We start from the raw sequence: 144,179 nt of genomic DNA on the forward strand, positions 1-144,179 counted from the left end.
GCACACACGCACACACTCCCACCCACACACCCTTTCACCTCAGACTGGCACACAACTTCCTTCTACCACATCCACACACTCACACAAAATGAAGTCTCCACCACACACAAACTCCCCTCTGTCACACACATACCCACATAGACACACACAAACTCACACGCTCCACCACTGATGCTACTCACTCTGACCAGACCGACTGTCTGCATCCCTATCTGCCTTCCTGCTCCTTGATGCCCAATTGCGGGCCTGCCGTCCACAAGTGTGCAAGCTGCTTGGACATCTGTCTATCCAGCTGCACACCTGCACCCTGTAAGCTACCTGTACATATGCCTGCTGCTCACAAGATGTCTGCACATTGCCTGCCATCCTCCTGCACTCTTGTCAGCCTTGCTGTCTTCTGCAAGATTTAGTTGAGGCTCCAGTGCCTTCTATCCAGGATCATGCATCCCCTTGCTCGAGCTCATAGCTGGGCTCTGTGTCTCAGATGTGTTCTGCTCTTCCTGCGGGGTGGAGTAGGGCAGGGGGAAGAGCTGCAAGCCCAGCTAAGCACCAGACACTACCAGGTGCAGGTGCCTCAGCCTGAGTGCTGTCCAAATACAGCCTGCTCCAATTGCTCCAGGCCAACTGGAAAGAGAGGGAAAGCGCTTGTGGGTGTATAAAATCTCAAAGCACACTTTTGACGGAAGTCCTCTGTGCTTGGAGTTCCTATAATAAACCCAAGGGAAAACTAGCAACCCAAGTGTCCCTTTTCAAGAAAAATGCTCAAGAATGCGAGTAATTTCCATGTCAGTTTGTCAGTTCTTTCCCCTTGAGTCACAGATACAATTGCTGCAGTTAGAGGTATATTGCTTATATTTCAAAACTGCCCTTGTAATCATTTGATTTAAAGTAAAGGAGAGATTTTGTCAGATCATCTAAGAAACAGTCAGAATCACTTGGAAAACTTTTAGTCCAATGTGAAGGCAAGAGAAAGACAGAGAAATAAGACAGAGAGAGAGAGTAGAGCAACAGACACAGAGAGAAACAGGTTTGTCAGTGTAGCTGATGGCATTATGAAGTACTCACATATACTCATTATCAGTAACAGTTTTATGAGGCTATTTGCGCTTGATTTTGCCTCTTTTCCATATTTTTTTCCTCAAATTTTTATTATCAAACTGATGTACAGAGAGGTTACAGTATCATACGTTGGGCATTGGATACATTTCTTATACTCTTAGTTGCCTTGTCCCTCATGCCCCCCACCCTCCCCCCTTTCCCTCCCCCCCCCCAGGTGTTCAGTTCACTTACACCAAACAGTTTTGCAAGTATTGCTTTTGTAGTTATTTCTCTTTTTTTTTTACCCTGTGTCTCTCAAATTTGGTATTCCCTTTGAATTTCCTACTTCCAATACCAGTAAACACGGTTTCCAATATACTCAGATAAGATTACAGAGATAGTGTAGGTACAACCATAGGAAGGTGATACAAGAACATCATCAATAATAGAAACTACACATACACATAGGACGTTGAAAGTAGTTACAACTGTGATATATCAATTGTTTCCATAACATGGAGTTCATTTCACTTATCATCATCTTATGTGTTCCTAAGTGTACAGCTATTGGGCCTTGTGATGCTCTGCTATGGCTTGCCTAAACCTGTACTAATTATTCCCAATAAGGGAGGCCATAGAGTCCATGTTTCTTTGGGTCTGGCTCACTTCACTTAGTATAACTTTTTCCAAGTCCTTCCATTTCCTTACAAATGGAACAATGTCATTCTTTCTGTTAGAGGCATAAAATTCCATTGTGTATATGTACCACATTTTCCTGATCCATTCATCTATGGAGGGGCATCTGGGTTGGTTCCAGATTCTCGCTATGACAAATTGTGCTGCGATGAACATTGTTGTGCTGGTGGCATTACTGTGATTTTGTTTGTGGGCTTTTGGATAGATACCCAAAAGTGGGGCTGCTGGGTCATAGGGGAGTTCTATATTGAGCCTTCTGAGGAATCTCCATACTGCTTGCCAGAGTGGCTGAACCAGTTTACATTCCCACCAACAATGAAGTAGGGTTCCCTTTTGGCCACATCCCCTCCAACAATTGTTATTATTAGTTTTCTTGATATATGACATTCTTGCTGGGGTGAGATGGAATCTCAATGTTGTTTTGATTTGCATTTCCTTTATGGCCAGTGATGTAGAGCATTTTTTCATATGTCTATTGGCCATTCTCATTTCCTCATCAGAGAAGTTTCTTTGTAAGTCTTTAGCCCACTTGATGAGGGGGCTATTGGTTCTTTGCGGTTTTGTTTTGGAAGAAGGTAATTTTTTTAGTTCTGCATATATTTTAGAGATGAGGCCTTTGTCTGTTGAATGTCCAGTAAAGATCTTCTCCCAGTCTGTGGGCTTTCTGTTTATCTGGAGAGCTATGTCCTTTGCCGTGCAGAAGCTCTGCAGTTTGATGCAGTCCCATTTGTCCAACCTTTCTTTTATTTGTAGCCTTTCAGGGTCTTTGTTAAGGAAGTTCTGTCCTGTGCCAAGGAGCCCAAGTGTTTCTCCTACTCCTTCCTTTAGTGTTTTCAGGGTGCCTGTTTTGATTTCAAGGTCTTTAATCCATTTGGAATTGATTTTGGTGCAGGGTGATATATAAAGATCTAGTTTTAGTTTGTTGCATGTGTTGAGCCAGTTTTGCCAGCACCACTTGTTAAAGAGGCTATCTTTCTTCCATACTATTGTTTTATCAAAGATTAAGTAGGCGTAGTTCTGTGGGTTTAATTCTGGGTCTTCAATTCTGTTCCATTGGTCTTCAGGCCTGTTCCGGTGCCAATACCAAGCTGTTTTTATTACTATAGCTTTATAATACAGCTTGAAGTTGGGTATTGTAATTCCTCCAGCACTGTTCTTTCTGCTTAGGAGTGTTTTTGCTATTCTAGGTCTTTTATTGTTCCATATGAATTTCTGGATTGCTTCCTCTATTTCATTAAAGAATGGTGTTGGGATATTAATGGGTATTGCATTGAATTTGTAGATAGCCTTTGGCAATATTGCCATTTTGATTATATTAATCCTCCCAATCCAGGAGCATGGGAGGTTTTTCCATTTTCTTAGTTCTAACTTAATTTCATTTTTCAAGCTTTTAAAGTTCTCTTCAAAGAGGTCTTTCACTTCTTTGGTTAAGGTTATTCCTAGGTATTTTATGTTTTGGGGGCTATTGCAAAAGGAGTTGCTTTCCTGATTTCAGCCTCGGTCTTCGGGTTGTTAGCATAGAGAAAGGCCGTTGATTTTTGAAGGTTTATTTTATATCCTGCAACTTTGCCAAAGTTTTGGATCAGCTCTAGTAGCTTGGGGGTAGAGTCTATGGGATTCTTTAGGTATAGGATCATGTCATCTGCGAAGAGAGAAAGTTTAACTTCATCTTTTCCTATTTGGATCCCCTTTATATTCTCTTCTTGCCTAATTGCTCTGGCTAGGAATTCTAGTACTATGTTGAAGAGCAGGGGAGAGAGTGGACATCCCTGCCTTGTTCCTGATTTTAAAGGGAATGACTTTAGTTTTTCACCATTTAGAGTTATGCTTGCTGTTGGTTTGTCATAAACTGCCTTGATTATATTCAGGAATGTTCCCTGGAATCCCAGTTTTTCCAGGGCTTTTAGCATAAATGGGTGCTGGATTTTATCGAACGCTTTTTCCGCATCCAGCGATAAAACCATGTGGTTCTTTAGCTTGCTCCGGTTGATGTGGTGGATTACATTAATTGACTTGCGTATATTAAACCAGCTTTGCATCCCTGGGATGAATCCAGTTTGATCGTGGTGTATGGTTTTTTTGATGACCTGTTGAAGTCGATTGGCCAGAATTTTGTTGAGAATTTTTGCATCTATGTTCATCAGGGAGATTGGTCTGTAGTCCTCTTTCCGTGATGAGTCTCTGCCTGGTTTTGGGATGAGGGTTATACTGGCTTCATAAAATGAGTCTGGTAGTGAACGTTCTCTTTCAATTTCATTGAAGAGTTTGAGAAATATTGGAGTGAGTTCTGTTTTGAAGGCCTTGTAGAATTCTGCGGTGAATCCGTCTGGACCTGGGCTTTTCTTGGATGGGAGATCATTGATTGCTGTTTCTATTTCAATACTGGAGATGGGTCTGTTTAGAAGGTTTAAGTCTTCATAGTTGAGTTTGGGGGTATCAATTTTTTCTAGGAAATCATCCATTTCTTCCAAGTTCTCGAATTTGTTGGCATAAAGGTTTGCAAAATAGTCCCTTATTATTTTCTGAATTTCGGTTATTTCTGTGGTGATGCTACCTGTTTCATCTCTTATCTTGTTTATTTGAGTGTGCTGCCTTCATTCTTTGGTCAGGTTTGCCAGGGGTCTGTCTATCTTGTTGATTTTTTCAAAGAACCAACTCTTTGTTTTGTTGATTCTTTCGATGGTTTTTTTCGTCTCTAATTGATTTAATTCTGATTTGATTTTAATTATTTGCTTCCGTCTATTGACTTGGGGTTTGGCTTGCTGTTCTCTCTCCAGAAAATTAAGGTGCTTCCTTAAATTACTGAGTTGCTGTTTCTCCAGTTTGTTGATGTATGTACTCAGAGATATAAATTTTCCTCTGAGTACTGCCTTTGCTGTGTCCCAAAGGAGCTGGTACTTTGTGTCCTCAACTTGGTTGAAGTCCATAAACATTTGAATTTCTGTTTTAATTTCTTCAATGATCCACTGATGGTTCAGCAGTGTGTTCTTTAGTCTCCATGAATTGTGGGATTTTCTTTGGTGGCTGAATGAGTTGAGCTCTAATTTTATTCCATTGTGGTCTGAAAGAATGCAGGGAATGATTTTGATACCTCTGAATTTGTACAGATTTTCTTTGTGCCCTAAGATGTGATCTATTTTGGAGAATGTTCCATGTGCTGCCGAAAAGAATGTGTATTCTGTCCTTGCTGGGTGGAATATTCTGTAGATGTCGATTAAGTCTAGTTGGTCTATGCAATTGTTTAGTTCTGTGGTTTCTTTGTTCAGTTTTTGGCGTGTTGATCTGTCCAGAGGTGATAGTGGAGTGTTAAAGTCCCCCACTATCATTGTGTTTGGGTCTATGAATGTTTCTAGAGCCAGTAGTGTTTGTTTGATGAAGTTGGGTGCTCCTGCATTTGGCGTGTAGATATTTAGGATGGTTATTTCTTCCTGTTGGAGAGATCCTTTTACTAGTATGTAGTAACCTTCTTTGTCTCTTCTTACCTTTTTTAATTTGAAGTCAATTTTGTCTGATACTAGGATTGCAACTCCAGCCTGCTTATGGGGGCCATTTGCTTGATAGATTTGTTTCCAGCCTTTAACTTTTAGGAGATGTTTACTTTTGCTGGATAGATGTGTCTCTTGGAGGCAGCAGAAAGATGGATCTTGATTTTTGATCCAAGTTATGAGCCTATGTCGTTTGATTGGAGAATTAAGTCCATTAATGTTGACAGTTAGGATTGAGAGGTGATCGTTTGTTCCTTTCATTATCACTATCTTGTTTAAAGCTGTGTCTTCCCATTTCTTGATCTAGTGTTTACTAATTAGGGTTCATTTCTCTGTCTGTGTTGGGATCTTGATTATTTTCCCTGTATAGTACATCTTTAAGGATTTTGTGTAAAGCTGGTTTGGTGGAGATATATTGTTTCAGTTTTTCCTTATTGTGGAAGACTTTTATTTGACCTTCGGCTATGAAGGAGAGTTTGGTGGGGTACAGAATTCTTGTTTGGTAGTTATTTTTATTTAGAGTTTGGTATACTTCATTCCAGGCTCTCCTTGCTTTCATGGTCTCTGCTGAGAAGTCTGGGGTAATTCTGATTGCTTTTCCTTTATATGTGATTGTTTTCTTTGCCCTAACAGCTTTGAGTATTTTTTCCTTGCACTCTGCTGAAGCTGTTTTGATCACAATGTGTCGGTGGGAAGTCCTATTCTGGTCTGGTCGATTTGGGGTTCTAAATGCTTCTTGTATCTGTATAGGCCTTTCCTTCTGGATGTTAGGGAAGTTCTCAGCTAATATTCTGTTAAATAGGTTGCCCATCCCATTAACCTCTTTCTCCAAGTTTTCCTCAATACCTATTATCCTTAAATTGGGCTTCCTGATTGTGTCTTGAATCTCCTGTAGCGATCTGTTTTGTTGCTTGGACTGGATTTGTATTGATTTTTGATCTTTCTCCATAGAATCTAAGGAATCTTCAGCTCCTGAGATTCGATCCTCTGCTTCAGTTAGTCGGGACTGTAGGCTAGCTACTTGATTTCGAATCTCTTTTCCTTCTGACTGGTCTTTCCTGATGATTTCCATGTCATTTCTTAGGTCCTGTATGGACTTCTTTACTTCATTAACTTCATTACTTTGGTTTGAGTGTTGTCTCTCAAATCTTTAAGTTGGGTAGCTATCTTTTCATTTGACTCTTGAAGCTCACTTATCTTTCTATTTGTGGATGCCATGAAATTCTCCATTAATTTTTGCTTTGCCTCCTCACGCTCTAACATAATTGACTGAAGAGATTCAAACTTTTCATTTATCATGTTTATCAGTAAACTTTGTAGAGCATTTTGGGGGTTTTCTTCTATGTTTTTGATTGACTGCTCTGCCTCCTGCTTGTTTTGAGTGGGGGATAAGACTTCATTATTTGCCATCTTTCTTGTGTTTCTTCTGCCCATTTGAATTGGGAATGCTAGTCTACCAGCACCTGTGAGCACTATTTAAGACCCAAAGCAGCCCTTACCAAGCACTGTTGTGTAAATCTTACAATTTCACAATTATATACAGATAACTTGTATACCTGTCTATAAAGTTAGATTTGGTGTTCCTAAAGAATACAATTTCAATATAACATCCGATCCTGGGCCCTGTATTCAGTAGTTACTTATTTACTGTTACAACCCTATATGCAATTCTTGTTTTTATATTAAGTTCTTTTAGGACTGGCTTTCTCTATGAAGCCCTTTGATTCACTCGTATTAAGCTGGGATACCCTCTATCCAATAACCAGGAGTCAATGGAACCTGGAGGTCCAGGCAGTAATTCAGGAGGGTAAGTTGGAGGTAGTAAAGAGAACAGAGTAAAGTGTATTGGGGGGGGGTGATTTTGGTTTAGTTTCAGTGACGTGGAAATGTGGAGAAGAGTAGAGTCAGTAGAAAGAACATTGATAAAATTACAGACACTGGAGAGTTAGCAGAAAAGGGTATAGGTGTTATTTATAGGAAAGTAATTTTTAAAGGAAGAGGACGCAACGAGAGAAATGAAGTAAAAATACTGGAAGACAGATACACAAAACAGAGAAAAATTATTTAAAAAGGAAGCATAAGTAAATAAAAAGGAAAATAACAGAAAAGGAACAACCCAAACAAATAAACAAACACAAAAAAACTTGATCAAACAAACCAGTAAAAATGGAAAACAACCAAAAAACCAACAAACCAGAAAAAAAAAACAGCCAATGATGTTTCAGGTGTGAAAAAATTAAAAAGAAAATTTAAAAGAAAAGTTTAAAAAAATGTTTGAAAAGAAAAAGAAACCAGTCACTGGTTTCCCTGCAATGGACTGCAGTCTATTTTCCTGGTTGGCTGGTTTGACTTGATTTCAGTTGGCAAGGGGTGGTTCTGTTCTGACCTTCTTCCCTGTTGGTGCAATCGTGGGTCTCTGAGGTTCGCACAGCTTGCAGGCAGGCCTTGGGCGTCCTCTGTCGATGGGGACGTGAGCAGTCTCAGGAACTGTGGCTCCTCAGTCTGCTGTGGGGCAGCTGCCTTTGATGCCTGGACTTGACTAGGATGTGGACTCAGCAGAGCGGGGCGCCTCTGGCCTGTTTTGCTCCGCTGAGAGTTGCTTGCCTGAGGGAGGCGGCCTCCTTGGCATAGGTAGCTATGGAATGCAGCTCCGTTTTGGGCTGGGAATTAGTTTCCTCTGTGACGGGACCGTTTAGCTGTCCCCGGAACTGTTTGTTCCTCCGTCTGTTGTTTCCGTGCCCCGGGTAGCTGCTCGCAGCTTTTGCTTTAAGTTTAGAAGTTCCGGCGGGCAGGGCGGGGCACCTCTGGCTAAGCCCCGGACTCGCCTCCCGCCAGGGCAGGGGGCGTTCTTCTGGGCGGAGCTGGTTCTCACTGATTCCGCCCCTCCTGCCCTTTTCAAAGATGGCTTTTTTGACCTCGCTTTCCCCAGGCCCGCTTCAGTTCCAGTCTGGTCTGACCCTATGCCAGTGGCAAAGATGGCGATTTGCTCTGGCGGTGGGGACAGGGATGCCTTCCAGAAGCTGGACTGTGGGCACAAGTGAGGATAACTTTTGGGGGTACTCACGCTGTCTCTGCAATGTCAGGTCCTCCGTGCTCGGCTGCCGTCTGGAGTATTTCTCGCTTTAGCTGCGCGGAGTGTGGGGGGGCTGTGCCCGGCACTATGCCAGAGCCGGCGCTGGCGCGGCGGGACGCCGCCTGGAGCTCAAATCTGTGTTTTCAGACCAGCAAAGTCGATTTTTCCTTCCTGTTCAGAATCCCTGTACTGTTAGAAATTACTTTGGCTGTCTTTCTCGGAGAAACAGTTTCTATGAGTTGAGAAAACTACGATATCGGAGGGAGCTCTGCAAGGACTCAGCTGCTCCTCCGCCGTCTTCCTCACAATCCCGCCTCTTTTCCATATTAAAGACATAGTTCCTTTAAAAATATCCTGATACAGGAATTGTCAAATATTTGTAGTACTTCACTCTTAACTCACTATTACATTGAATTTACATTGGAGGGAACTGTGAAAAGAAACATAATACAGAGGGGTCCCACATAGCCTTCATATAGATTTTCCCAAAGGTCATAACTTATATAGTTAGAACACAATATCAAAACCAAGAGAATGACATTGTGACAACCCACAGTGCTTACTTAGAACTCATACATTTCTTATCTGGACCTGAATATGTAGACCTATGCAATTTTCCTATATGTATAGATTCTCAACCACAATCATTCTTGCCACAGTTAGAGTCACAGTCATCTGGAAACCCCAACATGTTCACCATCTCTGCAATGTTCTCATTTGGAAATAAAAGAAAACTGGAATCATACTCTTTTTATACCATTTAGCTCAGTGAGCCACACCTCTTTGAGATTTTCTCAAGTATATTAGTTCATGCCTTTATGCTGGGAAGTGACATTCTATAGTATGGCCGTGCCCTTTTAACTCTTTACCATTAGATCACATTCTGATTGCTTCCATTTTATTTCAAATTGCTGGTACTAGAGCTTGAATGCAGAGGTATAATGCTGTTGCTTTACTGTTTTGCTCAGGCAAGTCCTCTACCAGTGGAGGCACAACTCATTTTGAACATTTTTCTGGTTAGGTAGAAATGAGTCTCATGGACTTTACCTTGTAGCTGGGGTCACACTGGGAGACTCAGATTTCAATAGCTAGGATTGTAGCTATGAGCAACTGATTTTCAAATATACCTCACAGTTTAATCCACTACAAATAAAATGAGTTAGGCAATGGTAGCACCTGACTATAGTCCTATTGAAGAGGCTGAGAAATAGAGGATAGAGATTGGAAGTTTGCTGGGGCAGAAAAGTCTCCAAGAATCCTATCTCCAATTATCTGCCCCCCACAGACAGATACCAGCTGTGGCTCAAATGCTATAGTGCCAGTTATTAACAAAAAGCTGAGTCAGAGCTTAAGTTCCTGTATAAACACATACATACCTACCTACACACACACACACACACACACACACACACACACACAACACAGAGGCACATGCATACACAGTCCCAGGAATTTGCACACATGCAAGCAAAATAAAAGTTCTAGAAATAGGCCAATGGCTATATGTATCATCTTAAGTATTTGGAAAGCTGAGATGGGGAGAATTATGGTTTAACGCGAGGCAATACAGAAAAGTTTTAGAGAACTGAAAGCTCCCATCTGGTGATACACTCCTGTTATTCTAAATATAATGGAAAGCTTTAAAATAAGCTTTTCACAGCACAAGTGCACCCATGGAAAATCCCAACCAGAGTCAGGCCTGAGTGGTTCATACCTGTAAACCTAATAACACAGGAGACTGAGTGCTGAGGATGGCAGTATGAGGACAGCCTGAGCAGGGAAGTCCATGAGATCCTCATGTTTCCAATTAGCCACTAAAATCTGGAAGTGGAGGTATGGCTCAAAGGGTAGAGCACTAGCATTGAGCAATGAAGCTCAGGGACAAGACAAGGTCGTGAGATCAAGCCCGTGGACTGGCATCACCACCACCAGCACTACCACCACCATCACCAGCAGCAGCGGCAGCAACAACAACAGCAAAAACAAAAAGAAATCTGTCCCAGCAAAAAGTATTTGAGTTGTGGGTCACTTATAGGAAAGCCTGCATAAGCACAAAGCTCTGGAACCGTTGAAGGTCTCAGCCCTCACACCTAAAAATCAATTTTAAAAAAGGATCATGAATACTCACATAAAGTTTTGTTTCCACAGAAACTGATTAACTCTTGCGAAATAGCCAGATGTGCAATTGCTGAGCCAGCTGTTAAGTATAACTTCTGTACTGCCTGGGTGACTTGAGAAGTACATATTTTTTTTTTTTACTGGTACTTGGTCTTGAACTTAAGGTTTGGGTACTGTCTCTGAGCCTCTTTGTGCTCAAGATTTGTGCTGTACCACTTGAGCCACAGCACAACTTCGAGCTTTTTTTCTGTAGCTTATTCAAGATGAGACTTTTGGGGGCTTTCCTGACTGGGCTGGCTGTAAACTGTAATCCTCAGATCTCAGTCTCCTGAGTGGATAGGATTACCAGCATGTGCTATTGGTGTCTGGCTGGGAAGTATATTTGTAGTGCTAAAAGAAACTGCCAGGAATAGTCAGGTGGTAGAATATCACTTGTGAGCAAAATCACTTGGGGAATTGCATGAGGCCCTGACCTACACCGGTAGCTTTAAAAATCAAGACAAAAAGAAGAAAAGAGAAAAAAATAGCAAAAAAAACCCCAACCCCAGTGTTGCAGTGTCCCGTTTGTGGAATGCTTGAATGCTTGCTGCTCTGGAAGGTGAGATCTGAGGATTCCTGTTAGAACATCTCTGAAACTATTGTTTCCAATCCTTAATACCACCCAAACCCCTATTTGCAAGCAGTGGGTTAAGCTGTATAGCAACAGGACTGGGTTCAGAAGTCCAGGGAAACACTCAGACCCTGAGTTCAAGCTCTGGGGCAAACACAAAGAAAGGAAAAAAGAAATAGAGGAAGGGAGGGAGGGAGAGAGGGGAAAAAAATACAGGAATTGAAGTTTAGCAGACATTTCCAGACTATCCATACAATTTCGTATTCCCACTAACAAAGAATGAGAGATCAGTTTCACCACATCATTGTCAGAATTTGACATTCTCCCCATATAGTCATTCAGATTGATTTGTGGAGATATCTTGATAAAATTGCTTTTCCTTCAAGGCCAATGACGCTGTCTTTAGAAGTCCTCTGTTAGATGTGAAAATATTTTCTTAAACAGAAGCTGGCCTTTCAATTTACTTACCCAGATTTTTTTTTGCTTTCAGAAAAGAAAAATGTTCATTTGTCAGATACATAGTTGTTAGGGTTTTGTGATTATATGTTGTATTCTGATGCTTTATGTAAAAAATGTACACTCATTCCTAAGTGCTAAAGAGTTTTTCTACTGAATCTTTGTAGAAATATTAGAGTTTTTCAGTTTAATAAATTACTGTTTAATAAATGATTTTTAAATGTACATTTTATAACTGAGTTTGGAACTTCTAATGGAATAAATCAGCTTTTAACTTTTAATTTTTCATTACAAATGAATTGTACAATTATGCCTTCTACATTCATGTGTGTATTTATATATTAGATAAGCACTGATTTTTGAAAGAAATATTTCATTGATGTGATATCAGGAATGTAGGAATGGTCAAACTCAATTGTATGTTGATCCCAACAGATTCTCTTCTACTAGTCTTTTTTCACATTTGTGTGAAAGTTGATTACCATAAAAATATATACTTTCTTCATTGTCTGTTATTGGTGTTAAGATAATTCTTCAGTCACAAAATACTATGGAAAATTATGCAAACTAAGAGAAAGAGAAAAGCCTCTGAGGATATTTAGGGACTTGAATTTAAGGAGAATTTCACCATTTGCAGAACTGGTCAGAGGGGCTCACTGGGCACAATGGATTTGCACAAATATGGTTCATCTTGGGATAAGAATTCAGGCCTTCTGACTTCCAAGCTGTGCCAAGAAGAATTATACAGCAGCCCTGACAGTTCTGCTTTGCAAAACTTTGGTGGGTGCTTAGATTTGGAGAATGTTCTCATCAAAACTGACTACAAGTTAAAAGACTGTTCATCAGTGCTCAAGCCATTTGTATAGTTGGCTATGCTTTGGTTTTCTGGTAGTAGTCTGACGCTTTGTAACGTGCAAGAGGGAGGTGTCCACATGACCAGTCTCAAACAATGTCTCAGAATCTGAATTTCTGGCAAGCTTCTCTGATATATAATATTTCACTCATGTTGTTAGGACTTGTTCCTGGAGGAATAGCCTGTTCTAGGAGAGTTGACTGGGATAGGCCTCTTGAAAGCTGATATTAATATATAGCCACTGATGCCCTTAGTAATTAACGGTTGCATAGTATATGGTATTCTACCTTTGTATTCTTAGTCTTTCTTGGCTATTATTCCTGAAGATAATTTCGAGTTAGCAAATACTATTTTTAAGGAATATATTTTATGGAATGAACGTATGCCAATTTACATAGCATCTGTTAAGCAAGCGCTAAAACAAAAGAAATATTTTTCTGAATATCTAGAACACTTTTCTTCCTGGGCTTCCTTCACACTGAGAGCCACCATATGTCAGCGTCGACTTTCCCCATGGTCCTTCCTTGACCCAGGCAGTAGGAAAGTCAAAGCAGTACCCCTAATCCCAAACCTCAGGGAAGGTTTGACAAAAGACAATTTCAATTCAGGCCTTACTGACTCAAACCTACTCAGGAAACTGAGATCTAAAGAATGCTGTTCAAATCTACCAGCAGCCAGAAAGTCATTGAGAGTGATATTTCTAATTATTAAAAACTCAAATGAGGGCTGGGAATATGGCCTAGTGGTAAAGTGCTTGCCTTGTATACATGAAGCCCTGGGTTCAATTCCTCAGCACCACATATATAGAAAAAAGCTAGAAGTGGCTCTGTGGCTCAAGAGGTAGAGTGCTAGCGTTGAGGAAAAAGAAGCCAGGGACAGTGCTCAGGCCCTGAGTCTACGCCCCAGGACTGGCAACCAAAAAAACCCAAAAAACCAAATGGCACTGTGGGTTATTGGAGTAGTGCACTAGCCTTGATCCAAAATTCTCAATGTGTAGGCTGAGTTCAATCAAACCCAGGACTCTTTGGCCTCCCACCCCCAAACACACTCACAAAGATATATTCGGGAAGCACCAGATTTCAACTATGCATTTTCATCATTCTTCTTCTAACTCAGGAAACTGTATCTGCAACTGCAAAACATAGTGAAGCTTCCTCTTCCTTACTGCTTTACACAAAGACCTCCTTTGTCCTGCAAAGACAGGCAGATGTAGGGAGCCAGAGACCAAGGAAAGTTATTGAATGTTGATGGAGAGTGGACATGAGGAGGGCAAACAGGCTAAGAAGCATATACATGTGTATTTGGGGCAGACGGTGCTCTCCAGACTGGAGCCCTGGTGTTGATAGCTGTCTAAGGGGCTCATAAAGAGATTATAAGCTTTATATGACGCCTAATGAGAGTTGCTTACCTGATATGTATTCTTCCTACCTTTTCCATTACAGCCTCAAATTTTCCCTGTGCCTAGGAAAGAGGCTCACCTTCTAGTCTCCCTTGAAGCAAGGATATCCATTTGACCCAAACTGCCCAAGAAGATGTAAGTGAGCATCTCCTGAGTTTGACTTCTGAGAATATTATTTTCTTAGTGAAAGGAGGCAGACCTCAAGGGCCTTTTGTTATTCACATGCTTCGTTCTCTAAACTTAGAATGCACTCACAGTATGTAATAGGCATAGAGCTATCTTAGCAGCATGAAGAAAACACACATTTGAAAAGGTCAGTCTTGGGAGATAGTCACCAAAAAGTAAAACACAAACATTAATTCATATATACATCAATTAATATCCAGGCTGAAACAACTGCAAAGATAAGGAAGCAAATGAGTTCTTGGTAATCAAATCAGTCTTAGAGAATTCAGAGAAACTTATACTCTTTAGCTCACATATGGTATATACACATGCACATCTGTAAGAAGCTGGGAGGAGAGCACAGAATGGGTGGGAAATGGGGGGAAAATATAGTAGAAGGGGCCCAACAGTTGCAATGGACACTGATGAGAACAAACCAAGCAACTCAAGGGCAGCAAGGAGGAGGGAAGATATGAGATAAAGCGAGAGAAACAATTACACTAAGCAAAACAGAAGAAATGTATATGTATATATCGTCTGATCTAGAATGAATTGTTAATAATCGTAGAGGTCATAAGCATTGTAAACTAGAATGACAATATCCATCAAGGGGAATATTTTTTTAAGTGAAGAAAAAATGGTGTGGGTTTGGGGGAGGGAAGGAGGGACAAAAAGGAATGAGGGGGTAGCAAGTATGACAAGAAATGTATATGAATGAACTACCTTAAGTATGTAACTGTAACCCCTCAGTATTTGAACTTGACAAAAAAAAAGAGGACAGAGCAAGAAGATATGAGGGCCCTGGCAGTTTGAAGACACTGCAAAGATTGCACTGTACAAAGGTCATCATGTTGTTCATTTTCTGGCCTCGGCTCACAGTCCTTTACAGCCTGCCACCTCCCCCACCACCTTCAGTGTTCAGCACAGGTTCAGCTTTCAGTGTCACAAGGGTAGTGAATTCCCATGCAACAGAATTATAATTGTAGTCATCCAACCACTGTTTGACTCAGACAGTGTTTTGTTACATGACACCAAGAGCAGGTGGGTAGAGAAGTCCTGCTATAGTTCCACAGGATGTTTGAGTCATTTTAGAAAGGTGAGATCCAGAAAAGAAGCAGAATTCAGAGGCCAACCATGTTGGCTCCCCGGTGTCTTCCTAGGTACCCAGTGGACTGAAATCTGGAGCACTGTGCCCTAAAGCAAGCTAGGTAAAAATTGTCAACAGATACTACCTGTGATTAACCAAAGTTTACATTGGAGGTATGGTTCCAGTTGTAGAACGCAGAGCATCAGTCTCTGAGTATATATGTATGTATATATATATATATATATATATATATATATATATATATATATATGGTGTGTGTGTATGTATGTGTGTGTGTATACACAGACACAAATGGACACGAACACACACATGCTCTCTCTCACTCTCTCTTTCTCTCTCTCTCTGACATGCATGCGTAATACAACCCAACACAAAAAGAAAAACCTTCAGGATGTGACATAATTAAAAGATAGTTAACAACGCTTAATTGTTTTGGCTATATTTCCTGAAATGCTCACAATCACTTCAGAGCAGTCAGACCTCATAGAGATAAAGAAACTGACAGCAGCTGGCTGGTGGAAGTCTCCACAGGCAGTTAGTAGCAGCCATCAGTCAAACACAGGTGAGAAGCCTTCCAGATCCACCCTTGTTGTTTGCACCTTTGCACTGAGTAGACCTTGAGAATGATCAGAATTTGAGGCTTTGGGTGAGGACTTGGAACAAGGATGCCAGATATTGAAGTGAACAGAAGCAGAAACTTGGAGCAGGTTTCATCCCATCCAGTAGGCAGGAGGCCAAGTGGCCAAAAGAGAAGTTTGTGTTCTTTAAACAGCTAAGCATCTGTTGAAAGCTGCATGTCCTATGGCAGTCACTGTGGGATATGCCCAATGTGGGGAAAGTACAAGGCATGTACTCGCTGTTCAACCAGCCTTGCTCCCTCCCTCCTCCTCTTGTCTTTCTTCATTGCCCCTTCTTTCTCTATCTTCTCCTTTCTCTCTCATATTTATTTCCTGTTCCTTGTTGCTTAATCCTTTTCTTTTTCTCTTTCTCTCTTTCTTTTCCCCCTACTCCTTCTCCTACCCTCATTTTTCTTCTTTCTCTTACCTCTTCATATTCCCAATCCCACTGGCATCTCCTCTTCTTCCTTTTCCCCTACTTGTCTCCTCATCCTGTTCACCAGCACACACTGTCTCTGTCTCTCTGTCTCTGTCTCTCACTGTCTCGCTCTGTCTCTGTCTCTGTCTCTGTCTCTGACTCTCTCTCTCTCTCTCTCTGCCTCTGTCCAGTTTAGGCTGAATGAGTTTATATATGTGTACTCTCTCAATAAGCTACACTCCAGATTCATATCCCATTTTTCATATATTTTTTTCCTTTGTGCCGTCCTGGGGCTTGTATTCAGGGTTTTAAAATCTGCAAGAATGGTAATTTAGAAGTTTCAAAACTGATTTGGACCGGTGTTTTCTTTTTCCTTTTTCCAGTAAGTACAATAAAATGTAATGAATATTCCCATCGGAGACTGACTAGAGCTTGGGAATTGTTGACCAGATTTGCTGTAGAATACGGACCCAGAACCTTTGAGGTGGTTAATAATAGGCCCTCAAATCTGGACTTAAAAAATGGCCTGCAAGGAGACTACACTAGGAAAAGGAAGGAAGAAACAGAAGAGAACACCTGAAAAAGTTGAAGAATTGGAGCCTGGAGTATTTGAGGTAGAGAGAGTAGTGAGCCGTCGTGTACGAGGTGGCCACGTTGAATATTTGCTGAAATGGAAGGGCTATCCAGATGATCAGAATACTTGGGAACCTGAAGAAAATTTACATTGTGCTGATTTAATCACAGCCTTCATCAATTCAGATGAATCTGGTTTACCTCCTAGTGAATTTGAAGATAGAAATGGTTTTGCTAGGGGTCTAAAACCTGAAAAAATCATTAGAGTCACAGATATGTTTGGAGAATTGATGTATCTCATGAAGTGGAAACATGTAGATCAAATAGAGTTGGTGCTGGCAAAAGAAGCTAATGTGAAATGCCCTCAACTTGTCATTGCTTTTTATCAAGAGAGACTAAATCTGGGTGGAAATTGAAACGCAATAAATGCTCACATTGGTTGAAATATATTCATTAAACAATATACATGTACCATCTGAATCTTGTGTTAGCATTAATGTTGTGAAACAACTACATTCTAATAAAATCAAATTTGCTATCTTGGTCTTTAAAGTAGTATTTGTGATGTTCTGGACATTTTTTAAATTAAATTTATTACAAGCTTTCTGAAGTTTCTTTCTCTATCAAAAACAGATGTTTGCTTCCACACTATATTTTCTTGGTTTTCAAGAACTGGCTTTTCATTTATCAGGCAAACATGTTACTTATTACTTAATCAAAAGCACTGTTTTTAATAAGTATACTGAAGGACCATCCCAATGCTTTTTGTTTATTTTTGTTTGTATACATATAACACTGGCAATATTTTTGGAGGCTTTATTTAGTAATGCTGGACCCGCACCCAGGTGACATACTAGGCAAAGGATCTATCACTAAGGTACATCCCTGGATTCTATTTTATCTTGTTTTAGAGACTGGGTATCTAATGCTGTCCTTGATCCTACCAGACATCAGGCTGGTCTCAAAATTTGTATGCTCCTGCTTCTGACATAGAAACATAAATGCAAGCATTTATTTACAAATTTTTCTGAAGAGAATATATTTTAAGACCAAGATATTTACCACTGAGCTGAATAAAACAAACATGTTGACTTCCTTTAATTAGCTGAGCAAAGACTCAGCCTGTGGGAAAGGAATCGATTGTTTTGAGATTTTGACAATTTAGGAGCTAAATGAATGAAAATAACTTCAGAATCATTGATTTGAACATTTTTGCATTTCTCCAATTCATCCCTTTCAAGTAAGGTCAATTCTTCACAGTTTTGTATTACTGATTCCACAAAAGCCAGAAAAGCAACTTCTATAGTCATCACAATGTAACTTCAGTGTATATTGCTAACTTAATTTTTATTAATGGTATAGAGTGGTTGAAGAAGTGTTTGCTATTCTTAAATTAACAGGGATACAAGACAATATTTTGGAAAATGGAGGAAGTAAAAACTTAGACAAGAAATGTACTCATTTCCTTGTGTGTCTAACTGTAACTACTCTGTCCATCTCACCTTGAAAGTAGAAGTAAATTTAAAAAGTAAATTAATGAGCCAGGTTCACTGTTCATGCCCATCATCCTTGCCACTCAGAAAGCTGAGATTACAGGATGGAATTTGGAAGCCAGACCAAATAAGGTAAGTCTCTGAGACATTTATCTCCAATTAATTGCTAAAAGAAATCTGGAAATGGCAGTGGTCTTCTTAGAGCAGGAAATATCGTTGACAGTACCAGGTCTGGATGTCAAGTCCCTAGTTGGACATTCACAGAAGATTAAAGAATATCTTTCCCCCTTGCTCTGCTCTGATAGCAATCCTTTACTCTGCTTGGAGGAGGGGCACAAGTAGCCCCTGGTAGACTGTATGGAAGTCCTGGGTTGTCCTGAGATTCTTGGCATCATAATGGTTACAGGCATTGGGAATATGGGATCTGTGTGTATCCCTACAGGATACTCTTCTGCAAGAGCAGGAAAAATCTGCCCACCTAGGAGGGAATTGCTAAAATCATTGTGAAGGAGGGATTGCTTTTTAGCTGTGTGCCTGGAGACGCGGGTGTGGGATTTGATTCCTCCTTTGTGTGGTGAAGGTAACCGCAGTAAATGGTTTTGAAAATTGCTAATTAAGTCTATGTGTGTGCACTTGTTGGGAGAATGGTTAAAATGCCAACTCTGGCTACCTGTTGCTGCTACTGTGAAGTCATGGGTTCAGAGGGCCTGGGGTCCATCCCCGAATGTACAGATGCCAACACTTGGGCAGAAACACCTTTCCTGTGTGCCTGGTGCAGTAGAAGCTCCAGCCTGCTCTTGGTTGGTGATTCAAGAAAAAAGAAGGGGAAAGTATGTCCCCGGGATGTTGGTGTGATTGGGTGTCCCAACTGAAGCAAGGTGATTGCTCCCTGAAGAGAATAATAAGGTCCCCTCAGCTGGCTCTCCAGAAAAAAAGAGACAATGTGTGTAGGTAGTCTGTGGCCACCCAGGTGGCTCTAGGGCCTGGGTGGTTAAAAAGGTGTTTCTAATGTCTCTGGCAACCCATTCTTCTTCTCTCAGTTAATGAGGGAGTAAAGGAAGGGCGGCTTAGGAATAGCTCAGTCAGAAGTTTTTTTTGCCCACAGTCTCCACAACAACAAGGACATAGCACCATTTCAATGTGGATGTGGTGGAATGTTGAAAGTGATTAAATGCAAGGAAAGAGAAGAAAGAGGAAGAAAGTGACTGAATGTAAGGCCATGACTATGCATACGCCCTAGCACACACATTCATCATTGTGTTTCACCTCTTCTTTGATTTTAAACGTCAGAGTGTGTGACAAATATCTGCAGATTGGATTCAAAGTCTAAGCAAACTACAGAGTCCTAGGTATCTGGCCCAGCATTTACTATGCCAACTTATGTAGAATCAGTGTCCCTGCCACCACAACTCCAAACACAGAAAAACCTCTATGTTCTGCCCATCAGCTTGTGAGGTGTCCCTCACTGCACTAGTGAGTCTCAGGGGCATGAAGAAATGCTGGCAACTTTGTATAATGTTGGTTGTCTAAGCACTCATCACATGCATGGAAATATCAAGGTATTGGTGGGGGAGTATTACATCAGGTTGCAACATCTGCACATGATGGAATTCCTGACTGCACATGAGTTTCTTCTGGCACCATTGTAGCAGAGACAATTGACTTGTAGCAATGGCCTTGCATCAAGTTCAGTAGGATCCTTACTTGGTATGGTGATTACAAGGTGATTGTTGGCTAGGGATCTGGGAGATTATAAGATTTCTTGAGAGCAGATTTCACGTGCTAAATCTATGTGATTCTTCTGTGTGTGTGCAGGGGTGAGGCAGGCAGTGACCTTCTCTGGGTGTGCATTGATGAGAGCAGCTGGTAGAATGTTCCTCTCTACTCTACTAAAGCCTCAGGCTTGCCAACAGGTGCAGAAGAAAAGCATTCCCCAGGGTCCTTCCCATGACTGGCATTCCATTCCCTCCCAGCTATTGATACCTCAGGGGAAAGACTACCTTCTCTACCACTGTTTCCTTGCTGGTTTCAACCAGAAAAGCTTTCTGAAATCTTAAGAGGCTATTTAGTCTGTGATGCTGCCATTAATGTTCTGTGGGGCGTGTTTTGTTCAGATCAGGGTTCTGCCAGGTTAAGTGATTTGTTCTCTTTAGGTGAGCTATTTATGGAACAAAATCAGGGACTCAGAATTTGTCAACTCGCCAGAAAAAATTTTTCTAGCCTCAATCTCGATGATAAAGTATTTGTACTGGAAGTGTGTTCCATGTGATAGATTGGCACCCAAAGCAAGAAACCGAAAGTGAGTGAATCCATATAGTCTCATATTCTCCCATCCCCTTCACAAGTTCATACACACCCATAAAAACATGGACACCCACACACAAAAGATATCAGACTGGCGGGGCACATTGTGTTCAAGTGGAAGAATAAGTTGTTCTAGGGGAAGTGTTGAGACTTTTATTCAAATTATAATTAAACATGATGGGACTGTGCTGTAGCCTCTGAGGTACAATGGTGGTTTGGGATGTGAGCATGCACCTGCATTGTTTATTTGTTTTGTTTTTATTGCCAGTCCTGGGGCGTGGACTCAGGGCCTGAACACTGTCCCTGGCTTCTTTTTTGCTCAAGGTTAGCACTCTGGCACTTGAGCCACAACGCTACTTCTGGCCGTTTTCTATATATGTGGTGCTGAGGAATTTAACCCAGCGCTTCATATATACAAGGCACGCACTCTTGCCACTAGGCCATAGTCTCAGCCCATGCACCTGCATTGTGTGTTGTTGCATGCTTTGAGTGGTAGAGGTTGTGTCCACTGCGTGTGATTTGGCAAGGAAACCAGAAAGAAATGTGCTGTTTTCTGTTTGCCAGAAGCCATGTCCAGAGATTCAATCCTGGATCTGTTAGTGGTGCCACCATGTGGAGAGCAAGGGGTTGACGGGTGCAAGTTTGGGAGAAGGATGCAGCTGCCAACTGTGACTATTAGCTTCTGCTCTGTGGTCCAGGATCAGACACTGGTTCTTCTCGGGCTACCAAAGTGGGCCAGCAATTATGGGAAAATCCCTTCTTCTTCTGCCTATTTCATCTGAGGTTCCTACTCCCTTGAAGTTAATGCCACCAGGCAGTGGAGGAGGAAAGTATGAACACTGAACACTTGTTGCCCTGGGGCCTCCATGCTGAATTTCCACTAATGCAGCATGAAAGAAGCAAACATTTCCTCTACCCAGTTACATTTCCAAATGGAGACAGAAGGCTGTAGCTGGAATTAATTGGTAACAGAGTGGCACTGTATTTCAGAATGACCTGTGTTTATTAAAGTGGCGATTCTGGAGACTGTGTTGCCCAATCAGTTTTTCCTAAAGAATCTTGTGGCATGGATATGTGCTTGTGAGGGTGAAGAAGTCCAGGGAAATTTATGGTCCTTCTAAAATGTAGTTGTGTGTGTTATTTGCATAGACCAAGTTAAAATAAGGCCAACTAAAAATGAGAAAGTAAAGCTGAAGAAGCAAATCCTTGTATCCAAATCCACGGAGCATTGCAGCACACACAGAGCGGCTAGGCATGGTGCTGCAACTCTTGTTCAAACAGAAGCAGAAGGCGGCTGAAGGATAATTGTGAGCCGTCATAGAAAACCTAAGGAAACAAAAAAGGACAGGGAGTGTGCATCCACTGGTGCAGAACTGGGTTGTGGGTACACACCTGCATATCTCCCATGCCCGTATCAACCCCTCATTTCTAGGCCTCCTCCTGTGTGTAATTGGACCCTCACTGTGTGTGTGCTGCCCTACTCCATGGCAGGAGCCAGTGCTAGCATAGTGTGCATCAATCCATGCATCTAGATCACCTACAGGGTCACGACTACGCGAGTGTTTGCGTACAGTCCTGAATCTGGCTAGCATAGTATGCAGGCGAGGGCAGGGGCGCTAGATATCCTCATGGTCATCGTGGTGGCCACTGGCAGTCTGGGCCTTTGTGGTGCGGCTCACTCTTGGATTGTGCCACTGGGCAGTGGAGGAGACAGGATGTCCCTAAGGACCCTGGACCACTAAGGAGGTTTGTTGGAATCTTAATTTTCATGAGTTACTTATGATGTTTCTTTGAATTTTTTGTGGGGTTGTCTTACTTTTGTTGGTTTGGTTAGAATGGCAACTTAGCTTTTATCACCCTGGAGTCCTTGTCTGGTCTGCTTAATTTTTCTATTTCTAACAAGACAATTTGAATAAAAGGAAGATGCCACAATGATGTAGTTTTCAGATCTAAACACATGTTGTTTTAAGAAGTTTCACATCTGAGTCAGACTGTTTTGTTGTTGTTGTTGTTGTTGTCACTTGTTTTTCCCCCAGGACATATCCCAAAATTTAAAGAGTATCTGCTCAGAGGTGACTGGAGCTTGAGGCACATGGTCCAGAGTGGCTGCAGGATTTTTCCCAAGCATCTAACGTGCTTAATAATTGCTCTTCATCTCTGCATTTCAAAAATGGCTTTCAAGAAAGGGTACTATCAAAAAGAAGATTGACACCATATGGAATCTGTGTAAAAGTTGCACAAGCACTGCCTAAATTATTTGCTGTGGAGAAAATAGTGGGTCAATATGTAGTAAAGTGTCAGGAGCCGAGCTAGCAGCTAAGCTCATCCTGACCTCTGGCTGTGCTGTTATCACAAGGAATGCGGTAAGATTTGGCTTAATTGACAGCCAGCACTTACCAAGATGTTTTACTGTGTCCATAGGCACCTGGTTTATGTTTACCATTCAGCCTTGTCTTGTTTTATTGCCTCCTGTTATTTACCGACCTAAAAGCTTTCTTATTTTCTTAAACTTTGGTAACCCTATGCCATTCCTTGGTTCCCAAACTGCATAAAAGCTGGATGTTAAGAATAAAATGGGCTGCAGTCTTGAGTTTCAATCTCGAGATGCAGACCTCCCGTAACCCATCTTTGCCTCTTGTCTTTTTTCTCTTGTCTTGTATTTTTCCTTTTCCTTAATCCTCGCAGCCCTCAGTCAGGATTCCCGTTCACTGCCGGCTGGCTCGGCAGGGTAAAGGGCAAGGTAGACTATCTCCTGAAACAGAAGGCTCAGTCATATGATGATAACACCTGTGAAGCAGAGGACAATCAGAGTTTCCAGACTTAATGGAGATTTTTCTAAAATCTCACAAAACGAGTTTATCTGCCAGCTAATCTGATGATAGCATATCAAATGAGCAAAGAGATGCAAGTGAAAATCCAAGGGGTTTTGCTAGGGTTCTAGAGCCTGAATGAATAATTGGTGGCAAACCAAGTCATGGAGGATGTTTGTCATGATGTGGAAAAATTCAGATGATGCTGAGTTGGTGCCAGCAAAAGAGACTATTGTGATGTTCCCTCAGATAGTAATTGGTTTTGATGAAGGAAAAATAACTTCACATTCTTCTCTGGAAGACGAAAAATGAAGCTCAGTAATCATTTGACTTATATGTATGTGTACATACACACACATATATGTTACTATGTATGTGTAACTGAGTCAGGTTTGGAGTTAAAGTTGTAAAACAAAAATTCCTCATAATAAAATAAATTTTGATATATTGTTTTTGAGCATAATATTGGGGGAGTTGTTGTGATACTGTTTTTGCATCAATACCACTGGCTACGTGAACAAATATAATAAAGTGTTTTTGTAGTTGCTTCCTCTATCAGAAAAGATTATTTGCTTCTATGGACTACTTCCTCTCTCTCAATAACAAGTTCCTTTAAAAGTTGGGCAATATTTTGTTCATGATTAATCATAATGATTTGTCTTTAACAATAGTGTTGAAGGACCATTATGGATTTGTTATTTTTATATGTGTTTATACAAAAATACAGTGATACCTTTTTGATTTTGAGATTTTGTTTATTTAGAGGTGCTGGGCACCAAACTCGGGTCCTTGAAGATTCTAGGGAAAGGATGTTCACAATGTAATAGTCTTGTCCTTGATTTTTTTTAAAATTTTGATTTTTTTAAAGTAGACTAGCAGCCCTTGATGGTCTTCAACTTGCTAGGTAGCCAAACTAGCCTCAAAGTTTACTATTTTTTCCTGCATCTGGAGTAGATGCCTGTACGCAGTAGGTAGTTTGCAAAATGTCCTGAATGCAAATATTTATCAATCCCCAAAACTTTCTCCAACATAAATGATAAAATTAAGAAAAAATAGTTTTCTTTAATAAGGTAAGCAAAACTCTGGTGACTTTGAAAAGTGTCTACAATGACCTATTCCTCTACAAAATATTGGAAACTGTATACTACAAGGTTATGAATCCTGGGAAATCTAGGACTCAGCCTATGGAAATGCAATCAGCTTTATTCAAAGTATATATAAAATTAATGGGCCTGGAGAAATAGCTCAACTCTTCCTGCATTTGAGTTCAACTGACAGTAGTCCTCCCTGACATCCCCCAAAAGTAATTCTAACCATTTGATTTTCCTCTGCCATCCAGTCTTGGAGTTATTCATCACTGTCATTGGGAGGACAAGGGGCCCAAGTTGATAGGGCACACTCTGTCATAGTCTGGGTTATTGAGCACGCTTCCCTTCAGGACAATATGGTTCAAAGTGGCCCCTGGCTGCAACACAAGTAGATGGCTGAGGTCCTAACCACATATGAGTTTTTGCTGGCACCACTGTAACAGAGAAAAATGAATGCTAAAAATGGCCTTGGTATCAGAGTTCAGAGATTTGACAGTTGTTGGGTCAGGTCATAGTTCTTCCAGGTAGGAATGTGGGAGATGGCAAGTAATTGTGTTAGAGCATGTTTAATGTGTGAAATTTGTCTATGCGATTCTGCTGTGGAGTGAGATGGGGATGAGACAGGCTGTGACCTTCGGAGTCTGTAGTGATAAGAGTATTTGGTAGAGTACAGAGTTGCTAATTTAAGCCTGGGGATAGTGGAGATGGAAAAAATGAGAAAATACAGACAGATACAGATCAATAAATTCAGCGGAAATCAGGATACACAAGGCTCAAGGGCACTTGGAATGCAAGTTCTGACACACAATCACAATCGTATTTATTTGAGTTCACAAAGGGAAGGTTACCATGGATACATGCAAAAAAAAAAAAAGCATTGATACGATATCAGAATCAGAGCCAATCAGAATTTTTAGTTCCCTGTTGTAGCAAGGAGACTGCAATCCAAGCAAAGTCCAGAATTGTATTCTACTTTATCTCACTTTCAAGGTCTAGTTCTCAGCCATTCATCTAGCCTTCAAGGATCAGCTCTCAACCACTCACCTTGCCTTTAAGGTCCAGTTCTCAGCCCTTTCATAACTAAGGAAGGGGACAACATTCCAGTTACTTAACCCTCCCCAGAGCTGTCTGTCTCAATGGTTTGCTTCAGGCCTTAAACAGTGCTCACAGATGCTTGTAGATTGGCATTTCCGATCCAAATGGGCAGAAGAAGCACAAGAAAGATGGTAAGCCAGGGAATCTCATATGCCACTTAAAATAAGCAGGAAACAGAGCAGTCAGTCAAAGACCTAGAGGAGAACCCTCAAAATGCTCCACAAACTCTGCTGATAAAAATGTTAAATGAAAAGTTTGAAACTCTTTAGACAATCATTGCACAGCATGAGGAGGCAATCAAAAGATTAATACATGAACACGATGAATCTACCCATGAATTAATGGAGTATTTCATGCCCTCCACAAATAGAAAGATAAATGAACTCCAACAGAAGGACAAAGAGTTCTATGAAAAGATAGCTACCCAGCTAAAAGATTAGAGAGACACCACTCAGAACCAAATTGATGAAGTAAAGAAGTGCATACAGGACCTAAGAGAAAATTATAGTGAAGACATGGAAGCCATCAAGAAAGCCCAGTCAGAAGGAAGGAAGATACAAAATCAGGTAGCTAGACTACAGAGAAGACTGAATGAAGCAGAGGATCCAATCTCAGGAATTGAAGATTCCCTAGACTTTATGGAGAAAGAACAAAAAATAATACAAAACCTATCCAAGAAGCAAAACAGATCGCTTCAGGACCTCCAAGATACAATCAGGAAGCCCAATTTAAGGCTAACAGGCATGGAGGAAAACCTACAGAAAGAAGTTAATGGAATAGGCAATATGTTTAACAGAATAATAGCAGAGAATTTCCTAAATATTCAGAAGGATAGGCCTATCCAGATATAAGACACATTTTGAACCCCAAACAGACCAGACATCCCACACAACACATTGGGATCCGAAGAGGATCAATACAGACCAAGGAAAAAACTGAGCACAGAAACCTCAGAACTAAACAACTGCATAGACCAACTAGACTTAAGCGACATCCACAGAATATTCCATCCAGCAACACGAGAATATACATTCTTTTCAGCAGCACATGGAACATTCTCCAAAATAGATCACATCTTAGGGCACAAAGCAAATCTGTACAAATTCAAAAGTATCGAAATCCTTACCTGCATCCTCTCAGACCACAATGGAATAAAATTAGAGCTCAACTCAAGCAGCCACCACAGAAAATCCTATAATTTGTGGAGATTAAACAACACATTGCTGAACCACCAGTGGGCCACTGAAGAAATTAGAACAGAAATTCAACTATTTATGAAATTAAACCAAGATGAGCACACACAGTTCCTTTGGGACACAGCAAAGGCAGTACTCAGAGGAAAATTTTTTATCTCTGAGTGCCTACATCAACAAACTGGAGCAACATTAATTCAACAACTTAAGGAAGACCATAAACTCCTTGAAAGGGAACAACAAGCCAAACCCCAAGCCAATAGACGGAAGCAAATAATTAAAAGTAAATCAGAATTACATGACTTAGAGTAAAAAAAAAACATAGAAAGAATCAACAAAACTAAGAGTTGGTTCTTTGAAAAAATTAACAAGATAGACAGACCCCTAGAAAATCTGACCAAAAACACAAAGGCAGGTCACCAAATAAATTAGATCTGAGATGAAACAGGTAACATCACCACAGAAACAATCAAGATTCAGAACAAAATAAGGGAATATTTTGCAAACCTTTATGCCAACAAATTTGAGAACCTGGACGAAATGGACGAATTCCTTGCAAAAATTGATATGCCCAAACTTAACTATGAAGATTTAAGCCTTCTAAACAGACCCATATCCAGCATTGAAATAGAAACTTCAATAAGACATCTCCCATCCAAGAAAAGCCCAGGTCCAGATGGATTCACAGCAGAATTCTAAAAGGCCTTCAAAATAGAACTCACACCAATATTTCTCAATCACTTCAATGAAATTGAAAGTGAAAGTTTGCTACCAAACGTATTCTATGATGCCAGTATAACCCGTATCCCAAAACCAGGCAGGGACTCATGCAGGAAAGAGAAGTATAAACTGATTTCCCTGATGAACATCAGTGCAAAAATTCTCAACAAAATTCTGGCCAATCGACTTCAACAGGTCATCAAAAAGATCATGCATGATGAACAAACTGAATTCATTCCAGGTATGCAGAGCTGGTTAAATATAGGCAAGTCAATCAAGTAATCCACCACATCAACTAGAGCAAGGGCAAGAATGACATGATTATTTCGCTTAATGCAGGACAAGCATTTGATAAAATCCAGGACCCATTTATGATAAAATCTTTGGAGAAACTAGGATTCCAGGGAACATTCCTGGATATCATTAAGGCTGTCTATAACAAACCCGCAGCGGACATCACTCTCCATGGGGAAAAGATAAAGCCATTTCCTTTAAAATCAAGAGCAAGGCAAGGTTGTCTGCTCTCCCCTCTCCTCTTTAACATAGTACTAGATTTCCTAGCCAGACAAATAAGACAAGAGTAAGACATAAAGGGGATCCAAATAGGAAATGATGAAGTCAAACTCTCTCTTTGCAGATGACATGATCCTGGATCTAATGAATCCCGTAGACTCTACTCCCAGGTTACTTGAGCTGATCCAAAACTTTGGCAAAGTAGCAGGATATAAAATAAACCCTCAAGAGTTAATAGCTTTCTATATGCCAACGACCCAAAGACCGAGGCCGAATCAGAACAGCATCTCCATTTGCAATAACCTCAAAAAACATAAAATACGTAGGAATAACCTTAACCACAGAAGTAAAAGACCTCTATGATGAGAACTTTAAAAACATGAAAAACAAAACCAAGGCAGAACTGAAGAAATGGGAAACCACAATTTAGGAAGTATGTGAGTGTTTTCTCTGCTATGCCCTGGGGATTGAATGGTGAACAGAGCTCCAAGCTCCAAGAGTTCAAAACCCAGTGGGGAAGTGGGAGACGATAAGCAGGCAGCAGCCACGTGTAATAGTCAGCCATAGGAAGGTAATGAAATAGAGGGCCTACAAATCTACGAAAATGTGCAGCTCATGTGGGGTCAGAAGAGCTACGGAGGACTTTCCGGGCCAGGTGAATGGTACTGGAGGCTGGCTGGTACAACATGAGGAAAGCCAATGACAGACATTAGGGGGAGGCCACAGCGATCTCATTGTGCAACTGTATCCTAAAGCGAGGGCTATGGAAAACCAATAGTTTCAAGGGCTCTTACAACACCAGAATTTGCAAGACTAAAATGCACACTTGGAAAGCAATGATTAGTGGTTTTGGTGGAAAATGACGAGTGGAGACTGGCCCTACGTTTGTAGTTGGAAGAATGGAAGGCTTGTAGAGAGAATAGTAAACAGCTTAAAAGAGGAGGTTTTTAAAACAGGTGATACTGCAGATGAGGATGTGGGTGAGGATTTGCCTGATTTCGAGCTATGTCAGGGAGCCTCAGCTGGATACACACTTAAAAGTGGAGTGAGATGACACTAAGACTTACATGGCTACATGAGGTCACCCGAAGACAGTGGGGAAAGGACATACCCAGGGTAAAGGGCCTTGGAAAGAATTGGGCTTAAAGGATGAGCAGAGGAAGAATTCACAGTGCAAGCCTTATAAATGTAGGAGGAATAGTAACTCTCCTCAAAAAAGTCTATAGAGGCAAGTGACTCAAAATGATAGTCACAGACTGGCCAATTGCATCATTAATTATACTACAAAAGTATATAAAATAATCTATAGCCTGGTGCTGGTGGCTGACACTTGTAATCCTAACTTCTCAGATTTTTGGATCTACGTTCAAAGGTAGCCCCAGGGATGAAAAGTCTGTGAGATGCTTATTTCCATTAAATCTACCCAAAATGCCAGAAGTAGAGCTATGGGCTCAAGTTGTAGGGCGTTAGCCTTGATCAAAAAGAATCTCCGAGAACGTGCACTGGGCCTGATTTCAAGCCCTAGGAACAGACAGACACACACATGGACACAGTCACACACACACAATTTGTGGGGAGATCAGGCCAATGAGGGCTATTATCACTGACAACGGATGTACATCGTTAAGGATAACATCGTGCATGCAGGAAAAGTTATTTTGCCTAAAACGGGTCAAAGGAGCTCAATAACAAATTATATTAGAATAAAAGATACGTGTTATGTTGAAAAAAAAAAAAAGAAATGGGAAACCTCCCATGCTCCTGGGTTGGGAGGATTAATATTGTCAAAATGGCAATATTGCCAAAGGCTATCTACAAATTCAATGCAATACCCATTAATATGCCAGCAATTTTTTTATGAAATAGAGGAAGCAATCCAGAAATTCATGTGGAACAATAAAAGACCCCGAATAGCAAAAACAATCCTAAGTAGAAGGAACAGTGCTAGAGGAATTACAATACCAAACTTCAAGCTGTATTACAAAGCTATAGTAATCAAAACAGCTTGGTTTTGGCACAAGTACAGGCCCGAGGACCAAGGGAATGGAACTGAAGACCCAGAAATGAACCTGCAGAGCTATGCCTACTTAGTCTTTGATAAAAGAGCTACAAAAATAGTCTGGAAGAAAGATCGACTCTTTAGCAAATGGTATTGGCAAAACTGGATCAACACCTGCAACAATTAAAACTAGATCCTTATATTTCACCCTGCACCAAAATCAATTCCAAATGGATCAAAGACCTTGAAATAAAAACAGATACCCTGAAAACACTAAAGGAAGGAGTAGGAGAAACACTTGGGCTCCTTGGCACAGGATGAAACTTCCTTAACAAAGGCCCAAATGCAACAAATCAAAGAAATATTGGACAAATGGGACTGCATCAATCTGCAGAGCTTCTGCAGGGCAAAAGGACATAGCTTGCAAGATAAACAGAAATCCCACAGATGGGGAGAAGTTCTTTACCGGCCATACAATGGATAAAGGCCTCATATCTAAAATATATGCAGAACTGAAAAAATTACATTCCTCCAAAACAAAACTGCAAAGAACTAACAGCCCTCTCAACAAGTGGGCTAACGACCTCTAAAAAGAGACTTCTCTGAAGAGGAAATGAGAATTGCCAAGAGACACATGAACAAGTGCTCTAAGTCACTGGCCATAAAAACAATGCAAATCAAAACAACATTGAGGGGCTGGGGATATAGCCTGGTGGCAAGAGTGCCTGCCTCGGATACACGAGGCCCTAGGTTCGATTCCCCAGCACCACATATACAGAAAACGGCCAGAAGTGGCACTGTGGCTCAAGTGGCAGAGCGCTAGCCTTGAGCGGGAAGAAGCCAGGGACAGTGCTCAGGCCCTGAGTCCAAGGCCCAGGACTGGCCAAAAAAAAAACCAAAAAACAAAAAACAACAACATTGACATTCCACCTTGGGGGATAATTCATTTCTTTGACCAAGTGGAAGACTTAGCCTCAGCACAGTTACTTCAATGCCTTATTAGCATACTAATAGGCCCTTGGGAACATATTCCCAGTAAGGAGTTTCTTTGTGTCTGTGGGCCAAACGAAGCCACACCTTGTCAGGAGAATCTCCCCTTTTCCCATACAAAGTCTCCTTGAGGAGACTAGTTTGACCAGCTGCCTTCAAGTGGTAGATTCTCAATATGAATAGGACAGCCTCTCCCTAGTAATTAGCAAAGTTTCCTCCCAAGTATTCCGCTCAGTCTTTTCTTAGTAAACAGGGAAGTATCTTCTAGATGAATGAAGTCCTGGTCAAAGTCCTGAGCAAATAATAGCTAGGAAATAGGTCAGCCTTAGATATGTAAACTCTCTTTGAAGCAGCAAACTTGTAGTGGATAAACTTCTGTTATTAGCTTCTTTCCTCCCAGTAATGGCATTCCTCAATTTTTATAATCATAATAAATCACATGCTATGTTAACTTTTTACCCTTGAAATTGTAAGTTGATTTCTAACCCTACTTAAACCCTGGCCCTCTTGAAATAAAGTATGCATTGGTTCACTAGCCTTGCATCCCCCGTGTCCTGATTAAGGCTGCAGTTACCCAGGCCCAACACCACCTCACCCCAGTAAGAATGTCCATTATCTGGAGCTCTAATGTTCATCAAATGAACTCAGGGACCAGTAGTTTATAGGCTGGAGTTCTAGTCCAGGGATTGGCACAAAAACATCAATTTTTGGCACATATTAGAGTTATTATATAGTTTACAAGTGCTGTTAAAATTACTATTAAAACATTTTCGTTTTAACATTTATTACAACTTATATTTTATCAACACTAGATAAATTACATATGAATGCTACACATACATACCTGGGTGCCTAATAAAAATAGTTGTCCCAGTAATGTAAAAAAGCAATGGGATTGAAAAATACATATTGCCAGTCCTTGGGATTTTACCCAGGGCCTGGTGTCCTTCCCTGAGACTCTCTGTGCTTAAAGCTAGGGCTCTACCACTTGAGCCATAGTGCCAGTTCCAGCTTTTTCTGAGTAGTTTATTGGAAATAAGAGTCTCATGGACTTTCATGCCTGGGCTGGCTTTGAACCATGATCCTTAGATCTCAACTCCTGAGTATCTAGGATTATACCCATTAGCACTGGGCTAAAGCTACTTTAATTGTTGTTATAAAGATGACATACAGAGAAGTTACAGTTACATAAATCAAGTAAAAAGTACATTTCTTTTTTAACAATGTCTCCACTTCCTTGCCTCTATTCTAATTTTTCCCTCCAATCTCCTCCTAGCAACAGAATTTAAACTTGTGTATTTTGATAAAATCACTATGTATTCATTGTTATTAATGATTTATGAACTCATAAGCTAATCAGAAATACCATGCATTCTGATTTTACTACTGACATTTAATAGGATAGAAGCAAACATCATACCATGAGTTTGTTTTAAAAATCTCTATCAAATATTTAGAAACCAAATGACTCACTTTAAAGTCAATCTAACTAAAGAATACAAAGTTTAGGCTTTGGATAATGTATACTAATTTAGTGGACCAATTTGAACTGAACATCTCTTCTATGGGTTTTATTACTGAGTTTTTGCTAAAATACCACAGGAAATTAAGAACTTAATTTATAGCTTTGCATAATGTGTATTTTAGTTTGCAAAGCAAAATTATTGTGATTACTTTAGCTTAGATTAATGGTGTTCAATTATATAATCAAAACAGGAAGGTATATGTTAGGTTTTTAAAGTAGGTAGCCGGTAAAGGAGAACACCACGTGGTATTCAGGCAGGAAAGAAAGTTTATTACTGAACTGCTGGCCTGTGGCCAAGATGATCCATGGCTGGAGAGAAGGGAGAGAGAGAGAGAGAGCGACCCCCACCCAGCCCTGCCTTATATCTAGGGCAGGGGCAAGGAGTGTGGCCAGGTGGATTAGGATGTGACCTCAGGGAAAGGGGAGGTAACTGCCTCCAGGTCTGCAGGTTACCCAGGTAACTGGGTGGAGAATTAATGAGGTGGGGGCAGCTACATGGAGCCCTCAGGGAGAGGACCTAACATGCCAGCCTTTTAATAGTTATGAAAAAGGATGAAGACTCTCTCTGGCTGCTTCCTGCTGGCAAGGGTCGTCGGCATTAGGGGTAAAAGGCAGAAATGTGGCCCCTCCTGGAGAAGGCGAGCAGCAGGGTTCCTTGGTGGTAGATGCCAGTCCTTGAATGAAGCCTGGAAGAAGTTTCATGAGGCAGGGTCTGGGCAAAAAAATATTAAGGCAAAAGGAAGGGTTTAGGGCACAAAATTAAAAATTGGATGACTTGGACAGTTCTTATACTCAGGCATGGACATTAGATGGACAAGCTAATATCTCTTGATTCCCAGGCTCTGATTAATTTTGAAAGGGCGAGACAAAGTGACTCCATTTAGGATGTGACATCATTCTCCTCTTACTCCTCTCCACGATCCTTGTTCACTGAACTGGCTGAGTCCCAGGGGTCTAGGTGCTTGTTGCTGGGATGGCTTGCCCCCATTGGCATTCACGGGATTTGAACTCAGGGCCTGGGCACTGTCCCTGAGCACTTCTGCTCAAGGCTAGTACTCTACCACTTGAGCCACAGCTCCACTTCCAGCATTTGGCTGGTAAGAGATAAGTCTCTTGAGCCATGCTTCCTGCCTGGCTCTTCACTGGTTAGTTGGGAGATGGAGTTTGAGAGAGATTTTCTGCCTGGGCTGGCTTCAAACTGCAATCCAAGGAGTCTTTGTCACAAAAGCCCTTTTTTATTTCCAATTAAAACAACAAGGAGCCCAAGGGGACTAGAGCTTACCTGTGCCTTGTCAAGAATTGACCAAATACTTGCCAGAATTCTGCAATGACAAAACTCAGTAGATGTGATGAGTTTTAGCACAGATATATAGCTATATGGACATATAAAGAATGGCATACTGGTTTTACATCAGTGGTTAAGTCACAGCCAACAATTGTACACCAATTTAACAATCTTTGTCTTGTATGAATTTAAGACATACCCATACCATCTTCTTCCTACACTGTTTCTTCAATTCCCTTTTCTAATATTTCACTAACAAATGATGTTTACACAGACATACACATATGGAAAACACATACACACTGTGCACATAGGTTTTACAGCATGCAAAAATGAATTTCAGCAGTAGCCTCTTTCGGAATTCCAATAGTAAATGACATTTTTTTGTCCAATACTTTAGAACCACATGGTCGGTTAGAAAAAGAATTTTGCTAGCAAACAACAATTTTCAGATTATAAAATGGAGAAATCATATTTTGATAAACTCCAATACCAGCAATTTAAAATAAAATGGAACCAATCTGAATGTGCTTTAATGGGAAAACAGTTAAAATGTCACATTCATACAATAGAAGGTCACTTCTCAGTAAAAAAGGTATGAAACGATGCACTTAAACAAATGACCAAGAGATGTTGCTCACCGAGCAAAAGGATACAAAAAATTATGATTGGAGTTCTCTAATATTCCCACATGAGAGCATTACAGAGATGGTGAACGTATTAGGGTTTCCAGGTGACTGTGACTCTAACTATGGCAAGAATGATTGTGGCAGAGCATCTATAGGTACCAGAAAATTGCATAGAACTATATGCACAGATCCAAATGGGGAGCATGTGTTCTAAATAAGCACTGTTGATCATAGAAATGTCACTCTCTTGTTTTTGATATTGTATTCTAACTACATAAGATATGACCTTTGGGGAAAACTAGGTGAGGGCTCTGTGGGACCCCTCTGTATTATATTTTTTTACAATTCCCTCCCAAATAAATTCCATATAATAGTGAGGTAAGTCTGAAGTACTAAAAATACTTGAGAATTCCTGTATCAGGGTATTATGAAATGAACTACATCTTTAATACGGAAAAGATGCGAAGTCAAAAGAGCCAAATATCATCGTGAAACTGTTCATGATGAGTATATGTGAGTTCTTCATAATGCCATCTGCTACACTGACAAACCCATTTCTTTCTTTGTCTCTTTCTTTCATCTCACTATCTCTTTTTCTTTCTCTGTCTCTGTTTCTTTATCTTTCTCTACTTTCTTCTTGGCACTGAGTAAAAGTTTTCCAATTGATTCCTCCAGTTTCAATTAGATGATCTGACATAATCTCTCTTCTACTTTATTTTTTTGAAATTTTAATAAATCATCATAGTTTATTTAACAAGTTTATTTCTACATCATATTCTGATTTAAAAGCAGTTATAATATATGTGATATGAAGAGACTGATGTACAATCAATAGGTCTTAAGTCTTTTTTCAATGGATTTTCTCCATCTTCCTGCTTAGTAGTAAAAGGCATTTTTAGGTTTATATAAACATATTCTTATGACCACTTTCTTCACAGAAAATTAGAATATAAATAGCAATGGGCATTTAGTAACTATGTCACAGGCCAGTCAGTTCAATTGTGCAGTTGTAGAATCCAACATCAAAGAGTTTCTGAAACTTTAAGACTGAGTGATCTGCAATGTTTCCAACATGTCTTCAACTGCCTTAAGAGAGTATTTTGTTTCTTCTTACTTTGACCTGCAAACTGATAAGCTCTGATTATCTGACTAGCAGCCCAACTAGCATATTTCATGTTGTTCTTTTTCATTTTTACACTTGCTTTTGGATTTGAAGCAATATGACTTGCAGACATGCAGAGCCCAAACAATGCTCTCATATTTCTGTTGTTCAATTTCAATGCTTGTGCAAAATACTTCCTTGAAAGTTCAAGACTTTCAAGTCCATCCTGGGTATACTTGACTTCAGCATACTGTTGACAGTAAAAGTGGTTGTGTGGATTGGTCATCATAAGCTCCTCTAAACAAAAGGCTGCTTTTGCATAGTCGTGTTCATTGATATAAAGTTCTTCCAGTTCATTCCAGGCTTCTTGATCTCCAACAAATTGTACCAGATATTCACTCAGTTCCCGAATGGCCTCCACATTTAAATCAATGGCCTCCTATACTTTAAATCAAATGATTAGGAGGGCAGTTTTAAAATATAAGCAATATACCTCTAACTGCAGCAATTGTATCAAGGACTCACAGGGAGAGAAGTGACAGACATGCAAAGCACCCGCATCCTCAAGCACTTTGTTTTCAAAGGGACACTTTGGTTGTTATTTGCCCCTTGGCTTTATTGTAGGCTCTCCAAGCTTAAAAGACCACAGTCGAGAGTGTGCTTCACTATTTTATACACCCACAAGCCCTTTCCCTACCTTTGAGTCCACCTGGAGCCAGTGGAGCAGGGTTGAGTTTGGACATCACTGAGGCTGAGGCACCTGCACCTGGTGGTGTCTTGCACCTCAGGGGGCTAGCAGCTCCTCAGGAATCCACAATTCAATTCTATTTCTAGGAAGGTGACTAAAACAATGAGTACTAGAGAAAGAGAAAAAAGAAAAGAACGTTTATGAAGAGCCCTGGGTGCTTTTCCTCCAAAACATAAAGACTACAAAGTAAAGGCTGAGCAACAAGCCATTTCCAGATAGAAGATGGAGACAGCCACTCCCCTTTTATTTGTCTGAAAGTTCAGCCTTCTGTGACTCTGGTTCAGCCTGTTGCTATTGAATCTTCCCACTGCACTTGCATAATTTCTTTGGACAATGAACTAAGGATAAGAGTAGAGAACTCCTCAGCTACATTTGCTAAACAACGAGCAGTACCAGAGCCTGTAAGTATGTGAGACATGGGGTACACAGTGTCGCTAATCTTCCCTACAACTACAGAGGGAACACGGTCTCAAATAATCGTCAGAATATAAATCTAAATCGGGAAGCTACAAGGCCTACAGACTTTAACACACAGAGCATTGATGGTAAATGAGCAGATCAAAGATTAGAACAATATTACTAAGGTTAATACAAGGTTCAAAACAAGACCCCCACACACACTTGGGGCTGGGAGTATGGCTTAGTGGTGAAGCGCTTTCCTTCTATTAATGAAGCCATGGGTTCAATTACTCAGCACCACTTGAAAAGAAAAAGCCAGATGTGGTGCTGTTGGCTCGAGATAGAGTGGTAGCCTTGAGCCAAAAAGAAGCCTGGGACAGTTCTTATGCCGTGAGTCCAAGCCCCAGAACTGGAAAAAAAAAATTATTCTCTTCATGTTGAAGTGAATGGTACTGTTGTGTTCCAATTCCAAGAGTGAGCTCAGAGCCTGTGGGCCACACAATAATCCAACCTGAAAAGGAGACTGGGATTTGAGGTTGGACGATGAAGGCAGACTGGCCAGCCAAGGCTGAGAGAGCCATCTTTCCTGTTATCCAGAAAGAAGCTGCAGGTCAAGGGGGTATTCAAACCTATTCCATCAGGCACTTCAACGAACAAAGAGAAGTTCCACCAAACCCAGAAGCACATTAATCTTGCCCCCATACAGCAAGTGTCAACCTACTCATCTCTACCTGGTAGCCTCATTATGAGAAAAACTGAAGAGCAGACTTGTGGACTAGGAAACAGGACAAAATACTAGGAGGCAATTCCCTCTGACATCGTAGTACCAGTAGAGCGCTCTTGTGTATTTTGGACCTATAGAGCCCCCAGCAGGCATCAGCAGACACTGTAGGTGAAAGATCACATCTCACCCAGGCTTGCCCTGCCTGCCTCTGTGGACCCCAGTCCTTTAGTAGCCCAGATTTTCTCACAGTTACAAGCAGAGACACTTGGCTCTAACCTTCCCTGTTAGGCTACAGAGCATTCAGAGAAGTAGAACAGGAAGAAATATTGTATTTTATAAGGTGGGGGAAAGGAAATTGTTCTGGTTTTATTTCTAAGCCAGCATTGTACCACTGGAGCTACAAACTGTTCATTTTAGGTTGAGTTATATTTTTAATAAGGCCTCCAAATGTTTTTTTTGGGGGGTTATAAAAGCCCTTTTATAAAGCCATTTTTAAACAAAACAAGAGAGTTTACAAAAGGAAAAAAAAAGATACAGAAAAAGAATAACTTGCTCCATATGTCCCTAAAAGAGGGAGGAAAAAAATAAAGGGGACAATGCCAACATGCTCAACAATAATGGGTTCTTTTTCTTTTTAATACAAAATACAAGCAAAGGATACACATACTTAAAACAAAGCTCAGGAGCAGACACATAGTCCTGGAAACCCTTCAGTAAAAGCAAAGCAGGAATTTGTTTTCTTTGTTTATGCAGATACATACAGAGACTGGGATATGTAAAAATTAAGTATCACAAAAGATCATCACACAAATCCTACCAATTCATGTTGTATCTATAATTCACGAACATGGTTGACAGGCCCCCAAATTTTCATGAAGTCAACTTTTGCTTTGAATCAAGCAAAACATGCACCCCTACTCTGACATACATTTTGTTTGGGTGTTCGTGTCGGAGTGTGGTTGGGTCTGAGTTTGTGCATGTGTCAGTGTAGAGATTGTGAGACTTTGATTCAGGGATTCCTCTCATTTTACTTTTCTTTCTTGCTTTTGCGGGCCAATCAATCATCTGGGCCATGCCTACCTTTTGTTGAAGGTAAGGACAAGCCAACTAGCTTCTGGGGCTGTTTTCACATAATGAATCACTGACTTTTCTCCCTAAGGAGATAAGCTGATGAGAGGGAGCTCCATACCTAGCAGACCACATTCTTACAACACAGGCCCTAGTGAAGAATACTGGCACCATGAGTTGATGGACAAAATAGGGCATTGAGTCTTAGGTCACCTCTTCGGGCTGTAGCCAGCAGGGGAGCCTAAGGGTTGTTGAACCTCATCTCTCCCATTAGCAATCTCTAGCTGCAATAGAGTTGGGGATTCCAGTTATACAAACAAAATGGAAAATAATTCCATGTATCAGGTAAAGACAGTTGTTCTGATTAAGTAATCAAAAAATTGCCCAGCATTTAAAAAACCTGTTCTTGAATGCCAAAGAAATACCCTGTAAATATATATTCAACTCTGATAAACCAACTCCAGAAATATTTAATTATATTTGATGCAAAAATGAAACTCAAAGTGCCACACATACTACATTCAAAACCAATATATCAAACTTGATTTTGGTAAAAAGTAGTAATAGTTTCAAAGCATCAATGAATAACACAAGATTCAGTATGTCTATATATGCATACTGTTATGTATATTTGTATACAGATTTATTATATACTTTATATATAGTCTATATAGTGTTATATATAGTTATACACACATATATAAAACTAAGTGGAAACTATTACCACGTTTCATCATCTAGGCCCCAAATGACTCCACATTGTCCAATAATGTTTCTATAACATCTCACAATTATCCCTCAGCCTGCTTCTCTTTGAGTGAGAGTCGCAGCAATATTCCAAGCTGTTCTGTGTGTGCTGTAATGATCTGGGGACTCCAATGTAGAGATTTGCTGAATCAGCTTTGCTGTCTTCCTATTAGAGACCGTAGTTATAACTTGGCCCACGCAACATTTATCTACAAATAATTTTTTGGAAAGACTGAATCCAGACTACATATATTTTGCTGGCCTAGCACAAAAGCAAGCGTGAACACACCTACACACACAGACACACACAGACACACACAGACACACACAGACACACACAGACACAGACACACACACACACACACACACACACACACACACACACCCCGATTGGCCAGAATTATCTAGCATAAAAGGAGTGGGAATCACAGTCACCAGAATCACCACTTCAACAGCACAGGCCATAGTAAAATACAATGCCACTCTGTCACCATAAATTATTTCAGGCTAGAACCTTCTGTCCCCATTTGATGGCTGCAGTCAGATGGAGGAGCTGTGATCTTCGAGTCAGGCCTCATTGGCTGACATTCATCCAAGAGGACACATACACCAGTCTTGGCTCATACCTTCCTACTGCACTGGCTGATGACATTATCCCAAGGAGACTAGGAGCTTCAAAAGTACCAAGCAAGAAGGGTATATATACTATGCACCACCTCTGGAACCCTTAGATAAGCAGAGAAGAATTCAGACTGCCTGACCCTGGACCACACAGCAGAAGGCTATAGACACAGTTGAGACTCGCATCCTGTTCCCAATCGTGTACTTGTCATCCCCTCCCTCTCCATCTGTTGCCGCCACCAAGAATGTGTGGCCTCTGGCAACCAGGTAGAAGGCCATTTCCTCTCCTATCTAGTTGCCAACTCAAATCTCAAGTGCAGTTATGAACTCCAGCTCTCAAAGCAGGCATCTGCAGACCACACCGGTGGTGGATCTCATCCAAACCAGCCTTGTTCCTGCGCAATTACACCACACTCCTGTACACATCTAGATACATTTTGAATAAGGTATCAAAATGTTTCCTAGACCAAAATGCTACTTGAGCACAAAGTACACCTCCACACTTGAAACCTGCTCCCAAACAAGTACTTGCCATCTCCTACATCCGAAACTCACAACCTACCTAACAAAAACTGTGCTAAATAAGGATGAGACTTCTGAACACTGACCTGAGGCCCTTGTCTAGGAGTCAATGTTCTCTGCCACAGAAGTGCCAGCTGAAACTCATGCTTGGTTAGGACATCCATTTTCCTCAGATGATGCAGGCTGATGACATAATCCATTCTCTCCATGTTGCCCTGCTCAGGAAGAGGGCTTGGAAGGCCCAACTTTGACAGAGTTGCCCAGTAGCATCTTATGCCCCTCAGCCTCCAAGTGAGAGTGAGGGAACATTCACAGGCTGGTGAGCAGAGGGAAATCAGAGGGTTTGTCTTTGTTGAGGGACTGGCAAGGAAGCATAAGGTAGGTTGAACTCATATGGTGGCACAATACCAGAAGAAATATATCACCATGCACTTTGGTGTTCTTCTATATTTGATTTGAATAAAGGCTCCCAATATTCCCTAGACAGCTTTGTGCTCCTCATAGAGCTAGAGGTGAAGCACCAGGCTGAGTGTCTGCATGTCTGTGCATGCATGCTTTTGTGTATCTGACTGTGTTTCTGTGAATCAATCTCTGTGTGTGTGTGTGTGTGTGTGTGTGTGTGTGTGTGTGTGTGGTAGTGAGCATGGGTGGCTCATGAGACTTAGATTGGGATATTTTCTCATATTCTCTTGTCTTTTCTGACTTCAGGAGGATTTCCATCATTTCACTATGCCATCACTATGACCTGTTGCTGTTTCCTTGTTGTTGACACTGTGGTCAAGAAATCTTCTGTCTAGGCTTGTCCCATGGTAAGGTCCGCCCACACACATTTTTGCTTGCCCATGACTTAGGAGAACAAGAATGGGCTACTACAGCCATTAGAAACACCATTTTCAGCATACAGGGTCTAGTGTCACCTGGGTCACCACAATCCAACTGCATACTTTGTCTCTTTTTGGTGCCTCATAAGGGGACCTTGTTCTTCCTCTCAGGAGCAGTCACCATGCGTCACTTGGGAGGCCCAGTATCATCAAGCTTCCTGGGGCCATATTTTCCTCTTGAATTGTCTGGCACCATCAACCAAATGCAGGTTAGAGCCTCAGTTTCATCAGGCACACAGAGAAGGTGTCTTCTGCTCACATGCTAACACTAGTGCATTGCTAGAATGACCGCAGGCCTTCAGAGAACATGACTTCACTGGAGCAGCCAGAGTTGGAACTTTATGCCTTTTCACAACCCAGTGTACACATAGATCTAATTAGGAATTTCAACCCCATTTGCTGCTGCTACTTTCATCATACCAAAGAAAGATCAAATCACACATCTGAATCTCCAGACTCACAACTCCACAATGTTCTTAGAAAGTCCTTCCTGGGTTGGGAGATTCTTTGTTCTCTTGCAGAAGAGAATCCTGTATGTAATGCACACAGACCAGGTGGAGAAAAAAGAAAAAAAAAGCATAGGAGGAGTAGGGGGAAAAGTAAGAGAGAAAGGAGAAAAAGGAAAGGAGTAAGCAACAAGGAAAAGGAAATAAATATGGGCGAGAAAGGAGAAGATGGAGAAAGAAGGGGCAATAAAGAAAGACAACAAGAGGAGGAGGAAGGGAAGGATCAAGGCTGGGTGAACAGCGAGTACATGCCTTGTACTTTCCCCACATTGGGCATATCCCACAGTGACTACCATAGGACATGCATCTCTCAACAGATGCTTAGCTCTTTAAAGAAAACAAACTTCTCTTTGGGCCATTTGGCCTCCTGCCTACTGGATGGGATGAAATCTGCTCCATGTTTCTGTTTCTGCTCATTGCAGTGTCTGGCATCCTTTTTCCAAGTCCTCACCTAAAGCCTCAAATTATGCCCATTCTCGAGGTCTACTCAGTGCAAAGCTTTGTGCAAATAACAAGGGTGGATCTGGAAGGCTTCCCACCTGTGTTTGACTGATGTTTGCTACAAACCACCTGTGGAGACTTCCATCCGCCCTCTTCTGTCAGTTTCTTCATCTCTAAGAGGTCTGACTGATCTGAAGTCATTGTGAGCATTCCAGGAAATATAGCCAAAACAATTAGGCGTTGTTAACTATCTTTTAATAATGTTATATCCTGAAGTTTTTCTTTTTGTGTTGGGTTGTTTAATGAATGTATGTCAGAGAGAGAAAAAGAGAGAGAGTGTGTGTATGTGTGTGTGCATGTGTGTCTGTGTATTCACACACATACACATACACACACACACTATATATATATAATCAGAAACTGATGTTCGGTGTTTCTTGCTCACCGGAGCTCTATAACTTGAACCATACCTCCAATCTAAACTTTGGTTATTCACAGGTAGTATCTGGTGACAGTTTTTACCTAGCTTGCTTCAGGAAACAATGCTACAGATTTCAGTCCACTGAGTATCTAGAATGAAAGTGGCGAGCCATCATGATTGGCCTCTGAATTCTGCTTCTTTTCTGGGTCTCACCTTTCTAAAATGTCTCAAACATCCTGTGGAACTATAGCAGGACTTCACTACCCTCATGCTCTTGGTGTCACATAGCAAAACACTGTCTTAGTCAAACAGTGGTTGGATGAATAAAATAATAAAGCTGTTGCATGGGAATCCACTATCCTTGTGATACTGAAAGCTGAGCCTGTGCTGAACACTGCGGGGGATGGGGGAGGTGGCAGGCTGTAGAGGACTGTGAGCCAAGGCCAGAAAATGAACAACGTGCTGGTCTTTGTACAGCTCAATCTCTCTACAGTGTTTTCAAACTGCCAGGTCCCTCATATCTCTCATATCTTCTTGCTCTGCCCTCTTTTTTATTGTTATGTACAGAGGGTTTACAGTTATGTATTGTTATGTACAGAGGGGTTACAGTTACATATTTAAGTTAGTGCATATGTACGTTACTTGTCATACTTATTACCCCCCCCTTCATTTTTCTCCCTCCTTTCCTCCCCCGAACACACCCCATTTTTTCATCATTTTAAAAAAATCTTCCCTTTAATGGACATTGTCATTCTAGACTACAATGCTTATGACCTCTATGATTATTAACAATTCATTCTAGATCAGCGATATCATGTCTCAGAAGACAAACTCAGGAGATGCACAGTAACATCTTCTTGGGCAGTTTGGGTCAAATGGATATCCTTGCTTCAAGGGAGGCTAGAAGGTGAGCGAGCCTCTTTCCTAGGCACAGGGAAAATTTGAGGCAATAATGGAAAAGGTAGGAAGAATAGATATCAGGTAAGAAACTCTCATTAGGCATCATATAAAGCTTATAATCTCTTTATGAGATCCTTAAACAGTTATCAACACCAGTGCTCCAGTCTGGAGAGCACCTTCTGCCCCAAATACATGTGTTTATGCTTCTTAGCCTGTTTCCCCTCCTCATGTCCATTCTGCAAGAACATTCAATAACTTTCCTTGGTCTCTGGCTCCCTATATCTGCCTATCTTTGCAGGACAAAGGAGGTCTTCTTGTAAAGAAGTAAGGAAGAGGAAGAGTCACTTAATTTTGCAATTGCAGATACAGTTTTCCTGAGATAGAAAAAGAATGACAAAAATGTATAATTGAAATCTGGTGCTACCTGAATATATCTTTGTGAGTGTGTTTGGGGGTAGGAGGCTAAATATTCCTGGATCTCGAATGAATTTGGACTGGGCATTCACCTTGAGAATTTTGGATCAAGGCTAGTACACCACTCCACTAAGCCACAGTGCCATTTGGGTTTTTAATAATTAGAAATAACACTCTCAATCACTTTCTGGCTGAGGGTAGCTTTGAACAGCATTCTTTAGATCTCAGTTTCCTGAGTAGGTTTGAGTAAGTGGGGCCCAAATTGAAAATGTCTTTTGTCAAACCTTCCCTGAGGTTTGGGATTAGGGGTACTGCTTTGACTTTCCCACTGCCTGGGTCAAGGGAGGAACATGGGGAAAGTTGACGCTGACATCTGGTGGCTCAGTGTGAAGCAAGCCCAGGAAGAAAAGTGCTCTAGATATTCAGAAAAATATTTCTTTTGTTTTAACACTTGCTTAACAGATGCTATGCAAATTGGCATATTTTCATTCCATAAAATATATTCCTTAAGAAAGTATTTGCTAACTACAAACTATCTTCAGGAATAATAGCCAAGAAAGGCTAAGAATACAAAGATAGAAAACCATTTACTATACAACTGTCAGTTACTAAGAGCATCAGTGGCTATATGTTAATATCAGTCTTCCAAGAGGCCTGCCTATGCAGGTCAACTCTCCTAGAACAGGTTATTCCTCCAGGAACAAGTCCTAACAACATGAGTGAAATATTATATATCAGTGAAGCTTGCCAGAAATTCATGTTCTGAGACATTATTGGGGACTGGACATGTGGAACCCCTCTCTTGCAAGTTACAAAGCGTCAGACTCCTACCAGAAAACCAAAGCATAGCCACACTATTTGTACAAATGGCTTGAGCACTGATGAACAGTCATTTAACTTGTAGTCAGTTTTGATGAGAACGTTCTCCAGATATAAGCACCCACCAAAGTTTTGCTTCTCTATGAGACATTGTAAAGCAGAACTGTCAGGGCTGCTGTATAATTCTTCTTGGCACAGCTTGGAAGTCAGGAGGCCTGAATTCTTATCCCAGAATGAACCATATGTATGCAAATCAATTGTGCCCAGTGAGCCACTTTGACCCGTTCTGCAAATGGTGAAATTCTACTAAAATTCAAGTTCCTAAATGTCCACAGAGGCTTTTTTCCCTTTCTCTTAATTTGCATGATTCCCCATAGTATTTTGTGACTGCAGAATTATCTTAACACCAATAACAGACAATGAAGAAAGTACACACTTTTATGATCATCAACTTTCACATGAATGTGCAAAAAAGACTAGTTGAGGAGAATGTGTCAGGATCAATATACAATTCAGTTTGACCATTCCTACATGTGTGATATAACATCAATGCAATTTTTTTTCAAAAATCAGTGCTTACCAATGCATAAATACACACGAATGTAGAAGGCAAAATTGTACAATTCATTTGTGATGAAAAATTAAAGGTAAAAACCTGATTTATTCCATTAGAAGTGCCAAAATCAGTTATAAAATGTACATTTAAAAATCGTTTGTTAAACTGTAATTTATTAAACTGCAAAACTCTAATATTTCTACAAGGATGCAGTAGAAAAACTCTTTCACACTTAGGAATGAGTGTACTTTTTTACATAAAGCATCAAAATGCAACATATAACCACAAAACCCTAACAACTATGTATCTGACAAATGAACATTTTTTTCTGCAAGAAAAAAAAAAACTTGGGTAAGTGAATTGGAAGGCCAGCTTCTGTATAAGAAAATATTTTCACATCTCACAGAGGACTTGTCAAGACACTTAGCATCACTGACCTTGAAGGAAAAGCCATTTTAGCAAGATATCTCCACAAATCTATCTGAATGACTTTATGGGGAGAATATCAAATTCTGACAATGATGTGATGAAACTGATCTCTCATTCATTGTTAGTGGGAATACAAAATTGTGCTGATAGTCTGGAAATGTCTGCTAAACTTCAATTCTCATATTTTCTTCCCTCCTTCCCTCCCTTCCTTCCTTCCTTCCTTCCTTCCTTCCTTCCTTCCTTCCTTCCTTCCTTCCTTCCTTCCTTCCTTCCTTCCTCCCTCCCTCCCTCCCTCCCTCCCTCCCTCCCTCCCTCCTTCCCCCCCTCCCTCCCTCCCTCCCTCCCTCCTTCCCCCCCTCCCTCCCTCCCTCCCTCCCTCCCTCCCTCCCTCCCTCCCTCCCTCCCTCCCTCCCTTCCTCTCTTTCTTTTTTCCTTTCTTTCTTTGTGTTGGCCCTGGAGCTGGAACTCAGGGCCTAGGCTTTTCCCTGGACTTCTCAGCCCAGTCCTGTTGCTCTACAGCTTAAGCCACTGCTGGAAATAGGGGTTTGGGTGGTATTAAGGATTGGAAACAATAGTTTCAGGCATGTTCTAACTGGAATCCTTAGATCTCAGCTTCCAGAGCAGCAAGCATTCCACAGAAGAGACACTTCCACACTGGAGTTAGGTTTGTTTCTCTTTCTTTCTCTTTTCTTCCTTTTGTCTTGATTTTTTAAGCTACTGGTGTAGGTCAGGGCCTCATGCAGTTCCCCAGGTGATTTTGCTCACAAGTGATATTCTACCACCTGACTGTTCCTAGCTGTTTCTTTTAGCATTGAAAATATACTTCTAAGCCAGACACCAGTAGCTCATGCCTGTAATCCAATCTACTCAGGCCACTAAGATCTGAGGATCACAGTTTGCAGCCAGCCCAGTCAGAAAAGCCACCATGAGACTCTAATCTTGAATAAACTACAGAAAAAAGCTGGAAGTTGTGCTGTGGCTCAAGTGGTACAGCAATAACCTTGAGCACAAGAGGCTCAGAGACAGTACACAAACCCTAAGGTCAAGCCCCAGGACAAGTTAAAAAACCCCAAAACATATGTACTTCTCAAGCAACCCAGACAACACACAGAAGTTATACTTAACAGCTGGCTCAGCAATTGCACATCTGGCTATTTAGCAAGAGGAAGTCAATTTATGTGAAAACAAAACTTTATGTGAGTATTCATGACCCTTTTTTAAAATTGATTTTTAGGTGTGAGGGCTGAGACCTTCAACTGTTCCAGAGCTTTGTGCTTATGCAGGCTTTCCTATAAGTGAACCTTAACTCAAATTCTTTTTGCTGGGACAGATTTCTTTTTCTTTTTGCTGCTGTTCTTGTTGTTGTTGTTGTTGTTGGTGGTGGTGGTGGTGGTGGTGATGCCAGTCGAGGGGCTTGATCTCAGGACCTTGTCTTGTCCCTGAGATTTATTGCTCAATGCTAGTGCTCTACCATTTATGCCATATCTCCACTTCCAGATTTTAGTGGCTAATTGGAAACATGAGGGTCTCATGGACTTCCATGCTCAAGCTGTCCTCATACTGCCATCCTCAGCACTCAGTCTCCTGTGTTATTAGGTTTACAGGTATAATGGGGCTGGGAATATGGCCTAGTGGCAAGAGTGCTTGCCTTGTATACATGAAGCCCTGGGTTCGATACCCCAGCACCACATATATAGAAAATGGTCAGAAGTGGCGCTATGGCTCAAGTGGCAGAGTGCTAGCCTTGATCAAAAAGAAGCCAGGGACAGTGCTCAAGCCCTGAGTCCAAGGCCCAGGACTGGCAAAAAAAAAAAAAAAGAAAAAAGATTACAAGTATGAACCTCTCAGGCCTGGCTCTGGTTGGGATTTTCCTGTCCATGGGTGCACTTCTGCTGTGATAAGCTTATTTTATGGTCTTCCATCATATTTAGAGTAACAGGAGTGTATCACCAGGTAACAGCTCTCAGTTCCCTAAAACTTTTATGTAGTGCCTCGCATTAAACCATAATTCTCCTCATCTCAGCTTTCCAAATAGTTAGGATGATATGTATAAGCCATTCACCTGTTGCTAGAACTTTTATTTTGTTTGCGTGTGTGCGAATTCCTGGAACTGTGTGTGCAGGTGCTTCTGTGTTTGTGCGTGCGTGTGTGTGTGTGTGTGTGTGTGTGTGTGTTTACGTAGGAACTTAAGCTCTGACTCAGCTTTTTGTTAATAATTCGCACTATAGCATTTGAGCCACAGATTTTACCTGCCTTTTTGGGCAGATAATTGGAGATAGGATTCTTGGAGACTTTTCTGCCCCAGAAAACTTCCAATCTCTGTCCTCTATGTCTCAGCCTCTTCAATAGGACGATAGTCAGGAGCTACCAGTGCCTAGCTCATTTTATTTGTAGTGGATTATACTATGAGGCATATTTGAGAATCCGTAGCTTATGGCTACAGTACTAGCTATCGAAATCTGAGACTCCCAGGGTGACCCCAGCTACAAGGGAAAGTCCATGAGACTCATTTCTACCTAACCAGTAAAAAGTTTAAAATGGAGCTGTGCCTCCACTGGTAGAGGACTTTCCTGAGCAAAACAATAAAGCTACAGCATTATACAACTGCATTCAAGCTCCAGTACCAGCAATTTGAAATAAAATGTAAGCAATCCCAATGTTCTCTAATGGGAAAGAGTTAAAATGGCACATTCATACTATAGAATTTCACTTCCCAGCATAAAGGCATGAACTAATGTACTTTAGAAAGTCTCAGAGATGTTGCTCACTGAGCAAAAGGGTATAAATAGATTATCATTCCAGTTCTCTTATATTTCCAAATGAAAACATTGCAGAGATAGTGAACATGTTGGGGTTTCCAGGTGACTGTGACTCTTCTGTGGCAAGAATGATTGTGGTTGAGAATCTATACATACAGGAAAATTGCATAGATCTACATATGCAGATCCAGATAAGAAATGCATGAGTTCTAAACGAGCACTGTGCTTTGTTGCAATGTCACTCTCTTGGTTTTGATATTGTATTCTAACTATGTAAGATACGACCTTTGGGAAAATATATATGAAAGCTATGTGGGACCCATCTGTATTATGTTTCTTTTTACAGTTCCCTCCAATGTAAATTCAACGTAATAGTGAGGTAAGCGTGAAGTACTACAAATAATTGAGAATTCCTTTATCAGGGCATTATTAAATGAATTACATTTTTACTATGGAAAAGAGGCAAAAATCAAGAGTAAATATCATAAAATTGTTAATGATAATGAGTATATGTGAGTTCTTCATAATACCATCAGCTACTTTGACAAACCTGTTTCTCTCTGTGTCTCTTCTCTATCTCTTTCTCTTATTTCTCTGTCTTTCTCTTGCCTCTTCACTGTAATAAAATTTTTACAAGTATTTCTGACGGTTTCTTAGATGATCTGACATAATAGCTCGTCCACCTGAAATCAAATTTAGGAGGGCAGTTTTTTTTTTTTTTTTTTTGCCAGTCCTGGGCCTTGGACTCAGGGCCTGAGCACTGTCCCTGGCTTCTTCCCGCTCAAGGCTAGCACTCTGCCACTTGAGCCACAGCACCGCTTCTGGCCGTTTTCTGTATATGTGGTGCTGGGGAATCGAACGTAGGGCCTCGTGTATCCGAGGCAGGCACTCTTGCCGCTAGGCTATATCCCCAGCACCAGGAGGGCAGTTTTGAAATAGAAGCAATATACCTCTAACTGAAGCAATTGTATCAGTGACTCAAGGGGAAAGAACTGACAAACTGGCATGGCAATCTCTCGCATCCTTGAGCACTTTGCTTGCAAAGGGACACTTGGGTTGCTAATTGTCCCTTGGGTTTATTATAGGAATTCCATGCCCAAAGGACGTCAGTCAAGATTGCGCTTCAAGATTTTATGCACACGCAAGCCCTTTCCCTATCTTTCCAATTTGCCTGGAGCAAGTGGAGCAGGTTGTGTTGCACACCACTCACTCTGAGGCACCTGCACCTGGTAGTGTCTGGTGCTTAGCTGGGCTTGCAGCTCCTCCCCCTGCCCTACCCCACCCCACAGGAAGAGCAGAACACATCTGAGGCACAGAGCCCAGCTGTGAGCTGGACCAAGTGGATGGAGCCTGGAAAGAAGGCACTGAGGCCCCAACTCAATCCTTCAGAAAGCAGCAAGGCTGACAGGAGTGCAGGAGCCTGGCAAGCAGGCAGTGTGAAGACACCTTGTGAGCAGCAGGCAGATGTGCAGGTGGCTTATAGGGTACAGGTGTGCAGCTGGCTAGACAGATGTGCAAACAACTTGCACACTTGTGGACAGCAGGCCTGCACTTACGCATCAAGAAGCAGGAGAGCAGATAGGGATGCAGACATTCAGTTGGGTAAGAGTGAGTAACATCAGTGGGGCAATGTGTGAGTTTGTGTGTGTCTGTGTGTGTGATAGAGGGGAGTTTGTGTGTGGTAGAGGCTACATTTTGTGTGTGAGTGTGTGGATGTGGTAGAAGGAAGTTGTGTGCCTGTCTGTGGTGAAAGGATGTGTGTGGATGGAAGTGTGTGCGAATGTGCGTTTGGGTGGTAGGAAGCATTGCCACTGTGTGTGCTTGCCTGTTTATTGTGGAGGGAAATGTGTTTGTATGTGTGCTGAAGAGGAGTGTCTATGTCTGTACCTGGTAGAGGAAGTGTGTGTGAGTTTGCGCAAGTATATGATTTGGGGAGGGAGTCTGTGTGTATGTGTGATGGAGGAGTGACCGTGTGTGTGTGTGTGTGTGTGTGTGTGTGTGTGTGTGTGTGTGTGTGGTAAAAGGCAGTGTGGAGGCCAAGAATGGAGAGGAAGAGATACAGCTTGCGAAGGTATGGGTACCTGTGCTACCTTTGTTTTTGCTTGAGCACTGGCTGTTAATGTTGCTGCTGATCCAGGGGAAGGGGCCTGGTCCTGCTGTTGCTGCTCCTGCTGCTATCCAGTCTGTGGCTGCCCCCGCTACCTCAACCCTGCCCTCCACTGAGAAAACGGCAGGAAAACTGGGCAATATATGGCAGAGTCAAAAGAGGATGGGAATGTGGGAGTGGGGGTGGGGGCTTTTAATGATATGCCCATGGATCCAGGCAGTAGGTAAGGGCTTGGGGAATATTCCTAGGCAGCTGTAAGGAAGGACCTTGAGGAAAACAGTCAAAGTAGGGATCGGTTATCACTCCCACGTGGCCCCACAGATCAGGTTGCTACGGTAACCAGGTGGAACTCTGGGAAGATCCAAGATTCCCTCTTCTGCTGTAGGCAACTCAGAGGGTGGGCATGGCATGGGTGTGGTGTGGCATGGATGTGGTGGAGGGATCCATCAATGGGCCAGGAAACTGGGGCCTGCCGGCAGACAAAACTGAGAGACACTTCCCTACTGTAAAGTAGCAGAAAGCTGGAAGTGGAGGTTTGCCTCAGGTGGTGGAGTCCCAACTTCAAGCAAAAAATGCCAAGTGCAATCACAGGTCCTGTGTTCAAATGCCATTCCAGGAACAAAAAAAGATGCCAACTACCTTAGAAAATTAATATATCCTAATGAAATAAAGCTCACTTTTCATTGTCAGTGGTGAAATCATATTGGCATGAATTCTATAGAAAACAGAGATTTTTATTCAAGAACATGTGCACATATTACATATACCCATCTATATAATAATATCTATGGAAAAACAAAGAGCATGAATCTAAGGGAAAACTTACATGAAGGGGATAGGGAAAGGAAAGGAATTGAGGATGAGAAATTTTAAATAAAACAACTACATATGGAGAGAGCAGAAACAATTTTAATAAAAGTTGTCACCACTACTTGGTGGGGATAGAGAAAAATAAATTGATGTATAATACAATCCATAGACAAAACAGAATAAATTGTGTACTTGAATTTCATTTCATAATATGCTTGTGATTTTCTTTAGTCCTAGGGACATGGACTTTGACATAGCCAAGTCCAAGAATTTCATTTTTGTTTGAGTTCCCATTAAAATAAATGCTTACTTAGAAAAGGACAAAGCATGTGCAGATGTAGGCAGCTTCTACATCTTCACACGCCTTCAGATGGAGTGTGAAACAGAATCACCAAGGACGTAGTATTCATTTTTTTTCAATTTTTGTATGTCAAGTTTGATACTAGATTTTTATGCACATGACTTTTTATGGATGCCAAAGTTATAAAACAGTATTGAAAATAACCTCCTGAATACTGAATCATTGGAAACATATCTTATTTAAATTCAGTAATTTTAACTATTCAGCTTTCCTTGGTGCTCCATGATACTTGTGTTAGAACACATTGCATTGCTTATTTATCACTTATGTGGATAACTCACTACTGAAGTAATTAGAATAAAAACCTATAAACTTTTTTCAAGAATACATGAGCATGGCTTCCTACCCTCTTTATTCAATGTCTAATAAGATTTTAGACATGGAGTTGCCATAATGCTTTGTCCATTTAATTCTCAGGACCATAATGGGGATTCAACACAGGACCTAATGCTTGCCAGGCAGACACACTAGCACTTGAGCCACACCTCACCCCAATAATTAAATATTTTAGGCAGTTGAAAGCTGGGTGTGCTGATGTCCACCTGTCATTCCTGATACTTTTGAAGCAGAGACAGTTGATCACTTGAGCCCAGAAGTCCATGGCCAGCCAGGGCAACATAGTAAGACCACAGGTGAAATGAAAGAAGGACGAAATGGGCATATGATCAGGAGTTATGCCAATACCTTTATTGAGATAGCTATATTAAGACAACTTCAGAGGGCTTGGGTTTATTTGAATAAATTCCACACTGGTTATGTTTCTTGGTGCTACTGCAAATTGAACACTAGAACTACTTGAATGCTTTCCAGGTTGATGCTACCACAGCTAAGCCAGGCTGTAGTTTTATGTTCTGTTGGTTATTTGGGGGAACATGGGACTCTCTTTTGGAGATACCTGCCATGTCCTGTTGGGTGTGCACTTGACCATGATGTACCCATGTTAGTCTTCCCATCTACCCAATGTATGTATGATATCAGCTGTTCACCACCATGATTTGTAGCAATTCGTTGAGAAGGGATCTTCCAAGCTTTTCTGCCTCAGGTGGCAAAGAACTGTAATCATGCCATTTCAGCCTCTCATGTGAGACATTGGTGCCTGGCAATGTGCAGTATTGTTGTTTTTTTCATCTGGGGAGATGATTTACTTGTAGTATGTTCTGGGGCTTTAACTGATTGCCTAGACACTATCCCTGAGCTTTTCTGGCTCATTCTGCCACTTGGAGCAACTGCTCCAGTTCTGATATCCTGGTGGTTAATTGAAGATGAGGGTTTCATGGACTGTATTGCCCAGGCTGATTTCAGACTGGGATATCCCAATCTCAGCCTGCTGAGTAGCTAGAATTTCAGACATGAGCCACCAGTGCATGGCTGTTGTTTCCTTAATGCAATCACATGGCTCTTTTGTTCCCTGATAAGAAAAGGTGCATGGGACACGAAAACTTCAGAGCCTACACACCAACAATTTTTACAAAGGTTCTTTTTGTTTGAAAACCTTTTATGGTTAGCACAAAAATTACAGTCAGGACCAAGGGTGCATACCTATAATTCTGTGTGTAGAGGACACTGTGAACTGAGGATCATTTCAAATGCAGGCCAAGGTGTCACTAGGTTGATCATTTGAGTGTGTATTGAGCAAGGCATTTATAGCCATATGGCAGCTATTAGGGAAAACAGCTTCAGAGACTGTTTGAAAGGAACTTACACTTCAATTTTGATAGAGAAATATTGAAAGTGGCCACTTACAAAACTTCTATCTAAGATGATTATTTAAAATATATGTTCATGGTTAAATTGTTCCATGGTGATTGAAAATTGAACTTGTAGCTGTTATTTGAATTGTTGCCCATACACAGAAAACTTTCTCCATAAGGCTTTTGGGTATAATCCTAGATACTCAGGAGTTGAGATCTAAGGATCATGGTTCACAGCCAGCCCAGGCATGAAAGTCCATGTGACTCTTATCTCCAATCAGCTACCCAGAAAGAGCCGGAATTGGCACTGGGCCTCAAGTGGTAGAGCCCTAGGCTTAAGCACATTGAGGCTGAGGGAAGGACTCCAGGCCCTGAGTACAAGCCCCTGGACTGGCAATATATGTATATTTAAATCACATTGTTTTTTTTACATTACTAGGAAAGCTATTTTTATTAGGCACCGTGTGTATGTGTAGCATTCATATGTAATTTATCTAGTGTTGATAAAATATAAATTGTAATAAATGTTAAAATGAAAATGGCTCAATACCAATTTTAACAGCACTTCTATAATATATATTAACTCTAATATGTGCCAAAAATGACTTTTTAGTGCCAATCCTTGGGCTAGAACTCGGGGCCTATACACTAGTAGTCCCTGAGCTTCATTGGATCAACATTAGAGCTCCACCACCCGAGTCACAGCTACACTACCAGCTTTCTTTTTTTTATTAAAAGGAGATAAGAGTCTTTGAATTTGCCAACCTGGTCTGGCTTCAAATAGGGGACCTTCAGATCTCAGCCGCCTGAGTAACCAGGATCAGCTATATGAGTCACTAATGCCTTACAAAATTTTCCAAACTTGATGACTTCAGCTTTTGTGATTTTTTTCTGTTGTTTCGTTTTTGTAATTTAATTTTATTATCAAGGTGATGTACTGAGGGGTTACAGTTACATACATAATATAGTGAGTACTTTTCTTGTCAAACTTGTTACTCCCTCCTTCCTTTTTTTCCCACTTTCCCTACCTCCCCAACCCCTACCCCCAACAAGTTATACAGTTCATTTCCAACACATTGTCTTGTAAATATTGCTGTTACATTTGCTCTCCCATTGGCTTTTATCTCACCATTTTGTTGTTCCCTTTCCCTTCCCTAATTCAGATAACTCTGGGTATTGTACATAGGCTTATTCGATCTGGTCTGCCTTCTGCTAATGAGAAATGAGTTATTTGCTATGGGAGTGTATAAGCAGTGGGGGGCAGACACTCAGAGACAGGTATTGAAGAAATACAACATAAGTAAAAACAAACAAACATCTACTTTTTAGCACTGGTGGCTCACAGCTATGATCATATCTATACAGGAGACTGTGCTCTGAAGACAGAGATTTGAGGTCAGCCTAGGAAGAAAAGTCCTAGTGATTCTTATCTCCAATACACCAGTACAAAGCCATAAGTAGAGATGAAGAACAGGTTGTAGAATGGCAGCCTTAAGAAAAAAGACAGCGTTCAGGAGTTGGTACAAGACCATGTAAACAAACATACAGGCCCATGCACACATGCATGTCTCTTCAAAGAGATATGAGATAAAAGCATATTTTATGGCTTCAGATGTGACACAAGTGGTTGAAAACATTGCTAACACTCCACATGCTTCCTAGTACTACTAAATAATAACCTATTTAAATCGAAGAGACTTCCAATGCATGGTTTTCTTTGTGTAAAGCAGTCATATTTTTCTTTAAGGGATGACTTGCTATGATTAGCATCTTTCTCACTGGCATTTAAAACAATAACTAACTGTGCTCTTCATTCAGGATGATACACATGGTCCTTATTTTTAACTTAATAGCAAACACACCAAATCTACTTCCTCTGTTCCTAGCCCATAATACAGAAATATTGAAAGTGCAGGTTTCATTTTGTAAATAATATGGATTGTTTTTCTGTTTTAAAGTTTCTACACGTACATTAGGAGCATTTAGAACAATGGGAAGAACATAACTCATAGCACAATAGTATTACTTTTTATTGGATATTTCTTGGTGTCTTCAATTTGCTTTTCTCAGAAGGCATATTTTTAATGGCTCTCTTACAGAGAAAGGGATACATGTACACATTAAAGAGTGATTTTTAAAAATTTTAACTGTTTTGTGCCAGTTCTGGGGCTTGTACTCAGGGCCTGGACTGTGTCCCTGATTGTTCTTGCTCAATATTACTGCTCAATATTACTTTGAGCCACAGCTCCACTTTTTCACTCCACTTCCAGCTACACTGGACTTTTGGTGGCTCATTGGAGAGAAGAATTTCCATGGACTTTCCTGCCTGGACTGGCTTCAAATCATCCTCAGATCTTAGCCTCCTGAGTACCTAGGGTAACAGGTGTGAGTCACAAGCCCTCAGTTAACACATTAAAGTTGGAGAGCCTCATCCTAAACTGTTAGATCTCAAAGCTCTAGAATCAAATTTTCTTCAAAACATAATAAAAAGTTTATCTTTTCAAAATAGAAAACTAAAAACTTTAAAGTTTGTGTGAAATATAGCAGGTCTGAGGCCAACAAGGCCCACATTCTCATCTGGACTTCTCCTTTACCACGATGAGAAGAACAATCAGTGCTAGAGAAAGGAAAAATGGAAAGAATGTGTGCCATGAAACCAGGTGCTTCTGCTTTTAGCCATAATGACTACAAAGGGAAGGCTGAGCAAGAGGGCATATCCAGATAGAAGATGAAGACAGTCACTGATTTTCCATTCCTCTGAAATTTCTTCCTTCTATGACTGTGGATCAGCCTACAGCTGTGGAATCTTCCTAGTCCGATAGAATGTTCCCTTTGAGCTGGGGAGAACAGAAGATCTCTTCAGCTGTCATTCCTCCCTCCAAGTATGTGTGATATGGGGTTCCCCAATGTCTGCACTCTTCACCACTACTACAGAGGGACCAAGGTACCAAATGGTCTTGGGAGTTTATATCTAAATTATCAAGTTACAAAGCCAACAGCTGCTGACTATAAAAAGCATTAAATTGAATGTGTAGATCCAAGGTGGGTAAATACAAATAAAAAAAGACCAGGAGAGTCTTATCGACAATTAACCAGAAAGAAGCTGGGAGTGGGTTGGGGCTCAAGAGGTAGAGAGGCAGCCTTGAGGAAAAAAGCCAAGCGTGATCTCCCAGCCATGACTTCAAGCCTCAGTGACAGCACACACAATAAAAGAGTAGAACAATGTGCCAACTACAGAAAAGAACAGAGAATAAATACATGTGCTATTCATTTGCATAAAGAACTACTGAGAAGATGAATCAGAACCCAATACATGTACCTGTAGCAGGCAAGCTGGGGTCAGAAGTGGGAATGACTGAATGAAAGCATCCAAGACCAACCAGAACAAAACACATGGGAATGGAACATTCTACCCTTTATAGAATGTTGGCTTTTGAACTAGATAATTAGATGCCCTTTTTAAATGAATGCCAACAAAACAGAAAAAGTAGTGGGAATGAAAAAGAGAAAGGAATCTCCCTGGATAGGAAAAAGAATCTCAGGAAAAGTTTTCCAATCACTAGTTGGAACCAAATTCAGGGAACGAATGGGATCAGTTTCCTCTTCTCAGAGCATTTTTGCTTTGGTTTGATACTTGGACTGGCTCAGAGCCAAGGAGGGAAGAAGTTTCCTTTCTCTCCAAGGAAGCTGAGGAAGAAGCCTACCTTGTTTAAGGAACAGGAAACAGCAGCACATAGCAAGTCAGCTGCCACAACCATCATGTATTCATTCCCATGTGCATTCCTCTTCCACAGCATGCTGTGTACACATCACCTACACATCTGAAAGGGGCTTCTGAATCTTGTCAAGTTCTTTAAGATGGTTGTCGTTTTGTGTTGGATGCTGACTGTAGTCGCAAGGGGGAGGTCCTGACTGACCCTCCCCTCCTCCCGCCCTGGAGCCACATGGCTGGAAACCACTCTACCTCCTTCCGGGTCTGGAATTAGAAGGAGTAGTTCTGGACCAGCCCGCCTCCCATCTTGGTCTTGGATCCACTTGTCTGCCTCCAAGATGGTGCCGCTGGGGCCCAGGGGTGGTTCTATTGGGGTATGACGTCAGCCTGTGGGGGAGGGGTCCTGGGGTGCCACTCTTGCCGAACAGCCCAGATCAGCCAATTGCTAACGTCCAGCTAGCCGCCCAAAGTCCCTCTCCTTCCCGCCATCACTCTTGCTTTAAGTGTAGTTGTCCACCCCCTGAATAAACGGAAGTCCATCGGACGGCTCCCGGAAACCGCCCTGTCTAGAGTCTGCTTTGACTTAAGGGGGGGCTTTGGGACTGGTGGTTTCGCCAGCTCGATCCCCATCTCGGCTTAGCCCCAATCGGGACACGCTCTGGCCTCCTGCTGGCGGGAGAAGCGCATAGTGCCCAGTGTCCCCCACAATTTATGTAGCCCGACAGTATACTAGTACCTGGTAGCTGGATTTGACTTTACAACTCATGACTTGTGCTCTACCAATGGAGGGAGTCATACCTCCATTTCTGCTACTTAATTGGAGATGGAGGTCTGAAAACAAAAGTCTGAAGCCTTTTCTTCCCCCTGCAGCCTTGAAACCTCTGGTCTCCAAGTCTTAGCCTCCTGAGTAGCTAGGATTATCAATGTGAGCCACTGGTGCCAGGTTGATGAGTGGATATTTGTTCCCTGTGGCATTTTTTCACTGTGAATTACCCGTGTTCTTCAAAACACCCTCCTAAGCTTGGTTCCTTGTGATATTGACAGCAGTGCCCCCACCATCTTGGAATGCACAGGGAGCTCTTCTTCCAATCAGTTCTATGATACACTCCACTTTCCTACTTCTTGGAGGCTTAGTCTCTTCAGCTAACTCTCAAGTCACTCTTTTCCTCCTTCTACCTTAGGTGTCATCATGGCATAATAGGCATGCTTGTGTCCCCTACTTTTGTCTGTATGCTATATTCATTCTAGAGTTTGCTGGTCATGGGCTTGAACTGATAGCCTAGGTGCTATTCCTGGGATTTTTTATTTTTGGAAAGCTACCACATTATCACATTAGCCCAGCTCTACTTCGAGCCTTTTGCTCGAATTGGAAGTAAGAGTCTCATGAACTTTCCTGCCCATGATGCTTTTGAACTGTGATCCTGAGGCCTCAGCCTGACCAGTACCTAGGAATAAAGGCCATAGCCACATAATAATTTTAATTATTTTAAACAAACTTTCATATCAAACTTTTACTAAGCATTCATTATAACCACTAAAGTAGGAAAGCAGCACAATTTGTGCCTGACAAATGGTACAACACTCATCAGGTTTTTGTTTGACAGAGAGGAAAGAGACTATTCAGTAAATGACACATTCACTTATCTAGCACAAGTCCAGACGTAGGGCCTCCTAGCAGCTGGCAGAAAGATGGAAAGGGGTAATGTTGCTGGACACATAAAAATGGGTTAGCTTTCATTTATTTTTCCCATCAAGGCTACCGCTCCAACACTTGATCCACAGCTCCACTTCTGGCTTGTTTTAGTATTTAACTGGAGAGAAGAGTCTTCAGAACTTGCTTTCCCATGCTGGGTTTGAGCCACCATCCTTAGATCTCAGCCTCCTGAATATCTTGGATATACATGAGTGAGTCACCACTCCCAGCTGAAAGGAACATTTGTAAGTTTTGTTCCCGATTTTGTTCTGGGGCAATTCAGGATCTAGCTAAGGGAAATGGAGCTGTTTCTCTAGCATCCATCCTCTCTTTCTCATAGCCTCACCATCCATTCTGTGTCCCACTCACCATGCCCTGACTCCATCAGTTTTCTGTCATGCTCCTGAATTGAAGGTTTTTGTATTTGCTTCCTCCAGGGCATCTCCCATTGCATGCTAAGGAGCACCTGCAAGCAGAGCACAGACTTTGGGGTTGTTCCCCTATTCTTACTCTTAAATCATCTTGCGACACACCCATGTTGGAACTTTCAAATAATTGAAATGTCTCTCTAGCTACATTATGAGCTTCCTCAGGAATGCAAATCATAAGCCTCTTTATTTTGAGGAAAGGAGAATCACTTTCTTAAAAAATAAAGAATATGAAAAATATCATGCATTGGTGGCTCACTCTTGTAATCCCAGCTACTCAGAAGCGTGGGATCTGACAATTTCAGTTCAAAGCCAACCAAGGCCAGAAAGTCCATGAGCCTCCTGTCTCCAATTGCTGTCCAAAAAGCAGGAAGTAGATCTTTGTGTCTCAAGAGGCAGATCATCAGCCAAGAGCCAGCCTGAATGCCACTTACAGCATTATGAGGGGATGTATACACTACACAACGGCTCAAATAATTAGATATAAAAGAGGAATCAAGGCTGCCTGACCCCAGGCCCCACAACAAAAGTAGAAATTAGCACTTTAAGCCTGCTCCTAAAGACACCTCAGTGATATCAGAAGATAGCTCATGAGCCCTCTAGCGCTCCCAGTGGTGGTCTACAGAAAATACATGCAGGGACTCCCTATAGCCCCTACACAAACCCTATTGACATGAACAGGAAGATTTGAGAAGCCTGCATTTTCACACAGACTCCTGCCCCTCACTTTCCTAATTCAAGTGAAGAACCAAACACAGACAGAAAGACAGAGACAGGAAAACTGATGCTTTAGGCTATATACTCATGAGCCAGCACTGAATCACTGGACCTACATTCCAAATCGTTGTAGGCTGCATTACAGTTTGAATAAGGTCTCACAATATTCTCTAGGAAGTATTGGACTTCCAGCCTAGAGACACAACCCTACATTGTGTGTGTGTGTGTGTGTGTGTGTGTGTGTGTGTGTGTGTGTCTGTCTGTCTCTCTGTCTGTCTGTAGGTCTGTGTCTGTTTTTCTGCTGGTCATGGATAGTTAATTCAGGAATTCCCTAACTCTGACTTGTCTTTCTTCCCTTTAGTGGTTGTTCTACCACTTGGGTCAGGTCTCCCGTGCCACAGCCACTTTTTTGGAGTGTCTGAGGCTATGACTTTTGCCTTGATTAGCCTCAAACATCAACCCATAGCAATTTGCTCCACAACCAGCTAGGATAATAAGAGTGGATCACCACAGCCACCAGCAGCACAATTTGAACACAAGAGGCTCTACTGAAACATAATGCCACCTGTCAGTACCTACTCAATAAGGACTAGATACTTCAGCATTCTGTCAATAATGCCACCTTGCCTCCCCAGACTTGGAGAGACTAGAATCTTCAGTCTGCTTTTGGAGGCTGAAACCTTGTGGAGGAACCTCATTCCAGGTTTCAGAATTCATTAGCTGAGATTCAAAAGGAAATAAGCCAGTGATGTCAAGAAACCCGGGGCCATACTTTCCTCGTGCGCTGCCTAGCGCCATCATGCATGACGAAACTGGAGCCCTAAATTCACCAGACTGAAGGAGGAGATGTATTCTGCCTGAATGCTGCAATCAGTAAAAACCCGGAGAGTAATACTGTTTGCCAGACCCCAGTACCCCACAGCAGATCAAGGAAGCCACAGTTATCTCTTAATCCTGTTCTCCATAAAGCACTTATTCCACTCTTCTCTTCTTGGTGGCACCATCAACAAACCAATCTGTTGATCAAACTGGTAGACATGTTATACTGCAAACAGCTAGATGGCAAATTCTCCTGCCTTGTTAATGCCAGGACCTGGTGATTGGTGAGGACCACTAGCGCCCTCAGCAGACATCAGGAGACTCTGCAGGAGGAGGCTCTCCAGCCTTATCTGTACCCTCAACCCCATTCCCCTACCACTTACCTTCCTCACACTGCAATGAATTTACAACTCAAAACTTTCCAATAGTTTGTGAGTCAGAATTCCTACTTCTCAGCTTACCAATTAGAATGAAGGAACACAAAACAGCACAGGTAGGAATGAGTTTTTGGTTTCTGGTGTGAGGTTGGTTTGTTTGTTTAGGAGGATTTCTGTTTTGTTTTGTTTTGGTTTTTTTGAAACAGAGGAAAGAGGTATATTCAGCTTTGTACCAACCGAGAACTATACTAGTGAGGATACATCCCCAGGACTTTAATGTTTGGACAGAGTTTAAGCAAGGTCTTGTATTTCTGCCTTGGAGCAAGCAGAACACAGGGCTTCCTGGATTTCAAGAGAAGCAGTACACCAGGCCATATTGGGTGTGTGCTGGCACTGGATTGTGGATTCAGGGATTCACCCAATTTCACTTGTTTTTCTCATGGTTATATGGGAGGGGAAATCTGTCAGTTGTGATGTGCCACTAGCACATACAATAGTTGATTTGTTTTTGTTTGGAAAACTAAAGTTGTGATAAATTTTGCCAGGCAGATCTACCATCAGAGATGCACCAACCACCACATTTGCTCCTTGAGCAGCTAACACAAAAGTAACAAGCCATCAGAGCAGCCAGAGCATCATTTTATCACCACAGGCCCTACTGAAACATAAGCCAGCTTGACACACAAAATAAGTAGAGATAGAGAGTTCAGAATATTCTGGAAGCTGCAGGCAAGTGGAGCATTATGTTCCCTCTCTCAGAGACATAACCTGCATTTCAGAAGGGTGTCCCAATACCAGCACACATAATTTCTTCCTCCTATGACACCAAATAAGAGCATGTGGGATTGTCAATTGGACCAGGCAGGAAGTGCAGACTTAGTCTGCCCAACTATTGGTGTTAGTAGATACCCAGAAAAGACCCCAGATTACATGACCCTGGTTGCCCAATGTTAGAATTAACCACTATTAGCACTTAAAACCCACTCTCAAGAAGCACTTGTCCTCTCATCTCCCCTGCCTGATGGCTACTTCCAAGGGCAACCTGAAGATCAGGCCAGTGGACTCTGCAAGAGGCAAACAGCCAGCAGGCTATGTGGACCCCACCAGTACAGCCAGGGGAGATGTCGGGAGCCCTTAGAGCCTTTTGCCCCCAGCAGCGTCTGTGCATTACGACATTGGAGAACCAGTGACCACGCAATGTCTCTATACCCAGACCCACACATGCACCTTCCTTCCTCTCAGGTGCATAAGCTGAGGTGGCCCAGGGTCCCTACATGGCCTAGGGACATCCTTTCCCTTCCAGTGCCCAACAGCTCCATCCAAGAGGTAGCCTCTCACCAATGGCAACAGGCTGAGGGCTGAGACTTTTTTATCCCTACTGCTGGCATCCGGGGATCCCCTGAGAGAAACCCCAAGGCCTGCCCTGCAGGACTAGTATGGAGTCACCCTCACCACTGTAACCCTGCTCCCAAAGAACCACTTGTCACCCTGTTCTCTCCCTGCCTGCTTACTCAAAGACCCACTGAAGGTCAGACCTGTGGAGCCCATGGGCGGCAAACAGCCAGGCGGCAATTTCCTCAGCACTGGCACTGCCCGCGGCCACCAGGATGACCAAAAGGGCCTTTAGCATCCCCACCAGTGCCTGTGCACTATGCCAGCTGGGGTTACAACCCCATGCATATTCACAGGTACTCATGACCCTGTGGACCATCCAGACACCCGGATAGGAGTACATTCCCCCAGCTCCAACTTCTGACATTCATTCTACCATGCACAGTGAGGGACCAATCTCACACAGGAGGAGGTGGAGAAATGTGGGGTTGTACAGGGGCTGAGAGATGTTCAGGTGTGTACTCACAACCCAGCACTGTAGTAGTGGATGCAAACCCCTGCTGTCTTCTATGTTACCTTAGGGTTTCCATAATGGCTCACAATTATCCTTCAGCTGCCTTGTGCTTTTGAGCAAGACTTGCAGCACCATGCCTAGCTGCTGTATGTGTGCTGCTCTGGTCTGAGGACACAGATACAGGGATTTGCCCTCTTCGCTTTGATGTCTTCCTATGAGAGGCTGGTGTTGTAACATGGGCAACATAACCAGCACAAAAAACCACGTTTTTTAGAAAGACTGAGTCCAGATCATGAATTTGCCTAGCCATACCCCAAACACTCTGTCTCTCTCTTTCAACCTCTCTCTCTCTTTCCACACACACACACATTCACACTCACATAAACACACACACACACACACACACACACACACACCTAGGCCACGTGACTAACTAGGATAAGAAGTTGGCACCACATTCACATGAAACACCACTACACACACAATCCATACTGAATATGCCACTGTGTCCGCACAGATTAGTTCTGGATATATCATCTATCCCTATTTGGACGCTGCAGCCTGATGGAGGACCTACATTGTTCCTCTCAGGCTGCATTAGCTGAGATTCAGCAGGGAGTGCTGAGGCACCAACTGGTCTGGACTCATATTTTCCTCCCTCACTGGCTGATGGCATTATCTCAACTGGAATGGGAACCCCAAAAGGACAAGGCAGGAAAGGCAGAGATATTTTTCACAACTGCTGTCACTGTTAGATAAACAGAAGAATTGGCATTGCTTAATTAAGCCTGAACCAGCAGAAGCTGGTAGCCAAAGTTGGAACTTGCTTTTGCCTCCCAAACATGCTGTGGTCTTCCCCTTCCTCTCTACCTGCTGGCAGCTGGATTGAATTTCTAGATCCTGCTTCTGGCACACAGCTAGGAGGCTACATCCTGCTGCCAACTCAGAGCTTGTGAGCAGCTAGGACGTCTAGCACTCCAAGTTGGCATCTGCAGACCATGTAAGTGGCAGGTAAAACAACTCCCTATTGTCCTGTCCTTACACAAGGTTTGGATGCCTGCCCTAAGATTCAAGTAGTCAACCAGCAGCAATCCCTGCCGGCATCTTACCAATGAGGGTGAGGGGCCAGTTACAGAAAGGAAGACAGGGAGAACTGACTATGGTTTTCTCTTTGGAGCCGTCAGAATTTTATTAAGAATCACAGGAGAAGAATCACAGGACAAACCAGAACTTCCGTACAGTCTACCAGGGGCTACTTGTGCCCCTCCTCCTTCGAAGCAGAGTAAAAGAATGCCATCAGCGCAGAGCATAGGGACAGATACTCCTTAATTATTTTTCTATGAATGCTAGTCTTGAGACTTGATGTCAAGGCATGAGCACTCTCCCAGAGCATTTCTTTTTAAAATTTTATTTATTTATTTATTTTCTTATTTATTGTCAAAGTGATATACATACTAAGTGAAGTGAGCTAGACCCAAAGAAACATGGACTCTATGGTCTCCCTTATTGGGAATAATTAGTAGAGTTTAGGCAAGTCATAGCAGAGCATCACAAGAGCCCAATAGCTATACCCTTATGAACACATAAGATGATGCTAAGTGAAATGAACTCCATGTTATGGAAACGATTGTTATATCACAGTTGTAACTACTTTCAACGTCCCATGTGTATCTGTAGCTTCTATTACTGATGATGTTCTTGTATCACCTTCCTGTGGTTGTACCTACACTATCTCTGTAATCTTATCTGAGTATATTGGAAACCATGTATACTGGTATTAGAACTAGGAAATTGAAAGGGAATACCAAAATTGAGAGTCACAGGGTAAAAAAAGAAAAACAACTACAAAAGCAATACTTGCAAAACTGTTTTGGTCTAAGTGAACTGAACACCTCATGGGGGGAAAGGGAAAGGGGGAGGAGAGAGGGGGGTATGAGGGACGAGGTAACAAACAGTACAAGTAATGTATCCAATGCCTAACGTATGAAACTGTAACATCTCTGTACATCAGTTTGATAATAAAAATTTGAAAAAAAAGAAGAGTTGAAACAAAAAAAAGTGATATACAGCAAGGTTACAGTTTCATACCTTAGGCCTTGGGTACATTTCTTTTACTGTTTGTTACCTCTTCCCTCATTCCTCCCTCCCCATTTCCTTCTTCCCCCAGGAGTTGTTCAGTTGGTTTACACCAAACGGTTTTGCAAGTATTGCTTTTGGAGTAATTTGTCGTTTTATCCTTTTTCTCTCAATTTTGATATTCCCTTTCACTTTGCTAGTTCTAATACCAGTATATACAGTTTCCAATGTACTCAAATAAGATAGAGTGATAGTGCCGGTACAACCACAGGAAGGGGATACAAGAGGATCATCAACAATGGAAGCTACGGCTTCACATGCATGTTGATAGTAATTACAACAGTGATAGAACAGTCGTTTCCATAACATGGAGTTAATTTCACTTTGCTTCATCTTATGCATTTCTGATCAAGGTAGATCTCTACCACTTGAGTCACAGCTATACTTCTGGCTTCTTTTTTGAGTAGCGAATTATAGATAAGTGTCTGAGGGATTTCCTAATTCAGTCCTCTGATCTCAGCTTCCCAAGTGGCTAAGATAACAGGTATGTGACAACACATCTGACTCTTTAATTTTGTAAGAAACAGAAAACTCTTTATTGACCAGTCTTCAGCATTATTTAAAATTAAGTAAAGAATATACAGTGAGAAAGCATTCTGATTAGCTCAAAGTTATTTCTCTGGCTTTAGTAGAACCAGCAAATCAATGCTTTGAAACATTCAGCCTACACGTAAGAAATGAATTGGGGTAATGCCAAAGCATGCAAGTCAGTTTGTGTAAAATTTTGTTAACTCCTGTAGGACAGCAGGCCTGAAATAGTAAAAACTCTCTAAGTAGCTGATTCCTTTTCCACAGGCTGAGTCTTCCATACACTAAAATTCATGACATTTCGTTATACACATTCTAGTATTCTGTTAATGGCTGACTACATAATCTTTTCAATGTTTACATTGTTTCGCTTTGCTGATTAAAGGGTATCAAGATTTTTTATAATTTGTTTATAATTTGTTTTTATAATTTGGTGGTGAAGTTATTGGTGGTAAAATATATTCCTTTCACATAAATCTTCTAAGAACCGATTGCATTTCCATTTCTAGGGCAGAGGCAGGATGACTTAAGGTTTGAGGCCAGCTTGATGCCAGCATGAGCTACCCAGGGACCCAGGCTCAAAAGCAAAACAAGGATCAGGGTGATATAGAGTGATATAGATCATTTGACTGAAATATGGTGTGATGTCCAGTACCTCCAAATATACAAAATCTCCAAAAAATGTTAACATGTTTTATGTGCACACACATACAATATACAAAAAGAAATTGGGATGGCCTTTCAAAATAGCATTTAAACAAAGTTGTTATGATTAAGTAATGACTAAAAAAATCTGTCTAACATTTTAAATCTCTGGTCTTTAATTCTGAGGAAATACAGACTGGAAGAAAATATTGTATCCTGATGGATTAAACAACTATGAAATCCTTTATTATATTTTATGCAAAAAGAAATCTCCAGAGCACCACCAATACTAAGTTCAAAATGAACAGATGAAATTTACTTCATCAGAATGTAGTTACTTTTCACAACAGTAATGCAAAACCCAAGACTCAGATTATATATGTATATACATATTTAATGAATGTATATATAAATGGATTTAAAAATTAATGCATTTCATGTCTATGCCAATGCAGTTTCCGTTCATAAAAAGCAATTACAACTTGAGGACATTGAACATTAGCCTCTCTTGCTAGCACCCACTCAGGTTGGTCTACATTTTTCCACTTCATGAGGAACATTAGTATTCCATCATTTTTTGAGGCAATAATTATTTGTTCAGGCTCAAGCCCCCTCGAAAAGCCAAATAGGTAGTCACTAGGATGGCTTTCATTCTCTGATGTGCTATCATCATATTCACTCTTACATAAAAGAGTTTTCTGAGAAGTTAGAAAATCTTCCATTAACGCTGGGCAATTTAAATGCTCTTCTGGTTCCCAGGTATTATCAGCATCTGAATAGCCCTTCCATTTCAAGAGATATTGTACCTGCCCATCTAATACACGCTGGTCTACTATTTTCTCCACCTCGAATTCCTCAAGTTCTGCTTCCTCAGAATTTTCATTCTTCTTCGTAATTCTTTTTGGTAGTATGGTTTCCTTGGTGGCCATTTTTAAATTGCAGGTGTGAAGAGCTGTTATTAATACCTCAGATGCTCCCAGTCACGACTCTGCAGCAACTGTGACTGTCGAGCCTCAAGCTTCAGTCGTCTCCAGGGGATTTTTGTTAAATTTCTACGGTAAATCCTATGAAAAGAACAAAAACAGAACATCAATCCAAGTCAATTGTGACTCTTCCTAAATCACCACGTCTGCAAGTCCAAAAGAAATCCATCCCCATGGCGTGTTCCTCAGCAACAATCAGGCTTCTAGTAATAGACCAACAAATCAAATCAGATAAGGACAGGCAAGGTGTTAAAAGCTAAATTCTCATTGGAACCACGACCAAAAGAGGCCAAGCAAACCCCAAAAATATCCATAGCAAGACACACCATAAGAAACCCACAAAAGGAAAGATTAAAAACTCTTTATAACATTTACAGAGAAATATACCTACAGTGACACAATGATTTAAATGATAGCACAGCACGTGTCTCTTCTGAACTCAGAAGTGGGGAAGGAAATGGGACATTTTTCTAATGTAAAGGACTGCCAACTCTGAATTCCACGTTGATGAAACTTATCCTTCAGGAACTGTGGGGAAATAAAGACATTCTCTGATGACAGAAAATTGATAAAACTGTCACTAGCAGATGCATCAATAATGACGATCTAAAATAAATTCTCCATTAAAAAGGAGCTATACCAGTAAGTGGCAAGAAATTCTAGAAAGAAAAATGCAGGGTAAATATAATAGACACACCTACTCTGTGCAATTTTAAATCCTCTTGAACTGTTGAAGAAAAAGTTGTAATACCAGCTTAAAATGGGTTCCCTCTATAAAGAAAAAAATAGTTGAGAAATTTATATTCCAAGTACTGGACATGGCAATGAAAGGGTAGAACAACTATCCACCGAACACCAGACTCTGAGTTCAAATCTCAGCACCACCAAAAACAACACACACTCCCCGAGTAGGAGGATTTAAGAACAAGCCTAAATACAGTAACTTCTACTTTAGTAGAAGTCAAAATTAACAACAGTAGACTAAGATTAATTATATACATATATCTTCATAACTAGAATTACTATGAAGTATAGTGTACAAAGTGTACTCCAAACATTAAATAGATCCAAATATTCTACTCTCTGCAATACAACAAGAAAAGGAAAACAGGAGTGAGAAACAGAGAAACTGGGAGGACACAAAAAATAATAAAATATGAGACTTGCCTGATTTCAGTGGCTTATGCCTATAATCTTATCTCCTCATGAGGCTGAGATCTGGCTGCTCTCATTTTGAGGCAAGCCCAGGAAGAAAAGTGCTATAGATGCCATTCCCAAACTAGCTAGCCAAAAGTGAGGCTGGTAGAGTGGCTCAAGTGCTAAAGCACCAGCCAAATAACCATGAAGGTCAGGATTCAACCCCAGCACCATCAAAAATTAAGAATCATAAAGCTATGAATAAGCCCAAAATTTCTATTCAAGTTAAATGTTCAAAACAAATGCATGAGAAGATATTCACAAAACATTTTTAAGCATCTATAGGGCAGATGCTCTTCCACGTGAGCTGTGCTCTCAATTTATAATTTTTTTTTTAAAAATAGTATTTTACCAGGTGCTGCTGGCTCACACCTACAATCCTAGCTACTCTGGAGGCTCAGATCTGGGGATCAAGGCTAAAAGGCAGCCCAGGCAGGAAAGTCTCTGAGGCACTTATCTCCAACTAACCACCAGAAAACCCAAAGTGGCACTGTAGCTCAAACGTTAGAGCGCTAACCTTGAGCTGAAGAACTCAGCACCTATGCCCAGAGTTCTAGCCCAATGACATACAAAAAAGAAAATAAACAAAGTGTGTCCTCTCTACAACAAATTCTCTTGAGGAATAATAGCACAGAGAGTTAAAGTATTAAAAGGCAGAAAACATATAATATAGAAATCTGCATTTTCAAAAGCAGGAATAACTAAATATTAATATGAGACTTCCAAGAAGCCTCTCCAAGTAGAATCACATAGGATGTGTGATTCCTACAGCAACAAGTCCTAACAACACGAGTGAAATGTTGTCATCAGAGAAGCTTGCTAGAAATTCAATTCCTGAGACATTATTGGAGATTGGTCATGTGGACTCCCCTGCCAAGCATTTTACAAATTGTCAGACTCCTAATAGGAAACCACAGCATAGCCACTGTTTGTACACATGGCTGGAGAACCACTGAACAGTCCTTAAGTCCTACTCAGGTTTGCTGCTAACATTCTCCAAATCTATGTTCCATACCCATCCAGAGATTTGTGTTGCTATGGGGCTTTTCAAAGTATAGTTAGCAGGCTTGCTGTATCAACTCATCTGTGCACAGCTTTGGAGTCAGGAGACTTCTTATCCCAGGATGAACCACGTTTGTGCAAACTAATTATGCAGAATGAGCCACTCTGACCAGTTCTGCAAATGGTGAGCCTCTCTTAAAATTCAATTCCCTGAATGCTCACAGAGGCTTTGACATCTTACTTTTAGTTTGCATAACTTCCCACACAATTTTATGACTGCAGAAATATCCTAACAGCAACAGGAGACAAAGACAAATCTGCAGATTTTTAATCTTCCACCAACATGGTTTTTGGATCTGGCTTAAACTCAGTGCCTGGCCACTGTCCCTGAGGTTCTCTTGCTCAAGGCTAGAGTTCTACCATTTGAGCCACAGCACCACATCTGGCTTTTTCTATTTATGTGCTACTGAGGAATCCAACCCACAGCCTCACTGTGCTAAGCAAATGCACTGCCACTAAGCCACATTTTCAGCCCAACTTCCATCAACTTTCACACAAAAATCTGCAACAAAGATGAGTAGTATAAAATCTGTCAAGGCCTAAAAACCAGTTTGACCATCAGCATACAGATTGTATTCCATCTATGCAAAGTTGATTCCAAAGCTAATATTTCATCAATACATCAACACTGTTTTAAGATATCATACATAGAAAATTCAGCACTAACATCTGATTTTAAAAATTACTCTCAGAAAACTATGAATAGAGGCTTATGTTCTTAATTTAAGATAGTCCATACTTACGCCATGCTAACTATACTTACCCAGTTGGGTAAAGGAATAAGCCCAGACAGAACCCTTGCCTTTCATTTTTGATGTGCTAAATACTCTACACCCTCCTCCCAGAGTGCATGTAGGGAGGGAGTCCCTCAGGTGCCAGGGTCTTCCATATGTGCCTGTTTCCTCACAGCCAGTGACATTCTGGAGACCCTGGTGATTGCCTGTATCTGCCGATTGCCTGCTGAGATTGAACTTGCATTTCAAATATCTTGAATGAATTTCTATAGAGAAGATCAGATGTGGCTTCCTCATCTCCATGCACCATCTCACCCCACCTTATCTCATCAGCTTCCCAGAATTATCTGCTGCAACATTTCAAGTGTTCTGCTGTAGGAATGGCCAGAGGCAGATGATGTATGCCAAACAGAAGACTCTCCCATTCTGTGCTGACCTGGAGCTGCTTCTGAACTCAAGGGCCCTCTCCTCCCCCTACACTAGGGACCAGTGCCTGGCCCTGAGGTTTTGCCCCAGTACCAGCACACACACACACACACACACACACACACACACACACACACACACACACACAGACACACACACACAGACACACACAGACACACACACACACACACACACACACACACACCCCTTACTTCTTAGAATTACACTGCAGAGAATGAAATACATAGCTTCCAAAGAAAATATATACAGGATGTGTATGCTGAAAATTCCCAACTGATAATGAGTCTAGGATGGACTCAATACATGGAATTTAGATCCAGTTTCTTTGCGAATTAAAAAAACCATACAGTAAAGGTAAAAATTCTCCCCAAATTGATCTACAGGTTTATGAGAATTCCCCTTCAATACTCAAACAAGATTAAACAGATCAAATGCCTATAGGCAAAAATGTGAACTGCTATTTATATTGAAGTTTATTACAAAAATTAATTCAAAATAGATCATGGATGGAAGTAAATTTTACTTCTGTGTGCAGGTGGCAGGTGTGCAGTGGGCAGTAGGTAGGTGTGCAAACAAGGGCACTCAGTGAACCAACCTGTGGACGGAATTAGAGCGGAGGGGTGCAGCCAGTCAGCAGTGGGCAGGGTCGGAAGCAGAGAGTGATGTGATTGTGATGGCGGGGGCGGGGGGGGGGAGTGAGTGGGGAAGCCAAGGAAGGAGATAGAAGAGGTGGAGCTTGGGAGCCCACAGAGACCAGTGGTACCTTTGCTTTGGCTTGAGCCCCTGATGTTGCCTTTTCTGCTGTTGTTGCTGCTGCTGCTGCTGCTGCTTTCACCTGCAAAACACTGCCCACAACTGACCGATTGACAGACACTCTGGGCAGGAGATCAAGAAATATGCGCGGGCACATGAGAGTGTGTGTGAGTGTTCGAGTGTGTGTTCGTATGTGTGGTCCAGTAGTGGACCGGGGTGGATCTAAGGGATAGGTAGAGGATTGGGGGAATAAGGGCGGGGGGGGAGGGAAGCACGCGGCACCGTGGGGATCGGCTATCAGTCTCCAGTGGACCTGCGGTGCAGGTTGCTGTGGAATTCTGTGTGGCACTCTGAAAGGCTCCAAAACTCATTCTGCGGAGGTACACATCACAGAGGGTGGGAGTGGCATGGGTGTGGTTGGGGGGAGTATCAATTGGCCAGGCAATTGGGGGACTGCTGGAAGACAACTCTGAAAGACATGTACCTTCTCTTAGCCAGAAAAAAGCTGGAAGTGGAGGTGTGGCTCTGGTGGTGGAACCCCACACTTCAGTAAGAAAGCCAAGAGCACAGACCCTGTGTTCAAGCCCCAGTACTGGCACAACATAAAAAAGACTACTACCTTACAACATGAACATACCCTTTTTTTAAAAGCTCAGTTTGCCTTATACATGTTGAAATACTATTGGCATAGATTCCATAGAAAATCTAGAGTTTCATATTCAGGGACATGTTCACACATTACATATATCTACATATATCTATGGATAAACAACAGGAATCTAAGACAATTTAGAAGAAAAGAATGGGGAAAGGGTAAAAGGGAGAAGATGAGTAAATTTGAATAATATTCCAAATACACATAGAAAAAGCATAAAGAATCTCAATGAGAGTTGTCACTAGTTGGGGGGGGCAGAGAAAACTAAACTAAAATACATTTTAAAGACAATGGTGTAAGTGATGTATTTGAATTTTGTTCCATAATATGCTTGTGATTTGCTTTGGTCCTAAAGATGTGTGTTTTAGCATTTCAGGTTACAGAATTTAATTTTGTTTCTTTCTACTTAAATAATTACGGAGAAAAGAAGGACACAGCATGTGGAGATGCAGGCAGTTTCTACAAGGTCCCAGAGCCTGAAGCAGTGACACCAAGTTGTTAGTATTCAGCTCTTTTCAACTTTTATATGCCGAATTTAATAGTAGGCTTTTGTGCACATCGCTTTTTATGAATGACAAAGTTATTAAATTGTATTTAATGTAACTTGTTGAATGCTGAATCATTGAAACAATAATTCATTAAAATCAGTAATTTTAATCATCTGTAAAGCTAGTGCACTCTCTTCCAGTAAGCTTGAAGTTTTCTTGCTCTTCACAGAATAATATTCTTAGAGAAGCTAAGTGACTGCCACATCTTAATTAAATGTTCTTTCAACTGTAACAAGTTCAATTAAGTAGCTTTCCTCAGTGCTCCATGATAATTGGTTAAGAATATATCTCATTGCTTGTCACTTAGATGGAAAACTGACCACTTAATGAATTAGAGTGAAAACTTAGGCCCTCTTCTCAAGAATACACAATCATTGCTTCTTAACTATATGGATAATTAGGTGTTAGATAAGGAGTTGACATAACACTTTGTAAATCTTATTTTGGGGGCCAATACTGGGTATTCAACTCAGGACCTCATGTGTGCCAGACAGACACTTTTATCACATGACCCACACCTCACCCCATTAAATGAATTGGTAGGCAGTTGAAAGCTGGGTGTAATAGTAGGTGGATACTGTGAAGAGGCAGGTGTGCACTTGAGCCAAGAAATCTATATCTGGCCTGGGTAACAAAGTGAGACCCCTATCTCAAAAGAAAGAAGATAGAAGAAGGCATTTGATAAGGAGTTTTACAAACACATATAATTGTTTTTGTTTGTTTTTACCAGTCCTGGGACTTGGACTCAGGGCCTGAGCACTGTCCCTGGCTTAATTTTGCTCAAGGCTAGCACTCTGCCACTTGAGCCACAGTGCCACTTCTGGTCATTTTCTGTATATGTGGTGCTGGGGAATTGAACCCAGGCCCTCATGTATATGAGGCAAGCACTCTTGCCACTAGGCCATATCCCCAGACCCCCAACAAACACATATGTTGATGAAGCTATATAAAGATCACTTCAGAAGGCTTATGGCTATTTGAATAAATAGACTTTGTAAAAGTATAATAAATAAACTGTATAACAGGTCATCCCAAGTAATCACTTCAGAAGGTGTCACTTGGTAGATCATGTGAGCATGTACTGAGCATGCTAGGCATAGCCATATGGCAGCTAATAGGGAAAACAGTTATCAGAGACTGATTTTTTTTAAAGGAATTTACAATTCTGTTTCAACAAAAGTAATACCAAAATTGGCCATTTGTAAAACTTCTATTTAGAATGGGTATTTGACATGTTCTCTTGTATTTTCATGGATAAATTGCCCTGGGTTTATTTCCAAGTGAACATGTAACTTTTATATTGAACTGTGGATCCAGGTACAGAAATCAGCTTTTGTTAGACTTTTGACTTTGAGTAGCTTCACTGAGCTCACTGCTACAACTGCACTATTACTTTTAGAAAACTACTCTGTTCTATAAAGTCAATTTGATTTCATAAGGTGCAAATAAACATTGCTGACAGGTTTGGTGTGGTTTTGATCACAGTGTACTTGCAATCTTTGCAAACAGTGGCCAGAGGATATTGACTTTTCTCTAAGTTAAACAAAGTTAAGTATATGCCTTCCTGTCCTCATTGTATTATTGAACATCACTAATCCCAGCTAAAATGAAACTGTAATTTTGCTTAGCAAACTAAAATACTTTTTTTGTAAAACTATACATTTATTTCTTAATTTATTTCTATGATCTTAGCAAATGCAGAAATAGAACATGTAAGAGAGATACTGAAATCCAGTTTGTTCACTACATTAATATGTCTTAACCAAAGCCTAAAATTTTGTATTCTAGTTAAATTGAGATAAACCCAAAGGTGAGTTGTCTTTAAAATTACTCATTTATCTTCTGGATGTTCAATAGATTTTTTAATCTAAATCATGAAATTATGTTTGTTTCTGTCGTTTTAATTGTCAATAAAATCAGATTGTGTGATATTTCTGAATACATTTTGAATTAATGAATATTAGCAATGAATACTTAGAGTTTTTAAGAAGATACACATGCTTAAAATCCTTCTGCATTCTTTTAAAATATAGAATAGCTATTTGGATTATGCATCCATGTATATATGTGTAGCTTTCATAAGATTATAGGGTTTATAAATATAACTTGCAATAAATGTTATAATAAAAATGTCATAATATTAATTTTTGAAGAGCACAGCTATACGACATTCAGTCTAATATGTGCCAAAATTTGACCATTTTCTTTGTGTCAGTCCTGGGACTTGAACTCAGAACACAGACCTTGTCCCTGAGCTTCTTTGTCTCAAGGCTATCACTCTGCCATGTGAATCACCACTCCACTTCCAGATATTTTTCTATAGGGGATGTTTTATTGGAGATAAGGGTCTCATAAACTTTCCTGCTCAGGCTGGCTTCAAATCGCCATCCTCAGATCCCTGTCTCCTAAGAAGCTAGAAGCTAAGAAGCTAAGAAGCTAGAAGCTAGAAGCTAAGAAGCTAGGCATGAGCCAGCAATGCCTATCCAATATTCCACAGTTAGGTTATTTGGCCTTCTTTGAATGTCAAAAGCAGAATGAAATGGTTTAGTCTGTCTTCTGCTAAGAGGAAATGAGCTATTTGCTCTGTGTGTGTGTGTGTGTGTGTGTGTGTGTGTGTGTGTGACAAAACTGAAAGAGACCTAGAGAGATTGAAGACAAAAAAAAATAACGCCTATTTCCAGACACTGATCACCAATACCTATAATCCAAGCTATTGTGAGGACTAAGGATTTAAACCAGCCAGGGCAGAAAAAGTCATGCTATTCATATCTCCAATTAATGAATACAAAGCCTCACCTGGAGCTGTTACTTCAAGCAGTAGAATGTCAACAAGGCAAAATGCTGTAAACTAACTGTACGTGACGGGCAGAATTGGGGAGAAGGGAAGAGGGAGAAAAATGAGGGAGGAGGTAGAAAGATTGACAAGCCATGTACTTACTACTTTATGTATGTAACTATAACCCCCCTGTACATCACCTTGACAATAAAAATTAAAGAAAGAAAAAAAGTAAGGGAAAGTTCCCAGGCCCTGGGCTCAAGTTCCAGTCCACACACATACAGAGATACACATGTGCATGCATGCACCTGAGCGAGCACAAGAACGAACAGGCATCTTTTTTTTTAAAGAAAACACATACTCCCTACAATTAATACGTACTAATAAATATGTGTCAAAAAATCCTTTTTTTGTGGTTGGTATGAGGATGTATTTGTTGAAAACTTGCTTAAAATTCCACATGCTTCCCAATACTGCTAAACGAAAACATAATATGTTTTAAGAGATTTCCACTACCTGGTTTCCTTTGCATAAAATAGTCATATTTTTCTTTGAAAGAATATTGTTCATCCATATTTAAAACAAGAATTGTTTATGCTCAGAAAATTTTTATCTAAATTTTCCCTACCATAGCCCATAAGGGAAAAGGTTTGAAAGTGACGAAATGTTGTTTTTGTAAAATACATGGATTTATTTTATTTCTGAAAATAAAGGTACATTGTGACCATTTGGAGTGCTGTAAAGAACAGAACTCAGAGCACTAGGATAAAATGATTTCTTATTGGAAAATTCTTGGTGTCTACAGTTTGATTGACACAGAAAGGGGAAGATTAGTGCTTCCCTTAAGGAAAGAGAAGGGTATATATGTACACAAAAAGTGTGTGTTGGTGTTTTTGTTTGTTTTGTGCCAGTAATGGGGCTTGAAACCAGGCTTGGTTTCTGTTCCTGAGCTATTTTGCTCCAGGCTAGTGCACTACCATTTGAATCACAGCTCTACTTCTAGTCTTTTGGAGATTAAGTGGAGGTAAGTGTCTTGTGGACAGCCCACTATGGAATGGCTAGGAATTGGGATACTTAGATCTCAGGCTCCTGAGTAGCTAGGATTTGAGGCAGGAGACATCTGCACCCAGATATCTCATTAAAATGGAGAAGTTCATCCTATACTGTTTGGTCTCCAAGGTCCAGAATCAAACCTTCTTCCACTCCACCTATACTTCAGAAGGAGGCTTCTGAATCTCGTCAATGCATTCAGGTGTACTTGTTAGGTGTTATAAACCAGTGCCTGGTAGCTGTATAAGTACTCAGTGTATCACACTTGACTGGCTTTATGACTGATAACTGGTGCTTTTCCAACTGAGTCACACCTCCGAGTCTTGCTTGTTTTCTGCTTGTCCTTGACCTAGAACTCAGAGCCTGGCTTCTGTGCCTGAGCCTCTTTGTGCTCAAGAGTATTGCTTTTCTATTTGTTTCACATCACTACTTCAATATTTTTCTGAGTAGTCTATTGCAGATAAGAGTCTCATGGACTTTCCTGCCTGAGCTGGCTTTGAACTGAGATCCTCAAATCTCAGCCTTCTTAGTAGCTATGATCACCAATGCTCAGCTCCATGTCCTGCTAGTAGATGGGTAATTAGTATGAAAGCTTTCAGACTTTTTTTCTCCCAATGGGCTCTAAACTCTATATCCAGGTCTCATTATCCTGAGGGTCCAGGATTACAGGATTTAGAATATGGCATGAGGTTGACAGGTGTATATTTGTTCCCTAGGGCATTTTTACTGTGTGAATTACCCTTGTCCTTCTAAACACCCTCTACAATTTGAGTTTATGTGATACTGAAAGCAGTGACTCCCCATCTAGAAAGTTTTATGATCTATTCAACTTTTCTACTTCTTTCATGTTCAGTCTTTATAGCTACCTCCACATTCTCAAATCCCTCCTTTACCCTGTCCTCCCAGTTCTCATCAGGGTATATAATCCCAGCCTACCTACACTGCTTTTCATCAGGTTTTGGGGAGATGTTGTTTGTTTGTTTGTTGTTTTGTTTAATTTGGTTTGTCAGTGCTCTGGCTTCTTTTTGCTCACTGCTAGCACTCTACCACTTGAGCCACAGTGCCATTTCTGGCTTTTTCTGTACATGTGGTGCTAAGGAATCAAACCCGGTGCTTCATGAATACAAGGCAAGCACTCTACCACTAGGCCCTATTCCCAGCCCTATACTACTTTTGTCTTTATGCATTTGTCCCTCTAGGTGTCTTTGGTGTATGCTGATAATAGTGTTTAAATACAGTACCTAGGTGTAGTCTCTGAGCTTTTTGATCAAGGGTAGTCTTCTACCACTTCAACCACAACTTCACTTCTGGCCTTCTGCTGGATATTTGGACCTAAGTTTGACAGGGACTTTCCTTCCAGGGCTTATTTAAAACTGTGGTACTGAGGTTTAATATGTCCCATACCACAGATATAAACATGTGGCCTATATGTATATCTAAGTTTCTTTTAAACAACAAAGTTTCACATCAAATGTTTTAGAAGCATTCACAATAATCACTAATTTAGGAAATCAATAATATGTGCATCTGACAAGCTTTATAAACACTAAATACGTCCCTAACTGCATTATTGAATTCTGAGCAATCAAGAAAATATGCACTCTATTTTGAAACTATGAGCATTCATTACTTTTAACTGTTTTACTTGAGGAGAGTGCTTTTTATTGTAAAGGTGATATACAGAGGGGTCACAAATACATGATCGGGTAATTAGTACATTTCCTCTTAACTATGTCATCCCCTCCCTCATCCTCTCCCTGTTTTTCCCCTCCCAGTGTCCCTTACCTCATCAGTTTCTGCATCAGTTTCTGAAAGATCAAACTTGTGAAAAATTTTGTATGCTGGTTGCTCACTCTTTTAATCCAACCTCCTCAGGAGCCTGCGATCTAGGAATTTTAGTTCAAAGCCCACTGTGACTGGAACATCCATGAAGCACAGATGGTCAATTAACAACCAAATATTGGAAATTGGAGCTGTGGCTAAAAAAACAGAGCAGTAGCAGTGTAGGGGGAGGGGGGAAGGATAGGGTTGGGGCCCTGAGCTCATTGGCCCAAAGAAAAATACAAAAATGTGGAATAGGAAGCTTGGTTGGCTTAATGAGAAACTAAAATCTTATCATGTGGAAGACCGCGATTTTCACCTAAGAAAGAGAAAGAGTGGTGAGAAGAAGGTTGAGAAATAGGAAAAAGAAGGAGTGGAGGAAATGACCAAGGCAAAGTAAGAGGAAATCCAAAAGCCAGGAGAACGAAGAAAAGCAGAGGATAGAAGTTGCAGAAAGAGAAGAGAAAGAAAGACAGAAAAAAATGAAAGGAGAGGGCAAGGAAGAGAAGACAATGGATATGGGAGAGAAAAGAGAAGATGGAGGACAAAGGTGTAAAGAAAAAGACAGGAAGGAGGAAGCCAAGCTGCCTTAACAGCAAGCACATACCTTGTACTTTCCCCCTGAAGAGCATGTTCCTCTGAGACTGCCACAGGACTCTGAGTTGTCAATGAATACTTACTTTGTTGAAGAATACAAACTTCTCTTTTAGCCATTTGGCCTGGTGACTGTGAGGTGTGATGTAATCCATGAATTCTGGTCTATGTTTCTCTGCAATTTTATATCTGGGATTCCTTTTCCATGTCCTGTCCAAAGCTCCATATTCTGCCCATCCCCCAGGGCTAGTCAGGAGAGATGCAATCACCAACAGTGGATTTGGGAAGCATCACATCTGAGTTTGACTGACAAACCACCTGCGAAGTGTTCCACCAGGAAACATTGTCCAGTGTCCTTATCTGTAGGAGGTCTGTCTCCTCCAAAGACATTGTTAACATGTTATAAAATAGAGCACAAACCACTAGCTGCCCTGTTAGCAATTCACTAGTTCTGAAATCGTTTTTTTGTTTTGCTGCTGCATTTTGTTGTGAATGAATGCGCACTCAGGCACATGTGTTTCTTTGCTTGTGTATGATTGTGTGTGTGTGTGTGTGTGTGTGTGTGTGTGTGTGTGTGCCTAAAGGAGAGTTTCAACTCTGAGATCCTATTACTTTCACAGTGTCATCCTTGTTCAGCTACAGCTCTACCATTTGAGCCACAACATCAGCCTGACCTTTTGCTTGTTAATCAGAGACAGACTGTACTGGACATTTTCACCTGGCTGGCTTCAAACCACAATCTTTCAAATCTCAGCCCAATGAGTAGGTAGGATAGCAGGTGTGAGTCATCCTGGATTGCCTCAATCGTTTGATTTCTGTGTCACACTTTTCCAAACGGCACAAACATGCTATAGACCAATAGCAACACTTCTATCCCCAACTCCACTTGCCTTCAAGCAAACATACACCCCTTGAGTCAACTAGGCTGGTTTAATGTAAATATTAACCTGCAGAAAGGTCCTCTAGTACTCTAGGGACACTGAATGATGAGCTTAAGCTGAACAGTGAAGGGGAGGAAGCCAGAAAAGGAGCAACATGCTGGTCGTTCTACAGTGCAATCTCTGCATCACCTTAAAAGTGCAAGGCTCCTCTTATCTTCCTGTTCTGCTCTCTTACACTTTTGTTCTCTTCATGCTGCTAAGGTAGCTCTCTGCCCACTACTAACTGTGATGTGGATCAAGAGCCAAATGCCTGCCATGTGTGTCCAATTTCAACTAGAAAACAGTAACTCTCTTCAATTCCAGTATGAGGAGAGTCTCACATCTTCTTTGCCAGAGTTGGGTCAAATGGCTATCCTCACTTCATGGGAGGCTAGAAGGAGACCTCCTTGAAAATTTGAGTCTATAATGAAAAAGATAGGAACATTGGATACCACCTAAGCAACTATAAGGAATTCCCACAAAAAATTATAATCTGTTTAGTTTACAATGCCCCTCAGATAGGTATCCAACATCAGGGCTTCAGGCTAGAAAGCAGCCACCACCAACATACATGTGTATACCCTACTTATTCTGTTTGTCTTACCAATGCCTATTCTAGATCTACATTCATTGAGGATCCTTGGTCTCTTGACTCTCTGAATCTGCCTATCTCCACAGGACAAAATAGATCCTATGGCAAGTCATTAAGGAATAGGAAGATTGATTATGTGTTGCAGTTGCGAATGCAATTTTTCAGAGTTAGAAGAAAGAAAATCAATAGTGGAAACTGTTGCTACCTGAAAATGTCTCTCTCTCTCTCCCTCTCTCTCTCTCTCAGTGTGTGTGTGTGTGTGTGTGTGTGTGTGTGTGTGTGTATGTCTGTGTGTCTGTGTCTGTGTCTGTATCTGTGTGAATATATCTGCCTGTCTGTGTGTGTGCTGGCCCGGGGCTTGATTGAAATCAGGGCCGGGGCACTGTTCCTGAGCATTTGTGCTCAAGCCTAGGCTCTATCATATTGATCTATAGTGCTATTTACAGATTTGTGGTAGATAATTAGAAATAACAGACTCATGGAATTTCCTTCCACGGTAGCATTGAATGGTGATCATCAGATCTCAATCTCCTGAATTGGTAGAATGTTAGGCTTGAGTTACTGATGACCAGTTTGAAAATAGTTTTTCTATTTCTTCATGAACTTTGTGGTTTTGGACATTGCTATATCTGAAAAAGCCTTGTGAAAGCCAAGGGCCCATGACTCATAGGTATAATCTTGACTAAACATTATAATAACATAACATAATATACTACAATATAGAAGGAACTGAGGTCTAATGTCCATGGTTCTAATGCACCAAGAGCAGTTAAGCCTGTGAGACTTTTGTCTCCAATCATGAGAGAGAGACAGAAGGAGAGAGAGGGAGGGAGAGAGAGAGGGGGGAGGGAGAGCACAAGCTGTTGCTCAAACTAGTAGAGAACAAGCCTTCAGTAACAAACTCTATGGCAGGAACCAGGCCCTGAGTTCAAGCCCCAGTGCTAGCAAAATAACAGAAACCAAAAAGCTGGACATCTTTGTTGGCTCAAATTAGTAATCCTAATTACCCAGGAAGCAAACATTGGGAGAACTACAGTCTGAAGCCAGCAGTCACAAAACAGGAAAATAAAAAACATTTATCAAGGCTAGGTGTAGTGGTACACATGCCAGCTACAATGACAAGCCATACATAGGAGGTTGGCAATCCAGGCTAGCCCTGGACAAAAATAGGACATCCAGTCTGAAAACAAAGAAAAAATGATTGGGGGAATGCCTTCAGTAGTAAAACGGCAACAAAGTAAGAGCAAGGCCATTAATTTCAACCACAATGCCACCTAAAATACCAAAATAATGAATAGTATAATTGTGACAGTTATGTGGCTTGAAATTATTATATCATTTAGCAAAAGAAGAATAAATTAATTATTACAAGAGGTCCGTAGAGGAAAATTAAAACAAACCAACTGTTGACCAAAGTTATAAATATTCTTGTCAATACTGGAATCATCCTCACACTTGCCCATAATATGCTCTACCATTACTGTCATTGTGTCTGTGTGCCAGTGTGTGGTGCTCTGTGAGTGTGAGTGTGTGTGTGTGTGTGTGTGTGTGTGTGTGTGTATCCTAGAGTTAGGAAACAAAGCCTGTGTACTATTGCTGAGATTTTCTGCTCACCATTAGGCATTTATAACATGAATCACAACTCCAGTTCCTCCTAATTGTTGGTTAATTGTAAATAAGAGACTCTAAGACATTTGAAGCCACTCTGGCTTTCAATCAGGATCCTCCCATGTCAGTCTCCTGAGTAGTTATGATTAAATCCATGACTCACTGGTGCCTTGGTCAGCCTACCTTTTTCACTGGCTATGGGAGGTGGAGTCTCACACACTGTTCTGCCTGGGCTGTCTTTGAAACTCAATTCTTCAGATCTCAGCCACCTTGGTAGTTGGAATTCCCTTTCATTTTATATCCTGCACATCTTACACTGGGAGCTGAAGAGCTTGTGATCTTGAAGCTCAAATAACACAAGACAACAAAAATCCCATAGCAAAAGAAAACCAAAGAAATTATCTTAAAAATATCCCAAGGAATGAGAAAGTAGAAGAAATGATTCCAGCAAAAGAAAACACTGTTGCTTCCTCTTGACACCTTTTCATTTGGACAATAACAAGGAACAAACTCAGAAATAGGCACTCTATGACTAAAATCAGGTATCCAGTTATCTGCTATTCATGTTTTTTTCCCAATTGACTCTAATTTTTCCAGGTGAGCATACAGATAATGCCTTTATATGCAGCTCTACATTGTGACACTTCAGACTGAGATAAGATCTGAAAAGCTAATTTCTTTGGATGGCCTCAAACCACAGTCCTAAGGATCTTTACCACAAGGGTGGCTATGATGGCATGAATAAGCCCAACAATGCCCAAGAGCAGGCTCAAAACACATAGGAGCTAAGGAATCATAAAGCCATGATGCCACCTGAGAAATATTCAAACATATGATGAATGCGTGAGTACATAGCTGTTAATTCTAAAGACAGGAAGGACAAGGACAAAGCATGGAGAGGTGAGGGCCCACCTGGGTTGAATGAGAACTTGTTTCATAAAAGAAAGAAAAGCTGGACCTTGGGGTTCATGTCTATAATCATAGCTTCTTAGGAGCATGATATCTGAGGATCACCATTCAAAGCCAGCCTGGGCAGGAAAAACAGTGAGATCTTTCCAACCAAAGAAATGCTCAGAAAAAGCTAGATTTGAGCCAAAGAAACTCAGGGACAGCACTCATATCATTAGTTCAAGATCCAGGGTTCAAAAAAAAAGAAAAACAGAAAACGAGGAAAAACAATATTTAAATTCAAATAGCAAGTTGATTACTCATGGTTTCTTGATAGGATTCTATTATTTTATTCCCTGTTCTGATAAGAGATTTTTATTTCTTGACAATAATATATATATGGATATATATTTAAACATATGCAGTAAACAATAAAAGAAAAGAAAGTAAAGAAAATTTCATTTTGTTTGAAGGCTATAACCGGGTGGAAGAATTGAGCTCCTCTTTTCAGGCGGCATTAATCTTAAATTAGATGCAAGACACCGTGGCCCCAAGCAGCCTGGGATAATATTTCCTTGAGGATTTGTTAGCATTGGATCAAGGTATCACACAAGATAGTTACTTTGTTCAACTGGTGGAATAAGGGCATACTTAGAGGATGAACCAGATCACTTGACCCAGAACCACGGAGCAAAGAAATAACCACTTAATACCAGTTTCCAAATCCAGGATCCAGTGTCTCATGCCTGTAATCCACCTACTCAGAAGGCAGAGATCTGAAAGTTGCTATTCAAATCCAGCCCAGGAAAGGAAAAAAAATCTATAATAGTCTTTTCTCCAATTTACCATCAGAAAGTCGGAGGTGGGGCTGTGGATCAAAGTAGTACAGCACTAGCCTGGAGTAAATGCCCAGGTGTGAGTTGAAGAGGCACAGAGGCACGAATGACAAAACATAAATGAATGAATGAATAAATAAGTAAATAAAAACACGCTCTCAAAGAGGCGCTTATCCCATTTTCTCTACCTGATGTCGACTTCCAAGCACCACCTGAGGAACAGATGAGCGGACTAGGCAAGGATGTGAACAGCCAGCAGGCAATGTGGACCACCCCATTACATCCAGGGGAGACCTCGGGAGCCCTTAGGGCCTTTGTGCCCCAGGCCAGCAGCCTCTGTGAATGACAAAGGTGGAGAATCAGCGACCATTCAAAGTCTCTACTCCTCAACTTCCACACCCAAATCTTTCCTCTTCTTGGGATACATTCACTGAGGAGGCCCGGGGTCCCCACACAGCCTAGTGGCATCCTTTCCCTCCACTGCCTGAAGCCTCCATCCAAGAGCGAGCCGCACCCCAATGGCACTAAGGTGAGAGGGGCAAGACGTATTCTCCCTACATCCTGGGATCCCCTGACAGGACACCGATGGCCTGCCCTGCAGCACGAGAAGGGAGTCACCCTCACCACTGTAACCCTGCTCCCAAAGAACCACTTGTCACCCCTGTTCTCTCCCTGCCTGCATCTTCAAAGACCCACTGAAGATCAGACCTGTGGAGCCAACGTGCGGCAAACAGCCAGGCTGCAATTTCCTCAGCGCCCGGACTGGCCGCGACCACCACGCCAACCGTTAGGACCTCTAGTGGCCCAACCTGCGCCTGTGCACTATGCTGACCAAGGTCATGACCCCATGCGCACACACACACGTAGTCCTAACACTTGGACGATCTAGATGCTCGGATGAACACACACTCCCTCCCTGCCCCCCCTCAACAATTCCTGCCACTCACCTTACCCGGGACAGTGAGTAACCAATTGCACACAGGAGGAGGCCGAGAAATGTGGGTTGATATAGGATGGAGATATTCAGGTGTGTACTAACAACCCAGTGCTGCACCAGTGCAGACACACCCCCAGGCCTTCTACATTTCCTTAGCGTTTCCATAAGGCATCATCATTACCCCTCAAGTACATTCTGCTTCTTTTCAGCAAGAGTTGCAACACCATGCCAAGCCACTCTGTGTGTGCTGCGCTATCTGAGGATCAGACACAGGGATTTGCCACCTCAGCTATGCAGTCTTCCTAAGAGGGCCTTGTAACTTGTCAGTACAACCAATACAAACAACCATTATTCCCTGAAAGAGTAATCCAGATCATAAATAGGCCTAGCCTGGTCTCTCTCTCTCTCTCTCTCTCACACACACACACACACACACACGGCTCAGGACTAATTTAGATAACAAGTGTTGGTTGGCACCATAATCATTTTTTAAGTTAATGAGAATATATTTTATTTTAAATGGGACTTCAGGGTAATGTGCCAAGAATTAAATACAACCTGTACGTTTTAACTACATACTCTGAATATAAAGAAAGAAATTCCTAAAATTATAAAGTCATAATGAGCTAACTACTCAAGAAAAAAAAGTGGACATTTGGGTCACTTCATTTTTTCTTCAAATCATATAATAAGAATAGACATTCTTATATTTTCTTCGTACAAAGGGCAAATTCCATAAGGTCACACCATAGTCATTTTAAACACCACTATAACAACACAGGCCATACTTAACTGTAATGGCACTCTATCGCCACAAATTAGTTCTGTCTAGGCCTTATGTCTCCATTTGGTGTCTGCTGCCTGGTGCAGGAACTATATTATTCCTCTCAGACTGCATTATCTGAGAATCAGGATCAAGGCCCTGTGGCATCAAGCAGTCTGGGCTTATACTTTCCTCCCTCACTGGCTGGTGGCATCCTCCCAAAGCAAGGGGGAACCCAAATGCACCAGGAGGTAAATATTTTTTGCACAAGTACTGGCAATCGTAGATAACCAGAAAAGAATCAACATTGCCTGACCCTGGACCCATGGAAGCCAATAGCCACAGTTAGGAATAAAATAATGTTCTCAAACATGTACTGATCTCTACCTTTCCTCTCCACCTGGAGGGACTACCAAATGGCCCAGGACTGAATCTCAGGACTCTTCCTCTGGCACACAGCTAGGGGGCACTCTTCTGCTGCCAACACAGACCTAGTGCACATCTAATACAGACCTCAAAGGAGTTATTTACAGACCATGCATGTAAGCAGTTCAAAACCCACACGATTGCCTTGACCTTCCAAAATTGGTAGGTACCTAAAGTTTCAAGGAGCAGACTAGCAGCAAACTCTGAGCTCACCTTCCAAATTAGGATGAGGGAGAGAGCAATCAAAGGCAGGTAGACAGAGACAACTGACTGTGGTTTTCGGTTTGGGGAGGGGGCAGTCAGAATGTTGTAAAGACTTATACTCATAAACTGAACCTGTACCTATACCACAGCCATTTGAATTGAATGATATTTTGAATAAGGTCTCGCATTTTTCCCTAGACCATCTGACACTTCAAGTTTACCAACAGGAGTTCCTCAAGACCAAGAGGCTTTGTGTGTCTGGGCTGGTCCTGGGACTTGGATTCAGGGATATGCCAACCCTGGCTTAGATGTCTTGCTTTTGTGGTCATAGTATTCCTTGAGCCATGCCACCAGTACGCACAGACAATTGTGGGGAGAGACTGGGGCCACGACAACATTTTACCTGGGCACAGGTAAAAGTAAGATTCACCCACACTGGCCTTTGCTCCAAAATTAGCTATGATAGAAGGATTGGGCAAAAGTCATGAGAAATACCACATAAACAACACAGGCCCTACTGAATGAAAAGGCCACCTGACCACAACATACTCAAGATGCAGTAGAGACTTTTGTTTCCCTTTGGTATATTCAGTCCACTGCAGGAAACATGCTCCTCTCAAGTGTATAAGATGAGGTCAAGTTGCATCCACTGGCCTGGGAAACACTTTCCTCCTCAACTGGCCAGACTCTGTATTCAAGAACTACATGGAACCCTAACTGTGCCACACAGGAGAGACTGGGGTATTCTGATCAGCCACTGGCATCTCTGACACCTAGAGAGAAACACAGAAGACCTGATATCAGCAACCCACACAGGAGCAGGTACCCACAGGTGGCACATTAATCTTTCCCCCAAAGAGCAATTGTCATCCCACTCATCTCTACCTCGTGGCCTCATCATGAGAACAACTGAGGAGCAGACTTGTGGACCAGGTAACAGGACAAAATACTAGGAGGCAATTCCAACTGCCACAGTAGTGCCAGAAGAGAGCTCTTGTGTATTTTGGACCTATAGCACCCCCAGCAGGCATCAGCCCACAATGTAGGTGAAAGATCACATCTTACCCAGGCTTGCCCTGCTAATATGGAGCCCAGTCCTTTAGTAGCCCAGATTTTCTCACAGTTACAAGCAGAGATACTTGGCCCTCAACTTCCCTGTTAGGCTAGAGAGCTTTCAGAGACAGAACAGGAAGAAATATAGTATTTTATAAGGTGGGGGAAAAGAAATTGTTCTGGTTGTATTCTTAAGCCAGCATTGTACCACTGGAGCTACATACTGTTCATTATGCTTGAGTTATATTTTGAATAAAGTGTCCAAATATTCCCTAAATCAATTTTTGCTTTGAATCAAGCAAAACATGCACCACCACTGTGACATACATTGTGTTTGGGTGTTCATCTGGAAGTGTGCATGGGTCTGTGTTTGTTTGTTCATGTGTAAGTGTACAGATTATGAGGCTTTGATTCAGGGATACCTCTCATTTTACTTTGCCTTCTTGCTTTTCGGGGCCAATGGCTCATCTGGCCCATGCCTTCCAGTTTGATCTCCTGCTTTATTGTTGAGGTTGAGAACAATTCAACTCTCTTCTTGGGCTATCTACATATAATGAATCCCTGCTTTTGTTCCATGAGTAGATATGCTAATGAGAGGGAGCCCCATACCTAGCAGACCACATTCTTACAACACAGGCCCTACAGAAGAATACTAGCACCATGAGTTGACATAATAAACAGAGCATGGAGTTTTAGGGCAACTTTGGGGGCTGTAGCCAGCAGGGGAGCCTTAAGGTTGCTGGAACTCACCTCTTCAGTTAGCAAGCACTAGCTGCAATTGGGTGTGGGATTCCATTTATACAAAGCAACCTGAAAAATAACTCCACACAGCAGTTAAAGACAGTTGTTCTGATTAAGTAATCACAACAATTTCCTTAACATTTAAAAGACCTGTTTCTGAATACTGTGGAAATATAGCTTGAAAACATATATTCTGCTGATATATAAACCAACTCCAGAAAGTTTTAATTACATTTGATGCAAAAATGGAACTCCAAAATTCCACACATATTCCACTCAAAAACAATATATAAAAATAAAAGGTAGTAATTGTTTCACAGAATTAATGCAAAACACAACACTCAGAGTGTCTGTTAATATATATTGTTATGAATATATATATAACTGAATGGAAACAATTATCACACTTCATCTTCCAGGCCAATAATGTATCCATATTGTTCAATAATGTTACTATAACATCTCACAATTATCCCTCAGCCACCTTCTTCTTCTGTTTGAGTGAGAGTCACAGCACCATGCCAAGCCATTCTGTGTGTGCTGCCCTGGTCTGGGGACTCCGATGCAGAGATTTGCTGCTTTAGCATTGCTGTCTTCCTATGAGAGTCTGTAGTTGTAACTTGGCCCATGCAACCTTTTTCCACAAGCACATTTTTGAAAAGACTGAATCCAGACCATATATATTTGCCTGACATGGCCTCAAACATGTGTGGATACACAAATGCGCACACACACACACACACACACACACACACACACATACACATCTATTGACCAGAATTAGCTGGCATAAAAGGAGTGGGAATCGCAGTGACCAGAACCACTACTTCAACAGCACAGGCTATAGTAAAATACAATGCCACTCTGTCAACGTAAATTAATTCAGGCTACAGCCTTCTCTCCCCATTTGATGGCTGCTGTCAGGTGGAGGAGCTGTGATCTTCTTCTCAGGCTGCCTTTGCTGAGATTTAGTGGAGAGGCCCCCTACAACAAACAGCCTGGGCTCATACTTTCCTCCTGCACTGGGTAATGACATCATCCCAAGGGGAGTGGGAGCCCCAAAAATACAGCGCAAGAAGGGGATATTTACTATGCACCACCTCTGGCACCCTTAGATAAGCGGAGAAGAATCCAGACTGCCTGACCCAGAACCACACAGCAGAAGCCTATGGACACTGTTGAGACTTGCATCCTGTTTCCAATTATGCCCTTTCATGCCCTCCCTCTCCACCTGGTGGCACCAGCAAGGATGTGGCCTCTGTCAACCAGGTAGGAGGCCATTTCCTCTTCTGTCTTGTTGCCAATTCAAAGCTCATGTGCAGTTATAACCTCCAGCTCTCCAAGCAGGCATCTGCGGACCATGCACGTGGCGTGTGACATCCCAAACCAGCAGTTCCTGTGTAGTTACAGCACGCTTCTTTATATATCTAGCTTTATTTTGAATAAGGTCTCAAAATGTTTCCTAGAACAAATTTTGCTTCTAATTGAGGACAAAGTGCACCTCCACATTGGCACCCTTACTGTATGTCAGTTGTGTGTGTATTCACATGTTTGTGGATATATATGTGGGGGCAGGATTATTAGATTTGGATTCAGGGATTCACTCATGTTTGCTTCAATTTCTTTTTTTTTTAAAAGTACTTGTTGTGTGTGTGAGAGCGAGCACATGCGTGTTTTAGAGGCGAGGGTCTGATTTACCTCATGGCCAAACCTGCAGTTCAGACACCTGCATTTTTGTGGGATTTGAGGCCAGGCCAAATCCTGGGCTTTTCTCAAGTCATGAATCCCTGACTTTGTTTAGTGAGTAGTTAGGCTAATGAAAACAACTCATCAACCCACCAGAAACCGTATCTTGATACCACAGGCCTAAAGAATAATAGCAGCATGTCATCGTAGGTGGGGTTTCTAAAATTCAGGCACCTATTTTGGATTCAGACAACAAGACAATGGTGGTTGGGAACTTCCATTCTCTTCTTAGCAATCACTACCTGAGACTGCTTGGTGGCATCATCCAAGAGGGAGACTGAACCAGAGTACAAAGATGTACCTACCAACTACTCTCATCAGTGCATACCCCGAGTCAGTCATATCCTGCTTCATCCCCACCCCACTGCAAAATCATATACTGATTTAGCACTTGAAACCTGCTCCCAAACAAGTACTTGACATGTCCTACAACCCAAACTCACAATCTACCTAACAAATTAGGACCAAATAAGGACAAGACTTCTGAACACTGACCCGAGGCCCTTGGCTAGGAGTCAATGTTCTCTTCCACAGAAGTGCCAGAAGAAACTCGTGCTTGGTTAGAACCTCCGTTTTTCTCAGATGTCAGGTGTCATAATCCCATCTCTCCATGTTGCCCTGCTCAGGAAGAGGGCTTGGAAGGCCCAACTTTGACAGAGTTGGCCAGTAGCATCTCATGCCTCTCAGCCTCCAAGTGAGAGTGAGGAAACTTTCACAGGCTGGTGAGCAGAGGGTAATCAGAGGGTTTGTCTTTGTTGGGTGATTAGCAAGGAAGCATAAGGTAGGTTGAGCTCATATGGTGGCACAATACCAGTGGAAATATATCCCCCTGCCCTTTGGTTCGCACCTATTTTAGTTTGAATAAAGGCTCTCAATATTCCCTAGAAAACCTTATGGTACTTGTGGAACAAGAGGTAAAGCAACATGCTAGGTGTCTGAGTGTGTGTGCATGCATGCTTGTATGTACATGTGTGCATGATACTGAGTATGCATGGGTCATCAGACTTGAATTCAGGCATTTCCTCACACTCTCTTGGCTTTTCTTGCTTTCAGGAGGTTTTCCATCAAGTTTACCATACCTTCACTCAGAAGAGGTGCTGTTTCTGTGTTGTTGAGACTGTGGGCAGGAAACCTTTTGTCTGTGGTAGCCTCAAGCCTAGATCCACCCACACAACTTTGCTCCCCCATTCACTAGAACAGGAATGGACTATCACAGGCATTAGAAATACCATTATCATCACACATGCCCTAGTGCCACCTTGGTCAGCACAAATTAACTGCAGACTTTGTGTCTTTTTGGTGCAGAACCAGCTAAAGGGACCTTGTTCCTCCCCTCAGGCAGCAGTCAATGTGCTTCAGTTGGGAGGCTCAGGGTTGCCTCGCAGCACCAAGCAATTTTCCTCTTCTGTTTTCTGGAATCAAAAAACAAGAGCAGGCTGGAGCCTGTACTGCACCAGGCACACAGGAACGGTGTCTTCTGCCCATCTGGCATCAGTGCATGCCTGGAGTGACCCCAGTTCCTCTGAACACGTGACTTCACAGGAGCAGCACCAGGTAAACAGAGGTGGCACTTTAACCTTTATTCCAATCAGTGCACCCACATAAGCCTAATTAGCAATTTTCAAACCCATTTACTAATGCTACCTTCACCATACCAAGGAGGAATCAAATCCCACACCTGAGTCTCCAGGTATACATCTAAGGAGCAACTACTTCCTCCACAACTTTGTGAGCAATTCCCTCCTTGGTGTGTAGATTCTTCATGCTCTTGCAGAAGAGAAACCTTTAGGGGATGCATATAGACCACAAGTTCCTTCTGCCTGTCACTGTTACCATGCCAGGACTCACAGGACAAACAAGGACTTCCATGCAGTCTACCAGGGGCTACTTGTGCCACTCCTCCTCCTTCCAAGCTGAGTGAAAGAATGGTAGCAGAGCAGAGCATGGGGAAAGATATTCTTTAATTATTTTTCTGTGAGTGTCAGTCTTGGGACTTGACGTCAAAGCCTGTGCACTGTCCCAGAGCTTCTCTGATCAAGGTAGATCTCTATCACTTGAGCCACAGCTATCCTTCTGGCTCCTTTTTGAGTAGTTAATTGGAGGTAAATGTCTGAGGGATTTCCTAATTCAGTCCTCTGTTCTCAGCTTCCTGAGTGGCTAGAATGACAGGAAAAAGCGAATGCACTTGGCTACTTAATTTAAATAATAAAAAAGTCCTTATTGGCCAGTGTTCACCATTTTTAGAAATTACATAACCACTATGCACTGAGGTTACAATTTGACAATTACTCAAGTTGTTCTTCTGGTTCATTTCAGAAAAATTTTCTAATAACCTATTGAATTTACAATTTTATGGCTGAGGCAGGAGCATCTAAGTTTTGAGGCCAGCATCATGTCAGCATGAGCTGTCCAGGGGCCCAGTCTCAGAAACAAAATAGAGGTCAATGACGTAACTGAGTGATAGATCATTTGGCTGAACATGGTGTGGTGTCCAGTACCTCCAAATAAACAAAATCTCCAAAAAAAAAAGGTGAATGTGTACACACATACACACATGCAATAAACAAATAACAATTGGGATGGTTTTAAAAAAGCAGTTAAAGATAGTACTTTTGATTGAGTAATGAAAAAGTTGAATAACATTTGAATACCTGATCTTCAATACTGCGGAAATGTAGCCTGTAAGCAAATATTGTATTCTGATGGGTTAAGCAACTTCAGAAATCCTTTATTATATTTCATGGAAAGCAATCTCCGGAGCGCCACAAATGTTATTTCCAAACTATCATAGGAAAGTTACTTCATTAGAATGTCGTTATTGTTTCATAACAGTAATGCAAAACACAACACTCAGATTATGTATACACATATTTTTAATGAATGCATATATAACTGAATTCAAATTTCAATGCATTTCATCTTTCAGGTCAAGGCAGTTTTGCTTCATAAAAAGCAATTACAACTTCAGGGCATTGAACATTAGCCTCTTTCGCCAGAACCCACTCAGGTTGGTCACAATTTTTCCACTTCATGAGGAGCGTCAATAATCCCATATGTTTTCTGGCACCAAGTATTTGTTCAGGCTCAAGCCCCCTAGCGAACCCTCGAGAGTAGTCACCAGCACCGCTTTCACACTCTGATGTGCTATCATAGGATTCACCATTACATAAAATATCATTTTGAGAATTTAGAAAATCCTCCATTAACTCTGGGCAATTTAAATGCTCTTCTGGTTCCCAGGTATTATCAGCATCTGGATAGCCCTTCCATTTCAGGAGATATTGTACCTGCCCATCTAATACACGCTGGTCTACTATTTTCTCCACCTCAAATTCCTCCAGTTGAGCTTGTTCAGAATTTTCATTCTTCGTAATTCTTTTTGGTAGTATGGTTTCCTTGGAGGCCATTTTTTCAATTGCAGGTGTGAAGAGCTGTTATTAATACCTCAGATACTCCCAGTCACAACCCTCCAGCAACTGTGGCTGTCAGGCCTCAAGCTCCAGTCAACTCCAGGGGATTGGTTAAATTTCTACAGTAAGTCCTAGGAAAAGAAAAAAATACCAATACCTATATCAATAATGAAGGTCTGAAAGAAACTCTCCTTACCAGAAACTGGCAAGGAACTTTAGAGAGAAACCCAGGAAATGTATAAAATACAGGGTGAATATAATAGACACACCTACGGTTATGTAATTTTAAATCCTGTTGAATTGTTGAAAGAAAAGTTGTAATACTATCTTCTATTGGGTTCCCTCTATATAAAAAATAGTTGAGAAAATTATACTTCAAGAGCTGGACATGTGCACGAAAGGGTAGAACAATTGTTCACCAAACACCAACCTCTGAGTTAAAATCTCAGCACCACCAAAACCAAATATGTTCCCTGAGTATGAGGATTTGAGGAAAACCCTAAATACAGTAGCTTTTACTTTAGTAGAAGTAAAAAATAACTAAAAGTAGACTAAGATTAATTATATACACATACCTTGATAACTAGAATGACTATGAAGAAAAGCGTACAAACTGTGTTGCAAACAATAAATAGGTCCAAATATGTTACTCCATGCAATACAACAAGAAAAGGAAAATAGGAGTGAGAAACAGAGAAACTAACAGGACACAAAAATGATAAAAAAAAAATATTGGACTTGCCTGATGCCAGTAGCTTATGTCTATAAACTTATATCCTCATGAGGCTGAGATCTGGCTTCTCTCATTTTGAGGCAAGCCCAGGAAGAAAAGTGCTGTAGAAACCATTCCCAAACTAGCTAGCTAAAGTAAGTTGGTAGACTGACTCAAGTGCTAAAGCACCAGCCAAGTAAGCATGAAAGTCTGGATTCAACTGTCAGCACCATCAAAATTCAGAACCATAAAGCTTTTCATAAGCCCAAGAATTCTGTTCAGGTTAAATGCTCAAAATAAATGCATGAGAAGATATTCACAAAATATTTTTAAGCATCTATAGGGCAGATGCTCTTCCACATGAGCTGTGCTCTCAGTCCAGGAAATAAAGTCTTTTAAACAGTAATATTTCACAGGTGCCAGTGGCTTACCCCTATAATTCTAGATACTCAGGAGGCTGAGATCTGGGGATCGTGCCTCAAATCCAGCTAAGCAGGGAAGTCCAGGGGACTCTTATCTCCAATTAGCAAATAGAAAACCGGAAGTGGCACTGTGGCTCAAGTGGTAGAGTGCTAACCTCGAGCTGAAGAGCTCAGTGACAGTAACCAAGCCCAGAGTTAAAGCCCAACGACCTACCAAAAAAAAAAAAAAAGAAATGAAGTATGTCCTCTGTATAACAATCTATTTTGAGGAATAATAGCACAGAGTGTTAAAGTATTGAAAGGCAGAGAACAGTATAATATACAAATCTGCATTTTTAAAAACAGGAATAACTATATATTAATATGAGATCACCATGATGCCTCCCCAACTAGGGTCACTTAGGATGTGTAATTCCTACAGCAAAAAGTCCTAACAACACGAGTGAAATGTTGTCATCAGAGAAGCTTGCTGGAAATGTAATTCCTAAAACATTATTGGGGATTGGTCACGTGGACACTCCTGCCAAGCATTTCACAAATTGTGAGACTCTTAATAGGAAACCATAGCATAGGCACACTGTTGGTACAAATGGCTTGAGAACCGCTGAACAGTCCTTAAGTCCTACTCAGATTTGGTGCTAACATTCTCCAAATCTAAGTTCCATACCCATCCAGAGATTTGTGTTGCTATGGGGCTTTTCAAAGTAGAGCTGTCTGGCCTGCTATGCACACTCTGGAAATCAGGAAACGTCTTATCCCAGGATGCACCACATTTGTTCAAAATATTTATGCAGAGTGAGCACCTCTGACCAGTTCTACAAATGAGGAGTCTCAAGTTCCTAAATGCTCACAGAGACTTTGCTATCTTACCCTTAGTTTACATAACTTCCCACACAATTTTGTGACTGCAGAAATATTCTAAAAGCAACATGAGACAAAGACAAACTGCAGCTTTGTATCTTCCACCAACATTTTTTTTTGCCAGTCCTCCAGCGGCTTGAAACCAGTGCCTAGGCACTGTCCCTGGGCTTCTCTTGCTCAAGTCTAGCGTTCTACCACTTGAGTCTGAGAGCCACATCTGTTTTTTTCTATTTATGTGGTACTGTGGAATCCAACCCACAGCTTCATTGGTGCTAAGCAAGTGCACTGCCACTAAGCCACATTCCCAGCCCACCTTCCATCAACTTTCACACAAAAGTTTGAAGTACAGAATCTGTCAAGGCCTAAAAATCAGTTTGATCATCAGCACACAGATTGTGTTCCATCTATGCAAAGTTGCTTCTAAAGCTAATATTTCATCAACGTAATCAACACTGTTTGAAGATATTACACTTGAGAAAATTCAGCATTCAATTCTGATTTTAAAAATGACTCTCAAAGGCTAGGAATGTGGCTTGGCGTAGAGTTCTTGCATAGCATGCAAGAAGCCCTGGGTTTGATTCCTCAACACCACATACACAGAAAAAGCCAGAAGTGGCACTTTGTGTCAAGAGGCAGAGTGCTAGCCTAGAACAAAAAGAAGACAGGGACAGTGCTCAGGCCCTGAGTTCAAGCCTCAGGACTTGCAAAAAAATATGACCCTCATAAAATTATAAATAAAAAAGGAAACTATGATTAGAGAATTACTTCCTCAATTTAAGAGAATCCACAGTTAGGCCATCCTAACTATAGTTAGAATGGAGTATGGGTAAAAGAATAAGTAGAGACAGTTGCCTTGCCTTTCATTTTTGATGTGGTAAATACCCTACACTCACCTCCCAGAGTGCATGTAGGGAGGGAGTCCCTCAGATGCCAGGGTCTGTCATAGGTACTTTTTTCCTCACAGCCACTGATATTTTGGAGACCCTGGTGATTGCTTGGAGATAAAGCCTGCTGAGTTTGTACTTGCATTCCAAATTTCTTGAGTCTATTTCTAGAGAGAAGATCAGATGTGGCTTCCTCATCTTCTGTGCACCACCTCACCCCTCCTCATCCCATCAGCTTCCCAGAATTGTCTCCTGCAACATTTCAAGTGTTCTGCACTAGGCATGGCTAGAGGTGGACAATGTCTGCCAGACAGAAACTCTCCCATTCTGTGCTGACCTGGAGCTGCTGCCAAACTCATGGGCTCTCTCCTCTCCTTTCATGAGGAGAAGTGCCGAGCCCTGAGTTTTTTGTCCCATTACCAACACACACACACACACACACACACACACACACACACACACACACGCACACACACACACAGACAACAGCAACACACACACACATCACCTCTTATACTTACACTGCAGAGAATGAAATACATAGATGCTCAAGAAAACATATACAAGAAGTGTATGATGAAAATTCCAAAGTGATAAAGGAATCTAAGATGGCTTAACTACAAGGAATTTAGATATACTTTGCTTGTGGGGATTAGAAAACCATACAGTAAAGGTGTAAATTCTTCCCTAATTGACCTACAGGTTTCATATACTTCCCTTTCGATATTCAAAGAAGATTAAATAGACCAAAAGGCAAAAATATGAACCTCTACGGTGAAGTTTATTACAAAACTAATTCAAAGGGTGGCTGGGAAAGTGGCATAGCAGTAGAATGCTTGCGTGGCATGCATGAAGCACTGGATTTGATTCCTTACCACCACATAAAAAGTAAAGGGCAGAAGTTGTTCTGTGGATCAAGTGGAAGAGTGCTATCCTTGAGCAAAAAGAAGCCAGGGACAGTGCTCAGGCCCTGAATCCAAGTACCAGAACTGGCAAAAAAAAATTAATTCACAAAGGAGTGATGTAAATTTTACCTTATTTTGTTATAGAAATGTCAAGATGAATCTTACTGAAATCTGTTGAAAGCAGAGAGGAAAAGAAGGTTAAGAAAGAATAATATCAGTGAGACCTGAGACGGATATTTTTTTATTGCCAAACTGGTGTACAGAGAGATTACAGTTTCATATGTTAGGCATTGGATACATTTCTTGTACTGTTTGTTACCTCCTCCCTCATTCCCCCTTCCCCCTTTCCTTATCCCCCCCCATGAGTTTTTCAATTGGTTTACACCAAACAGTTTTGCAAGTATTGCTTTTGTAGTCGTTTGTCTTTATATCCTGTGTCTCTCGATTTTGGTATTCCCTTTCACTTTCCTAGTTCTAATACCAGTATACACAGTTTCCAATGTACTCAGATAAGATACAGTGATAGTTCAGGTACAACCACAGGAAGGGGATACAAGAGGATCATCAACAATAGAAGCTACGGCTTCACATGGCATGTTGAAAGTAATTAAAACAGTGATATAACACTGTTTCCAGGACATGGAGTTCATTTCACTTAGCATCATCTTATGTGTTCATAAGGGCATAGCTATTGGGCTCTTGTGATCCTCTCCTGTGGCTAGCCTAAACCTGTGTTATATTCCCTATGAGGGAGACCATAGAGTCCATGTTTCTTTGGGTCGGGTTCACTTCACTTGGTATCATTTTTATAAAAGACCCAGAATAGCAAAAACAATCCTAAGCAGAAAGAACAGTGCTGGAGGAATTACAATACCAAACTTCAAGCTGTATTATAAATCTATAGTAATAAAAACAGCTTGGTATTGGCACTGGAACAGGCCGGAAGACCAATGGAACAGAATTGAAGACCCAGAAATGAACCCACAGAACTATGCCTACTTAATCTTTGGTAAAGGAGCTAAAAAAAATAGAATGGAAGAAAGATAGCCTCTTTGACAAATGGTGCTGGCAAAACTGGTTCAACACATGCAACAAACTAAAACTAGATCCTTATATATCACCCTGCACCAAAATCAATTCCAAATGGATCAAAGAACTTGAAATTAAAACAGATACCCTGAAAACACTAAAAGAAGGAGGAGGAGAAATACTTGGGCTCCTTGGCACAGGACGGGAAGTTCCTTAACCAAGAAATGCTACAAATCAAAGAAAGGATGGGCAAATGGGACTGCATCAAACTGCAGAGCTTCTGCAGGGCAAAGGACATAGCTTGCAAGACAAACAGAAAGCCCACAGATTGGGAAACGATCTTTACCGGCCATACAACGGACAAAGGCCTCATATGTAAAATATATGCAGAACTAAAAAAATTACATTCCTCCAAAACAAAACCACAAAGAATCAACAGCCCCCTCAACAAGTGGGCTAAAGACTTAAAAAGAGATTTCTCTGATAAGGAAATGAGAATGGCCAAGAGACATATGAAAAAATGCTCTACATCACTGACCATAAAAGAAATGCAAATCTAAACAACAATGAGATTCCATCTCACCCCAGTAAGAATGTCCTATATCAAGAAATCTACCAATAATAAATGTTGGAGGGGATGTAGCCAAAGGGAACCCTACTTTATTGTTGGTGGGAATGTAAACTTGTTCAGCCACTCTGGAAAGCGGTATGGAGATTCCTCAGAAGCGTAAATATAGAGCTTCCCTATGACCCAGCAGCCCCACTTTTGGGCATCTACCCAAAAGACCACAAACAAGAACACACTAAAGCCACCAGCACAGCAATGTTCACCGTAGCACAATTTGTCATACCTAAAATATGGAACCAACCCAGATGTCCCTCAGTAGACGAATGGATCAGGAAAATGTGGTACATACACACAGTGGAATTTTATGCCTCTAGCAGAAATAATGACATTGCCCCATTCATAAGGAAATGGAAGGACTTGGAAAAAATTAAGACGGATATTTTTAGAAGAGAAACACAAAACCTCAGTGCTCTGTGCCTCTGATCATATAAAATATTCTTTATCAAATGAACTCCAAGAAATGGAAACATGGGCATTTTTTTCCATTCGTATGTCTTGTTACTTCCATTTTCTGTCTCTGTTGAAGGTGAGAGAGACACTGAAATGTAGAGACAAAGGGTGAACAAATGAAGCAGTGGTACTCAGTATTCACTAGGTTGATAATAAGCTATACAACTTGAGGGTGGGTGGGAGAGAAAAACTGAGATGTTTAACATCACTAGCCATAATGGAAAAGCCATTTTAAGCCATTTTAAAAGCCATCACCACACATCTATCAGTATGACTGTATGAGGAGAATATCAAACACTGAGAGAGATGTGATGAAGCTGATATTGCATTCATTGCTAGTGGTAATACAAAAGGAATTGTCTGAAAAGGTTTGTCAGTTTTTCTTATTCCTTTTTTTCTAGGTTTTTCTTTGTTTTCTTGTTTTGGTTTTGGATTTTGTTACTGAACCTGGAGCTTCAACTCCAGGCCTGGGCCTCTGTATGAGTCCTTTTTCCCAAGGCTCTACCCCTTGAGCCACAACTCCATTTCCAGAGCTTTAGAGGTCAGTTGAAAACAAGAGGGAACCCAAAATGGGATCATCAGATCTCAGTCTCCTGTGTATTTAGGATTACAGGTGTGAGCCACTGGCACCTGGATTTGCTATTTTGTTTTCATTTTGTTTTGTTTGTTTGTTAATAGATAAGAGTCTTGTTTCCTGTCCAGGGGTGCACTTGTGCTGTGCTGTGTCTATTTTATGCTCCCCTTCACACTTAGGATAAAAGGATTTGGCCACCAGGTGGTGGCTTTCAGTTGAATTCTCAAAAAGATTTTCTACACCAACAGGCCTTGAAGCATAATTCCTCATCTCAGCTTTCCAAGTAGCTAGGATTTATACATATGAGCCAATGGCATCTAGCTTGCCATGTTATTTTGCTTGTTTCTCTGTGTGTGGGGAGTGTGTGTGTGTGTGTGCGCGCGCAGGGCTTTAAGTACTCACTCAGCTCTTTTGTTAATGGAAACACACATCTAGTCTGGTTTGGGGGGTGGAGCAGTTAATTAGAGATGGGATTCATGCCCAGTTTCCTTTCCCTAGATAGCTTCCAATCTCCATCCTCTATGTCTCAGCCTCCTGAATAGTTAAGATTAAAGATGTGAGTCACGAGTGCCTACCTCATTTTATTTGTAGGAGATTAAAATGAGAAGCATATTTGAGAGGTGGTGGCTCCCACCTGCAATCCTAGCTAGCTACACAGCAGGCCAAAATTTGAGACTCCCATTTTGAAACCAGCTAGGAATGAATGTCTATGAGACTCTTATTTCCACCTAACCAGCGAAAAGCCAGAAGTGGAATTGTGGCTCAAATGGTAGAGCATTTGCCTGTGCAAAACATTAAGGGGACAGTGTCCTGCTTCTGAGTTCAAGGTCCAGTATTAGCAAAAAAAGAAAAGAAAGAAAAAAAGCAAAGGAAGGAAGCAAGAAACAAATTCAATGGAAACAGTGGAAATGTGCTTTAATGGGCAAACAGTTGAGCTGATACATCCATACTACTAAATGTAATCTAGGGGTAAACAGGTAAAATTGATGTACTTAAGCAAATATCAAAGAGATGTTGCTCATTGAGTAAAAGGATATAAAACAGTATGATTCCTGTTGTCTAATATTCCCACATGAGGAAGTTACAGAGATGGTGAACATGTTAGGGTTGCCAGGTGAGTGTGATCCTAACTGTAGCAAGAATGATTGTGGTAGAGACTACAAATGAAGAAAATTTGCATAGAAGTACATATACAAATGCATATAGTACTGAGTGAATTCTAAATAAGGTCTGTGGGTTGTCCCAATGTCACTATCTTGAAATTGATGTTTTTTTTCTAACTATATAAGGTATGCACTTTGGGGAAAACTAGGTGAAGTCTATGTGGTACATGTCTGTCATAAATTTTTTTTATAACTCCTTCTGAAATTAATTGAATATAAAAAAGTGAGGTAAGTCTAAAATACTACAAATATTTTAGCATGCACCTAGCAGTGTATTATGAAATAGAACTATTACCTTTAATATGGAAAATAGGGAAAAGACCAAAGAGCATCCATTCATGTTTATTGAGAAATGGTTAAGGAACTTGAGTATATGTGAGTTCATCATACTTTCCTAAGCTACATTTACAAATCTCTCTCTCTGTTTCTCTCTCTCTCTCTCTCTCTCTCTCTCTCTCTCTCTCTCTCTCTCTTTCTCTCTTACTTAGGTTTTAATGAAACCTTTTCCAAGTGATTCTGTCAGTTTCAATAATTAGATGATCCAACCTAATCTCTCCTCTTTTAATCAAACGATTAGGATTTTGTTTTCTAATATCAACAACATATCCCCATAGCACCATCTGCATCATTGATTCACTGGGAGAAGACTGACAAACTGACACGGAAAATCACTTGTATGGTCAAGCAGTTTTCTCGAAAACGGACACTTGGGTTGCTAATTGTCCCTTGGATTTATTATAGGCTCTCTTTTCCTCAAGGGCCTCAGTCAAGAGTGCTTGTCAAGATTTTATACACCCACAAGCCTTCTCCCTACTTTTCGAGTTGGGCAGGAGCAGGTGGAGCAAGGTTGGGATTCCACACTGGGAGGAATCTCCACTTCGTGGAGTCCCATGCCTGTCGCAGCTGGCGGCTCCTCAGGGCAGTCGCCCACCCGCCCCTCAGGAGGAGAGGAAGAACTCACCTGAAGCAAAATGAGCAGCTGTGGGCTTGACGAAGTGGGCGGAGCCTGGAAGCTGGAGCCACTGGGGACCCAATTCAACCCTCCAGGTGAGCTGGAAGCCTGCAGTGCTGATGGCGGCCGGCAGGCGGCATGCGAATACGTTGTAAGCAGCGGCCTGGCGTACGGGCGGTGTGCAGGTGGCAGGTGTGCAGTGGGTAGTAGGTAGGTGTGCAAACAAGGGCACGCGGGGAGCAGACCTGTGGGTGGAGGGAGAGCGGGAGGTGTGCATCCAGACAGCAGTGGGCAGGGTCAGCAGCAGAGTGATGTGATTGTGATGGGAGGGGGGGGGGGGGCGAAAGTGAGTGGGGAAGCCAAGGAAGGAAATGGAAGAGGTGGAGCTTGGGAGCACACAGGGACCAGTGGTACCTTTGCTTTTGCTTGAGCCCCTGCTGTTGCCTTTTATGCTACGGCTGCTGCTGCTGCTGCTGCTGTCACCTGCAAAATACTGCCCGCAACTGACCGATTGACAGTCACTCTGGACAGGAGATCAAGAAATATGTGTGGGCACACAAGTGTGTGTGTGAGTGTTTGAGTGTGTGTTCGTATGTGTTGTCCAGTCGTGTCGGGATGGATCTAAGGGGTAGGTAGGGGCATGGGGGAATATGGGAGGGGAGGCATGCGGGCATGTGGGGTTTGGCTATCAGTCTCTAGTGGACCTGAGGTGCAGATTGCTGTGGAATTCTGTGTGGCACTCTGAAAGGCTCCAGGACTCATTCTGCGGAGGTACACATCACAGAGGGTGGGTGTGGCACCGGGTGTGGTTGGAGGGGCCTATCAATGGGCCAAGGAATTGGGGGACTAGAGGAAGTCAACTCTGAAAGTCACTTACCTTCTCTTAGCCAGCAAAAAGCTGGAAGTGGAGGTGTGGCTCTGGTGGTGGAGCCCCACACTTCAGTAAAAATGCCAAGTAAGAGCTCAGTCCCTGAGTTCAATCCCCAGTACTGGCACAACATAAAGAAGACCACTACCTTACAACATTAACATACCCTTTTTAAAAAGCTCAGTTTCATTATAAGTGGTGATATTGTGTTGCCATGGATTCCATATAATATCTAGAGAATTCTATTCAAGGACATGTGTACACGTTACATATATCCACACACATAATATCTATGGATAAGCAACATGAATCTAAGGTACAACTTAGAAGAAGGGAATGGGGGACAGGGAAAACATAGAGGATGAGTAATTTTGATAAAACTGCAAATACACATAGAAACAGCATAAAGAAAATAAATTAATTTAAATACATCTTTCAGAGTAAATATGATAAATTATGTATTTGAATTTTGTTTCATAATAACCTTGTGATTTTCTATTGTCGTAGAGACATGTATTTTGGCATTTACAGGTCACAGAAGGTTTGTTTTGTGTTTTTTTTTTGCTTTTTAGTGAAAATAATTATGTAGAAAAGAAGACCACAGCATATGGAGATGTAGGCAGCTTCTACAACCGCCCAGATATTCTGATGGAGAGTGAAGCAGTAGGACCAAGGACCACGGACCAGTTGTTTTCAATTTCTATATTAAAACCTGAAAGCACTCTATTTTTAGCTAAAATAGAATTGCAAGAAACACACACACACACACACACACACACACGAATACTCTTTCAAAAATATTTAAAAGTTAAATGTTTGCAACTGTCCCCAGGATATGTTATCAGCTGAGCAGAACCATTTTCCCCTGAAACTTTTTCCATTACACTGGGAATTCTCAACACAAGTGTGCTTTCTTACTAAAGGCTTTGTTTTCCTGTGAGGTACAAGTTCTCTGAACATTCTCACACATACTCTGACACTTTTAGAGTTTGATGGATTGTTTTCTGTGACAAGTCAGGGAAGACTGATAGCGCAAGTCTTCCCCATAAGCTCACATGTAAAGGGCTTTTCTCCAGAATGGACTTTTAGGTGAACTCTAAGATGGCAGTGTTCCCTGAAGGATTTCTAACAGCAAGGGCACTTATGGAGTGTCTATCCTGTGTGAGGTTTCATGGATACAAGAAGACTATACTTGGTTTATAGGCTTTCCCAAAATGAACACACCTCAAAGGTGCTTCTTTCAATATTTATTTTCAGATGTTTCTTAAAATGGGATGGATGGCTAAAAATGTTTCCACTATTGCTGCAAAAAGTAGTTTTCAGCCTTGTGTGGCTTATCTTTTGTTTGATAAGGAGCACAACAATTTTTATTATTTTATCACACAAATTCCAGGGAAGTCTTTTTTTGCTCTAATGTGTATGAACTTACGTCTGGTAAGATGACCAGAAAAGCTTTGCCACATTCATTACGTTCATATTGTTTTGCTCAGAATGAATTACTTTATGTTGTCTCAGAAGACAGATAATCCTAAGGTTTTCATAAGATTTCTCCCCCGTATGAATGGTGAAATGTCTCTTAAGTCTCTACTTTGAGCTGAAGCGTTTTCTACAAGTATTACATTTATGCTGTTTGTTCTCAATGTGGACTCTGAGATGGAAGTGCAAAGCTGTGGCACACAGGAATGTTCTCACACATTGACTGCACTTAAGGAATTCCTTTCTATGGGATTTCTCATGTAACATAAGTTGATTGAATGAAATAAAGAGTTTTCACAGTGCCTGCATTCATAGCATTTGGCTTTTTTCTGGTTTCTGTCCAGCTGAGCTTCAAAAGACATCATTCCAAGGGAATATGTGCCTCTGTCTTCCTCTTCAGATTGTTCCCCATTATATATTCTATTATGTGGCCTACCATGGAAGAACACTCCATGATCAATATCAAAGTCATTCCATGAATGGCTTTACTCTCTACCACCAATTATTCTACTCTGAGTAATGGTAGCTTCTGTGGATAGGGCTTCCCCAACAGGGTTACAGTCAGGAGGATTGTGTCCATGTGTTGACTCCTCCTTGCTGTTCAATGCTTTAGGTTGCAAACTATTTTGAGTAAGTTGTGTTTGTTGGGCTTTAAGGTGAGTCATCAAACTTGAACAGAAACCTCAGGGATATCCCTGCCAATCTCTCTTGTACTTCTTCACTCTATAAGCATGATGGGTTGGCTGAAGTAAAATAGTACATGACAGACATTTTAATTATTCATCAACATCACATCCCTATACATGTTTATCTGTTCAGAACTCAAGAAAATACACATCTCCCTGTTGAAATCTAGGGATATGTGGTGAAAATGTAGGGAGTTGCCTTAGGGTAATTGCAGGCTTTCTCCTGTAAATATCGCCTGCTGTATATTAAAAATGGGTTCAGCCGACACAGACAATGCAGTGGGTGGGGTGGTGTCTGCCATTTTTCATGTCAGAATGTAACTACACTCACACAGCAGCAAATGACAACTAAGACCCTAACAGTCTTCACTTCAATGGTCCTTTTGCTGGATAATTGGAGGTAAATGTGCCATGGATTTACCAGCCTAGGCTGGTTTCAAACTGTAATAATGAGGCTTGCTGAGTTGCAGAACACAGATATAAGCATGCAACCTACATGTTTATTTTAATTATTTTATTTTATTTTATTTTTATTTATTTATTTATTTATTTTTGGCCAGTCCTGGGCCTTGGACTCAGGGCCTGAGCACTGTCCCTGGCTTCTTCCCGCTCAAGGCTAGCACTCTGCCACTTGAGCCACAGCGCCGCTTCTGGCCGTTTTCTGTATATGTGGTGCTGGGGAATCGAACCTAGGGCCTCGTGTATCCGAGGCAGGCACTCTTGCCACTAGGCTATATCCCCAGCCCCTATTTTAATTATTTTAAACAAAAACGTTTCACATAGAATGCTTTACAGAAATTCATTATAATCACTAATTCGGACATCAGTATTATGTACATTTGACAAGCTATATAAAACTCATGTATGTTGCGTGTTGGAATTTATTAAATACTAAAATATTTCCCTAATTGCATCATTGGAGTTCTGAGTACTCCAGAAAATGAGCACTTCATTTTCAGGACATGAGCATAAGTTTCTTTTTTCTTTTGATTTTAGTTAAGAGTTTAATAAATTTTATTGTAAATGTCATATACAGAAGGGTAATAATTGTGTGATTAAGATGATTAGTACATTTCCTTTTGAACTGTGTCACCCCCTCCCTCATCCTCTCCCAGTTTACCCCTCCCAATCCTATCCTCAAGGATCCATCAGTTTCTTAAATATCAAACGTGTGGAAAATTCTGTATTCTGGTTGCTCACTATTATAATCCTAACTGCTCAAGAGCCTGAGATCTAGGAATTTCTGTACAAAGCCCACCAAGTCTGGAATATCCATGAGTCTCAGATGGTCAATTAACAACCAAATATTGGGAATTGAATCTGTGGCTAAAGAAAGAGAGCAGTAGCCCTGAGGGAAAAGCGACAGTGTTGGGCCTCCGAGCTCATTGGGACAAAGACAAATATAGAAACAAAGAATAGGAAGCTGGGTTGGCTTAATGGAAAAGTAAAATCCTATCATGTGGAAGACCCTGAATTCCACCTAAGAAAGAAACAGAGTGGTAGGGAGAGGATTGGGAAATAGGACAAAGAAGCCATAGAGGAAGAAAGAACCGCAGAGAAAGGAGAAAGGAGAAAAGGTGGGGATATGAAGAAGAAAGAAGAGGGAAGACGGTGCAGGAGGAAAAAAGAAAAAGGAAGGAAACAAAAGGAGATGGCAAGAAGTAGAAAACAAGAATATGGGAGAGAAGGGAGAAGATGGAGAATGAAAGTGGGAAGAAGAAAGACAGGAGAAAAGGAGGATGGAGGGAGGAAGCAAGGCTGGCTGAACAGTAAGTTAATAACTTGTACTTTCCCCCTAAAGCAAATATCCCACAGAGACTGCCACAGCACTTAAAATGAATACTTACTTGTTTATAGAACACAAACTTCTCTTCTAGCCATTTGGCTTGCTGACTGCTAGATGGGATGTACACCATGAATTCTGCTCAATGTTTCTCTGCCATTCTGTATCTGGGACTCCTTTACCAAGTTCCCTCCCAAAGTTTCAAATTCTTCCCATCCCCAGAACTAGTCAGGGCAGAAGTACAAACACCAACAGTGGATCTGGGCAGCATCACACCCGAGTGTGAATGACCTCTGCTACAAACCACCTGTGAAGTCTTCCGTCAAGACACAATTGTCCAGTGTCCATATCCGTAAGAGGTGTGCCTCCTCCAAAGAGGTTGTTTTTATTTATTTATTTATTTTTTGGCCAGTCCTGGTCCTTGGACTCAGGGCCTGAGCACTGTCCCTGGCTTCTTCCCGCTCAAGGCTAGCACTCTGCCACTTGAGCCACAGCGCCGCTTCTGGCCATTTTCTGTATATGTGGTGCTGGGGAATCGAACCTAGGGCCTCGTGTATCCGAGGCAGGCACTCTTGCCACTAGGCTATATCCCCAGCCCTCCAAAGAGGTTGTGAGCATGCTATACAATACAGCAAAATCTACTAGCTGCCATGTTAGCACTTCCCTAATTCTGAAGGCTTTTTTTTTGTTTTGTTGCTATATTGCACTGTGAATGCAAGGACACAGGTGTGTGTGTGTGTGTGTGTGTGTGTGTGTGTGTGTGTGTGTGTGTGCCTAAAGGAGAGTTTCAACTCTGAGATCCTATTGATTTCACAGTGTCATCCTTGTTCAGCTACAGCTCTACCACTTGAGCCACAACTCCAGACTGACCTTTTTCCTGTTGATCAGAAGTAGACTCCAGTGGACTTTTTCACTTGTCTGGCTTCAAACCATAGTCTTTCAAATCTCAGCCCAATGTGTGGGTAGGATGAAAGGTGTGAGCCATCATGAGTTGCCTCAAAAGTTTGATTTCTGTGTCACACTTTTGCAAAGGGCACCAAATACCTATAGAAGGACTTCTGCCCCCAACTCCTCTTGCCTTCAGGCAAACAAATACCCCCTGAGGCAAATATGTTCAATGAATGTAAATATAAATCTGTTGGAATGGACTGTAGTACTCCGGGGACAGTGAATCTTGAGGTGAACATTGTGGGGCGGGGGGGCATGGTTGGAAGGGAGTAGAAAACCTTCACCTGAGGCCAGAAAATGAGCAACATGCTTGTCATTCTACAATGCAATCCCTACAGTGTCTTCAAAGTGCAAGTCTCCTCTTATCCTCCTGCTCTACCCTCTTAAACTTGTTTTGTCTTCATGCTGCTAAGGTAGCTCTCTACCCACTACCAATTGTGAAGCAGATCAACAGCTAGATGCCTGCCATGTGTGTCCAATTTCACGGAGAAAACAGTAACTCTCTTAGATTCCAGTATCAGGAGATTCTCACATCTTTTTTGTTAGAGCTAGTTCAAATGGATATCCTCATTTTGTTGAAGGGTACAAAGTGAGCCTCGTAAATAGGCACATTGATAATTTGAACCTGTAATGGAAAATATAGGAAGAATAGATACCACCTAAGCCACTCTCATTAATTCCCTTATAAAGCTTATAACCTTTTCAGTTTACAAACTCCTCAGACATCTATCAAACATCGGGGATTTAGGCTGGAGGGCAGCCCCCACCAACATACATGTGCATACCCTTCTTATTCTGTTTTCCTTGCCAATTCATTCAGGATCCTTGGTCTCTAACTCCCTACATCTACCTATCTCCACAGGACAAAGTAGGTCCCCTAGTAAAGGATTAAGGAATAGGAGATTGATTATGTGTTGCAGTTGCATATGTAGTCTTTTGTAGTTAGGAGAAGAAAATCAATAGTTGAAATTGTTGCTTCATAAAAATAGCCTCCCCCTCTCTCGGATCCTCTCTCTCATTGTCTCTTTCAGTGTATCTCTCTCACTCTCTGTCTTTTTCTCTTTCTCTTCCCCTCACTCCTGACCTTTCTCTCTCTCCCCCATCTCTCCCTCTCCCTCTCTCTCTCTCTCTCTCTCTCTCTCTTTCTCTGTGTGGGGGAGTGCGCGAGCGCTGGCCTTGGGGCTTGATTGAAATCATGGCCAGGACATTGTTTCTGAGCATTTGTGATCAAGGATAAGCTGTACCGCATTGATTTACCATGCTATTTCTAGATTTGGAGTAATTAGGAAAAAGGGCCCCATGGAATTTCCTTGCAAGGTAGCTTTGAGTGATGATCATCAGGTCTCAATCTGCTGAATAGCTAAGATGAGCATGAGCCACTGACTACTAGTTGGAAAATAGTTTTTCTATGCCTTCCTTAGTCTTGCAGTTAAGGATACTCCTTTATCTATTGACAAAGCCTGGAGGAAGCCAAGTCCCTATGACTCATATGTATAATTCTGACAGCAGAAGATGCTGAGATCTGATGTTCCCAGTTCAAATGCAGCATGGTCAGGTAAAACTGTAAGACTTTTGTCTCGAATTGCCTCCAAAAACCCACAAAGAGAATTGTACAAAGTAGTAGATAACTAGCCTTCAGTAAAAAACTCTAGGGCAGTGACCAAGCCTCTCATTTCAAGCCCTAGGGCTGGCACAGTAAGAAAAAGAAAAGTAAACTGGAAATCCATGTAGGCTCAGGGTTTGTAACCCTAACTACCCAGGAGTTAAATCTTGGGAAACTGAACTTTGAAGCCAGGAGATGCAAAGAAGGGAAAAAAAGTATTTCAGCAGTTACCAGAGAAAGAATAAATGACACACTTCAAGAGGAAAATAGAAGAAAATAAAAACAACCCAACTCATGAAAAAATTGTAAACATTCATGACAGTATTGGAATCATCCCCACACATACCCAGGAAATGCGTTACCATTACTGTCTCTGTGTTTGTGTGTGTGTGTGTGTGTGTGTGTGTGTGTGTGTGTGTGTGTATCCTAGAGTTAGAAAACAAAGCCTGTGTATTACTGCTGAGATTTTCTGTTTAAACTTAGTAACCTAAAACAGACAGAGGGACAGGAAAACTCATGCTTTAAGGTTCCTGCTGATGATCCAGCATTGACCCACTGTACCTAAATTCATAATCTTTTAGTTTGCATTACAATTTGAATGAGGTCTCACCATTTTCCCTAAGCAGCCTTGGGCTTACAGTCTAGAGAGAGGCACAACTGTATATTTTGCAAGTGTGTGTCTGTCTCTGTCTGTCTCAACTAATCATAGGCAGTGGATACAGTGATTCTCCCAATTGTATTGTATTGTGGTTTCACTCAGGCCTGGCCTCCATGCCATTGCCATATTTCTGGAAAAAATAAGCCTGTGCCATTGCCTGGACTGGCGTCAAACAAGCGTCAACCCAGAGCAACATTCTTTGCCAAATAGCTAGTATAGCAAGAATGGGTCATCACAGGCAGTAGAATTACCATTTGAACAACAGAGGCCTTTCTGAATATAATGACACTATATCCCTACCTCCACAATAGGGACTAGACCTCTCAGCTTTCTTTAAATAATGCCACCTGACCTCCACACACTAAGACAGGCTAGAATCTTCAGTCCTCTTTGAAAAGAAGAAGCCTGGTGGAGGAAAAACATTCCTCATCTCAGAGTTCACTAGCTGAAATTCATTTTTACAAAAATAACTTTTAAAAACCACTTATTGTCATCAAGAGACCTGTGGTCATAGTTTTTTCTTACAGTGCCTGTTAGTAGCCTACAGTAGCAACCTGAAGCACTTAAATATACCAGACTGGAGTGGGAGGTGTATTCTGCCCAACTGCTGACATCAGTGGATACCAAGAAAGAAGACTGTTTCCCTCAACCAAGGACACGACACCACACCAAGGAAGCCATAGTGGCACTTTGGACCTTTTCTCCAATTGCCACTTGCCATTCCCCTTCTTTGCCTGGTAGCACCATCAACAAACCAACCTGAGAATTGGACACTGGACCCTGATAACCTTCAAATATCTCAGCAGCAATTACATCCAACCCAGTACTTCCTTGGAGATCGCATAAGGGTTTAGGAACTCTAGCTCCCTGAATAGGCCTTAAGAGACAATGAATGAGGAGACTCAAAACCAATAAACCAACATGCCGAATACCACCACCCTCCATCTGCACCCATACACCTAGACCCAACACGCCTTCCTGACAGTGCACATTATTAAAGGTCGGTACTTCCATGCATTTTGCCATCAAAATTTGGACTTCCCCTATGAGTTAGGAATAGCAAAGTGAGAAATGAGGTTGGTTTTGTTGAGTTTTGGTTTTTTAAGGTAGAAAGTTGTATTCTTCTTTATCATAAGTTGGGAATAAAGCACTAGAGTCCTTATGGATTGGGTACTTTTTGAACAAGATATCACACAAAGTAGAGTTACTTTGTTCAACTGCTGGCATTTGTGGATAACTAGAGAATAAACCAGATTACCTTACCCCAAGAACCAGGAGCAAAGAAATAACCACAGTCACCACTTAGCACCTCTTTCCAAAGCCAGGATCCAGTGTCTCAAGCCTGTAATCCTACCTACTCAGGAGGCAGAGATCTGAAAGTTGCTATTCAAATCCAGCCCAGGAAAGGAAAAAAAAATCTATAATAGTCTTTTCTCCAATTTACCATCAGAAAGTCGGAGGTGGAGCTGTGGCTCAGAGTAGTAGAGTACTAGCCTGGAATAAATGCCCAGGTGTGAGTTCCACAGGAACAAATGACAAAATACAAAACAAACAAAAACCCTGCTGTCAAGGAGGAACTTGTCATCCCGTTTCTCTACCTGATGTCGACGTCCAAGGACCACCTGAGGAACAGATGAGTGGACTAGCCAAGGATGTGAAGAGCCAGCAAGCAATGTGGACCACCCCAGTACAGCCAGGGGAGACCTCGGGAGCCCTTAGGGCCTTTGTGCCACAGGCCAGCGGCGTCTGTGGATGACAAAGCTGGAGAATGAGCAACCACACAATGACTCTACTCCCCAGTCTCCACACCCACATCTTCCCTCTTCTTGGGATGCATTCACTAAGGAGTCCCTGGGTCCTCACACAGCCTAACGGCATGATTTCCCCTCCACTGACCGACGGCTCCATCCAAGAGCAAGCCTCACCTCAATGGCCCCTGGCTGAGGAGTGAGACATATTCTCCCTACATCCAGGGATCCCCTGACAGGAACCCGACGGCCTGCCCCGCAGCACGAGAAGGGAGTCACCCTCACCACTGTAACCCCACTCCCAAAGAACCACTTGTCACCTCTTGTCTCTCCCTGCCCGCGTCTTCAAAGACCCACTGAAGATCAGATCTGTGGAGCCGACATGCGGCAAACAGCCAGGCGGCAATTTTCTCAGTGCCGGGAATGCCTGCTGCCACCACGATGACCCTTAGGGCCTCTAGTGGCCCACCCCGCTCCTGTGCACTATGCAGGCCAGGGTCATGACCCCACGCACACACTCATGTTGCCCTGACCTTGTGGATGATCAAGATGTGGGGATTGATGCACACTACCCCACCACCAACTCCTGCCACTCACCCTACCACGCGCTGTGAGGAACCAATCACACACAGGAGGAGGTGGGGAAATATGGGGTTGATATGGGGCTATGAGTTATTCAGGCGCTTGCTCACAACCGAGCACTGCACAGGTAGAGATATACCCAAGGCCTTTAAGGTTTCCTTAGGATTTCCATAGTGTCACCAATTACCCCTGTGTACCCTTCTGCTTCTTTTTGGAGGAAGAATTGCATCACCATGCCAATCCTCTCTATATGTGCTGCTCTGTCCTGCGGACTGAGATATAAGGTTTCCCCTCCTAGGCTCTGCTTTGTTCCATTTACTGAGACTTGTTATTACTTGGCTCATGCAACCAGTACACAAAACCAATTTTTTTGGAAAGATTGGTACCTGATCCCTAACTTAGCCCCAGCCCCCCCACATAAACACACACACACACACACACACACACACACACACACACACACACACAGAGAGAGAGAGAGAGAGAGAGAGAGAGGAGAGAGGGAGAGAGCTATGGCACAGGGTTAGCTGGCATAAAAAGAGTGACCACTGTCACCAGAATCACCACTTCAACAACAAAGGCTTTATTAAAATTCAATGCCACTGTGGCACCACAAATTAATGCTGGGCTACATAGAACCTTCTGTCCTGGTTTGATGGCTACAGTTAGGTAGAAGAACTCTGTTCTTCCTCTCTGTGCATTAGATGAGATTCAGGGTAGAGGCCCCATGAGAACAAGAGACTTAGGCTCATACTTTCCTCCTGCAATGAATGGACCCTTCAACCCAAGGCAAATGGACCCCTAAATAGACCAGGCAGGGCATCGACAGTTTTGCCCAAGTGCTATCATTCTTGGGTAGCTACAGGATAATCCACATTGCATGATCCTCAACCATGCTACCATACGACAAAGTTGTATACAAAAATTAATTCATATTAAGGAATGAATGGATAGAAGTAAATTCTATAAAATGTTTATAAAGATACTAATATGAAACTTACTAAAAATCTGCTTAACTGAACAAAAGAATAGAACTTTAAGAAGGAATAATATCAGTGAGACCAAAGGAGGAAACACTTCAAATGGAAGCCCACAGGCTCAATGCCTCTGTGCCTCTGTTCATATAAAATGATAATTATTGAAATGAACTCTAAGAAATGGAAACAGAAAAGTTTTCTCCTTTTCCTTTTGTGGTGATTGTTGCTTTTTATTTGTTGGGGGCGGTGAGCAAAGGGGTAAGCAAATGCAGCAGGGTAACTCATTAAATATGATTTTGATAATGACCTAGAAAATTTGTGGGCAGGGACAGGAGGGGAAAGCTGGGAGACAGCAAAGAAAGAGTGACATTACACAACAGAAATGTGCTCATTACCTGACTTATGAAACAGTAACCACTCTCTACATTGCCTTAATAATAAGAATAAACTATTTAATTTTAAAAATATGGAATAAGCCAAGTGTTCATGGCTCATACTTCCAATTTTTGCTTTGAAGAGAGCAGAAATCTGGAAAATCAAGGACCGATTAAAGCCTGGGAATAAAAGCGTACAATATTCCATCTCTAAATATATGCCCCAAAAGCAAAGCAGGAAGTTTTGCTCCATTGGAAGACTTCTATCAATGGAAGTGATGCCCTTAAGTCTGTAAACCTACTAACCAGAGAGAGAGAGAGAGAGAGAGAGAGAGAGAGAGAGGAGAGAGCACCCAATGGAAAGAAGGAACAGTATGGAGTTAATTTGTTCAAAATACATTATAATGCATGTATGAATGTAGAAGACACAATTCTACAATTCACTTATACTAATGACAAATTAAAAGTAAAAATCTGGCTTGTACTATTAGTACAAATTGAGTTATAAATATATACATTTAAATCAATAATTTGTTAAGGTATAATTTATCAAACTGCAAAGCTTCAATATTTCTACAAGACAGCACTAAAAAACTCTTTAGCGCCAAGGACTATGTGTACATTTGTACACACCAAAACACAACATATAAATACAAAACATGAACAATTAAGTATCAGTACAATGAAGTTTTTTCTTCCAGAAAATCTCTGGGTAAATAAATTGAAAGGCCAGCTTCAGAAGAAGAAAATATGTTCACATCTCACAGAGGACTTGTACAGCCATTCAACATCACTGGCCATGAAGGAAAAGCCATTTCAACACCATATCCCCACACATCTATCTGAATGACTATATAGGGAGAACATCAAATTCTGAGAAAGATGTGGTGAAACTGATCTCTAATTCAATGTTAGTGGGAATACAAAATGCTACAGATAGCCTGGAAACGTCTGCCCATTTCTTTTCTTTTACTTCATTTCTTGTGTTTCTTTTCCTTCCTTTTTTCCCTCCCTCATTCCTTCCTTACTCCCTACCTTCCTTTCTTTCTTTATTTCTGTGCATTGGTCCTGGAGCTTGATCTCAGGCCCTGGGCTCTTCCCTGGGCCTCTCAGCCCAATCTTGGTGCTCTATGACTTTGAGCTACTGCTAACTGCTACAAATCCAGGTTTGGTGGCATTAATGATTGGAAACAAGAAAGTTTCAAGGATATTCAAATTAGAATCCTCAGATCTCTGCCGTGCAGAAGCTCTGCAGTTTGATAGCTCGCAAGATAAACAGAAAGCCCACAGACTGGGAGAAGATCTTTACCGGACATTCAACAGACAAAAGCCTCATCTCTAAAATATATGCAGAACTAAAACAATTGCCTTTTTCCAAAACAAAACCGCAAAGAACCAATAGCCCCCTCATCAAGTGGGCTAAAGACTTACAAAGAGACTTCTCTGATGAAGAAATGAGAATGGCCAAGAGACATATGAAAAAATGCTCTACATCACTGGCCATAAAAGAAATGCAAATCAAAACAACATTGAGATTCCATCTCACCCCAGTAAGAATGTCATATATCAAGAAAACTAACAATAACAATTGTTGGAGGGGATGTGGCCAAAAGGGAACCCTACTTCATGGTTGGTGGGAATGTAAACTGGTTCAGCCACTCTGACAAGCAGTATGGAGATTTCTCAGAAGGCTAAATATAGAACTCCCCTATGACCCAGCAGCCCCACTTTTGGGTATCTATCCAAAAGACCACAAACAAAATCACAGTAATGCCACCAGCACAACAATGTTCATTGCAGCACAATTTGTCATAGCGAGAATCTGGAACCAGCCTAGATGCCCCTCAGTAGACGAATGGATCTGGAAAATGTGGTACATATACACAATGGAATTTTATGCCTCTATCAGAAAGAATGACATTGCCCCATTTGTGAGGAAATGGAAGGACTTGTAAAAAATTATACTAAGTGAAGTGAGCCAGACCCAAAGAAACATGGACTCTATGGTCTCCCTTATTGGGAATAATTAGTACAGGTTTAGGCAAGTCATAGCAGAGCATCACAAGGCCCAATAGCTATACCCTTACGAACACATAAGATGATGCTAAGTGAAATGAATTTCATGTTATGGAAACAGTTGTAACTACTTTCAACGTCCTATGTGTATCTGTTGCTTCTATTATTGATGATGTTCTTGTATCACCTTCCTGTGGTTGTACCTACACTATCTCTGTAATCTTATCTGAGTATATTGGAAACTGTGTATACTGGTATTGGAAGTAGGAAATTGAAAGGGAATACCAAATTTGAGAGACACAGGGTAAAAAAAAGACAAACAATTACAAAAGCAATACTTGCAAAACTGTTTGGTGTAAGTGAACTGAACACCTCATGGGGGGGGAAGGGAAAGGGGGAGGTGGGAGGGGGGGTATGAGGGACAATGTAACAAACTGTACAAGAAATGTATCCAGTGCCTAAGTATGAAACTGTAACCTTTCTGTACATCAGTTTGATAATAAAAATTTGAAAAAAAAAATGAATCCTCAGATCTCAGCTACGAGAGCAGCAAGGATTCCACAGAGGAGACACTGGGACATTGGGGCCAGGTTTTTTCTCCTTTATCTTTTTCTTTTCTTTTTTGTTCTTACCATTTTCTTTTTGGTATAGGTACTGATGTAGGTCAGGGCTTCATGCTCTTCCTCAGGTATTTTTCTCACAACCGATATTCTGCCACCTGAGCCATGCCTCCTATACTTGGCAGTTTCTTTTAACATTAAAAATATACTTCTTTGCCAGTCACCAGTGGCTCATGCCTGTAATCCTATCTATTTAGGAGACTGAGATCTAAGGATCACGGTTCAAATCTGGCCCACTCAGAAAAGCTCCTGTAACACACTTATCCTATACTACTCAGAGAATCTAGAAGTGGCCCTGTGGTTCTAGTAGTAGAGCATTACCCTTGAGCACAAAGAGGCCCAGGGACAGCACCCAGAACCTGAGTTCACCCCCAGGACCAGTAAAAAGTATATATGTACTTCTCAAGCAACCCAGAAAACACCAAACTTATATACTTAATATCTGCTCACCAATTGCACATCTGGCTATATAGCATGAGGAAGTCAATTTATGTGAAAACAAAAGTCTATGTGAATATACAGGCTCCTTTTTTTCTTATTTATGAGGTAAGAGGGCTGAGGACTTCAAGTCTGTCTGAGCTTTCTGCTTACACAGGCTTTCCTATAAGTGAGCCACAACTCAAATTCGTTGTGCATGGACTTTCTTTTTCTTTTTGTTGTTGCTGTTGGTGGTGGTGGTGGTAACAGCCCAGGGATGTGATCTCAGGACCTCAAATTGTCCCTGAGCTTTATTGCTCAATGCTAGTGCTCTACCATTTGAGCCATACCCCCACTTCCAGATTTTAATGGTTAATTTGAAACATGAGGGTCTCATGGACTTCCTTGCTCAGGTTGTCTTCATATTGCCATCCTTAGCAGTCAGTCTCCTGTGTCGTTAGGATTACAGGTGTGAACCACTCAGAACTGGCTCTGCTATGGATTTTCCTGTCCATGGGTTCATTTATGCTGTGCTGAGCCTATATCATGGCTTTCCATCATATTTAGAATAACAAGAGTGTACCACCAGGTGGCAGCTCTCATTCAGTTCTCCAAAACTTTTCTATACTGGCTGTCCTTGAACCATAATTCTCCTCATCTCAGATTTCCAAATAGCTAGGATGATACATATAAGTCACTGGCCTGTTGCTAGAAGTTTCACTTTTCTTGTGTGTGGGCAAGTGCCTGCTTCTAATTGAGTAATTGAGCACAAAGTGCACCTCCACACTGACAACCTTCTTTGTATGTGAGTGGTGTGTGTATTCTCTTGCTTGTGTGTGTATAAACGTGCCTGTTTGTGTATTTGTGTGTGTGTGTGTGTATGTGTGGAGGGGGAATTATTACATTTGGATTTAGGGATTGACTCAATTTCACTTCACTTTCATGTGTTTTTTTTGGGAGGCGGGGGGCGGGAGTCTGATCTATCCCTGGGCCAAGACTTCAGTTCAAACACCTGCATTTTTGTTGGAATTAAGGCCAGGCCAAATCTATCCAGGGCTGTTCTCAAGCCATGACTCCCTGCCTTTGTTCAGTGAGTAGTTAAGCTAATGAAAATGAATCATCTTACCTATCGGGATCCATATTTTGCTATCACAAGTCCTAAGGAATAATAGCAGCATGCTATCATAGGTGGGGTTTCTAAAATTCAGGTACATGTTCTGGCTGCACACAGCAAGACAAGGATGGTTGGGAACTTTCCTTCTCTACTTAGCAATTACTACCTGAGACTGGTTGGTGGCATCATCCAAGAGGGAGACTGAACCAGACTACAAAGATGTACCTACCATCTACTCTCATCAGTGAATACCCAGAGATGATCACAGCCTGCCTCATCCCCTCCCCACTGCAGAATCACATTAACTGCTCCCAAACAAGTACTTGCCATCTCCTATATCCAAAACTCACAACCTACCTAATAAAAACCGGGCCAAATAAGGATGAGACTTCTGAATACTGACCCAAGGTCCTTGGCTAGGAATTAATGTTCTTTTCCACAGAAGTGCCAGCAAAAACTCGTGCTTGGTTAGGACCTCTGTTGCCCTCAGATGATGCAGGTTGATGTCATAATCCCCTCTCTCCATGTTGACCTGTTCAGGAAGAGGGCTTGGAAGGCCAAACTTTGACAGAGTTGGCCATTAATGTCTCATTCCCCTTAGCCGCCAGGTAAGAGTGAAGGAACTTTCAGAGGCTGGTGAGAAGAGGGAAATCAGAGGGCTTGTCTTTGTTGGGGGATTGGCAAGGAAGCATAAGGTAGCTTTAACTCATATGATAGCACAATACCAGTGGAAATATATCACCATGAACTTTGGTGTGCTTCTGTATTTGGTTTGAATAAAGGCTCCCAATATTCCCTAGACAGCTTTGGGCTTCTCATGGAGCTAGAAGTAAAGCACCATGCTGAGTATCTGAATGTCCGTGCATGCGTGCGTGTGTGTGTGTATGTGTGCTTCTGTGGTAGTGAGCATGGGTGGCTCATGAGACTAAGATTGGGACATTTTCTCACACTTTCTTGTCTTTGCTGCTTTCAGGCGAATTTCCATCAATTCACCATGCCGTCACTCTGAACTGATGCTGTTTCCTTGTTGTTGTTGTTGACACTGGAGAAGAAATCTTTGTCTAGGCTTGTTGCAATCTTAGGTCCACCCACACACTTTTGCTTGCCCATGAGTTAGAAAAACAAGAATGAGCTACCACAGCCATTAGAAACACTATTTTCAGTGTACAGGCTCTAGTGTCACCTGGTTCACCACAGACTAACTGCATACTTTGTCCTTTTTTAGTGCCACATAAGGGGACCTTGTTCTTCCTCTCAGGAAGCAGTCACCATGCATCAGTTGGGAGGCCTAGGGTCAACAAGCTGCCTGGGGCCATACTTTCCTCTTAATTGTCTGGCACCATCAAGCAATTGCTAGGTAGAGCCTCAGTTGCATCAGGCACACAGTTAAGGTGTCTTCTGCTCAAGTGCTGGCACTAGTGCATTCTTAGAATGACCACAGGCATTCAGAGAACATGACTTCACTGGAGCAGCAACAGGTAGCCAGAGTTGGCACTTTAAACCTTCTCCCAACCAGTGAACACACACAGACCTAATTAGGAATTTCAACCCCATTTGCTGCTGCTACTTTCATCATACCAAAGAAGGATCAAATCACACATCTGAATCTCTAGACACACAACTTCACAATGTTCTTAGAATGTCCTTCCTGAGTGGGGAGATTCTTTGTGCTCTAGCAGAAGAGAATCCTGTATGTGATGCACACAGAGCAAGTGTTCCCTCTGCCTGTCACTGTTACCATGCCAGGAGTCAAAGAACAAACAAGAACTTTCATACCATCCATCATGGGCTACTTGTGCCCCTCCTCCTTCCAAGTAGCATGAAAAAAATGGTATCAGAGCAGAGCATGGTGAAACATATTCTTACTCTTCCATGAGTGTCAGTGTCAGGACTTGATGTCAAGGCCTACACACTCCCAGAGCTTTTCTGCTCAAGGTAGCTCTCTACCACTTGAGCCACAGCTATACTTCTGATATCTTTGTTTTTATTAGTTAATAGGAGATAAGTGTCTGAGGGATTTTCTCATTTGAACCAGCATCCAGATTCGAGCTTCTGGTCTGATCTTAGCCTCCTGATTGGCTAGAATGACAGGCATGAGACATGGCACCCAGCTCATTAATTTTTGGAGAAAAGAGAAATAACTACAAAAGCAATACTTGCAAAACTGTTTGGTGTAAGTAAACTGAACACCAGGGGGGAGGAGGGAAAGGGGGGGAGGGAGGGGGGCATGAGGGACAAGGCAACAAACAGTACAAGAAATGTATCCAATGCCCAACGTATGATACTGTAACCTCTCTGTACGTCAGTTTGATAATAAAAATTTGAGAAAAAAAAAAAAAAAGAAAACTCTTTTGACCACTCTTTACCATTGTTTAAAATTAAGTAAACAATATACAACAAGGTAGCAATTGATTATTACAAAACTGTTTTTCTGGCTTTTATGGAACCAGTAAACCAATACTGGAGACATTCACCCTACATGTAAGGAATGAATTGGGGTAACAAAACATGCAAGTCAATGAAGATGAAATTTTGTTCACTCGTTTAGAAGAGCAGGCCCTACATTTTCAAAGCTTTTAAGCATCTCATTACATTGCCTCAAGCTGAGTCTTAGATACCCTAAAATTCTTGAGTTTCACTCTGCACAATTTTAGTATTCAATTAAGTAATGGCTCACTGCAGAATATTTTCAATTCCCACTTAGTTTTGCTTAGCTAATTAAAGGAAATCAGTTTTTCTCTTCATTTGTTCAAGTGATTTGTGAAGTTGTTTGTAACAAAATATATTTCTTTCAGAAAAGTTTGCCACCAAACTATTGCATTTACATTCCTTTTTATTGTAAAGGTGTGCCAGAGCGGAGCCTGCCGGCAACGAAAGGGAATCCTGATTGAGGGGGCGAGGATGAAGAAGAAAGTCACAAGACAAAAGATGGGGTCGGGAGGCCTGCAGCTCAAGACGGCAACCCCGTTTATTTTTAACTTCCAGCTTATATGCAGTTTAGGAACCAGGGAATAGCATAGGGTTACTAAAGTTCAAGAAAACAAGAAAGCCCTGAAGTTGGTAAATAACAAGAGGCAGTAAAACAGTTACATAAGTCAGATACTCAGTACGCTTGTTTTTGAGCAGGGTCACCTCTTATCTCCTGATTTCCCAGATTTTCCCTCCCAACCTCCTTCCCCCATGTGTTGTATACGTGATTGTCAACATTCTGTCTAGTGAGTATCACTGCTGAATTAGTTCACCATTTGTTTCTCCATTATGAAAAAGCAATTTTAACAAGATATTACTACACACCTATAAGAATGGCTTTATAGTGAGAATATAAAGCATTGAGAAAGCCCTGATGAATCTAATATCACTCATTTCTAGTGGGAATACAAAATGGAAAAGTTTGGAAAGGTCTGATATTTTCATTCGTTTTTGTCTTTGTGTAAGTCTGGAGCTTAAACTCAGGGTATGGTCCTGGACCTGGACCTGATCTTTTCTGTTTAAATGTAATGCTTCTGCTCTACCTCCAGATTTTTGATGGTGACTTGACACTAAGTGGGTCTCTTGGACTTTACCTTCTTAGTAGGATCCTCAGATCGCAGCCTCTTGAATAGCTAGGATCACAGGCTTGAGCCACCCATGCCAGGCTTTCTGTGTGTGTGTGTGTGTGTGTGTGTGTGTGTGTGTGTGTGTGTGTGTGTGTGTGTGTGTGTTTAAGGGCTTGAACACAAGGTCTCAAGCTCTTCAGCTTTTTCACACACATTTGAGGTTCTACCACCAGAGCCACACTTTCCCTTCCTGGCAGAGTCTTTTAGAACTAAAAATATTCTTACCATCCAACCCAGACCACACTGAATATACACTTAACATCTTACCCAGAAAATAAATTTCTTGATATTTAGCATGATGAAATGAATTTGTGCAAACACAGAAAAGTCTACATGAATATTCATAGCACTAATTTCTTATTGATTTTTGCAGTAATAGACTTTGACCTCAGGGCCCTGTGCTTGTGAGTCAGGCTCTCCTACAACTGAGCCACAACACCAGACATTTGTTGTTTGGGTTATTTTTAATGCTACCCTGGCGCTTGCACTCAAGGTCTGGGCACTGTCCCTGAACTTTTTGCTCAAGTCTTCATGATGAAATACTCGAACCAGAGCTTAACTACTGGCTTTGGGCCATTTAAATGGAGGTAAAATTCTCTCACTAACTTTCCTAATGGGCCTGGCAGCTCACTTCTAATCAGAAGCCTCCTGAGTGCATGGGACTATGGGCTAGGGGCATCAGCGCCTGGCTTTGCTGGGTGTTGTGTTTGTTTTTATGGTAAGGATCTCAATTCCTGTATACCCATGCATTGTGCTGGGATGGGCCTATTTTAGGCTTCCCATTACAGTTTGAGTAACAGGAGTGGGCCACCAGGGGCAGGTCTCAATTGAGGACTCTAAAATTTTTCTCCAGAGGCTAGCCTTGAACCATGATTTTCCCCATCTCAGCATTCCCAGTAGCTAGCATTATACATGTTAGCCTCTGACACCTACCTAGAAGGTGTGTTTTGGGTACATTTGTACTCAGCTCAGCCTTCCAGAAGAGTCCATGTGGGAGACAGGCAGTGGGAAGGTGTGCAGAGGGCATGTAGGCACCGTGCAGGCTGCAAGCAATCATGCACGTGGCTAGCAAGTGACTAGGGGCAGGTAGGCAAGCTGGCAGGTGTGCCACCAGCCTCTCAGGTAAAAGTGAGCACAGCAGGTGCTGCAGAAACATGGGATGAAGGGCGTGTGGGTGCCTGTATGTGTGGTGAAGAGAACTGTGGAGGCAGAGGAAGAAAAGGGATAAGGAAGAGTGTGAGGGCGTAAATAATCAGTGTTTCCTTAGCCTCACTTTGATCCCCTGCTGCTGCCATTGCCACCTCCTGAATCCTGCCCAGAGCATAGAGGCCTGCTGGGCCAGTGAGGCAGGCAAGGGTGGAAGGCATGAGCAGAGGTGAGTCAGTTAGGTCCTGGATCTGCATGCTGGTTCTCAGGGCAGTCCACAAGGAGGGGTGTGGAGGAATATTAGGGATACATGCATGGAAAGCACCTGAAAAAAGCAGTTGCTCTGGGTGGTGATTACCACTCCTAACCCCGAGTGGAGCACCAAGAATGGTTTGGGATTGATCCAAGAACGGTTTGGGATTCCAGCTCAGTGAGCTTGGGGAGTGGCAGCTTCTGAGCGTGAGGCTGTGAACCAAAATCCTACTGATCTCCTCCCAAGTAGCCTGGCAAACCTGCAGATTGTATAGTATTTGGTATTCTGTCTCCTTTTATTTTCACAATAGCTCTGAGATGGCTAACACAAGATTTTAATGAGAAGGAAACTGAAAGAGAAAAAGATTTATACTTCAGACATTTTACAGTCCATTAAAAGTTTATCTAATCAAAATTACTTATTTTACAGAATGGTACCTGCTCCCCAAAGCATTTGTTAAGTTGTCAACATCACACAGAAAGTAAGTGATACAACTCGACTAGAACTTATGGCTCTTCCAAATACTGTCTCACTTTTGTAAAAGCTACTGGTGTTTGAACACAAGCCTTTGTGATTTCCAGGCAGATACTCTATGACAAAATTACCATATCTTAATAAAAAGAGATAATTTTCCATTCTAAATATTGAAACTTCATTGTCATGGATTCTATAGAAAACCTATAAACAGGGCTGGGGATATGGCCTGGTGGCAAGAGTGCTTGCCTCGTATAGATGAAGCTCTGGGTTCGATTCCCCAGCATCACATATACAGAAATGGCCAGAAGTGGCACTGTGGCTCAAGTGGCAGAGTGCTAGCCCTGAGCCAAAAAAAGAAGCCAGGGACAGTGCTCAGGCCCCTAGTCCAAGCTCCAGGACTGGTAAAAATAAATAAATAAATAAAAGCTATAAACATGTGCACAGGATACATATACAAATACATCTCCATGCAGATGGATGTAAACATACAACATGAAACTAAGGAAATGTTAGGAGAAGAAAGGAAAGGGAAAAAGTAAAACATTATAGAATACATGTGACAGAAAGTAAAACATTACAGAATGATTTTGAACAGCTTTGCAAGTACATATGAAGACAAGAGAAAGAACCTCTGGAAGCTGTTGACCAATAAGGTCTGGAAAATAAATAATACATCCTATAAATAATATAAAGATATACTTTCATTCCTTTTAAATAATAAGCTCATGATCTTGTTCAGCCCTAGTAGAGACATGGGCTTTGGCATCTCAAGGTCACAGAATTTATTTGTTTTCTGTTTAGAATAGACATTTGTGTCAGCAAATTAGAGCACAGCCTCTAGACATGTGGACAGCTTCTTCAACTTTGCAGATACTCAGATGGGAGTGTGAAGCAGTGGGATCCAGGGTTGGTTTCAACATTTGTATGTACAGTTTAATAATAAGGTTTGGGGCATTACTGTTTTACTAACACTAAAAATAGTAAAGAGGATTTTAAATAACTTGTTAAATACTGAATCATTGAAAAAAAACTGTTCATTGAGCTGGGCACCAGTGGTGTAAACCTGCAATCCTAGCTATTCAGGAGGGTGAGATCTGAGGATCATGGTTCAAAACCACTCCAGACAGGAAAGTCCTTCAAACTCTGACCTTCAATGAACCAAGAGAAAGCTGGAAGTAGATCTGTGGCTCCAGTGGAAGGCACTATTCTTGAGCATTAACCTCAAGGAAATTGCCCAAACACTGAGTTCAAGCCGCCCCAGGACCTCTCTCTCTCTCTCTCTCTCTCTCTCTCTCTCATACACACAAACAATAATTTAATGAAATTCTGTAGTTTCATTAATCTTAAAAACAATATAATCCTCCCAATATCTTGTAATTTTGTTACTCTTCAGAGGATACTCTGATTACAAAATTGAATGACTACTACTTTATCATTTTAAATTCTAATTAAATGTTTTCTTCATATCTAACAGTTTAAACTTTCCTCCTTTAATCAGTGCTCCATGATAGTGGTTTTGAGCATATATTCCATTGCGAATTGTTCCCTTAAAGGGATTTATTACTAGTTAATGAATTAGAATAAATATCTATGCACTATTCTCAGAAAGACATAATCATTGCTTCCGGCTTGCATTATTATATGCTTAATGAGATTTTAGACATGGGGTTGAGCTTTGCCTTGCAAATCTAATTTTGAAGGCCACATTTGAGGGTTAAACTAAGGGGCCTCATGCTTGCCAGTCAGTCAGTCAATCGTTTGAGCCATACCTACCCTCCATTAATTGAAATTTTAGGCATTTGACAGCAAGATGTTGAGCCCAGAAGGTCTGGTAACAGCCTGGGCAACACAGAGATCTTATGTCAAAAGAAAGAAGAAAGAAATAGGCATTTAAGGAGTTTTACAATACCACTATTGGTTAGCTATGTAAAGACCACTTCAGAAGAAATGTGGCTATTTGAATAAATTTTACATTATTTAATTTCATTTTGGTGGTACTAGAATTTGGGAACTAGGACTCATACTTGCTATGTTGTTCCTCTTTCTACAGAGCCAGGCCTCTGGTTCTAAGTTCTACTAGTTATTGTGAGACACGAGATCTTATTTTTGAGATGTGTGTCATTTCCAGCCTGGGTATTTGTTTGGGCATAGTCTAGCTATGATAGGCTTCCTAAAGGAGCTAGGATAACAGATGTACACCAGCCAGCATGGGTAGCACTTCCATGAGAGGAACTTTTGCAAACATTTCTGGAACTATGATCCTTCCAGTTTCACCCCTCCCCCAAGTAGCTACAATTCCAAAGGTGAACCACCAACTCTTGTCATTATTTAGTTTTAAAAATAAAACTAAATGGTTTCTACTTCCTGAGAAGGAAAGGTATACATGCAACACAAAACTTTCAGAAGCCCAGTCATCAACAGTTTTGTACAAAAGTGGTTACTGTTTGATGAGCTTTTGTAGCTATCAAGAAAATTAGAACTTATGCAGCAGTGATTCATATCTGTAATCCTAGCAAGTAAGGAGGCTGAGATCCGAGGATCATAGCTTGAAGCCAGCCCAGGCAGAAAAGTCCATGAGATTCTTGTCTCCAGTATACCGGGAAAAGGACAAAAGTGCAGCTGTGGCTCAAGTGGTAGAGTGCCAGCCTCAAGCAAAACAGTTAAGAGATAGCCCCATGAGCCTGAGTTCAAGCCTCAGGCCGCCCCCGCCCCCACACACAACCATAGAGAAAGTTAGACAAGACCTTGTAACATTTAAGAGATCCTTAAAGTAAGTGAGCTAACCATGATGAAAATCTATGCAGGTTATTCAACAAAATCCTGGTAGATCTGATTTTCAGTACATTTGTCACTCATATCAAGCACTGTTCAAATATAAAAAATTATTTTGATTGCTTCAAAGAATTTTTTCTCAAATCTACATAAGGAGTGCGCTACTTATTCAAGACTGTCCATTCTAGGACCTTCTCTTAGGCTGCCCACAGTCAGTCTACAAGGGAAACTGCCTAGTTGGGGTGGAGTGATTCCTAGCAATCAGTTTGGGAGGTGTCACTAGGTCAATCATGTGAGCAGGTACACAGCAAGCCATTCTGACAGCTATGCCATTCTGACTGCTAATAGGGAAAATGGCATTCAGAGACTGATTTTTTTAAAGGAGTCTGCAATTCTATTTTGATAGCAGTAATATTGAAAGAGTCCACTTATAAAAATTCTTTCTAGGATGGTTATTAATAAGATATTTTAATGATTGAAATGTTCTAGAGGGTATTTTGAGTCAACCTGTAACTGCCATATTGAATTGTGGATTCACGGACAGATATCAATCTTGTTAATACTTTTGACTTTGAGCCAGTTCACAGAGCCTGGCTTTGTGCTCACTGTTAGCATTCCACCACTATGTTTAGAAAAGCATTGTGTTCAATAAAGTCAATGTGATTTCATAACATGCAAATAAACACTGCTGATAGGTTTGCATAATTTTGATCAAAATATACCCACAGTATTTGCAAATAGTGGCCAAAGGATATTGACTTTTCCCTTAGTTAAGTATAAGCCTTTCTGTTTTGATTATATAATTGAACATCACTATTAAAAGCTAAAGTAATCACAGTAATTTTGCTCTGCAAACTAAAATACACATTATGCAAAGCTGTAAATTGAATTCTTAATTTTTCCTGTGATAGTTTAGCAAAATCCCAGGAATTAAACCCATAAAGGAGATGTTCAGTTCAAATTGGCCCACTAAATTAGTATCCATTAACCAAAGCCTGAACTTTTGTATTCTTTAGTAAGATTTTCTTTAATATTAGTCATTTGGTTTCTAAATATTGGATAGTGTTTCTTAAACTAAGTCATGCTATGATGTTTGCTTCTATCCTTTTAAATGTCAGTAGTCAAAATCAGAATACATGGTATTTCAGATTAGATTATGAGTTCATGAATCATGATTAACCATGAATACATAGTGATTTTATAAAGATATACAAGTTTAAAATCCTGTTGCTGGTTGGGGATGGGAGGGAAAAATTAGAAAAGAGACAAGAAGTGGAGACCTTGTCCAAAAAGAAATGTACTCTTTACTTGATTTATGTAACTGTAACTTCTCTTCATGTCATCTTTATAACAACAATAAAAGTAGTTTTAGCCTACCGCTAATGGGTGGAATACTAGATACTCAGGAGTTGAGATCTAAGCATCATGGTTCAAAGCCAGCCCAGGCATGAAGTCCATGTGATTCTTATCTCCAATAAACTACTCTGGAAAAGCTGGAAATGGCACTGTGGCTCAAGTGGTAGAGCCCTAGTCTTCAGCACAGAGAGACTCAGGGAAGGACTCCAGGCCTTGATAACAAGGCCCAGGACTGGCAATAAATATATTTAAATCCCATTGCTTTTATACATTAATAGGACATCTATTTTTATTAGGCATCCATGTATGTATGTGTAGCATTCGTTTGTAATTTATCTAATGTTGATAAAATAGAAATTGTAATAAATGTTAAAATGAAAATGGCTTAATACCAATTTTAACAGCATTTCAATAATATATATTAACTATAATATGTGCCAAAAATGACTTTTTTGTGCCAATCATTGGGCTAGAACTTGGGGCCTCTACACTAGTGGTCCCTCAGCTTATTTGATCAACATTAAAGCTCCACCGCTTGAGTCACAGCTACACTTCCAGCTTTCTTTTTTATTAAAAGTGTCTCTGAATTTTCCAACCTGGGCTGGCTGCAAATAGGCACCTTCAGATTTCAGCCTCCTGTGTAGCTAGGATTACAGCAATGAGTCACTAGTGCCTAACAAATATTCCAAACTTGGTGATTTCAACTTTTGGGGATTTTTCCTGTTGTTTGGTTTTTGTAATTTAATTTTATTATCAAGGTGATGTCCAGAGGGGTTACAGTTACATACGTAATGTAGTTAGTACATTTCTTGTCAAACTCTTTACCCCCTCCCTCATTTTTCTCTCAATTTCTCTCCCTCCCCAATCTCCCCCACCAAGTTGAACAGTTCATTTCAACATATTGTCTTGTAAATATTGCTGTTACATTTGTTCTCCTTTTGGCCTTTTTCTCACCATTTTGTTGTTCCCTTTCCCTTCTCTACTTCAGATTCTACTCTGGGTATTGTATGTAGGTTTATTTGACCTGGTCTATGTCTTCTGCTAATGAGAAATGAGTTATTTGCTATGGGAGTGTATATGCGGTGGGGGACAGACACATAGAGAGAGGTATTGAAGAGATACAAAGTAAGCAAAAACAAACAAACATCTACAATTTAGTACTAGTGGCTCACAGCTATGATCCTATCTACACAGGAGACTGTGCTCTGAAGACTGAGATTTGAAGTCAGCCTAGGAAGAAACATCCATGTGATTCTTATCTTCAATACACCAGTACAAAGCCATAAGTAGACGTGAGGAATAGGTTGTAGAATAGGAGTCTTAAGAACAAAAGACAGTGTTCAGGAGTTTGGTTCAAGCCCAGATAAACACACATACAGGCCCATGCACACACACACACATGTCTCTTTAAAGAGGTATGAGAGAAAAGCATATTGTAGGGCTTGGGATGTGGCTCAAGAGGTTGAAAACATTGCTAACACTCCACATGCTTCCTAGTACTGCTAAATAATAACCTATTTAAATCTAAGAGACTCCCGGTGCAGTTTCCTTTGTGTATAGCAGTCATATCGTTCTTGAAGGGCTAACTAGCTATGATTAAGCATCTTTCTCACTGGCATTTCAAACAATAACTAACTGGGCTATATATTCAGGATTATACAAATGGTCGTATTTTTAACTTAATATCAAACCCACCAAATCCACTTCCTCCTTTCCTAGCCCATAATGCAGAAATATTGAAAGTGCAGGTTTTGTCTTATAAATAATATGGATTGTTTTTATTTCTGTTTATAAAGGTTCTACACATACATTAAGAGCATTTAGAGCAATGGGAAGAATAAAACACATAGCACAATAATATTACTTATTATTGGATATTTCTTGGTGTCTTCAATTTGATTTTCTCAGAAGGCCTATTTTTAATAACTCTCTTACAGAAAGAGAAAGGGAAACATGTACACATTAAAGAGTGGTTTTTAAAAATTTTTATTGTTTGGTTTGTGCCAGTCCTAAGGCTCGTACTCAGTGTCTGGGCTGTGTCCCCAATCTTTGTTGCTCAAGATTACTGCTCTACCACTTGATCCACAGTTCCACTTCCTTTTTCACTCTACTTCCAGCTCCACTGGACTTTTGGTGGCTCATTGGAGATGAGAATTTCTATGGACTTTCCTGCCTGGCCTGGCTTCAAGTCACTTTCAGATCTTAGCCTCCTGAGTAACTAGGGTTACAGGTGTGAGTCACTAGCCCTCAGTTAACACATTAATGTTGTAGAGGCTCATCCTACACTGTTAGGTATACAAGCTCTAGAATCTAACTTTCTTCAAAAAATAATCAAAAAATAGTTTATCTTTTCAAAATAGAACACTGAAAAAAGTTAAAGTTTTTGTGAAATATAGCAGGCCTGAGGCCTGCAAAGACTACATTCTCATCTGGACTCCTCCTCTACCATGGTGAGAAGAACAATCAATGCTAGAGAAAAAATGGAAATAATGTGTGCTATGAAATGCAGGCATTTCTACTTGTAGGCATAATGAGTACAAAGGGAAGGTTGAGCAAGAGGGCACCTCCAGACAGAAAATGGAGACAGTCATTGATCCTCTATTCCTCCAAAAGTTCTTCCTTCCATGACTATGGGTGAGCCTACAGCTATGAAATATTCCCAATCCTATACAATGTTACCTTTGAGCTGTGGAGAACAGAAGAACTCCTCAGGCTGCCATTCACCCAAAGACCAGCATTAACAGCCCCTCTAAGTATGTGTGATACGGGGTTCCTCAATGTCTGCCCTCTTCACCACTACTACAGAGGGAGCAAGGTACCAAATGTTCTTGGGAGTTTATATCTAAATTAATAAGTTACAAAGCCAACAGTTGTTGGCTATAAAAAGCATTAAAGGTGAAGGAGTAGATCCAAGATGGGTAAACACATCTAAAAAGACCAGGAGAGTCTTATCGCCATTTATGCAGAAAGAGCCTGGGAGTGGATTGTGCCTCAAGGGGTAGAGAGGCAGCCTTGAGGAAAAAAGCCAAGTGTGATCTCAAAGCCATGAGTTCAAGCTTCAGTGACAGCACACACAATAAAAGAGTAGAACAATGTGCCAGCAACAGAAAAGAAAAGAGAATAAATATATGTGCGATTGGTTTGCATAAAGAACCACTGAGAAGATGAATCAGAACCCAATACATGTACTTGTAACAAGTAAGCTGGGGTCAGAAGTGGGAATGACAAAATGAAAGCCTCCAAAACCAACCAGAGCAAAACCAAAAGGGATGGAACATTCCAGCCTCTACAGAACGTTGGTTTTTGAACTAGTTAAGAAGATGACATTCTTAAATGAATGCTAAGAAAACAGAAAAAGTAGTGGGAATGCAAAGAGAAAGGAGTCTCCCTGGATAGGAAAAAGAATCTCAGGAAAACACTAGTTGGAACCAAATTCAGGGAACGAATAGGATCAGTTTCCTCTTCTCAGAAACAGCTGGCTTCATTTTTCCTTTGGTTTGATACTTGCACTGGCTCAGGGACAAGGAAAGAAGTTTCCTTGCTGTCCAAGGAAGCTTAGGGAGAAGCCCACCTTGGTTAAGGGACAGGAAGCAGCAGCACAAAGCAAGTCAGCTGGGCACAACCTTCATGCATGCATTTCCATGTGCATTCCTCTTCCATTCCTCTTCCACAGCAGGCTGTGTCCACACCACCTATACATCTGAAAGGGGTGTCGGAATCTTCTCAAAGTCTTTAAGATGGTTCTGGTTTTGTGTTGTATACTAGTACCTGGTATCTGGATTTGAACTCAGGGCCTCAAACTACCTTGGCTTTCCCACTCACGACTTGTGCTCTACCATTTATGATACTTAATTGGAGATGGAGTTTTGAAAACAAAAGTCCTGAGACTTTTCTGCCCCCTGCTGGCTTGAAACCTCTGGTCTCCAGGTCTCAGCCTCCTGAGTAGCTAGGATTATAAATGTGAGCCACTGGTCCTGGATGATGAGTGGGTATTTGTTCCCTGTGGCATTTTTCACTGTGAATTACCCATGTTCTTCAAAACACCTTTTCAACTTGGTTCCTTGTGATATTGAAAGCAGTGACCCACCATCTCAGAATGTACAAACAGCTCTTCTTCCAGCCAGTTCTATGATACATTCCACTTTCTTACTTCTTGGAGCCTTAGTCACTTCAGCTGACTCTCAAGTTCCTCTTTTCCTCACTCCAACTTTCGTGTCATCATGGCATAATATGCATGTTTGTGTCCTCTACTTTTATCTGTATGCTATATTCATTCTAGAGTGTGCTGGTCCTGTGTTTGAACGGATAGCCTAGGTGCTGTTGAGGAGCTTCTTTTCTTTTTTGAAAGATAGCACTTCATCACATTAGCCCAGCTCTACTTTGAGCCTTTTGCTAGTTAATTGGAAGTAAGAGTATCATGAACTTTCCTGCCCATGATGCTTTTCAACTGTGATCCTGAGGCCTCAGCCTGATCAGTACCTAGGAATAAAGGCCATAGCCACATAATGATTTTAAATATTTTAAACAAACTTTCATATCAAACATTTAGTAAGCATTCATTATAACCTATAAAGTAGGAATTCAGCAACATTTGTGCCTGAAAAACTGTACAAAAGTCATCAAGTTTTCGTTTGACAGAGAGGAAGGACACTATTCAGTAATGACATGTTCACTCATCTAGCACAAGTCCAGAGTTAGGACCTCCAAGCAGCTGCAAAAAGATGGGAAATGGTAAGGGCGCTGGACACATAAAAATGGGTTAGCTTTCATTTATTTTTCCCTTCAAGGCTACTGCTCCACCACTTGAGCCACAGCTCCACTTCTGGCTTGTTTTAGTAGTTAAGTGGAGAGATGAGTCTTCAAGAATTTATTTCCCACGCTGGCTTTGAGCCACCATCCTTAGATCTCAGCCTCCTAAATACCTTGGATATACGTGAGTCACCACTCCAAGTTGTAAGAAATATCTGAAAGTCATGGCCCAATTTTGTTCTGGGGCAATGCAGGATCTAGATAAGGGAAATGGAGCTGTTTCTCTACCATCCATCCTCTCCTTCTCATAGCCTCACCATCCATTCTGTGTCCCACTAACCATGCTCTGACTCCATCAGTTTTCTGTCATGCTCCTGAATTGAGGACTTTTGTATTTGTTTCCTCCAGGGCATCTCCCATTGCATGGTTAAGAGCACTTGCAAGCAGAGCACAGACTTTGGGGTTGTTCCACTATTCCTACTCTTAAATCATCTTGTGACACTTCCTATGTTGGAACTTTCTAATAATTGCAATGTCTCTCTAGCTATATAATGAGCTTCTTGGCGAATGCAGATCATAAGCCTCTTTATTTTGAGGAAAGGAGAATCACTTTCTTAATGAACAAAAATACAAAAAATGTCATACATTGGTGGCTCAATCTTGTAATCCCAGCTACTTAGGAGCTTGGGATCTGACAATTTCAGTTCAAAGCCAGCGAAGCCAGAAAGTCAGTGAAAATTGACCACCAAGAAGCAGGAAGTAGATCTGTGTCTCAAGAGGCAGATCACTGTCTCTGAGGCAAAAATGTGCAAAGACAGCACTGAAGCCCTAAATTCAAGGACCAGGATTGGCACAAAGAAAAATATAAGAAAAATGGAATAGGAAGCTGGAGTGTAGCTTAATGAGGGAATGCATGCTTATAATATAAAACTTTATGTTTTCAACCTAAAGCAGAGAGAGACAGACAGCGAGATAGAAAGAGCGTATGTATGTGTGGTCGAGGATGGAGAGGGAGACAAGAAGAGGCAGAGGTAAGAAGGGGGAGGCAAGGGAGGAGGCCATAGAAGAGGTAGGAGAAAAGAGATGAAAGAAGAGGGTAGGAGAAGGAGGAGGAAGAGAAAAGGAAGAGAACAGAGAAAAGGGTAGGGAGAGGGGAAGGAAGAAGGAGAAGGACAGTGGATAGGGAGGAGAAAGGAGAAGATAGAGAAAAAAGGAGGAAATTATAAAGACAGGAAAGGGGGAAGGGGAAGGAATGTTGGTTGAACAGTAAGTACATAGGGCATACTTTACCACAGAAGAGCATATCCTACAGTGACTGCCAGAGGGCACTGAGTTTTCTAAAGATATTTAAGTGTCTCAAGGAACATAAACCTCTACTTTAGGTATTTAGTCTCCTGACTGTTGGATGGGATGTAATCCATGAAACCTGGTCTATGCTTCTCTTCTACATCTGAGATCCCTTTTCAAGTCCCCACCCCAAGCTTTAAACTTTGCCCATCTTCCAATGCTACTCATATCAGAGGTACAAACACCAGGGGTGGATCTGGCAGACATCACCCTTGAATTTGACTGGCTCTGCCCCAAACCAGCTGTGAAGACTTCCACCCATGTTTCAATATCTAGTCTCCTTATCTGTGAGAGATGTGCCAGCTCTGAAATCACTGTGAGCATTCTAGGAAAAAGCAGCAAAAACTAGCAGCTCTGTGGTAATGGTCCTTTAATTATGTAAAATCACAGAGGTCTTTGTTTATGATATTTTGGGTGGGGGGATAAGAGACAGTCCTGGGGCTTGACTGAACTTAAGCCCTGGGCCATGTCATTGAGCTTTTTTCTTAAGCTAGTGCTCTACCACAGTGAGCCGTAGTGCCATTCAGAGCTCTTCGTAGTTAGAGATAAGTCTCATGGACTTTCCTGCCCAGGGTGGATTTGAACAGCATCCTCACATCTTTTTTTCTGAATAGGTGGGATTACAGGAGCGAGCCTACAATGCCCACCTTGAAATTTTCTTTTTTAAAACCTTGCCTGAGGTGTGGAGTTAAGGGGCATTGTTTAGTAATGAAATATAGCCAGGGGAAATGCATGTGCTTCTTGGATATAATCCTAGCTACTCAGTAGGCTGAGGCTGAGGCTGAGAACTAAGAACTGAGATTCAAAGGTAACATGAGAAGGAATGTCTATAAGACTTTTATTTCCTATTAACTCCCCAAAAGCCAGAATTAATGCTGTGGCTGAATATGGTAGAACACTAGCCTTGGGCACAAAAACTCAGGGACAGCACCCAGGACCTCAGTTGAAGGCCTAGGGTCAGCACAAAAACAAAAGCAAAAACAAAATGCTGGGGACTGTATTGGCTCACCCTTGTAATACTAGACACTGAAGAGGAAACCTTGGGACAGCTGAGGCTTGTAGCAAGCCTGGGCAATAAGGGAATAATAAAACCATTTATCAAGTCTGCATCTTAATGAAAAGAGCTGGGCATAGTGGTACTGATCCCAGCTACATGGCAGCCCATAAATAAGACGTTGATAATCCAGGCCAGCCCTGGGTAAAATCAGGAGATCCAGTTTGAAAACTAACTAAAGAAAATGGGTTGGGGGCATGGCTTAAGTGGTAAAACTCCAGCCTAGCAACTCTAGCCTAGCCTAGACCCTAAGTTTCAACCCCAAAGCCACCGAAAATATCAACATACATAATGAGCAGTGTAACTTTGAAAGTTATGTGACTTACAAGGAAAAGAAAAAGAATAAAATACACACTGCAAAAGGTCCATGGGTAAAGTCTAAAGCAACTGTTTAAAAGGATTATAAATACATTGTAAATATTGGGATTTTTCCAACACACATACTGAATGCTCTAGCATTACTGTGTATGTGTGTATGTGTGTATCTGTCTGTGTTTGAGTCCTAGGGCTTGACCTGAGGGCCTGGGCACTGTCGTTGAGGTCTTCTGCTCAAGGCTACTGCTATACCATTTGAACCACAGCTCCACTTCCTGCTATTTGGTGGTTAATTGGAAAACAGTTCCAAGGACTTTGCTGATCAGTCTGGCTTTGAACCTGGATTCTCAGATCTCAGTCTCCTGAGAAACTTGGATTTCAACTGTGGGACAGGAATATCTGGCTAAGCCTAGATTTTTTAGTAGCTATTTGAAATGGAGTCACACGGACTTTTCTGCCTGGGCAGCTTTGAGCCTTATTTCTCCAGATCACAGCCACCAGAATATCTAGGATTCCTTCGCATTTTATATCCCACACATTTTACACTTGGTACTGAAGAGCTTACAATCTCAAACTCATTAAGACCAGAAAATAAAACAAAACACAATAATACAAACCAAAGAAAACTCTCTGGCCAATAGAATGGGAAATTAGAGGGGAAAGCAAGACTGAAAAGAAAAAAACCTGTTGCTTCTTAGTGATGCTTTTTTCATATTTTCAATGCCAAGAAAGGAAGTCAAAGGCTAAAGATAGTTGCCCAGTACTATTAGCTATACACTTATGTTTTCCAATCAACTTTCTAATTTTAACAGATTATCTTAGTCTTTATACGTGGCTCTGCATTGTGCCACTTTATGTTAAGATCTGAAAAACTAATTACTTTGCACAGCCTCAAACCACATTCCTCAGGATCTTCACCTCATGAGTAGATATTATAGCAGAAGTTAGCCAAGCAGTTAAAAATAACAAGGCAAAAATCCATACAGGCTCTAAGGAAGCATGAACCATAATGTCACCAGACCTTAACTGTGGTATAGAAACTTCTATACCGTTTAGATGCTATATTCAGGTGGAAGAACTATTCTATATTCAGGCAGCATTAGTTAACCTTCAGATGTGGGTCCCAGTGGCACAAAACAGCCTAGGATAATATTTTCCTAAAGAACTGGCTACCATTGTCAGCCAAGTGCCAGCCTGAAACCCAATTACAGCATTATGAGTGGAGGTATATACTACATAACTGCTCAAATCATTAGATAGCACAGGAGGAATCAAGACTGCCTGACCCGAGGCCCCACAGCAGAACTAGATAGCCACCCTTAACACTTTAAACGTGCTTCTAAAGACACCTCAGAGATACCAGAAGATAGCTAATATGATCTCTAGGGCTCCCAGTGGTGGTCTACAGAAAATACATGAAGGGACTCCCCATCCCCAAAACAAACCCTATTGTCATGAATACGAAGAATTGAGAAGCCTGCATTTTCACACAGACTCCTGCCCCTCACTTTCCTAATTCAAGTGAAGAACCAAACACAGGCAGCAAGAATCATTGGACCTACACTCCAAATCCTTGTAGGTTGTGTTACAGATTGAATAAGGTCTCACAATTTTCTCTAGGAAGCCTTGGACTCCCAGTGTAGACAGAGACAAAACAATACATTGTGTGTGTGTGTGTGTGTGTGTGTGTGTGTGTGTGTGTGTGTCTGTCTGTCTGTCTGTCTGTCTTTCTGTCCATCTGTCTATATATGTTTTTCTGCTGGTCATGGGTAGTAGATCCAGGGATTCCCTAACTCTCACTTGTCTTTCTTCCCTTTGGTGGTTGTTCTATCACTTGGGCCAGGTCTCCCGTGCCACAGCCACATTTCTGGAGTGGCTGAGGCTATGGTATTTGCCTTGATTAGCCTCAAACAAACATCAACCCACGGCAATTTTGCTCCACAAGTAGCTAGGATAACAAGAGTGGGTCACCACAGACATCCGGAGCACTACTTGAACACCACAGGCTCTATTGAAACATAATGCCACCTGTCAGAACCTACTCAATAAGGACTATACATTTCCACATTCTGTCAATAATGCCACCTGGCCTCCATAGACTTGGAGAGACTAGAATCTTCAGTCCTCTTTTAGAGACTGAAACCTTGTGGAAGAACCTCATTCCAGGTTTCAGATTTCATTAGCTGAGATTCAGAAGGAAAAAAATCCAGTGATGTCAAGAAACCTGGGGCCATACTTTCCTCCTGCGCTGCCTAGCAGCATCAAACATGATCAAACTAGAGCCCTAACTTCACCAGACTGAAGGGGAAGATGTATTCTGCCTGAATGCTGCTATCAGTAAAAACCCAGAGAGTAATATTATTTGACAGACCCCAGGACCCCACAGCAGACCAAAGAAGACACAGTTATCTCTTAAACCTGTTCTCTATAAAGCACTTATTCCCCTCTTCTTTTTGGTGGCACCATCAACAAACCAATCTGAGGATCAAAGAGGAAGAAATGTGATACTGCAAACAGCTAGACTGCAAATTCTGCCCTGTTAATGCCAGTACCTGGTGAGTGATGAGGACCACTAGCACCCCCAACAGACATCAGGAGACTCTGCAGGAGGAGGCTCTCCAGCCTCATCCATACCCTCACCCCCATTCCCTACCACTTACCTTCCTCACACTGCAGTGAATTTACAACTCAGGGCTTTCAAATAGTTTGTAAATCAGAATCCCTATCTCTCAGTCTACCAATTAGAATGAAGGACCACACAACAGCACAGGGAGGAATGAGTTTTTGGGTTTTAGTTTGGTTTATTTTTGTTTGTTTATTGTTTGGGAGGATTTCTTTTTTGATTTTTTATTAAACAGGGGAAAGAGGTGTATTCAGCTTTCTATGAACTGAGAACTGTACTAGTGAGGTTACATTCCCCGGACTTTACTGTTTGGACAGAGTTTAACCATGAGTTTAACCATGGTCTTGTATTTCTGACTTGGATAAGGCAGAACACAGGGCTTCCTGTGTTGTGAGAGAATCAGCAAACCAGGTCATATTGTGTGTGCGCTGGTCATGGATCTTGGATTCAGGGATTCACCCACTGTCACTTGGTTTTCTCAGGGCTGTATGGGAAGAGAAATCTATCAGTTGTGACGTGCAACCAGTACATAGGTTAGTTTACTGGCTTTTGTTTGGAAAACTAAAGTTGTGATAAATTTTGCCAGGCAGACCTAACCTCAAATAGAGACGCACCAACCACCACATTTGCTCCCTGAGAAGCTAACATAAAAGGAACAAGCCATCAGAGCAGCCAGAGCATCGTTTTAACACCACAGGCCCTACTGGAACATAAGCCAGCTTGATACAACAAAATAAGTAGAGATAGGTAGTTCAGAAGATTCTGGAAGCTGCAGGCATGTGCAGGATTATGTTCCCTCTCTCAGGGACATTACCTACATTGCAGAAGGGCGTCCCAATACCAGCACCATACTTTCCTCCTCCTATGACACCAAATAAGAGCAAGTGGGTAGGTCAATTGAACCAGGCAGGAAGTGCAGACTTAGTCTGCCCAACTGTTGGTGTTAGTAGATACCCAGAGAAGACCCCAGATTACCTGACCCTGGATGCCCAACAGAAGAATTAACCACAGTTAGCACTTAAAACCGGATCCCAAGAAGTACTTGTCCTCTCATCTCTCCTTCCTGATGGCGACTTCCAAGGACAACCTGAAGAGCAGACCAGTGGACAGTGCAAGGCGACAAACAGCCAGTAGGCAATGTGGACCCCACCAGTACAGCCAGGGGAGATCTCGGGAGCCCTTGAGGGCCTTTTGCCCCCAGAAGAGTCTCTGGATGACGACAGTGGAGAATCAGCAACCGCGCAATGTCTCTATACCCAGACACACACACACACACACCTTCCTTCCTCTCAGGTGCATTAGGTGAGGTGGCCCAGGGTCCCCACATGGCCTAGGAACATCCTTTCCCCTCCAGTGCCCAACAGCTCCATCCAAGAGTTAGCCTCACTCCAATGGCAATAGGCTGAGGGCTGAGAATTTTTCTCCCTACTGCTGGCATCCGGGGATCCCCTGAAAGGAACCCGACGGCCTGTCCCGCAGCATGAGAAGGGAGTCACCCTCACCACTGTAACCCTGCTCCCAAAGAACCACTTGTCACCCGTGTTCTGTCCCTGCCGTGTCTTCAAAGACCCACTGAAGATCAGACCTGTGGGGAGCCAACACATGGCAAACAGCCAGGCTGCAATTTCCTTAGTGGCCTAACTGCCTAGGGCCACAATGCTGACCTTTAGCACCCCTAGAGTCCCTGCCGGCACCTGCGCACTATGCCGGCCAGGCTCATGACACCACATACACACCCGTGTCTTCGTGACCCTGTCTACATGCCTGGATTTATCTAAACTCCCCGAAGCACCAACTTCTGCCATTCACTCTACCATGCACGGGTGAGGGACCAATCACACACAGGAGGAGGTGGAGAAATGTGGGTGTTCCAGGGCTGGGAGACATTCAAGTGTGCATTCACAACCCAGCATTGACCTCGTGGAGGCACATCTCCAGTCCTTCTATGTTTCCTTAGGGTTTCCATAATGGCTCACAATTACCCTTCAGCACCTTCTGAATCTGTTTGAACAGGATTTACAGCACCATGCCTAGCTGCTGTGTATGTGCTGCACTGTTCTGGGGACTCAGATACAGGGATTTGTACTCTTGGCTTTGATGTCTTCCTGCTAGAGGCTGGTGTTGTAACTTGGCCAACATAACCCCCAAATACAACCACGATTTTTAGATAGACTGAGTACAGGCCATATATTTGCCTAGCTTTGCCCCAAACACTCTCTCTGTCTCTCTGTCTCTGTCTCTCTCTGTATCTCTCTCTGTCTCTCTCTCACACACACACACACAAACGCACACAGACACACACACACATATCTAGGCCACGAGACTATGTAGGATAATAGTTGGCATCACAGTCACATGAATCACCACTACAAAAACACAATTCGTACTGAAATATGATGCCACCATGTCAGCACAGATTAGTTCTGGCTAGATTGTCTATCCCCATTTGGATGCTGCAGCCTGGTGGAGGACCTTCATTCTTCCTCTCAGACTGCATTAGCTGAGATTCAGCAGGGAGTGCTGAGGCACCAACTGGTCTGGACTCATATTTTCCTCCCTCACTGGCTGATGGCATTATCTCAATGGGAATGGGAACCCCAAAAAGACCAGGCAGGAGAGGCAGAGGTATTTTTCACAACTGCTGTCACTCTTAGATAAGCCGAAGAATTGACATTGTGTAAGCCTGAACCCACAGCAGAAGCTTGTAGCCAAAGTTGGAACTTGCATTCAGCTCCCAAACATGCTGTGGTCTTCCCCTTCCTTTCCACTTGGTGGCAGCCAGGATTGAATCTCTAGATCCTGCTTCTGGCACACAGCTAGGAGACTATATCCTGCTGCCAGCTCAGAGCTTGTGAGCAGCTGCGACCTCTAGTGCTCAAAGTTGGCATCAGTACTCTCCCTCTCCCTGTCTTTACAAAAGGTTTGGATTCCTGTCCTATGATTCAAGTAGTCAACCAGCAGCAATCCCTGCCCGCGTCTTTCCAATTAGGGTGAGGGGCCAGTTGCAGAGAGGAAGACAGGGGGAACGGACTGCGGTTTTCTCTTTGGAGGGGTCAGAGTTTTATCTAGAGTTGGATTCATAAAACAGTCCTGTCCCAACAGCCTGGTCATTTGCTTGAATTATATTTGGATGAGGTCTCACAGTTTTCCCTAGATCACATGGATACTCGAGTCTAACAAGAGGAAGCTCCACCTTGCCAGGTGCCAGTGGCTCCCTCATGCCTGTAATCCCAGCTACTTGGGAGCCTCAGATCTGAGGACTGTGGTTCAAAGCCAGCCTGAGCATGAAACGCTGTGAGAACCTTAGCTCGTTGACAGCCAGAAAACTGGAAGTGGTGCTGAGGCTCAAGTAGTAGAGGGCTAGTGTTGAGCTAAAGAGCTCAGCATCAGCTCCAATGCTCAGAGTTCAATCCCCAAGACAAACTGAAAGAAAGAGAGAGAGAAGCTACACCAGACCAAAATGCTTGGGATATCTGGTATGGTCCTGGGACATAGATTTAGGGATTCACCCCCTGTAGATTAAATCCATTGCTTTTGCTATTCCTTGAGCCGTGCCACCAGTGCTAACAACTGTGGGAGGAGACTGAGGCCATGGCAACTTTTCACCTGGGTGTAGGTAAAAGTATGATTCATCCACATTGGCCTTTGTTCCAAAGTTACCTAGGATACCAGGATTGGGCAAGAAATCCACCAGAGGGCTGGGAATATGTCCTAGTGGCAAGAGTGCTTGCCTCCTACACATGAAACTCTCGGTTCAATTCCCCAGCACCACATATATGGAAAACGGCCAGAGGGAGCGCGGTGGCTCAGATGGCAGAGTGCTAGCCTTGAGCGGGAAGAAGCCAGGGATGGTGCTCAGGCCCTGAGTCCAAGGCCCAGGATTGCCCCCCCCCCCCCAAAAAAGAAATCCACCAGAAATATGTGAACAACACAGGCGCTACTGAATCCAACCCCACCTAACCACCACATATTCAGGAGTCATTAAAGACTGTTACTGCTTTTTGGTACATTTAGCCTGGGGCAGGAAACATGCTCCTCTTTGGCGCATTAGCTGAAATCAAGTGGTACTCACTGGTCTGGGAAATACTTGCCCCTTCAACTGGCTGGCTTCCACGTTCCAGAAACAGATGGAACCCTAATTGTTTTGTAGCAGGCATGAGGAACAGGGTTATTCTGAACAACTACTGGAATGAGTGGACACCTAGAGAGAAACCCAAAATTCCTGACCACAGGATCCCCCGGCAGAAGCAGGTGTCCATGGCTGGTGCTTAAAACCTGCTCCCAAGCAGCAATTGTCATCCCACTCATCTCTACCTAGTGACCTCATCATGGGAAAACCTGAGGAGCAGACAAAATACTAGGAAGCAATTTCCTCTGCCTTAGTAGGACCAGAAAGGAGCTCCTGTGCATTTTGCATCCATAGCACCCCTAGCAGGCATCAGCCATTAATGCAGGTGAAATATCACATTCCCACTCCATCTTCACTAGCCCCTATGGAGTCTTAAGTAGCCTGGATTTTCAGTGTACAAGCTGTGAAACTTGGGCCTACATTCCCAATTACTTTAGTGACCATTCAGAAACAATGGAACAGAGAGAAGTAATTTATAGAGGAAAGGGAGGGAAATTGTTCTGTTAGAATTTCTAAGACAGCATTATACCAATATAGCTACATCACTGTTGTTTACAGGTTGACTTATATGTTGAAAAGTCTCAGAATCTCCCCTAGATCAATCTGTGCTTCCAACCAAGCACAATGTGAAGCATCACTACGATATACATTCTGTGAGTTTCTGCGTGTGTGTGTGTGTGTGTGTGTGTGTATTTGTCGTGCATTTGTAGGTGTGGAGATTATGAGACTTAGATTCATGAATTCCTGCAATTTTCATGTTTTTCTTGGTTTTGGGGGCCATTCAATCATCTGGGCCATGCCTCCAGTTGGAGCAACTGCATTTGTGTTGAGATTCAGGACAAGCCAACTCTCTGCTTGGTTTGTGTTCAAATGATGAATCCATGATTTTGTTTCCTGAGTAGAGTGGCTAATGAAAGTGAACCCCATACCTAGCAGAAACCACATTCTGACAACATAGGCCCTACTAAAGAATACTGGCACTCTGTCTTGACAGACTAAATAGAGCATCGAGTCTTAGGCTTCCTTTTATGGCTGCAGCCCGCAGGGAAGCCATACTGGGGGATTTCCCCTTAGTGATCACTACTGGCAATTGGGGAAGAGGAAATACAGTTAAACCAAGAAAACTGCATAATAATTCCCTCATAATCTGGTGGCATCATTCAAAGGGAAGACTGAACCAGAGTACAGAGGTGTACACTACCACCTACTCTCATCAGTGCACACCCAGGGAAGAAGCACACCCAGCCTGCCTCACCCCCCACCTCACTGAACAGCAGATTCACATAGACAGATCAGCACTTCAAATCACTCCCAAACAAGTACTCTTTATCTTTCATATCCTTACCTGGAGGAGTGATCACCAGACCAAACAAGAACCAGACCTCTGAATCTAAACCCAATGCCATTGACTAGGAGTCAATTTTCTTGGCCGCATTGGTGCCAGCACTCATTCATGAACAATTAGGAACTCCATTGATTGTGAATGATGCAGGCAGGTGTCATGCTATTGCTCTTATTGCCTTGCATATAAGAGGAAATGAATGCCCTGGTTATGGCACAGTGTCTCAACTCATGACTCTTTCTCCCAGTTAGAGCGTGGAACCAAACATAGGCTGATGGGCAGAGAGAAAGCAGAGGGAGGGCTGGGGATATGGCCTAGTGGCAAGAGAGCTTGCCTCATATACATGAGGCCCTGGGTTCAATTCCCCAGAACCACATATACAGAAAACGGCCAGAAGTGGCGCTGTGGCTCAAGTGGCAGAGTGCTAGCCTTGAGCCAGGGACAGTGCTCAGGCCCTGGGTTCAAGGCCCAGGACTGGCAAAAAAAAAGAGAAAGCAGAGGGTTTTGGATTGGTCGGGGGCAGGGGGATGGTGGCAGGAAGGCCTACTGTAGATTGAACTCATATGCTGGTGCAATATCAGTGTAGCTATACCCCCATTCATTTGAGTTTATTTATACTTTGAATAAAGCTCCCAATAATCCCAAAGACAGCCTTACACTTCCTTACACTTCACAAGCAGCATGAATTAAAGCACCACAGAGTATCTAGTGTGTGTACATGCATGCTTGTGTGTATATGTGTATGTGATACTGAGTATGCATGGGTCATGAGATTTGGATTCAGACATTTCCTCACAGTCACTTGTCTTTCTTGCTTTCAGGAGATTTTCCATCACATTCACAACACCATCACACTGAAAAGGTGCTATTTCCATGTTGTTGAGACTATGGACAGGAAAACTTTTGTCTGGGCTAGCCTCATACCTAGACCCCCACACATCCACCTTTGCTCCCCGATTTGCTAGGAGAACAGGGATGGACTATCACCGCCATTAGAAACACCATTGCTCATCACACACGCTCTAGTGCCACCTGGGTCACAAAAGATTAATTACAGACTTTGTGTCTTTTTGGTGCAAAGCCAGCTAAAGGGAGCTTGTTCCTCCCCTCAGGCAGCTTCAGTTGGGAGGCCCAAGGTCACCAAACAGCCTGGGGCCATAATTTCCTCTTCTGTTTTCTGGAATCATCAAGCAAGTGCAGACTGAAGCCCCTACTTCACCAGTCACATAGGAAAGGGGTCTTCTGCCCAAGTGCTGGCATCAGCGCACTCTTGGAGTGACCCTAAAGCCTTGGATCATGTGACTTCACTGGAACAGCAGCAAGTACCTAGAGTTTGCACTTTAACCCTTCTCCCAACCAGTGCACACACACAGGACTAATTAGCAATTTTAAGACCCATTTGCTGCTACTACATTCAACATACGAAGGAGGAATCACATCCCACACCTGAGTCTCCAGGCACATAGCTAAGGGGCAATTTCCTCCTCCACAAATTACTGAGCAATTCCACCTAGGTTGCCGATTCTTCATGATCTTGCACAAGAGAATCGTGTAGGGGATGCATACAAACCACATGTTCCCTCTGCCTGTTACCATTACAATGCCAAGAATCACAGGACAAACCAGAACTTCCATACAGTCTACCA

General features: G+C 41.7%; 1 protein-coding gene, 1 long non-coding RNA gene and 1 pseudogene across 2 annotated transcripts; 1 reads left to right on the top strand and 2 right to left on the bottom strand.

Moving 5' to 3' along the window:
* Positions 1–16,532: 16,532 nt before the first annotated feature.
* On the top strand, positions 16,533–17,144 carry LOC125343676 (chromobox protein homolog 3-like). Its single transcript, XM_048336187.1, has one exon. It carries the CDS (start codon positions 16,558–16,560, stop codon positions 17,023–17,025), a length of 468 nt encoding a protein of 155 aa, XP_048192144.1. The 5' UTR covers positions 16,533–16,557; the 3' UTR covers positions 17,026–17,144.
* An 18,150-nt stretch (positions 17,145–35,294) lies between these two features.
* LOC125343146 lies at positions 35,295–40,393 on the bottom strand (annotated as a pseudogene).
* A 26,520-nt stretch (positions 40,394–66,913) lies between these two features.
* On the bottom strand, positions 66,914–111,268 carry LOC125343679. The gene is made up of 4 exons (XR_007209364.1): positions 111,125–111,268; positions 101,919–102,027; positions 101,514–101,749; positions 66,914–67,244 (listed from the first exon to the last, which is right to left on the bottom strand). It is a non-coding gene; the product is annotated as an uncharacterized LOC125343679 (long non-coding RNA).
* Between the last annotated feature and the right edge of the window lie 32,911 nt (positions 111,269–144,179).

Source organism: Perognathus longimembris, chromosome 28 (assembly GCF_023159225.1).
Source record: "Perognathus longimembris pacificus isolate PPM17 chromosome 28, ASM2315922v1, whole genome shotgun sequence".
NCBI classification, from domain to species: domain Eukaryota; kingdom Metazoa; phylum Chordata; class Mammalia; order Rodentia; family Heteromyidae; genus Perognathus; species Perognathus longimembris.

Coding starts and splice junctions, on each gene's coding strand:
- LOC125343676 (XM_048336187.1), top strand. CDS start 16,558: ATGGCCTGCAAGGAGACTACACTAGGAAAAGGAAGGAAGAAACAGAAG.